The 144,179-nt window shown below is 39.0% G+C and overlaps 6 protein-coding genes, 1 long non-coding RNA gene and 1 other non-coding gene across 8 annotated transcripts; 5 read left to right on the top strand and 3 right to left on the bottom strand.

The window, feature by feature from the left end:
* Positions 1–9,900: 9,900 nt before the first annotated feature.
* On the top strand, positions 9,901–10,007 carry LOC149029305 (small nucleolar RNA R71). The gene has a single exon (XR_016171298.1). It is a non-coding gene; the product is annotated as a small nucleolar RNA R71 (small nucleolar RNA).
* A 9,258-nt stretch (positions 10,008–19,265) lies between these two features.
* On the top strand, positions 19,266–19,877 carry LOC149029304 (early nodulin-like protein 20). The gene is made up of 2 exons (XM_089142837.1): positions 19,266–19,410; positions 19,567–19,877. Exons 1-2 carry the CDS (start codon positions 19,266–19,268, stop codon positions 19,875–19,877), a joined length of 456 nt encoding a protein of 151 aa, XP_088998963.1.
* A 44,390-nt stretch (positions 19,878–64,267) lies between these two features.
* LOC149029303 (uclacyanin-3-like) lies at positions 64,268–64,838 on the top strand. Its single transcript, XM_089142826.1, has 2 exons — positions 64,268–64,403; positions 64,549–64,838. Exons 1-2 carry the CDS (start codon positions 64,268–64,270, stop codon positions 64,836–64,838), a joined length of 426 nt encoding a protein of 141 aa, XP_088998952.1.
* Positions 64,839–73,205: 8,367 nt separating this feature from the next.
* On the top strand, positions 73,206–74,704 carry LOC149029302 (uncharacterized). Its single transcript, XM_089142808.1, has 2 exons — positions 73,206–73,657; positions 74,518–74,704. Exons 1-2 carry the CDS (start codon positions 73,206–73,208, stop codon positions 74,702–74,704), a joined length of 639 nt encoding a protein of 212 aa, XP_088998934.1.
* A 2,015-nt stretch (positions 74,705–76,719) lies between these two features.
* On the top strand, positions 76,720–81,380 carry LOC149029301 (putative late blight resistance protein homolog R1A-3). Its single transcript, XM_089141455.1, has 3 exons — positions 76,720–79,620; positions 80,212–80,664; positions 80,784–81,380. The coding sequence occupies exons 1-3, from the start codon at positions 76,828–76,830 to the stop codon at positions 81,213–81,215; spliced, it is 3,678 nt and encodes a 1,225-aa protein (XP_088997581.1). The 5' UTR covers positions 76,720–76,827; the 3' UTR covers positions 81,216–81,380.
* A 15,493-nt stretch (positions 81,381–96,873) lies between these two features.
* LOC149029300 (toMV resistance protein Tm-2(2)-like) lies at positions 96,874–100,594 on the bottom strand. The gene is made up of 2 exons (XM_089141446.1): positions 98,438–100,594; positions 96,874–97,279 (listed from the first exon to the last, which is right to left on the bottom strand). The coding sequence occupies exon 1, from the start codon at positions 100,284–100,286 to the stop codon at positions 98,445–98,447; it is 1,842 nt and encodes a 613-aa protein (XP_088997572.1). The 5' UTR covers positions 100,287–100,594; the 3' UTR covers positions 96,874–97,279; positions 98,438–98,444.
* Positions 100,595–101,160: 566 nt separating this feature from the next.
* LOC149029299 (uncharacterized) lies at positions 101,161–110,241 on the bottom strand. Its single transcript, XR_016171013.1, has 3 exons — positions 110,182–110,241; positions 110,019–110,086; positions 101,161–102,313 (listed from the first exon to the last, which is right to left on the bottom strand). It is a non-coding gene; the product is annotated as an uncharacterized LOC149029299 (long non-coding RNA).
* Positions 110,242–130,230: 19,989 nt separating this feature from the next.
* On the bottom strand, positions 130,231–134,231 carry LOC149029298 (putative late blight resistance protein homolog R1A-3). The gene is made up of 2 exons (XM_089150465.1): positions 131,274–134,231; positions 130,231–131,011 (listed from the first exon to the last, which is right to left on the bottom strand). The coding sequence occupies exons 1-2, from the start codon at positions 134,121–134,123 to the stop codon at positions 130,610–130,612; spliced, it is 3,252 nt and encodes a 1,083-aa protein (XP_089006591.1). The 5' UTR covers positions 134,124–134,231; the 3' UTR covers positions 130,231–130,609.
* Positions 134,232–144,179: the final 9,948 nt, after the last annotated feature.

Here is a 144,179-nt window from a genome sequence, read left to right as displayed (position 1 = left end):
TTTCAGCATTTATTTATTGTTCTCCTTTCCCCCTGGGTCATTGATCAAAGATGCTTAAAGTCGTGCCTCTCTTTGGTTAAGGTTTCCCTTTTCCTTTTATTGTTTTGTTACTTACTTTCTGTATTTTTTTCTTTCTCTTTAATATCCGTTCCCCCGATCGGTGGACTGTAAGCTACAACAAATGGTCAAGGTCAAAGTCATTATAATTATACTCCTCTTCCCTCGATCCAGAGTTGATGCTCGGATCACTTCCCATTTATTTTTATTGTTCACATTTTTTTCCTATCTTTTATTTACGTGTTGGTTGTGTGTGCTTTATTTTTCGTCTCAATTCGATTGCATGTGATGTATGGATTAAGATTGCTTTAATTTAATTAATTAGTGAAAATCTTTGAATAATTGCACTCTCGCATTACCATTAAGAGGTTAAATTCTAAGTGGAATATTTCCCTGAGATCGACCCGTTAGTTACACGATACTGTGCGCTTGCGGTTATCTTTATTTTCAAAACAAGTTGGTATTGGGGTTTCTTGAGTTAGAGAAGTAAACTTGCGGCATTCTTTAGTGAAAAGTTGAATGAAGCTAGAAGAAGATATTCAACTTATGACAAAGAATTTTATGCTATAGTGAAAAGTTTGGAGCATTGGCAGCATTACCTAGTTTCAAAAAAGTTTTTACATTATGATCATGAGGCATTGAAGTATATCAATGGACAACATAAATTGAATTCTAGACATGTGAAATGGGTGGAGTTTCTTCAAGCGTTTTTCCTTGCCATCAAACTTAAAGCAGGAGTGTTGAATTGGGTGGCAGATGCTTTGAGCAAACAACATTCTCTGCTTTTTACTATGTAGGTGAGAGTTCTAGGATTTGATACTTTTAAGGAGTTGTATGATGATGATCCCAATCTTGGGAGACTTTTGGAAAAAGTGCAAAATAGGTCTCTTTCAACAATTTTAGATTGTGGAGGGATCTCTTTTCAAGGATAATAGGTTGTGTATACCTTAGTGCTCTTTGAGGGTGACCTTCATTATTGAGAGTCATGTAGGAGGTCTAGCTAGGCATTTTGAAGTGGATAAGATGATGGGCTTGTTATGTGAACATTTTTGTTGGCCTCCGATGAAGCGAGATGTGACTCAACTCGTGGAAAAATGTTGGGTGTGTCATGTGGCAAAAGCCAAAAGTACTAATGTTGGTTTATATATGCACCTGCTTATTCCAATTGCTCTATGGGAAGATATCAGTCTTGATTTTGTCTTGGGTTTACCAAGAACACAATGGAGTAAAGATTCCATCATGGTGGTTGGAGACAAATTCTCAAAGATGGCACACTTTGTTCCTTGCAAAATAACCTTTGATGCTTCACAGGTGGCTCATTTGTTTTCGCAGGAAATTGTTAACCTACATAGAGTTCCAAAGTCCATACCTTCGGATCATGATGTCAAGTTTGTGAGTCATTTTTGGCGTACCTTGTGGAGACAATTGGGAACCAAGCTGTAGTTCAGCTCCTCCTACCATCCTCAGACAGACGGGCAAACAAAAGTTGTCAATTGAAGCTTGGGAGATTTGTTGCGCAGTTTGATTGGAGATAGTCTTTGCCAATGTGATTTGGTGATACTTCAAGCAGACTACAGGTCATAGAATAGCACTACAGGCAAGAGTTCCTTTGAGACAGTCTATGGGCATAATCTGATTACTCCTTTAGACCTCACACCATTGCCAGTTCACAAGCAATTCAATTCAAATGCAAAAGAACAAGCTAAGCAGATCAAAGAATTTCATTCACAGATTCATGGTCATATCAATAAACAAAATATGAAGTACAAACAACAAGAGGATAAGTGCAGAAAAATGGTTGTCTTCAAATAAGGAGATCTAGTGTGGATTCATCTTCGGCAAGAGCGTTTCCCAGTTGGAGGTTTGGCAAATTAGAACCTAGAGCTAATGGGCCATTTAATGTTCTTGAGCACATCAATGATAATGCTTACAAGATTGAATTGCCTGGTGAGTATAATGTTTTTGGCACTTTTGATGTAGTAGATCTGTCACCTTATCATTCATCAGAAGCAACACTTGAAGTGATTGATACAAGTGAAGATGAGGGATATTCGAGGACAAATCTTTTCCTAGTAGTGGAGAGCGACGCATATGGGGTGGCACATGGGGTAACTCAGGGTACCAAATGGGATGGAATTCGTCATGTTGGTTTGAAACAAGCTTGTGCGAAGGACACACTTCTTTGCAATGATAGACGTCATTTTTTTTGCTTTTCGGGATTGTTTTGGGCATTTTATTGTTTTTAGTGGCATTTTCGTAAATTTGTGTTTTTTTTTTTGCTTTAGGGTAGCTTGGTGTTGTAAAGTGGTTTTCTGCGGCTTTTGAAAGTAGCTGAATATTGTTGTTTTTGACGAAAGTTTTGAGAGACAAAGTTCTCCATTTCGATCCATTTTTCCGTTTGGCCTTGATTCTTTGTCATTTTAGCATTAGTAAATATATATATATAAATATATATATATATATATATATATATATATATATATATATATATATATATATATATATATATATATATATATATATATATATATATATATATATATTTTTTTTTTGAATTTAAAACCCTAGTGTTTGGCATAAAAAGACGTTCATAGTATAATAAATTCCAAAAGGTGTAGATTGTAGTAATTTGCAAACTAAAAAACATGGAAGAAAGAATTATATTTGTGTTTATAAAGAATACTCTTGAAAAAAACATGGACACATGAAGTATTGAAAAAATGAAGAATATGTGGGATGTCCGGCATAAATAGCTGCTATTTCTGTGTGAAAGAAGGTTAAAGTTGCGTAGATTATATCCTTTTTCAAACTCTGCAGTGGTAAAAGCCTATCGCACTAGATACGCCCTTGTTTAGCACTATTTCCCCTCTATATAAAAGGTTTCGAAATTGTTTATCCCCTTCATCACTTTTCTCCGATTTCCTCTTCAACCAAAATAGAGAATCTGGTGCTAAAGGCCTTCGCAAAAGCACAATCTCAAGAGTGCCTATTTTTGTTGAGAAGCTATTTTGATACCTTGACCTTAGAAGAATATGTGGTATGTCCGGATTAAACAGCTGCTATTTCTGTGTCAAAGAAGGTTAAGGTTGCATACATTATATCCTTTTTCAAACTCTGTAGTGGTAAAAGCCTACCACACTAGATACGCCCTTGTTTAGCACGATTTTCCCTCTATATAAAAGGTTTAGAGATTGTTTATCCCCTTCATCACTTTTCTCCCATTTCTTCTTCAACCAAAAGAGAGAATCTGGAGCTAAAGGCTTTTGCAAAAGCACAATCTCAAGAGTACCTATTTTGTTGAGAAGCTGTTTTGATACCTTGACCTTAGGCTATAACTTTAGTTCACCGACAACCATTGGATCAAGCCTTACCCCTGCCTCTTCCTCGAGTACTCTTGTCTGATTCTATCCCAAAACTGTTGTCCGCAGACAACCATGGATGTGACTAGTGGCATCTTAATTATGCTCTTTGTAGTTCTAGTTGTCCATGCCACTCAATAGATAGTGGGTGACTATTGCGGCTGGACACTACGTGTGAATTGCGCCCAATGGGTTTCTAATAAGACTTTCTATGTTAACGATGAGCTGGGCAAGATGTTAACCAGAAAATGATTATGTGTTATGATATTCTTTACTTAGACCATTGATTTGGTATGAATCGTTCGGCTTCGGACAATCAGTTTTAACTCAGACAAAAGGACTAGCTTGCTACTTTTTGAAGAGATTACTATGTCTATGGTATTGCTCTCATTGATTGTTGTGTGGAAGGTTCAACATACTAGCGTAAGTTTTTAGTGAACTTCTCGGTTATCACTTCTTGACAAGAGTGGTGAGTCGACAAGAGACAATCCTTGTATATCTGCACGTGTGTCAGAGCATCAATGCTCTATACTTGTACATTAAATGCTATGTGCTTATTAAGGGATGCACCAACTCAACTATATCCCCTTGGTATTGCTTCCTTACTGCTTGTCTAAAGGGGACACACCACATCTAAAACCCACTTTGGTTAGAACCATTGATAGATTTGGGAGAAGCCGTATCAAGCCTTTAGCTTCTCCCACAAGTTTGGTGCCATCCTGAATCCTAATCCTATGTTCAAATTAGAAGCCTCTGATGGTTGAGGTTCGTCTTCTTCAAAAGACATCCTATTTGCCTATACGAGTAATCCTTTACTTCATAATCTGGTAAGACAAGTAAGCTTAGCATTTACTCCTGCAACGACCCAAGAGCATTCATACTCTTCAGGCATTTACTCCTCTCCATGAGGATTTGTGTTATCCAGAATCTAACTTGATCATCAGAGGTGGCTTCCAGTCCACACAGACGGCCCTTTTTCTCACTATTTTTCTTATCCATAGATCCCTTGTTCGTGGCATTTTAGGACCAAACCAAACTTGGCAGATTTTGGAGCAATATATGGCGCTGTCTGTGGGAAAGACATTTCTATTTCTTCCTTGTGCTTTATAACGTTAAGTAAAGATGGTAGGAGATAACTCAGATAAAAATAGTTCCAAGTCCTAGGGATGTGCGTGTGGAGGGAAGAAGAAAGTAAATCCCCGTAAAGATGGTCCATCAAAAGATACCTCCAACTTATCTCCACAAGAAATGCAAGTCCCTAACTTTTGAGCTGCATTGAACATTGGTCTTCCCCTTCAAGGAATGGCTTCAAATCCTATATATGAAATGAACCAATGATATGCTCTAGAGAGAAGGATGATGGACATGATGAACTCATTCCAAACCATGGTGAACCAATGGAGCCAACTTATGCCTCTAAAAGGTTGAACTGCAGTTCTACTTGATACAGTGGAATCCTCCCTCGTCGATCAGCAAGATAGAGCTAGGGAGAGGGTGTAGCTTTACTCCCCACTGATTCAGTGAGGAACAGAGGAGATGATCGTAGGAGATGCCGCCATGAAGGAGCTTATCACTCAAATTTTGATAGGCTAGGAGCACAAAATGATAGACATTCATTTGTAAGAGCCATTGCTGAAGGTCATCAACCTCCCAAGATGAGGAAAGCTCCCAGAGAGCATTTTGTTGAGTCAAGCACCTCCATGTGCGCAAAAGGAGGACGCAAAACACTTCCAGCAGTAAGAGATGAGAACCTTTGTCATTAGATTAAAGATATGAATGACTACCTGTATTAGCTAGACAAAAAGGTCCTTGATGAGATGCAACAAGCTCTCAACTAGGACTATTTTGTTCTTGAGATCTTGGCTGCTCCATTACCTGTGGGTTTTCGCACTCCAACTTTTATATGTATGATGGGGAATGACTGATCCAACATCGCATATCATTCATTCCAACTCCATCATGACCATGTGTGGAGGAGGAGATGTCATCAAACACAGATGCTTCTTAGTATCCTTAACAAGCCCAACAACTACCTAGTATTTTAGCTTGCCTAGATACTCTATCCACAACTTCACAGAGTTTGGATATGTGATCGTGTCGCTAACCAATCAAAAATAAAATCCTATACTAATCTAGCAAGCAGAAAGTACGGGGTCGAACTATGGGGAACTAAAAGGCTAAGTCACTAAGATTGAATTCAACAAAACTAAATTTAAACTAAATCTATTAATTAATGCAAAAACGTTAACTATGAATATGTGAAGATCTTTGGGATTTCGAATCCCCAATGCTTTTCCCTAACCGATATACTCTACACTTCAAAGTAAATTAAGGATGGTTTTCCTAGATATGCCCTATCTTCGCAAGACTATCGTCCTTCGCGGAAGCTTGGCACGCTTAGTTCGCTGAGCTATAAAACATCTTTGGCCAAACTCAAACACAATCAACTAGAAGAGATAGAACAATCAAATTAATGAAATAAGCATGGTTCATCTACATCCCAAAGAAAAGGAACTAGCTACTCATTATCATAAAGTTCATAAGAAAAATAAAGATGAAACATAGGGGGAGAGAGAGAGAGAGAGAGATGTGGTCTTCTTCTTCAGCAATGAGAGAGATCAGAGCCGCATTCGCCGTCTTCCTTTCTGTGGTTGGCTTCTCTTTTATGTCTCCCGCACACAATGAATCCCCTCTCTTTACCCGTCGATTTGATCTTTATTCTTTCGGAATTTAGAAAAACTCAAAACTAGAAAGTTGTAGATATTTTCAATATCGTTCCATAGCATCTTGAATCATCGAAATACAAGCTCATATGAGAGAGATATGCCCAAAATACTGAAGGTAGGTCTGTTTACCTGATTTTCAGATTTATTACCAATTTTGTTCCTTAAACCTCCACCTATTTCCAATTTGGCTAAGATCTCACTTTTCATGATTTCTTGAGCAGAAAGATTGAATGCCATGATTTAAAATCCACCAATATCTAATATATTTGCCAACTTTATTCCATATTATCTCTAATATCCAAAATCTCCTTATTCCTGAAAAATACACAAAAATACTCAATTAGATCTCTTTAATTAAATAAGTATGGGGAACTAAATCAAATAAATAATGGTAAATGCATGCTTATCAAATACCCCCACACTTGAGTGTTTGCTAGTCCTCGAGCAAAACAAAATAAAAATAAAACTAATACAGAAAATAAAGAAAGAAAAACCTAATTCACTTTCGTAGGAATCACGGTTGCACTTAGCATGTGCAACAAGCCTTTAAACCCCTAGGTTACCCTAGTGGACGAGTTGTGTCTCGTGAGTGTTTGCAGAGAATATACGCACAAAATTCTTAAGTGCTCTCCTAATTATTTTGGCAGTAGTAAGAGTAGAAAGATAGATTCTAAGACAAAGACACTCTACTAAAGATTAAAGGGAATATAGGCACCCCCACACTTAAGCTCTTACACCCTCTCTTGAGTCTAGCTCTAGGCAAACAATTCAATCGAGAAGTCTCTTTTTATCTTCAGTCTACCAGTTTACCCTCAGATAAGACTAAACTAGGTACCAAATAATACCAAGAACTCAAGATCTAAGCAATATTGACATTCTTAGACATTTCTCCTTTATAAGCACATTAATTCACTTCTTTCTTTGATGGTCACAGTTCTAGTCTGTGCAATGTCGTGCATCTTAAGCTTTCTAGATGGCCTATATAACGAGTGTTGGGTCAGCCACTGTCAAGCCAGATGGCCTTAAGGGACTAGGTGTAGAATACCCCTCGAACTTACTTACTCAAGCCAACTAGGCTATAGGCCAAGACTGGACCAAAGACACCCCAACTGTTTGACGCGAGGCACGATGTTGGTGACACTGAGACCCGGTTACTAAGAAGGAGGTCTAACCTTTAAACTTCAGCATTTTTTTCTTCTTTTTTTCTTTTTTTTCACATTATACTTCAATTCACTTCACATTTAATAGTCTAAAATCGGTCTCAACTTGTCACCATAAGCACAAGGCAATACAAGATAACTAGATGGTCAAACCTTTTGGACTACCTAGAATTCCTATTTTCCGATTCAACCTCGGTCTCAAAATGTAAAACCCATTACTATTCTCTCAAGAGGGTGTTCATTACATCAGATGGGATTTCTAAAACACTTAAACTCTCATTTTGTATCTAAGCAAGGAATTAAAACATTTATCTTACCAAAGCCAGAAAAAATTGGGCACTTTTTTATCTTTGTGACAATGCTCTACCAATTATCAACAAGTCTTACTTGAGTTGACACCCCCCCACACTTAAATTATGCAATGATCTCAGTGCATGCAAAAAAATAATAGAAGCAAATAGAGGAAAGAGTGTACCCGATGTTTGAACTCATGATAGAGCACGCAACAGTAAAACCTAACAACAAACAAAGAAAATAAAGGAAAAAAAACAAGAAATAATATCTAAACATATGGGTTGCCTCCCATAAAGCGCTAAGTTTAGAGTCTTCAGCCAGACTCAGTAAGAAGCAGCCAATGGAGGTGGAGGCTCAAATCTAAATGTGAATGATGACTGCTCCAAAGAAGTGGAAGAGTCCAACAATGTGTTGACTTTTTCAATATTTAGGTTAGATTCCCCAAAGGGCAAGCAATGTTGTAGGGGATCATCAATAAGCATGTTTGGAGTATAATCAACCACTACCTCATCAATAAAGTTAATCGCAAGGCACTCTTCATCCCTATTTGAGCTTAAGGATGCATTGAAGATGTTGACTCTAAGTTTCTTATTGCCAAATGATATGTCCATGACACCCGATCTACAATTGATGCAAGCATTCGCAGTGGCTAAAAAAGGCCGTCCAAGAATGACTGGTGGTAACTTATTGGTAGTTGTATTGTCCATATCTAGGATCAAAAAATCAACAGGAAAATATAGATCCTCAATCTTTACCAAAACGTTTTCAAGTAGCCCACGGGGTCGTTTGATTGAACGGTCTGCCAATTGTAGAATCACATCAGTGGATTTCAAATCTCCTAGACCAAACTTATCATAAACTGAACCGGGTAAAATATTCACACTAGCTCCCAAATCAAGCAATGCTTTACTTATGGATAAATCTCCAATGACACATGAAATTAAAGGTGTACCTGGATCTTTAAGTTTAGGGGGCAGTTGGTTGGAAATTACCGAGCTGACTTGTTCAGTTAGGTGCACAGTTTTAGGTGTTTGAGTCTTCAACTTACGCTTTTGGGTGCACAAATCTTTTAGAAACTTAGCATAAGCTGGGACTTGCTTGATAGCATCTAATAGTGGGAGATTGATACGAACTTGTTAGAATAAATCAATCATCTCCTGCATCTTAGCATTCTTTCTAGAATCTGGAATTAAGGACTCAAGAGCTTCAGGGAAGGGGGCTTTGGGAGTGTAAGATTTAGGAGTAGGACCCTCTACAATCGAAATGTGCAACCCCTTACAAGGAAATTGATGGGAAATACTCACAGGTGGTGTTTCTTTACTAGGCTTGTGTGCATCATTGCCAGTCTCATGGGTCAAATCAACCTCTTCTCGACTCTCAAGATCAATGGGCAATGGCTTAGGAGTAGGCAAAGGTGCATAATATTCCTTCCCACTGCGTGTCACAACCGAGACTGCTTGGACTTGTTCTTTCCTAGACCCAATTTGATGATTAGGGTTACCTATTGGTTGACTAGGTAACTGACCAACCTCCCTCCTACTGATGGCATCAGCTAGTTGACCAAGTTGAGTTTCCAATTTGTTAATGGACTGAGAATGAGAATGCAACAATTGAGTGTTTTGCTCTAATCCACTAAGTGCTTTTAGTACCTTATCCTCAAATGATGAATTATGTGAGGGTTGTGAAGATGATGGTTGCTCATTCCTATAGGCATTTTGGTGCATATTAAATGGAGGCGGCCTATAAGGTATTTGATTAGAGGGATTGGGCATTGAGTTTCGCCATGAAAAATTGGGGTGGTTTCGCCATTCTGAGTTGTAGGCATTGGAATATGGATCATTACCCAATTTAGAGACTCCTTGGGCCAAATGTGCATGCTCCTTAACAAACTCAGGGTATTGTGTAGCCAAATAGCAGTCAGTGACATGATGGGATAGACTAGAACATAAAGCACATGCTTCAATCTGATTAGGTGGAGAAGAACTTGTAGGAAGTGGAGATGGGGTTTGTTGTCCTAATGACAAGAGATAATCCAATTTCTTAGATAACAAGTCAACCTTAGCACTCATCTCAACGGTAGGATTGATCTCATAGAGACCGCTCCTCTTTGGTTGCCCAATGGATGGAATCTCAGTCCTAGCTGCTGAAGCATGGTGTTGGGAGTTTTCACTAAGGGTCTTAAAAAGTTCCCATGCCTCATTCTCATTCTTGTGCATGAAAGTCCCACCACAAGAAGAATCAACCATTTGCCTATGTTGGTCTCTAAATCCATCATAAAAGCATTGAACCAATTGCCATTTAGGAATAGCATGATGGGGGCACTTTTTAAGCAATTCTTTTAATCTTTCCCAGGCCTCATGAAATTGTTCTCCTTCTTGTTGGGAGAAACTCGTTATCGCTCTCCTAATGCTATTGGTACAGCCAATGGGGAAGAACTTTTTAAGGAACTCCTGTTGCATTTCTACCTAAGTAGAAATTTTAACATTGTCTAAAAAATGAAGCCAATGCTTAGCTTTATCTTTAAGGGAGAATGGAAAAAGAAGTAACCTTAAAGCCTTAACTGAGAGGTTTTGAATTTTAACCGTGGATGACACCTCTAAAAACTCATCTAAGTGCTTATAAGGTTCTTCATTGGCAAGTCCATAAAAAGATCGTAGCATTTGAATCACACTATATTTGATCTCATATTGAGCCGCCTCTATGTTAGGCAACTTAATACAAGAAACCGGAGTATATATCGTAGGAATGAAATGCTCACTCAAGGGCCTCATTGGAGGCTCATAGTTTGCCATGGTTCTTTGCCTTCTAAGGTTGGCCAAAGTCTCTTCTAACTCTAAGTCAAGTGGAGTCAACTCAGGGTTTAGGGACCGACGACCATGCATACACACAGAAGAATAAAAAAAAAAGAATAAGCTAAATAAGTAAAATTAAGAGAAAATAACTATAGCAAAAGGGAGAGTTTAGGACGTACCTGAAGCGCAATCCACGTGATCTTTCGAACAAAAGTTACACATGTGGGATCTGAGGGATGGGGATTTTTAAAAATGAACCTAAACAACCCAATCTAATGCAAATATTACAATTGAAAAGTCCTAAATACAATTATATCTAAGAAAGAAAAGATAACAACCTAAACTAATTATCGAATCGCTACTCTTGCAGGTACCTACAAAACAATAGAAAAAGAGATTAGTTAAATAAGCAAAGAAAAATTAAAAATTAAAAATCACTAAAATTACTCTAAAAATTATGCCTAATTGACAAAAATCAATCCTAGCAACCATGCTTTGGTTCCTTGGCAACGGCGCCAAAATTTGATCGTGTCGCTAACCTATCAAAAATAAAATCCTATACTAATCTAGCAAGCGGAAAGTACGGGGTCGAACTATGGGGAACTAAAAGGCTAAGTCACTAAGATTGAATTCAACAAAACTAAATTTAAACTAAATCTATTAATTAATGCAAAAACGTTAACTATGAATATGTGAAGATCTTTGGGATTTCGAATCCCCAATGCTTTTCCCTAACCGATATACTCTACACTTCAAAGTAAATTAAGGATGGTTTTCCTAGATATGCCCTATCTTCGCAAGACTATCGTCCTTCGCGGAAGCTTGGCACGCTTAGTTCGCTGAGCTATAAAACATCTTTGGCCAAACTCAAACACAATCAACTAGAAGAGATAGAACAATCAAATTAATGAAATAAGCATGGTTCATCTACATCCCAAAGAAAAGGAACTAGCTACTCATTATCATAAAGTTCATAAGAAAAATAAAGATGAAACATAGGGGGAGAGAGAGAGAGAGAGAGAGAGATGTGGTCTTCTTCTTCAGCAATGAGAGAGATCAGAGCCGCATTCGCCGTCTTCCTTTCTGTGGTTGGCTTCTCTTTTATGTCTCCCGCACACAATGAATCCCCTCTCTTTACCCGTCGATTTGATCTTTATTCTTTCGGAATTTAGAAAAACTCAAAACTGGAAAGTTGTAGATATTTTCAATATCGTTCCATAGCATCTTAAATCATCGAAATCCAAGCTCATACGAGAGAGATATGCCCACAATACTAAAGGTAGGTCTGTTTACCTGATTTTCAGATTTATTACCAATTTTGTTCCTTAAACCTCCACCTATTTCCAATTTGGCTAGGATCTCACTTTTCATGATTTCTTGAGCAGAAAGATTGAAAGCCATGATTTAAAATCCACCAATATCTAATATATTTGCCAACTTTACTCCATATTATCTCTAATATACAAAATCTCCGTATTCATGAAAAATACACAAAAATACTCAATTAGATCTCTTTAATTAAATAAGTATGGGGAATTAAATCAAATAAATAATGGTAAATGCATGCTTATCAATATGAATTTGCCACTCGCTTTAAGGGTGGAATCAAGAAGGATAAGACAGATGACAACCTTTTGGCATTGAAGCAAGGCCGTTATGAGTCAATTTGAGACTTCATAAATCGTGTCAACAACATCTCAATCTTGATTAAGGATTTGGATGATAAGGTGACCGCCTTCAATGCATTCAAAAGAGCAGTCACAAACGAGAAGTTGGTAACATCTATGGTGGAAAGAAAACCCAAGTAGCTGAATTTTTAGATCTGGGATATGAGCTGGCTATTGTGGAGGAAGTCCTAGAGGTAAACTGAAGTGATTACAAGGTGGAGGGAAAATCTTCAAACAAAGTACTTGAGAAGAAAGACCCAGACATAGACCTAAAGAGAAAAAAGGGAAGCAAGAATGGAGGAACAGGGAGTTGATGACGAAGATGAAGAAGCTTTCACTCCTTTAAATAAGTCAAGGTATGCTATTTTGATGTAGATCCAAGACACTAGTATACTAAAGAGGCCTGAAAAGTTACATGCCAGACCAGAGAATAGGGCTAACATGTCAAAATATTGTCTTTACCATAAAAACAAAGGGCATCACACTAATGACTGCCGTATGCTCAAGATAGAGGTTGAGAAGCTGATCGTTGGAGGCCATTTGAATTAGTTTGTCAAGTCTGGCCACAGAGTTGAGGAAGATTACCAGTAAGGAGGCATAGTAGAACTCCTAGAAATAGGGATGAATCTTGGGGAAAAGATCTGACAACTTCTAAGGATGAGGATCTTCCTAAGATCAATACAATCTTTGGGAGACCCACTCCCGAGTCACTTCGGCAAGCTAAAAGAAATACTCGTGTTGTAGGCACTATTGAGCCCTCGAAGAACACTCGGCTCACTCATTGTGAGCCTACTTCTTTTTTCGAGAAGAAGCTTGTGGATGTTCACACTCCTCATGATGACACTATAGTCATCAAAGTTAGGTTGTCAAACCATATGATCTACAGGGTGCTGGTGGATACAAGATCGTCGGTGGACATCCTTTCCTTAGAGGCAATCTGAAACCTCAAAATAGACCAAGAGGCTCTAACGCCAAAGGTAGAAATCCTTTCCTTATTTTTTATTGAAATATATGTTTTAATCATGTCTTTTATCTTATGATCTTTATAACGGAAAGTTGAGTCCCACATCAGGCAGAAAGGAGTTGTTTATCTCGTTTATGTATGGTAATGACCTGTGTAATATAGCTTTGGGTTAAGGATCGAACCCTGTGTGACGTGAACCAAGCCTAAACCCTGGTGTGACCCAACCATGATTACATAGCTATATCTTAATTAATATTAATAATTCTATATAACTTGGGACTTGGGACTTGGGAAGTGGGTTGTGGGTCATAGGCCTTGATCCGGAAGGCCCATTTTGTCATGGGCCCTAATCTAGAAAGCCCACTGTTGGGTGAAAGTGTGGAGATGCCATTAGAGAGGCCCTTTCCCTTAGGGAGGTTAGCTGAATGGATACCTTATTGTAGGGAATTGAGCTAAATAGGTACCCTCACAAAGGGAAGTGACTTTATCCTTTCACCCACAGTCTTTGGGGTTCTAGATAAACCCATTTTCGAGTTCATTTTTAACACTAAATTTCCTCCTCCTCTTTCTCTCTCTCTCTTTCCCCGTTGTTATTTTGTTAAGAAGTGAACATAATTTGATTACACCTTAAGTAACCTTTCTGGGGTGCAACCTTAAGGTTTGGGCTGACTGATCTTTGGGTGAAGACACATTTGGAACCCGTATTTCATAAATCGGGGTGTCTAAATACCTTAATGAAAGTATCTCCGGTATGTTACACCTCTAACAAAGTATCGTGATTACAACAACCTTTTAAGTGTTCGTGCAAATTCCTCAACAAGTTTCTCAATAGAACCCCATATGATCTCGCAGGCCCAATAAAAGAAGTTATTAAAGAGATCTTAATTTACGGTTTGGATTCTTGTATGAGAACCATTCTCGTGCACCCCTTGCTTCTAATATGATATTTTATATCACCAACTAGTGAATCAGGATATCATGGAGTTGAATATGCTTCAAAAACAATTTCAACAAAAGAATGTCCAAAGGATGCAATTGGAATCATTATGGATCTTTGCACCAAATCTTGAAACACACTTTACTTTCTTTAAAGAAATCTTGATGAGGAGTTAATTGCATTTATTTGTTTCCCCAATATGCCACCAATATCTTGGCGGACTTTTTGCATTACTTGTCGAAACAACAGTTTCCTCCAAAAAATCTCGAAGAGGATTTGCTTGCATTTATTATTATTTTTTCAATATACCACTAATATCGTGACCGGATTCTCCCATTAATGCTAGAGTTGGTAGTTTCTTCCTAAAAATCCAGTAGAGGATTTGATTATATGTACTTTTTCTTTCATTAGCTTGTTACCTCCTTGTAGGGGTATCAACGGTGCAGTTTGGGGAGGTTTCGGGCTGAAAAACACCTAGCCCAAACACGGCCTATTAGCAAAATAACGGTTTCGGGCCAGTTTCGGTTTGGTGTGATTTGGGTTCGGGCTAACTAACGGTTTGGGCTAACGATTTAGATCGGATTGACTAATGGTTTATGGTGTGAGCATCCTACAACAAAAGCGAAAATTATATGGAAAGCAAAGTTGCTATTGGTCAATTTACATTAAAAAAAACCCCACAAATTATAATCCTACAAATTATAATGGTTTATGGTGTGTAAGAAAAAGAACAATAAGAAACAATTGAGCATCCTACAACAAAAGCGAAAATTATATGGAAAGCAAAGTTGCTATTGGTCAATTTACATTAAAAAAAACCCCACCCATTCTATAGAAATCAAGAACCTAGATATTAAGTAGTTGATCTTTGAATTCATGCTTAATTTTTTTAAATTGTCTATACCAACTACCTAATGATAATATAATGATTCAAATACTATTTAATGTAAAACTACAAAACGGGTTATAACGGGTTGCGGTTCGGTTTTGGGTTGGTGCGGGCTCCACAACCCTCAGCCCAATTAAGGTCCATTAAGGTTCGGTTCGGACCGGTTTGGGCTATAACGGGCCGGTGCGGTTTGGTTTTAACGGTTCGGGCTATAAATTGACACCCCTACCTCCTTGTCTTCTTATTTGTACTTCACAACTCACTTTGATGTATCCATTTTCCTTGTAAAATCTCTAGGGACTCTCTTAAAACTATAGTAGGTAGCTCTTGAATCTTGATAGACATATATGGAGGTGGCAGAAAGAATATGATTAAAAGACAATGTTCAAGTCCGATGGGTTGGCATTGGCTGGTGGTTGAGTTTGAAGATGTGTTGGTTTACCTTCTTTCAAAGCTACCTGTGAAGACTTCTTGACATTTAGGTGTGCATTTAAAAAATGGTGTAATCTAATCTCTAATGATCTTTATTTCATGCAATTCCACTTTCAACAATCTAGATCAAAACCTCCTATTTTCTTAGTTTCATCAATTCTAGTTGATGCAATGGAACAGGGTCCCCATTCCATTTTCTTGGAACCTATAGATAGAGAAAGAAATCCAATAGGTCGGTTTGTGGCCTAGGTTGATGATGTCTACTCTCAACTGATACCTACAAATTTTGATTTGGTGTGCATACAAGACAATGAGACTATTTATATTTGTAATCATAGACTCATGAATCCATAGTATTGCCAACCGGGCCAAAATTTGCTTTTCCCTATGGATACTTTTTTGCGGGTTTCGGGTATGTTAATTCAACTGAGGAGTATAAAGTGTTTCGGTTCATTGCCCTTAATCTTGAGTTTAGTAGAGAGGGGTTCGTTTATGAAGATGCTTCCTTCACAATGAGATATGAAGTCTTTACCTTGGGAACACAAAGAAGAGGCTCTGAATCTTCTTGGGCTTGGAGAAACGTAGGGAATTTTCCATAGCATGTTGGAGATTCTAGTCTTGCAGCTTTTGTTAAAGGAGCCATTCATTGGCTTGTCCATTATGATACTATGGCTGATGCTGAATTCTACAATGGGCATATGATTGACCATGATAATACGATCATTGCATTTGATATTGAGAGAGAAGAATTCAGATTAATTCCTCATCCTCAAGATTGTCCCGATATTAGGGCTTTAGAATGGGGTGATCTCCATTTGGTAGAGTTGAGAGAGTTGCTATGCCTTTCATGTAAGATGTATACTGTTGCTACGAGAGTGGCAATGATGATATTAGTGGTACATGGGTGAAAACCTAAAATATTGATCCAAGCATCTTGCTCCGTATCTACCAGCTAGAGGAAGATGAATATTATGTATCTAGAGACATAGAGGGCTCGAAGGTGTTAATTTTGACCTTTTTTGAAAGGATTAGTTAGTTATAATCTCAACCAAAGAGTTTTTAGGGATTTTTGCATATGAGACCAAGAATGCCAAGACTGCAGTTCACTTTCTATGTGGAGAGTTTGCGCTCACTAAAACCATTTGCACAGGTATGCATCAAATTTTCTTTTTCTTTTTTATTTTTAATACGGTTCTTTTTTTTGTTTTGTTTTGTTTTTGATTAGGTATTGCTGTACCTCAAATGTCTAAATTCTTAATTATACTATTCCTCTGTTTGCAGTTTTATGAGTAATATTAAATATTGAAATTGTTTGCTTGCTGTTGAAAGAAGTTCACTATTCCATTATGCAGGCAAACGTTGATGCAGCTGAAGCTGAAGGAGAAACGAACACTATCACTGAGGCTGTCAGTAACCCATAAGCAAAGTTTTCTGGTTCAACCTTTCATATTTTTATCAGTAATAGTTATTGAATGTTGAAGCAATCCGTAAGCCATTGAATGGAAGTTTATACTCTATGCAGACAGACATTGAAGCAGTTGAAGCTGAAGCGAAAGTCCAAAGCCACCCTGTCGCTGAGGCTGTAATTATTCCATAAGCAAATTTTCAGGTTCCACCTTTCAAGTTCTCCATTGAGAAGTATGATTAGTCAGCAAGATCTGTTCCTGGTGAACCTAGTGGGATTTTTTATAGATGAAAATCTGTTCTTGGTGAATCTTTAGTTGTGTTTATGACGTTGTGGTATTTTATCATTGTTGGTGACAAGATTGGCGCATATCGGAGGTCCTATCTTCAGAACTGAGATATTGTTAACCCTAACATGCTCGGTTGATTGAGATTTACCAAATTATAAACAAGAAGAGGCAAGATTTGATGACGGAGTTCGGTCCAAATGGACTACTCTCCGGGATTCAGGTATCAGTCCGATCTTCATAATGGGATTTGAATAAAACTTACAAGATAAAAGAGACGAAATCTGTACAAGAGATAATCAGGATAGGCATGGATCATCACCAAACTCCCATCGAGTCTTCTTCTCCCTTTGCTGAACACATCTTGGTCACAGCGCCATCGTGATCATCTAAGAACAAGATCAAATGAAGAAGAACATAGAGAAACCATAGAACGCCATCGCCAGAGCTCAGACACGATTGAAAACCCCCAAATTCGATTTTGCAACTTATGAAATGAACTAAACCACAAGCTATCTTATACAACACATGTGAACCAAGCCGGTTCAAAGATCTGGCTCAACCAAATAATTACAGGTAAAAAGACCAGATTACCCTTACAAATATTCTTGTACCCATGGTTACAACAAAATGTTGAACTTACTAGATTTAATTTGAAGCTCACAGGAAGTTCAAATCATCAAAACACATTTACTCTCCCTACATAAAGCGACACAACTTGATTCTAAAAGTCTTAATTTCCAATTAAATTAAATTCCACTAATTTACATCGGAAGTTCGACCAGGTCCCCTCACTCTTTGTTGTAGTTTATTTTAGAAAGCATGCTATTTTTTTAAAAATATTTTTGGTAGATTGAACTTTTTTTTGGTAACGGTAGATTGATTTTGAAAGAAGCCATGTTGTTGTTGGTGATGAGGGCATGCGGTCTTTGACCGTTGAATCTGATCCCTTAGAGGTGATCTCTTGCCAGTCTACTGGAAAGATTTTATTTGGTTGACCAGGTGACTTGATGATATTATAATGATTCTTAATTTCTTGATGCAAGTATCAATTACTCATATTCCTATAGGTGCCATTTGTAGCGTTAATTGGATGTCGAACACATTCTTGTTGTTGAACGAACCATTGATGATCTTCTTGGATCTACTTTAATTTTTTCTTATATTTCTTTATTAAATTTTTTTTGAAGGAAAACCTAGTGCTTCTATTTCGAGTAGTTTGCTTGTTCATTGGGTAAAAGAAAAAGACTAGGGTGTTGGATACCTTTTCAAAACCTTAATTTCAACTCTTTTTTTTTTATTATTATAAATTGTATTTTAATATTTGACTATTTTCCTATTGAACATGTCTTGGAATTAAAATTTTTAATTAGTTAATTTGTGAGTTCGTGATGATTATTGCTCTCCCTTCTCCTAAAGGGAGGTGAATATCTGTAATAACTACTGAATTCCAAAATCTGAATAATATCTTCGAAAGTTTTCACATTAATGTCTTCAACAAAAACTGACCATAATTTCCAGGAACTTAAGAAGACAAACCCTCTTTCAGCAGGTTCTTCCAATCTCAACTACAGATTAAAAAATAGGACATTACACATACATCATCTTAATTTGCGATTATTATAGTTACATCTTCGGAATATATTCTAATATATTTATACACTTATATATTTTTTTAATTATTTATAACTATGCCTTCACTATTGGAATAATAAGGTTAAGTGATAACTCAGTGAGTCTGTATCCTCAATCACATAGAGAAGAATTAATTTCAATTCACATGGATGGTTGCTTGACAAATGTTTTTGTTTTAAACCATGATCTTGTGTTTTAGGAATGAACAACATTAGATGCTTGACTATTGCAAGGATCATCACGAATTCACAAATTTACTAAGAGGGTAAACACCTACTGTTTCTGTTTCTGTGTGAAAGGAGGTTAAGGTTGCGTGAATTATGACCTTTTTCAAACTCAACTGGTAAAAGCCTCCTGTACTAGATAGGCCCTTGTTTGGCATGATTTTCCCTCTTATAAAAGGTTCAGAGATTGTTTATCCTCTTCATAACTTCTCTCCCATTTCCTCTTCAACCAAAAGATCGAGAGAATCTGGTGTCAAAAGCTTATACAAAAGTAAGTTATTTCTGGTGAGAAGCTGTTTCCATATATACCTTGACTTTACGTTACAACTTTAGTCCCCCAGCAACCATTGGATCAAGATTCACCGCTTGCTTCGTCTTCTTTGAATATATACTCTTGTTTAATTAATTCTAGCCCAGAAGTGTTGTCCGCAGAGAAACATGGATGTTGCTAGTGCTATCTTATTTCTGCTCTTCATAGTTCCGGTTGTCCATGCGATTCAACCATACAAGTTGACCTGGAAGCCGGATGTGAACTACGGCCAGTGGGCTTCTCAGAATACTTTCTATCCTTACGATAATCTGGGTAAGATAATCTTAACTTGAAAATGAATGTGAAACATGAAAACCATCATCTATCTATCTTTTGAAAACCCTTCAGTTGAAGCAGATATATGTGTGGGTGTTTGAGTTTTGTAATTAATCTAACCGTGAAAGCTTAATTTTACAAAACTGCATGCAGTGTTCGATTTTCAGCCCGTTTATTCTGTGCGTGAAGTGAACACCAGATTCGACTATGACTATTGCATATCAAACAACGGTACCGACATTTCCACGGGATTAGCCTTCCGCCTTAGCTCACCAGGCTTACATTATTTCATATGCTCAAGCTCAACTGACGATTGCTGCAAAAACAAAGGAATGAAACTAGCGGTCAACGTCTTGCCAACTACTTCCTCTAACACCTACCCCTCCACCACCACCCGAACCAATATTAATTCTCTGGTTATTGCTCTTGGGGTTTCCTTTGCCTGCTTTGCGCTTATGGGCTAAGTGGATCGATCCCCTCCTTTGCACTGTGTTGCCATGTGTGAAAAATGAATCGAGTAATAATAAAACTTTGATGGTTGTGCTGTTTGGGCAAAAACTCTAAAGGAGTGTTGTTGATGTTTTGCAATTTGATGAAGCATTATGCTAATTTGTTCCAAAGTCTTTGATATACATGTATATATTATCCCGTTTGGGTCCTTAATTGTGGTAATCTGAGTTGCAGTTATCCCCCTTGTTATGGAATCGAGGGTTTCAATATTGACTCCCTTTAGCCCATGAATAAATATCTATGATTAAGTTGCGTTTTGTTTAAATTATATTCTAATCACTCTTTCTAGGGCCAAATTTGTATTTAGATGAGGGGCATACCCTTTAGAAACAAGGGGAACTTCTCTTGTTCAATTTCTTTTTTTTTTTTTTGTGAACTCGGAGTTATGTACCTTGATGTCAGGGGACTTATGCACCTTGGAAGGTAAGATTAAAAAGAAGAGAGTGTAATTTGAGGGTCACGGATTCTGTCAGTAATAGAAGTAAATGCTTTTCAAGGTTCAAATAGGCTTCGCTACCAGCTTTCTTAGGTTGCAGTGAAGTAGTTAAGAAAGACTACCCAGGTGTATACCGAAAAATCCCATCCAATGAACTTCAAAATTCAGATGTACTCCAAGAAAGACTTGAGATTTTTAAAGTCAACCACTCTCTTTTCACACTCCTTGCTTGATTGCATCATACTGTCCAAAGATCACTAAAGCCCCTCACCTCGAAGAATACATATTTTTCCCTGAAGCATAACAACAATTTAGGGATGATAATGACTCACAAATTCACAATCACATGTTCTTTATTCATTAACTGTGATTTTCTTCCAATGCACATTTTCCTTTCTTTTTTTTTTTTCTTCTTCTCCATATTGCCTTGTTCCTGTTTTCTTCTTCTTATGTATATTTTATTAGCATTAAAAAAAAAAAATAATAAAATAAAATTAACGAGTCAAGTTTTAATATAGCAGTGAGTTAACTATGCATAAGAGCTTGTCACATAGCAGCTTCTAAGTCCCATTTCTCAAGGTAATAAGACTGACAGTTTTGATCTCCTGGACCTCCCTTAGCCCCAATTCACACAGCAGAATATTGTCTTCCACAACACTGGAAACCAGTGCAAAGATGACTGCACCTTCTGATTTTTCCCGATCACCCCAAATCCGCCTCTCCTCCATCCACAGAGCTGCCGCTATTTACAGTGACCAACCCTTTGGAGGGCCTGAGGGCTGAGACAATGGTGAACAGAAGCTGGTGGCAAGGAGAGATTGCATCACTGAGAATGCTATTTCCGCAACCAACCGCCATTGAACCACTCTCCTAAGCGAGGGACGACTTCGTCAGCATAGTTCTCTCCACGTTTGGAGACTCAGTCGTTTCTCTCCTTCCATAAAATGTAGACTGATAATGGGGTCGTTGAGGGAGATCTTCCAACCACCGTTGTCGTCGAGGACAACTTTCACTCTAAGAAAAGGATCTCTGCCCACAGCAACTGTAAGAGCATTATCTACAAGAAGCGAAAAATATAAGAACGGAAATTATTGGATACTGCAGTGAGCCAAATTCTACCACCCAACATCAACTCAAGCCATCATTTGCAGATGAGAGAAGAAAAGAGAGATTAAGAAAACAAAACCCACAAAGAAATAAAATAAAAAGAAGTTTGAAAATCTGTCGTGTTCAAACCTGATACTCTGAAACAGGAAAACAACATAAACTTGGCCTCAGAGTGGTCTCTAAGAGTCATGATTGAAAGACTGTAACTTGTTCGCATGCTTGAAGCTATGGTACCCCAAAGAGAATGAAGAAGAAACATTGAATACGGTGATGGATTTTTGATTGTGTTTGAAATGTGAAATACGTCGACCTTTTCTGATTCAGCGAATACTTCAACAGGGGGTGGTTATAGGGGATGGAAAATTTCTACCGTGGGCTATTAAGAGGTGCTTTGTTTTGAAATGGTGTCTCGTTGCCAAAGGTTATGCTCTTTAGAGGTTAGGATCTTTGAGTCTAAGTTCTTGAGGATGCTTTGTTTTGAAAGGGTGCGTTTCATCACAAGGGTATGTTGCTTTGAGGAATGATTTGATTTGAAAGGGTGCATTTCATCACAGGGGTATATCGCTTGAGGAATGCTTTGATTTGAAAGGGTGCATTTCATCGTAGGGGCATGTTGTTTTGTAGGAAGGGTATTTTGGTCTAATGAAAATTCGTCCATAATTGTATTGAGGTGACTTTTATATAATGATAATAATATAATAGTATGATTGGGTTTTGTGAACTGATACATGTCTAATCAGGGGGTATTTTGGTTTATCAAAATACTTACAACTATTTCAAGTTTTCTTTTTGTAGTATGATAGTATGATGAGAGAAATTTTCAAATTTCTTCTTTGCACTGATATCATATCATAAGAATGCAACCAGGTGCTATCAAACGTTTCAGTTGTTGAATATAGATGCATTAGGCTTTTTGTTCGGTGGATTTCCTCATAGAGTAGTATATTTTCCCTACTAGCTAGGCACCTATCCTTGATTCACTAGAAGAGAAGTGTTCTACAACAACTGCCACAGGTCAGAGTTCCATAGATTTAGATTTCAGGTTGTGGATTATTATTTTATGCCTAAAATCTATGCCTGAATCGAGGGACATCGGGTTTAAATATCAGACCTATAAATACATTTGGACAGCGTGGTGTAAATAATAGTATGAATCTTCAACGTATATGGAGAATAAATTTTCCAATCCATATGGTTGGATTTTTTACCTATATAATCTTAAAGCAAGATCCCCCCCCCCCGAAGTAAGGAATCTAAAATAGAGTATGGATCCTCAACCTATATGGAGAAGAAACTTTTCTACCCATATGGTTGGATTTTTTACCTGTACAATTTTAAAGCAAGATTCCCCTAAAGTAAATTAACTAAATAGAACTTAACAACCTTGATCACCTTTACTGGAGAAGATCTTGTTTTGAGATTGGACTTTTGTCAAAGAATGCAACTATTTGGGTTGAAAATTTTCCTCTCCATGTGGGTAGACAATTCGGACTCGTAAATACCAAGCTGTGTACACAAATTTAAACGTTGGTTTCATAAACTATTTATAAACATTGAAATAAAAAAATGCATGTAGAAATATCTCAAATAAACCTGTCTATTTTGAAATCTTTCAAGATGATACTATGAGAACTCACTGTGAAGAGATTGCTCCGGGGGATTTTTGTCATCCTTTTGGTTGATGGTTTTTCTATTTTACTACCAGTGTATCTCTCATCTGTTTTACGAGTGTCGAAATGAAATTATAGACGTACTACTATCATTTTCTTCTTGGTAACCATGCATATTGCTCGGCCGTGGACATAATCTTTTGAGGGATCACTTAAATTTTATGTTGTATGTGAAATTTCTTTTTCTTTTTTCCCCAAATCAATCTTGTTGTGTTGCTTTGCAAACAAATTGGAACCTGTTAGACAATAGCATGACACGTGCATGGGTCCACATGTATGGGTTGTATCATTTATGAATAGTATTGTTGTACTGAATCAAATCAACAGAAAATCATTTGTTCACATGGTATCAAAGCATTTTCTAGTTAAATGATTTCCCTCATCATGGTTTTTGTTCTTCTCGAAGCTACTCTGGTCTTTGACAAAGATCTTGCCTCTTGGTTTTTTATTCCTCAGAAAATTTCTTGGGGTTTTGCTTCCATTCGGTTCGTTCTTCTTGAAAGCTTTGCTCTTTGTTCTTCATGGCATCAATTTTAGGTGCTAACGTTGTATTGCCTTCTACTATTTTCCCCTATCTATCAACATTAAATGTTGCGATTTTTGTTTCGATTTTCTTAACTTCGGAGAGTTTTCTCCTCTAGGAGACTCAAGTTCTTTCTCTCATTGAGAGTCAAGACTTGGTTGATTTTGTTTCTTTTGATTCATCAGTTCAAGATTGGGTTGTTATATCAATTACCGCTGAAGAATCTATGAATCCTATCTACTCTGCTTGGGTTCGTACAAATCGTTTGGTGAAAGCTTGGATAACTAGTACTCTTTCCAATAGTGTTCTTAGCTTGACAGTTGGGGCAAAGACAACAAGAGAGCTCTGGCGAACTCTGGATGCTTTTTCTCAAGATTCAGAGGCCAGAGAATTTGAACTGCTTTCTAGACTTCATTTTTCAAAAAGAAAGAAATTGTGCCTTTGTCTAATTATTTGATTCAATTCAAGTCTTTATGTGATCAACATGCTTTGATTAATAGACCTGTTCTTAATTAGAGAAAGGTATTCATTCTTTTGACTAATCTTGGAGGTGAGTATGAGACCTTTGCTACTACATTTGTGGAGAGGTCATGGATTCAACTCCTACCGGCGGCATATGTAATATCCCTATCCCTATATATAAAAAGTGCCTTTGTACCGAAAAAAAAAAAAAACCTCCTATTCCGACCTATTATACATTGATTCCCCTTCTTCAAAATCATGAACTATGGAGAAAGAGGAATGTTTCTGATTTTCCTAATCCTCATGCTGCTTTTTATATTCAATCTGTAAAAAGGGGGTGGTTAAGGTCATGGTTTTGGAGGTTGTGGATCTGGGGGCATTTTACTTCTCAAGGAAGGGTTTCTTGCCTAATTCAAAACCCACTATTTCTGGGAAAGAAAATCTAAATCTATCTGATAATCATAATTCCTTTAAGAATATTGTTTGGTTGTGGGATAATAAATCAAGTTTCTTGTCCTGATACTTCGGCACATAATGGAGTTGCAGAATGCAAGCATCAACATATTGTAGAACTTGGAATTGTGATGATGTTTGCATGGCAATATTCAAGGCTTTGTGTGGACAAACATGTAGAATTTCCCTCTATTGGGATGAAATCAGAGAGTGAAAAATTTTGGGCCTTGAGTTGATAGAAGCCACTGGAGCTATGGTTGACTTGATTAGAGAAAGAATCAAGACAGCTTAGTCTAGGCAAAAATCTTATGTAGACGAAAGAAGAACAGACCTTGAGTTCTGCATAGGCGAAAGAGCATTTCTGAAAGTCTCACCAATTAATGGTGTGATGAGGTTCAACATCAAGGGGAATGTCAGCCCAACGTATATTGGTCCTTTTGAGATTATAAAAAAAGTGTGACCAATTGCATATCGGTTGGCACTTTCGACATCCTTGGCAGGTGTACATGATGTGTTCCATGTTTCTATACTTCCTCAATGCATAGAGAACCCGAAACATCTATTACCACAAGAACTTGAAGGGTTGAGTGTGGATTTTTCATATGAAGAAGAGGCCGCTGAGCTATTGGACCGAAAGGATAAACAACTTTTAAATTGAACCGTTCCATTGGTGAAGGTTCGGTGGAAGAATCACACAATTGATGAAGCCTCGTGGGAGAAAGAAGATGAATTGCAAGTGAAGTATCCTATCCTCTTTGGCACCTCAAGTATGTCAATTTCGAGGACAAAATTTCTTTTAAGGGGGAGGAACGTGAAATTCCCCAGATTTTTAACCCTTTAACCCATGGTTGGTTTCAGGACCGCAAACCCGGAACTCTAGTCAGCAACAACTATTGGCCATTCGAGTCGAACGCAAAGATTCGGAGATGGACCCAATGTTAGTGGATGACCCTAGTGATGGCTCGACATCTCACCTAGAAATTAAGAGGAGAGAGAAGGTCAATCACGAAAGCATTAAAATGAGATTTTGGCAATGTCTGGAAACCGATGATGGAGAATCCGAAAACGAGGTAAATATACCCAAAAGTAGATATTTGAAAGACTTTTCTTTCAAGCTGACAATCAACAGAATCAGATCTTGGTTGAGGGGTCACCCAAGAGCCATTCGATAGGACCGTTGACCGGTCTAGGTCGACCTCCCATCCCCAGTTAAGGGGCAATTTATGGAATTCGGGTTTAAAACTCTATTTTAAGCCTTTATTCACCTTCACATGCATTTTCTAATGCTAGAGTGGGGCTGAAGGTAGGAAAGGAGGAGAAGAATCTTGGATTCCATCCACACGAAGACTCGTCAAGACTCGGATCATCATGGAATCATTGAGAAAGGTGAGTGTTCTTCAACCTCTCTTCTTTAAACCTAAGTTAGTGGTGTTTTCTTCATAATGAATGTGAGATTTTGGTATTTGAGGCATATTGAATGCTTGCAATTAGTTCTATTTATGATTTTCTTTAGTTTTGAGAGTTGTTTATGCGAATTGTTGCAAACAATTTCGCATTGAGCCTCTCGGAGTTGTCAGTGGGCACTCGCGAGAGCCAAATTTGGGGCTTTTCGATTGAGACCAAATTGGGATGAATTGTTAATACTTTTAGGACCCTATTACTGTTATTTAGAAGTTCCCAAAGTCTCTTTTTGATTTGACTTTGAATTGAAGGCGAAATAATGATTTGTGCCAGAACTAGGTTGATGATGAAGGGTTTAAGACCAATTAACAGATTGGGTTCGAGAAGTATGATTTTGGACCTCTTTTGAAACCCAATTGGTTCCCAAATTAATATCTACTATTTCTTTGATGTGATTAGGACTATTTTGAGTTCAATCACCAAATATTGAGTGTGAAATTTGGGACATTGGAGAATGAAACCAAAGGTGAAAGGTGAGGAATAAACTAACCATGTCTTGTATGTTTAACATTGTTATTTTAATTTCATTGATGATATCTTGCCTTATTTTTTATATATATTATTATATGATTGTGTGTGACTTTGCACGAACGAAAGGTAAGATTATGTGATTAATTCCTTTTCTTTGTTTTAGAATCTTATTTGGTGATATGAGAATGAATGAGAATGAATGATATTGGTTGGGACATGATTATTTTATTTCTATTTTATCAACTAGGGTTGCGGGTCCGCCAATTACCCTAGCGACCTTATATGAATGCATCTAGAGCTAAGTACATGAATGCTAGGTGTTTAGAAGTGTTGGGCTAGATATCTCTATGAGTGCTATTACCCTTCCGGTAGGGGTATTGAAGCTGGTTAATCCGTAATGTCAGTGGTTAGGTCTTGTGTTGTCAAGCAGACCCACTATCATCATAGAGTGGTAGGGTTGCATATAATAGATAAGGGCTTATGGACGCTCAAAACCGATAACCAACTTGTAAGAGGACATAGAGAACATCCTATCTATTATATGTGGATGATCATTGGGTTGAGGAATGTGATCCAATAGCTGTCTCCCATTGAGGATACCATTCATCGGTGGGAAGGTATCGAACCAAAAGTGCACTAGGCATTAGGCAAGATATTTGGACCATATGTAGTATGAGACCGTATGACTTTGCATTGGGCCTAGAGTTATCCTTGACACGCTCCAAATCACATGTCAAATGGTGATGTGAGAGAATGATGACTTATAATCCCAACCATGGCTTGACAGGACTTTACCCTACAACCTCAGAGAACCCAATAAACATCTCTTGTTGAGGGAGAGTGACTGAGACTGCCCAAAAGAGATTGCTGTTTAACACAATGTGTGTCTATTATGGAGACTTCATGATAAAGTTAGGAGCATAATATCATAACCATGCATTTATCATATTATTGTCATTTTTATATTATCATCTTACATATGTGACGTGAAAATTGTGATTGAATGCATGACATGATTGTTGAGTTGACCTCAGTGAGTTTTGTAGAACTCATTCTTTTATATTTGTATGTTTCTATAGATAATTCTACATGTCATGAGGACTCCTTTCAAATGGAGGATCCATCGCCGGGAGATTTCTTTGAGGGAGCGATTGGAGAGGAAGTGGAGGCGCATGAAGCTTCATGCTAGTGCAGGATTGTTCCTATGGAGCCGACTTCTAGTAGAGACCTTGCCATGCTTAGGAATTCTTTAGTGTCATTTATGGCAGTGCATATTATATATTTACACTTTAATATCATTTGAGAGAGGCGAGGGTATCTTTTATCAGGATTCTCAAACATTTTTCCACTACAAACAACTATTGTTTTCTTTCTAATTCTAATGTTTATTTATTTGATCTTAGACATGGATGGTTGTAAAATTAATATTTCAAATTTAGTGATTTGATATTTGAACTTGATTTACTCTTCTCCTTGGATTTATGCTATATCATATGTTTGTATGGAATTCTTATTAAACCTTGGTTCTGTAGTGTATCACCCCCACGGGTATTCATGGATGACTGAATCTAGCTGAGTGGGGTGTGACAGTACCAGCCCTCATGCTCTATAGTCTTAAAGACACTGCGGAATACATTGATGTTCAGCTCTACCCCAATGTTGTGGCAGTAATTGATGAAACCGATAATGCTCCTCCATCCGTTCGGAGCAAGCATCCCAGGGTTGAGGTTGAATTGAAAAGAACCTACATTATGAAGGGATGGAAAGGAACTCTCATCCCTCCAAGAAAGTAGAGTGGAAATTCCCCTTCGTTGAGTCAGCAAGCTTGTTCTTGTGGTCTAGGAATCCTAATCTAGAAGTCTAAAGGGATTTGGAAAGCAACTTCATCAAATGAAGATGTTTGGGATGAAGGAAGCTTGGAAAATATTGTGGACTTGACTATTGGTAAAACTAGAGTGCCTCCTATCAAAAGGGGTTTCGAAATATACTAAGAAAGGTGGTGAGCCAACCTCAGCAGTGTCCTTTGAAGAAGCATCTTCTCGGATGGTGTCACACCCCACCCAGCCGAATCCGGTCATACCCGAATACCTGTGGGGGTGATACACCGCAAGACCTAGGTTTATTGTCAATTCCATACAACATATGATATAGCATAATTAAAGGACAATAATAAAGCAAGTTTAAGTTAATAAATTATCAGATCTGAAATAAAAGAATTACAGTTGTCCAAAACCACAAGTCAAAATCTAAACATTAGAGTTCTAAGAAAGAAAGAAAGAAAGTCTGCAGCGGAAAAATATTCTAAGGAAAGATCTAATGGAAGGCGACACTCTATAGGAACAATCCTGGCACGAACAAGAAGCATCATGCGCATCCACATCTTCTTTGATCATGCCCTCCAGGTAACCTCCCGACAAAGGATCCTCTATGGAAGTTGGGTCCTCATAACTTGTAGAGAAGCCTAAAGAACACACACAAACTTCCATTTCATACATTCATCCAATTTCCTCATCATAATTCATAAGATAACCATGTAATTAATAATATAAATAAACAGATGCAGGATGATGATATGAAATTCCTAACTCAGTCACGTAATCTCTAAGGTAGACACGCATTAAGTGTAAACACCAATCTCCTTTGGGTGGTCTCAATCACTCTCCCTTAACAAGAGACACCCACTGGGTTCTCCGTGGTTGTTGGATAAAGTCCTATCGAGCCATGGTTGGGGTATATGTCACCACTCTCTCATACCACTGTTTGATATGAGATTTGGTGCTTGTTAAGGATAATCCTAAGCCCAATGCAAGGTCATACGGTCTCGCACTACATATGGTTCGAATATCTCCTCTCATGCCTAGTGCCCTTTTGGTTCAATACTTCCCACCTAATAATGAAATCCTCAATAGGAGACATCTGTTGGATCCCATTCCTCAAGCCAGTGGTCATCCACATATAATGGACAGGATGCTTTCCATGTCCTCTCACGAGTTGGTTACTGGTCTTGAGCGCCCAAGAGCCCTTGTCTATTCTATGCAACCCTACCTCTTTATGATGATAGTGGGCTTGCTCGATACTCAAGACCCAGCCACTAACATCACGGGTTAATTGGTTTCAATACCCCTATCGGAAGGGTAGTAGTACTCATAAGGATTCCTAGCCCAACACTTCTAAACACCTATCAATCATGTGATTTGGTATAGATGCAATCTTATAAGGCCACTAAGGTAATGGGCAAACCCACAACCCTAGTTTGTAAAATAGGATAAAAGAGTAACCTCATTCAAGATCATTTGTACATTCTCATATCAATATTTAAGATTCAAAAATAAAAGGAAAACTCAATTTATCCAATCTCATTCATCTCATACATTCAAATATTGTTTCTTATCTCTAATTTAGGGTTTCAACATAAAAAGGAAAAAACTCATACTTTCCAACCTTACCTTCCATTCGCACAAAGTCACATAAATATATCATGGTAGATAGAGATTTATAGAAATTTATATCAACAATTATAATTTTAAAATAATAACAATTAATTATACAAAACATGGTTAGTCATTCCTCACCTTTTATTTTGATCATTTCTCCAAAGTCCAAAATTCACTTCCACAAGTCGGTGACTATATAAATAAATCTATTCATGCAAGATGATTAATAATCATAACTTAGAGTCAATTTGGGTTTCAAAAGATATCCCAAAATCTTCCCACAAAAACACAATCCTGACCCCTAGTTTAAAAAGGGAAGTTCTTAACCTAATTCGTGGATGGTCACTATTTTGCCACCCATTCGAAGTCAAATTGAAATGAACTTTGGGGAAGTCTAATTGACAGTGAAAGAATCCTACGGGTACCCTCAATTTGATCCAATTCGATCTGAATAAAAATGGCCCAAATTTGGCTCTCTAAATCGCCTCTGGGAGTCTCAGAGAGTCAAAACGTGAAATCTTTCGCAAAGATTCACACCATTATCTCTTGTACTATAAAGGAACATTAAAACAAAAATTTAAAAGGGAAATCAGAATACCTAACATGCTTCCCTTTCAAGATCCCACAATCAAAGAGAAGAGAAACCCCCCACAAACTATGGTTAAAGAGAAGGGTTTAAGAATTCTCACATTTTCCAACGATCCGAATCACAAAGAACCTTTGATTGGATGAGATCTGGTCTTCTCTTTGGTGTCTTCACTTTCCAAAGCCTTAGCCCCACTCTAGCATTAGAAAACACATTTATAAGTGAGTTACAACCTAAAATAGGGTTTAAAAACTTGGAATACCGATTTTGTCCCAGAGTTGGAAAAGGGATGGGGGGTTGGGGATGTCGATTGGTCCAAGTTTGGACCCCCATCCAAACTTCAAATCCGATGATTTTTGGCTTGAATGAAAGGTCTTTCGATAATATTCGTTTGGATATATTTACCTCGTCAATCGGACTCTCCATCCCTGGTCTATGAACGTGCCAAAATTGTCTTTTAACTCCATCGTGATCAATCTTCTTTTTCCTCTTAAACTCTAGGATAGATGTTGAGTCATCACTAGGGTCATCCACAATCATTGGGTCCACTTCAGGACTTTCGAGCTTCACTCGAATGGCCCACAGTTGTCGCCGACTCGAGGCCCGGGTTCGCGGTCCTGAAATCATGGGTTAGAAATCCGGGGGATTTCACAGATGGACCCTAATTGCTCGTCACCAGAGGTAGAAGTAGGTTCTAAGGACTGGGCAAGTCTCCCTCAAATTGGTCTCCCCTAATCCCTAAGTCCTTCTGGGGTTCTTTGGGAACGATAAAGTTCTCCTGAGCATCGTATTTCTTAACTAGCTTTCTACCCATGATCCCGAACAAGGTTAAAAACTCTTGAGCTCTAAAAATTTCAGTTGTAGTAAGAAGAGTAAAACAAAGGAAGACAAGGTTCTATATCCAAGGGAATTTCAAATGGACAGTTCTGATGGCTTCCAATCAATGGTTACTAAAAGGCGACGTCCAATTTCGGGATAACGTTCAGTTAATAGGTGAAGGTGGCAACATAGGGAACACCTCAAGCGGCACAGATGTCCCCTCAATTACTGACAAAACCGTCAGATTATTTATTAGATCATCTTGAAAGAAATTTGGCGGTTCAAGTTCCCGACAAAAAGTGCCGGTTCGAGGTGAGATTCGAAAAGTTACTCTTCAGATTTGACCCAAAGATTTGACTCCTAGATTCCAAATCCGAAGACTAGGGGCTTATGTTATGATAATTTTACTTAGACCATTGAACCGGTATGAACCGTTCGGCTTGGGACAACCAGTTTCAGCTCAGACAAAAGAACCAACTTGCTACTTTCCGGTGTTCATATTCTGGAGAGATGACTGTGTCTATGGTATTCCCCTCATTGATTTATGCATGGAAGGTTCAACATACCGGTGTAAGCATTTAGTGAACTTCTCAGTTATCACTTCTCGGCAAAAGTGGCTAGTCGATAAGAGACAATCCTAAGCTTGTATGTCTGCACGTGAGTCAGAGCATTAAATTCAACATTTAATGCTTTGTACCTATACATTAAATGCTCTGTGCTTATCAAGGGATGCACCAACTCATCAACTATATGCCTTTGGGTATTGCTTCCTTATAACTTGTCTGGAGTTCAGAAGGGACACGTTACATCTAAAGCCCACTTTGGTCAGAACCATTGACAGATTTGGGAGAAGGTGTATCAAACCTTAGCTTCTCCAACAAGCTTTGTGCCATCCTGAATCCTAATCACTCGTTCAAATTAGAAGCCTCCGATGGTTGAGGTTCGTTTTCTCCAAAAGACATCCTATTTGCCTATAAGAGTAAGCCTTACTCCATGATTTGGTAAGCCAAGTAAACCTAGCATTTACTCCTGCAATGACCCAAGAGCATTCATACTTTTCGGGCATTTACTCCTCTCCATGAGGATTTGTGTTATCCAGAATTTGACTTGACCATCGGAGGTGGCTTCCAGTCCACAGAGATGACCCACTCTTACTGTTTTTCTTATCCATAGATCCATGGTTCATGACATTTTCAGATCAAATCGGAGATGGCAGATTTTGGAGCAACAATATGAAACAGGAACACCATCATCTATCTTTTGAAAACCCTTTTTGTTGAAGCAGATGTGTGACTGTGTTTGAGTTCTGTAATTAATCCAACCATGAAAACTTCTACAAAACGGCGTGAAGTGTTCAATATTCAGCCGGGTCATCTTGCATATCAAGGAACCCTTACAACATGAGCCTTGGCTCAGCAGGCTCATATTATTTCATATGCCTAACTGCAGATCACTGCAACCTAGGAATGAAACTAGTGGTGAATATCTTGCCAACTGTTAATGACTAAAATGGTCATTCTATATCCCCGGTCTGAACCGACGGTTGCACGATCCGACCAGGTTCGCAAACTAACAGGGTCCGACCAGGAGGTTCATGGTAGGACCGACCACACTAATAAATCCATCCGAATAGCTGTATGAGATGGCCTCATGAAGGTAGACTCCTACCACCCAACAACTGGAGAAGAGAGTTAGTTAGGTAAAAGGACTCTTCTAAAGAGTTACTCTCCTACAATAACTCAAAGTAGGGTTATTCCGAATATAACTCTATCACCATACACTATATAAAGACCTCTGGTAAACACTAGAGGGCAGGTATTCATACTTCTTGTGATCAATTACTTGAATTCTTTATTGAGTAGTTGAGATTAGATTATTGGTACTGACTTGTTCGTCGGAGACGTACCTCGACCCTCCAAGGTCGAGCTCGTATCTTGCAGGTTCGTGACAGGGAAGGACGAGTGAGATTCCGTATAAACAATTGGCGCCGTCTGTGGGAATTTGCATCAAAAAGTCATGGTGCGATCGAAAGTGAAGGCTGTAAATCAGAAGGAGGTGGAGGATGATGCTTCGAAGGGAATTCCTCAACCTGAAAAATCGGTAATTCCCGACCAGGTGGAAATTAATTCCGACCATGTGGAGAAAAATACCGATCAAGGGGAGAAAAACCCTGAACACCCGAGTCATGGAGCATTAGCAAATCAAGTTGAGACACTCCAGAAGGAACAAATAAAGCTTCGGGAGGAATTATCCTCCATGAATGAACTACTCAGGATGGCCGTGGGTCATATAATTGCCCCTAATGCAGATCCTAAAAGTACTCAAAAAATATTTGAGGGAAGCAAGAATAACCACTTGGTCCTTCCTGACCGAACGCCTCGACCATCTCTAGAAGACGGACAGAAGTCAAAAGAGAAGGTAGGCGAAAAATCCCGGGCTTCTGAGAAAGAAATTCCAAATAAAGATCCTCTGTTCAATGAAGATCATGATCGAGGAAGTAGCAATGATCCTCTCAAAGAACCAAAAAACAAGAGGGTTGAGTCCGGACTGAACAAGCGGGAAGATCGTTTGAGCAAACAAATCAAAGAGTTAGACGAGAAGGTAAACAAGTTAAACGATCCAAAGAAAGAAGAGCTATATGCTTTTCTAAAAGAGGATCCTTTCATCCAAGCTATCTCTGAGGCGGAAATACCAAAGAGTTTCAAATGCCCAACTTTCATACTGTTTGATGGATCACAATGTCCAAAACATCACATCACTCGCTACAGATCAACCATGTCAATTTATAAGCATAATGAGGCAGCCATGTGCCAAAGTTTTGCAGCCTCTTTAACCGGTTCCGCATTGGACTGGTTCTTGGCATTGCCAAGCAGTTCGATTATGAGTTTCGATCAACTAGGACGAGTGTTTGTGCTGCGCTTCCAGGGAGGAGTCGGATTGAAGAAAAGAGAAGATACTTTGTTTTCTATAAAACAAGGTAGAACGGAATCTATCCGAAGTTTCCTTCAGAGATTCAATAATCTTACCATGCAAATTGAAAGCATGGACGAGAAAATTGCCTTTCATGCGTTATACCAAGGAATTACTCATGAAGGATTGCTAGAGCGACTGCTCCAAGATATGCCAAAAACATATGCGGAACTGAATGAAAGATGTCACAAACAAGCAGAGATTTCGGAAACCATAGAATCTCGAAAAAGAGAACCAAGGGCCGAAAGAAGAAGTAGTCGAGAAAGGGCTCAACCGACTAGGATGTTAGGGATAAGCTCGACCAAGAAAGGTCGAGCAGAATCTCCAAAAAAGCAGGAGATTAGTAATCTTCCACCACTGAATACAAGAATATCCGAAATCTTGATGCAAATAAAAAATCAAGGGCATATGAAGTGGCCGGATAAAATCAGGGCACCGCCAGGAAAACGTGATAAATGAAAGTATTGTGAATATCACAAAGATCACGGCCATTGGACGGACGATTGCAAAAATCTAAAGACGGAGATAGAAAACTTAATCTCCCGAGGACACTTAAAAAAGTATATCCAATCTAAAGAAGATGGCCGACCACAGGACAACCCTATCCCGAAGAGAGAATGGTCGAGCCACAGAGAAGAAAGAAGAAGTCCGGCCAAATGCCGACCTGAGGCGGATGAAAAACAAAGAAAAAGATCTCCAGTCTATATTGTATTTGTGGTCCGACAGAGGAATCAAATCGACAAGCAAAAAGAAAAGTACGATATATTGGGAATATTGAAACCCATAAAAATATATCTACTGAGCCGATAATTTTCTCTTCCAAGGATCTACGGGATATCGCAATCCCTCATGATGATGCCTTGGTAGTCAAAATTCTCCTGGAAGGAACTGAAATTCATAGAGTGCTGGTGGATACTGGATCGTCAGCAGACATATTATCTTTAGACGCGTTTAAAAAGATGAAGCTGAAAGAAAACATGCTCGTCCCATGCGAAACCCAGCTTTATGGTTTCACGGGATCATCAACCCGAGCAGAAGGAACGATTCGATTAGAGCTACGGATTGGAGAGCACCCACGAGATAGAATCATACAGACTAATTTTATGGTCGTACGAGATTTATCGGCATACAATGCAATCATAGGACGACCAACTCTCTGTGCACTTGAAGCAGTGGTCTCCTCGCTACACATGAAGATGAAATTCCCGACCACTGAGGGAATTGGAGAATGTGTAGCCGACCAGAAAAGTAGCCGGCAAAGTTACAACGACTATATGCGGAAAAAGAAAAGGACGACCTCGACCATGACCATTGAAGTGAGGGACGACCATGATGAGGAAACTTTGCAAAGAGCTGAACCAGTGGAAAAGCTAGAAAGAATCCACTTCAATCCTGACCAGAAGGAGCAAGGTACCATGATCGGTTCCGAGCAAGAAGCAGATTTCAAATCAGAACTCACTGAGTTTCTGAAAAAGAATTCTGATGTTTTCGCTTGGTCGGCCGAAGATATGCCAGGGATCGACAGGGAGGTGGCTGAGCATAAACTCTGTATTGATCCACAGGCAATTCCGGTTGTTCAGAAAAGAAGAAATTTCGCCATTGAAAAACATGAGGCCATTCGAACTGAGGTGCAAAAGCTAAAACAATATGGCTTCATAAAACGCACAGACCACCCACAATGGTTAGCTAATGTGGTAATGGTCAAAAAAGCAAATGGGAAATGGCGGATGTGTACTGATTACACGGATCTCAACAAAGCCTGCCCAAAAGATCACTATCCACTACCAAGAATAGACCTTCTTATAGATGCAACGGCAGGACACGAAATGCACAGTTTCATGGATGCGTATTCAGGATACAATCAGATCCTTATGCATCCTGAGGACGAAAAGCATACGGCATTCATGACTGATAGGGACAACTATTACTATAAAGTAATGCCTTTCGGTATAAAAAATGCAGGAGCAACATACCAAAGAGCGGTAAATAAAATTTTCAAACATCAAATTGGTCGAAATATGGAAGTGTATGTGGACGACATGCTGGTGAAAAGCATCTCAAAAGAAAATCATCTAACTGACCTGGCAGAAGTATTCAAAGTACTCCGGAAATACAAGATGAAGCTCAATCCTGAAAAGTGCGCTTTCGGAGTATCTTCGGGCAAATTCCTCGGGTTCATGGTATCCCAAAGAGGAATCGAAGCCAATCCTGAGAAAATCAGGGCAATTTTGGATATGAAAGCACCCAAAACCATCTGAATAGATTTATTTCTAGATCAGGGGAGAAATGCCTGCCATTTTTCAAAATTTTAAAGCAGGTAGCAGGTCAAAAGGAAACATCTGGAATGATGAATGCCAGGGAGCATTTGAAGACCTAAAAGACAAACTATCCAGACCACCCTTGCTTGTTATGCCGACCAGAAAGAAGGAGCTACAACTATATTTAGCCGCTTCGTCGGTAGCGGTTAGTGCAGTTCTCGTGCAAGAAGAGGGTAACATCCAACAACCTGTCTACTATGTTAGTCATGTCCTGAATGATGCCGAGACTCGCTACCCAGAAGTGGACAAACAAGCCCTGGCACTGGTTATAGCGGCCAGAAAACTCCGTCCATATTTCCAATCTCATCCCATTACAGTGATGACGAATTTACCACTCAAAAAAATTCTTCACCGACCAGACCTGGCCGGAAGGATGGTGACATGGGCCGTGGAATTGAGCGAACATCAAATAGAATTCAAACCCCGGCCAAGCATCAAGGCTCAATCCCTGGCAGACTTCATTGTTGAAAAACAAGAAACAAGTCAAGAGGAGGACGAGCAAGGGGTAGAATCAATCAAAAGATGGACTCTGTTCGTGGACGGGTCAAGCAACTCGCAAGGAAGTGGAGCAGGCCTATTAATGAAGAGTCCTGGGGGATTTGAAATAAAATATGCCCTTAGTTTCAAGTTCAAAGCATCCAACAATGAGGCTGAATACGAAGCTATGTTAGCAGGATTCAAGATGGCCAAAGCTTTAAGCCTTCAACATCTGGAGATCAAAAGTGATTCACAGCTGATTGTAAATCAGGTGAAGGGAGTTTATGGAGCCAAAGAAAGAAGAATGGAGAAATACTTGAACCTGGTCAACAACTACAAACAGTACTTTAAAGAGCTAGAAATAACTCAAGTACCAAGGGTTGAAAACGATCAGGCTGATTCATTATCTCGCTTGGCTACGGAAGGAATGAATGTCCAAGCACCAGTGATCTACCTTGAAGAACTGGATAGCCCTAGCATAAACAAGGTCGACCACATGCAAATTTCATCCGACCTGGGGTGGATGGAGCCGATCATACATTATCTTGACAACGACCAGCTCCCAGAAGACCAAAAAATTGCTCGGGCAATAAGACAAAGAGCAGCCAGGTTCACCATCAGGGACGGACTGTTATACAAAAGATCATTCACTCGACCACTTCTAAGATGTTTGGGACCAGTAGAAGCTACAAATGTGTTAAGAGAAGTTCATGAAGGAACCTGCGGATCTCACGTAGGATCCCGAACACTCTCTAATACAATTATACGCCAAGGATTCTATTGGCCGACCTTAGAAGAAGATGCCAAAGACTTCGTCAAGAAGTGTGACAAGTGCCAAACACATGCAAAGATCTCCCATATCCCCGCAGTCCCTTTAACATCAACTCTATCCCCAATACCTTTTGCAAGATGGGGAATAGACCTGGTAGGGAAATTACCTAAAGCATCGGGAGGAAGAGAATACTTGGTAGTAGCAATAGACTACTTTACAAAGTGGGTAGAAACTGAACCCCTTGCAACTATCAGTACTGAGCAGATGAAGCGTTTTGTCAAGCATAACATATCGTTCAGATATGGAGTTCCAAAAATATTAGTAACCGACCATGGAAAGCAGTTCGAGAATGCAGCATTCTCAACATTTTGCAAAGAACAAGGGATTGAGCATAGATTTTCTTCAGTAGCTTATCCTCAAAGTAACAGCCAGGTCGAAGTTACTAATAGAACCATGCTCGACGGGCTCAAGAAAAGACTCGACCAGCTAAAAGGGAGATGGGTAGATGAACTACCTAGTGTACTGTGGTCGTACCGAACAACTCCCAGGACGACCACAGGAGAATCTCCATTCCGACTAGCGTATGGAGCAGAAGCTAGAGTCCCAGTAGAAATCCAAATTGGATCACTTCGAGAAATAGAATTCGAAGAAGAAGCTAACATCGAAGGAATGCGAACCAATCTGGATCTGATTGACGAAGTAAGGGACAAAGCCCAGTTCCGTCTTGAAGAATATCAAAGAAGAATAGCGACATATTATAATGCCAAGGTTCGAAATGAACAATACTTGCCAGGCGAACTGGTACTTGGCCGGACAGCAGCTTCAGATCCGACCAATCAAGGAAAGTTGTCCCCCAATTGGGAAGGACCATACATAGTCATACGACAAATCGCTCCCGGAGCATATCATTTACAAGATCCGGAGACGAGCGACAGGATCCCTCGATCATGGAATTCGAACAATCTCAGGAAATACTATCAATAAAAATAGCATCTGAGAAAGTAGTAAACATGACAAATTTTGAGCGTTTTATTACAGTTTTGCCTTTTATTTCAGTATGTAGACAACATGGGAGATTCATAATCCCAAGAAGTCATATTAGTTTTTATATATAAATAAAGACATTCGTACAAATTATTACTCAACTTCAACCTGAAACTCTCAGGCAGAAAAGACCTAAAATTCTCGGGCGACCAAAGAGACCCGAAACTCTCGAGCGAAAAGACACCGAAACTCTCGAGCGAGAAAAGACCAAACTCTCGCGAAATTCTCGCAGGCGAGAAAAGACCTGAAAATCTCAGGCAAAAAAGATCGGAGATTCCTAGGAAGGCCCTACGAATCTTAAGGCATAAAAGACCTACACTCAATAGGCAATAAAGACCTAACATTTCTTAGGCACAAAAACTCCAGAATCATACCAAGTTAACATGCCCGGGAGGAAGGGGTTATGAACGAGCAGATGTTGACGAACAGCTACTTAGTTCTTGACCGAACAAAACCTTACTGTACCGCACAGCATGGCTTGAGATGATTCAAAGGCAGGCCACAAACGGACAAGGGTATTAAACCGACCAAGTAAACTTGATATAAAGGGGGAAATATGCCAAACATGGTTATCCTACCGACCAAGTACACTTGCACAAAAAGAAGGAAAAATACCATGAATAAATTATAGTGAATATATTATAGTTTACAAGTTCATCATTGAAAAGTTGTTCCTAAACAACAAACAAAAGATTGCCCAAAGCATAAAGTAAAGCTATTCGGTAATTACATCATCAACTGGATTGGTGGACGGCAAAGGATCGACGGGGTCGGCTTCATTTTCCTGATCAACTGGGTCGGCTTCATTTTCCTGATCGACTGGATCGGTACTCGTTGAGGGGCCGGCTTCATTTTCCTCCTCAGGGGCCGGTTCCCAGTCGGAGTCTAAAAAATCCTGTACGCCCACCCTCTTCGGCAAAGGAAAAACATCCTTACCAACTGCCCATGATGGTCGGGGAAGCCTTAGCTCATCGAAGATACCTGGGTCGACATATTTTTGGCACAGTCCAAGGTTGATTTCCGGATAATTTTCAATGACTTTAGTAAAGGCATCCTTCCGACCATACTTAAAGCCCGGGGCTGCAACTTTGGAAACAAATCCAATACAACCCTTAGTACGTACCCACCTCTGAATCACATCCCGACGAAGTTCCTCGGAAAGATTCTCAAAAGAGGTCGGGCAAGCTCGAGCGAGTTGGTCGGTCAAATCTCTTATAAAGTGATCATTTTCCTGCTCGAGCTGCGTAAAGGCAACATCTTTTTCTTCCAAAGAAATCTTCAAACTGGCAACTTCACGTTCAAGAACGGAAATGCGCTCTTCGGCAGACAAAGCACGAGCATCAGTGATCGCCTTCTCATCCTTCAAAGCAGCGTTTTCACTGATTACATTCTCTAACCGACCACTTAAATCCTTGACTTTATTGTCCAGATGATAAATAGTGGATTGATCCTTCCGAGCAGCTTCCAAGTTGCCTCCCCAAGCTTGGGTTAAAGCACAAACCAACCTACCAAGAAGAAAAAGCAGGCAACAAGCTTGGGTTAAAGCACAAACCAACCTACCAAGAAGAAAAAGCAAAAATAATAAATAAGGAGGACTGTACGAGAAAAGCAAACTCGTGCAGAAACCACATACCTTGTCATTATATCTTCAGTACGGGTGGGTCCAATTTTCCGAAGAAACTGTTGATCGGTAGGGAGCAAAGCTCCCGGCAACCATGCCTTGGCAACTTCAGTACCATCAGTAGTGTTGTTTAAAACGTAAGATCCAGCTTTAAGGGATCCACTGGATGAAGCATCTACAGATTGAGTACTCGGAATATCCCGATGAGGTACAAAAGGGGAGGCGTCCACATCTTCTCCCGAGCCTGCAATAAAGGATGAAGGAGCTTTCTTTTTGCTCGGCCTAGGAGGAATGTCTGGCGCATCTGCCGATCTCTTCGGCCCGGATTGAACTTGTTTTCTTCTATCTGACCGAGTTCGCTCAGGTTTGGTAGGGATCCGAGCTTCAGCTTCTTCCATATCCTCATCAGCTGCTCGGGAAACGTTTGCCCGATTAAGCATCACTGAAAAAAGGATAGAAGAATTACTATCGAACACAAAGAGATAGTCGCAAAAATAAAGATACCAACAACCAAGAGTAATACTCACCAGGAAGGAATCCCCAATAACGTAGTATATTGGGATATTTCGGACAATGGCCGTGAACGGCATACATGTTCTTATCTTCGGAAGGAAGCCGAAGAATCTTCTCCCTAGCAAGTTGCTCGGCTCCAGATAAAGTAGGGATGTCATTGGAACCTGTAGTCGGTCCACGAACCCAGGAAATGGGGAACGAAGGTTTGGACGGCGGCCGAACAAAGAAATATTTGGGACGCCAACCTTTGGTATTGGAGGGCAGGGTCCCCGTCTCGACAAAGTTACCCTCCCAACCACATTGGGAGAAGGTACGTTTAGAAAGGTAGAACCAACCATCCTGCTCCTGCCTCTTCGCCATAAAGAAATGGAGGAACAAAGCCAGGGATGGTCGAACTCCTACCCTTTGGCAAAAACCCCAAAAGCAAATGAAATTTCGCCAATTGTTCGGCACAAACATTCCCGGACACATTTTAAAATGTACCATTATGCCTATGAATAGGGGGTGTACGGGAAGACGAAAACCACTCTTCAGAGCATCCTCGTAAAGGGCAAATTCACCCGGGGAAGGAGAGTTGGCACGCTCATATATGGTCGGCACACGTATCCTATGATCTGAAGGAATCTCATATTTTACTCTAAGGTACTCTAGACGTTCCTCTGTCATTTGGGAAGGTATGAAGTCGGGACCAGACGAATAGGGGTCATAGTCAATGTGATCGAGAGTCAACTCCTTGATCTGTTCGAGCTTATACTCCTCGAGGGTCAAACTATCTTTCCACCGCTGTCGCTCAGCCTTGAAACGAGCTCGAGCACTTTGACCGATTATAACGGGACGGGACTCCACTGCCTCGTCACCTTCCCTATTACGATTCTCTCGACCAACAGAGGCCTCGGGTACATCTTCGGACCTACCATCATGGCTAAGGTCGGGAGATACAGGGTGTTCGGGAGTTTCAGAACAGGATGGTCCTTCGTCTAAATCTCTCCTATGTTTCAAAATGGCAGAACTCCTCTTCACTATTACCATGATTCTTTAAAATAAAGGGAGTATGAAGAAAAAAGGAGAAAAGACATAGACAGAGAACACAGAAAAAACACCACAAAGAAGCATATAAGACTCGCCAAAAAACGAACCATGCTTTCGAAATGCAAAGAAACAAAAATAAAGCTGAAAACACTTACTTGTTTGAAGCAAACGAACGAGGAGATGGAGGAAAGAAGACTAGAAGCTTTTAACCCAACTCTCGTCTCTCAAACAAAGGAAGAAACTTCAAACACAGTGCTCAAACTCCAAACAGTTGCAGAGAAAAGATGCAGACGAATACGTAGAGAAGAAATGAAATGAAGGAAGGAAGAAGAAGTAATAGTACTTATTAAAATTTGTGGATTCTAATCTAACGAATATGATAAGTCTATATGCCATGATACGAATTTCAAAAAATTAAAAATTCTCATCTAACGGCTAAAGAGAACGTTCAGATGGACGGTTGAAGATGAAGAGTCTCTTCATCATAATGACGAACATTAATCATGAAACGACAGCTATGACACGTGTCACACACGTACAAACTTCGAAGTTCGTGCGTCGATATGTGTGCTTAAAAGACGGCTATGCAGGAGTGGGACGTTACAGATTTCGAGGAAAAGTGTGTTGGTCGAACCGACCATACACCCTCTAAATGAAAAATAATCCCTTGAGCCGAGCATATATTTCTCGACCACAATGGACTAGGGGGCTTATGTTAATGACTAAAATGGTCATTCTATATCCCCGGTCTGAACCGGCGGTTGCACGATCCGACCAGGTTCGCAAACTAACAGGGTCCGAACAGGAGGTTCATGGTAGGACCGACCACACTAATAAATCCATCCGAATAGCGGTATGAGATGGCCTCATGAAGGTAGACTCCTACCACCCAACAACTGGAGAAGAGAGTTAGTTAGGTAAAAGGACTCTTCTAAAGAGTTACTCTCCTACAATAACTCAAAGCAGGGTTATTCCGAATATAACTCTATCACCATACACTATATAAAGACCTCTGGTAAACACTAGAGGGCAGGTATTCATACTTCTTGTGATCAATTACTTGAATTCTTTATTGAGTAGTTGAGATCAGATTATTGGTACTGACTTGTTTGTCGGAGACGTACCTCGACCCTCCAAGGTCAAGCTCGTATCTTGCAGGTTCGTGACAGGGAAGGACGAGCGAGATTCCGTATAAACACCAACTATTTCCACTAACGTTACTAACAAACCTCCACCACCACCTCCACTGCCATAACAAGTGGAGCAGCCTGGAATTTGTGGAACAATATTAAATCTCTGGTTATTGGTCTTGGGGTTTCCTTTGCCTGCTTTGCGCTTATGGGCTAAGCAAGAGGCAGTGAAGCTGATCTCCTCCTCTTTGTTTCTTCTCTCCATGTGTTTCTTCTCTGTACCTTTATTTATCATTTATTTACAATAATAAGTCATGCACACTATAAAAAAAAATCACTTTTAGTGGCGATTTTTTTTCTAATTACAAAACAATGCAATTAAATAATTGATTATGTGGGTCTTGAATGCTCTCTACTGCACTATAGTGACTGTGGGTTATAAACTTTGGGTGTTTGGAAGGGCCTATATAGAGTGTTCAATTCTGATGCAACCGATTGCTCTTGCTGTTCTGATGCAAAATTAAATTGGAATCCAATCCTAATCTAAGATCAAACTTCTAAATACAACTTAAATTATGAACATTTACATAACTAATAAGTACTACTAAAATAAGGAAGGAAGATCAAAGCAAATTAGAAACTCAGACTGGCTGGTTCAGACCTAAATCTGGCCTACAGTATTTGTTGAACTCAAACACCGACTTGGAAGGTTGGCAAACTCAAAGAAAGTGTTAGAAGCTTGATGAAGATATTAGAATTATAAAGAGTTTTCAAGAGGATTGTAGAAGCTGCAGAGGCGGCTGAGCAATAAAGTCGGTTTAGAAACATTGTAAAAGCTTGAGGAAAAATCAGAGGCGGTTGAAGATGATGTCGGTTCAAGTAAATCGATTGTTTCATCTTCAACAGTCGGTTAAGAATGTCTATAAATAGAGTAGGGCTTGGTAATATGAAATGTAATTAGAGAAGAAAGAGAGTTAGTGGAAGGAGAGAAGGAGAGAAGGAGAGTAAGAGAAGAACGGTGTTGAAACACCTTGTTTGTTAAAGTAATACACGTTATCCGAACGAGATTCACATCCTCTATAATTCTTTTTCCTGCAATTCCCTGTAATTCCCTCTTAGGATTGTGCCATGTGGCATTAGGTAATCTGACGGTTATCAGTTCAACCTAAAATTGATTTTATTTAAACCCAAAAAAGTGTTAGGGATAATGGATGCACAACCATGAACAGAGAAGAACACAAACAAAGCACACAAGAGGGATTTAACGTGATTCGGCAAAACCCTGCCTATGTCCACCAGAGAGAAAAGAAGTTTCACTATTTCCAGGAAACCACACACACCACTCTCACACCCACAAAGTGCTACCCTTGCTTGCCCGCCATCCTTATCCTCAGGATGGGTTTTCCAATCCCCTATAGGGATTGATTCCCCAATCTCCTATAGGGATTAATGCCTATAGGTTATCCCACAGAGACTATTTATAGGGAAACCTAAAACCCTAATCCCAATGTAATTACAATTTTACCCCAGTATTAGTAATTGACCCAAACCCTGTTTCAATTACAAATACAATCTAAAACCATAATTACATGGACCCACAGAATACAAGACACCCAAACCCAAGAATCTCCACCTTGGCTTGAATTCTGCAAACCACCTTGAAGAAAACCGTTGATGATGTCTCTCTGCAATCACTCGTCTCTGTGTATCCACCACACCTTACCGCATCCCCTCCAAGGATGCTTTTGTTACTGCCATCACTAAACCAGCATGACGCACATCCTCCACCTGGGGTGTCCTGTACAGCTCATCGCCGCTATACACGCATGACCCACATCCCCTCCAAGAATGCTTTTGTTACCGCCATCACTAAACCAGCATGGCACACACCCCCACCTGGGGTATCCCGTACAGCTCATTGCCGCTATACGATGTGACGTGGCTCCATCTCTCCTTTTGTCACGGTCGGCTCCGAGAGATCATTGCCACTCACCAAATCCAAAGCGAAAGTCACTCGCTTCTTTCCAGATTTGCCCTTGTTTTGCGCCTAAACAACCTGCAAATTTTGTCTACCTATACCCCTTGCCAAAGTGTCAACTGGAGCTTCACCTATTTCAACACTACCTGCAAGCCTGTACATTTTACCTGATCTGTGGCTTTCGAATCCATCAATCAACTGAAAGAACCTCACCAGTAATTTCCATATGAACTCACAAAACAATACCAACAGAGCGAAATCTCATGGATCTATCATTTCCACTGAGTCTGGAACGCCCAAAAACCTTGGGAACACTTAACTCCGTACAAAAAACATTCACACAAAATCCTGTGGAAACAATCTGTATGATACGATCTGATAATAAAAAAAACAAAAAAGAAAAAATCCCTTTTCTTTTTTCCGTCTTTTTCCCACCGAATCCTCTCTTTTTTTTTTCCTTCTTCCTCACCGTTTTTCTTCCACGTTCCAACTTCACTTTTTCAACTTTTTTTTTTCAAACCAATGCAATACTCATTACATCAAAAAAAACTTCAAAAAAAACTTTTCTTCCACGGTCGATACCCACCGCCTACGATCCAAAGTGGACCGCCCTCTTCCTTTTTTATTTTTTTTTATTTTTTTTTTATTTATTTTAAAGTGATCTAACCCGATCAAACTACAAGAGAAAAAATAAAAAAACTTAACGATTCTAATTTAAAATCGTACCTTCGATCAATTTGTCGAAGCCTTCTCCGTTATCCTGGCACCTCCTGGCACCTATCATCTTCTTTCTAGATCTTAAGATATTCCTCTCTCCTCTCTCTTCCCGAAATTCAGAGAAAACCCTGAATTTTCTGCATTTTTTCCGTCTTTGAGTCTCCCTTCTCTTCACGGCTCTCTCCTCTCTCTCTTGAAGAAATTCTGCTCACGGCTCTCTCCTCTCTCTTCAAGAATTTCGGACAAAGCCCTGGATTAAAGCTTTCATAGGTTTTCTACAAGTCCAACCCTCTGGACTAGCCTCTTCTTCTCATGGAAATTGAAATCTACAAACAAGTGTATGTTTACGAAGGTCATACAACAGGGCCATTGCTGAATATCTGTCATCTAATCTTCCCTACGTGTTGACTCCCAATGATGTGAACCTCACAAATGGTTGTGTACAAGCCATTGAGATTGTAATCTCCGTGCTTGCTCAGCCAGGGGCAAACATCTTGCTTCCAAGACCTCGGTACACCTACTATGAAGGTCGTGCTGCATTCAACCATCTTGAGGTCCGCCATTTTGATCTACTACCAGACAGGTGTTGGGTGATCGATCTTGAAGCTGTTGAAGCTCTTGCAGATGAAAAAACTGTTGCCATGGTTATCATCAATCCTGGAAATCCGTGTGGGAATGTCTTCACTTACCAACACTTGCAGAAGGTCCATGAAATTAAGTAGAACCAGCTCCGTTTGTTTTGGAACTATCAAAACTTTCATTGCAATATAAGGAGGAAATATATTGGTTTCAGAGAAATGTATCTGAACACTTACGGGCATAAGGACCTGGATTCCTTCCTCAGGTCTGTAGAGGAAGCAATCCAGGGCTTTGTCCAAAATTTTGAAGAGAGAGGAGAGAGCCGTGAGCAGAATTTCTTCAAGATAGAGAGGAGAGAGCCGTGAAGAGAAGGGAGAGTGAGAGACGGAAAAAACGCAGACAATTCAGGGTTTTCTCTGAATTTTGGGAAGAGAGAGGAGAGAGGAATATCTTTTTTGGGTTTAAATAAAATCAAATTTTGGTTGAACTGGTAACCGTCGGATTACCTAATGCCACATGACACAATCCTAAGAGGGAATTACAGGGAATTGCAGGAAAAGGAATTAAAGAGGATGTGAATCCAGCAGAACGTGTATGAAAGGAAGAGAATACGAGAGAGAGTTAATGGAGGAGAGAAAAGTGCTGTAGCATTTCTTATTTGTAAGCTTTCTTTATCTTAATTAAAACAGTGTTTTTTGAATTGTTTTTTTTCAAACCTCCTTCTTGTGAGAATCATATATAACTGTTTGTGAGTGGTTATACCATCACCTTGGTGCACCAACAGTATTGATGGACCCCCGGATCCAAAGGCATGAACTGGCTGGCTGGCTGGCTGGTTCTTTCTTCTCTGCCTCCCTCAGTCTACCTTATTGATCTTTTTACTCTTCCAGTCTGGATGACAAAATGTCACAGCACAGTCGAAACTATTCTATTGCTGTTAAAGAGATCATCCCCCCCGGGAGCTTTTTCTTTTAATAGTTAGAGGAAAAAAAACTGTTTTAGAGCATGCAGATACAGTTTCAATATGATAACAGTTTGCTTCTGTTTTTGTCACAGGCCATCAACATTTGCCCAAGCAGCAAAACTTAATAGGATAGTGACAGCTAAGGAGAAGAAACTCCAAAAAAGTATGTTATTGGCATTAGACAAGGAACTTTTTCTCTCCACAAAAACTTCATACGAAGTGTTCAAGTGTGTCAATTAGAAACAATGGAAATTACTTTCAGTTGATCTTTCAAAATTTAGTGCTTAAACTTCGTGATTTCTTATCTAGTAGACAATCGATTTGATGCTGTGGAGATCACCTTTTTCATAAAGAGATAAAATAAACATTAGAGAATATTTACTTGATGTTGGAAATTTATAGCATAGTTATCCAGATGTCCAGGCACATTTCTTGTGCCTTGTTTACTGGTATCTCTAGGCTTTTACCTGTTCTGTCGCCTTGATTCACCTAGGCATGACATTTATGTTCTTTGGTGATGAATGTGTTGTTTTACTTCATTGTTTTCATAGCATAGGGTCATTGCATGGTCTCTACCTGTTCATATGAGGCATGAGCTGCTTACAGCTTTACACTTTCCAGTTCAGGAGACGCAAACTGTATATTCTTCTAGTTGATGAGTGTCTTAAGTGTATATTCTTCTACTTGTAAAGGAAGATGCTATTGAGTTCAGCTGAGTAACATAGAGTCTAGGCCATCAACAGCAACTGGAAGTTCTTTCTCTTATTCTCTACTAAAGTAGCAACGCAATTTTATTTATTTTTTAATGTTTCTGTTTTGGGGTTAAACAGTTCCAAATTAACAACTCAACCATGCCATGCCATGCGAGAGAAACACAATGTGCAGCAGGAAACGGTAGCCATTGCCCATAGGCGTTAAAATGGAATTGGTTATCGTTGCTTTTTGAAAGGAAATTGCAACATTCACATAAATCTACATATATATGACGCAAAATATCGTAAAATGTCAAAGACATTTCTATTAAATATAAAGAATTTCAGCTAGCGATCCATACAAGCAATGTCAAACAAATATAAAACATTCCCATTCCAAAATGCTAGCAGAAGGTAAGCAAATTGCAGACATCAGAAACTCTACCAGAGTTTTACCCTTTATTCATCCGATATTCTCATGGATTAATTATATTATAATAATTTAAAAGTTAAAAACTTGTTATTCACAGTTGCTGGGTACAAAACCTAAAGGGAAATAAGAAGAACAGCTTGGGGTGATCAACTGAAAATCTGTAAATTACTTAACTTTTCTAGTGCGTACCTCAACCGCACCTTCTAAATCTCTTTTCTACCTAGAACGAATTGTGATGTTTCGATGCTTCAGTTCAAGGTTTGAGAGAGAGAGAGAGAGAGAGAGAGAGAGAGAGAGAGAGAGAGAGAGAGAGAGAGAGAGAGAGAGAGAGAGAGAGAGAGAGAGAGAGAGAGAGAGAGAGAGAGAGAGAGAGAGAGAGAGAGAGAGAGAGAGAGAGAAATAATTGAATCCGATGAAAATATGAGATAGATTATCACCTATTTCCAGAGTCCGAAGAGATAAGACTTCACCAAACGATCAAAAGCTCCATTAATGCTCCAAAGTTGCAGACATGACCACCAATCTGAAACTAGTAGAGAGAAATAGAGATTGAAAGCCAAAAATGTCTCGATAACCAGAAGACGAGAACAAGAATAGCAAAGGTTCTTTCAACTCTTAGTCTTCCCAAAATTGAAGTGAAAATAGTGAAAAATAGGCATGGCTGCGCGAGGTTGGTGGGAAGAATTTGGGAAAAGCTGGCGGTTTCACAAAACCTACACGAAATAGGGTTATCTGAAGTGGCTCTAACAAAACCGCTGCAAATATCCGGATATTTAGTGGCATTAAGAAGGAAACCGCCAATAATATATTGAACGTTACCGACGATTTCCAAAAGCCGCCACTAATATATTGAAATTTACTGACAGTTTCCAAAAACCGCCACTATTCCTGTTTTTTTCACTCCCCCATTCATCCTCCCATCGGGATTGGGTGGGGTTCGTGGGTTTTTATTAATTAGTGCCACTAAATATATATTATTAGTGGTAGTTTATTATAAACCTCCACTAATTAAACGTCACTAATTCCCCTTTTTCTTGTAGTGTCAGTGTACCATATCTGTTTAGTTTGTGTATGGGTTGGAAGAGCCTTAGGTATCTACCAGAAAAGAAAGAAGAAACAACTTTGAGTTTGGATCCTTTACCCATATGGAGAGAAAATTTGTAACTCATATGGTTGGATTTTGAAGTATTCATTCTCAAAGCAAGATTTTTTTTTTAATTAAATTAAGTAAAATTGAACTTAACATTGTTGATCACCTTTACTAGAAAATAAAATCTTGTTTTGAGATTGAACAAGTTTAAAAAATCTAAATATGTGGGTTTGAAAATTTTTTCTCCATGTGAATAGAGGATTCAGACTTGAAAATACCAAGCTGTGTGTTGTGGAGAACATATGACCTGAGGGGCCCCTCGGGAGAGACACACACCCCACTTGGGTAGGTGTGTCCCTCTCCTTCAGAAGATTCAGAGGACCCCCTCGGGAGAGGCACACACCCCCACTCGGGAAAATGCACACTCTTCCCTTGAGAGCCATGCTTGAAGTAAGTTCAAGAAAACCTTCTAGACTATGTCAAAAGAGTTAGTTACGAATAACTACTCAACATATCCATTCCGAGAATCGGGGAGATAAACAAGCGAATAACGGCTCTATCTAGCCCACCAAAGAAGGGATCGCTATTCCAAAGATATCTCACCCACTCTGCAACTGAATATGCGAGATCCAAGGAAGTGCCACCTCTAGGTATCTTCTATATAATCCCTCATCCTATAAGGAGAAAGGTATGAGATTCATCTTACCAGTTATTTATTACGTCTTGAGAACTCTCTCAAAAACTCCTATTGTTGCCTAGACTGTCTTGGGCGTCGGAGGCGGTTCCCCGGCCAAAACTTTGCTGGCCAGTTTTTGTTCTCTTTGTGAGTGCAGGCATTTCGGCCATTCTTATTTGATTGGAGAGGCCTCCAAGAGGTTATCCAACTATCCGGTTCTCGAAGAAGTTCTAGACGCAATAAATTGGCGCCGTCTGTGGGAAAGTCGCAAAAAGTCATGACGAGACGTACCACTCATCAGGTGACAAGTTCCAATCAAGTTATTACTCGTACAAGAGAAAGGGAGATAGAAAACGGGCGTGTTGAAGAACAATTTCTCCCTTCTCTAGATCAACAAATTCCAATTCCAGAGGAAGTTCGAGATGGGGTTCTAGATAATCCCCCAAGAACCATTCCAACTCCATTTGGAGAGGGAGGTTCGGGTCAACCCCCGATTCCAGCGACAATTGCCGATTTACAAAATATGCAAAGGGAAGTCCAACAACAAATGTTGGAACTCCAAGGAGTTGGTCGAGGCTTAGTTCATCAAGTCGGGGTACCATCCGGACCCCCTCACAATACACAAGAAGGACGGAGGCGTGAAGTTATTCGACAGACTTGGGATAGGCAAAGCCCGGTGAACGAGGTTCGAGAAAGGCGAAATCCCAGAGGGCCCAGACACGTAATCGAACGAGTTGGAGAAAGATCTCAAGGAGTTCATATTGAAGAACCACCTCCCTGAGGAAATCGAACTAGGGGAAGTGTGTTCAACCGTTTGGCTAGGCTCAGGCAGACTCAAGATTTACTAAGAAGAGAATGTCAAAATGAAAGAGTTCAAGAACATGAAGGCGAAAGCCAAGGAGGAGGTAATTTGAGATCTGAGGACCCAAGAGGGTTGGTCAGTCGGTCTGGATCTTCTCATGGACCTACTTCCCAATATTCTGATCTCGGAAGTGTTCGGTCTCCACAAGAACGTCAAGAGGCGCATGGTCTCAGAAGAAGATTAGATGCCATGGAAAGAATGCTTGATGATCAGGACTTTGACGACAACTATGACGTGGTTGACAGAGAGCCCTTCTTAGAGGAAGTCATGAGAGCACCTCTTCCACCCAACTTCATCATGCCGACATTCACTCCTTATGAAGGTAAGTCAAATCCTCGTGAACATATTAGTTGTTTCAAGTCAGTCATGGCTGTGATTGGCTGAGAGAATGATTTATTATGCACAACATTCCCGGCATCTCTCAAAAGGCCCAACGATAAAGTGGTTTTCTAGCCTCAGGCCAAGATCCATCCGAAACTTCCGGGAACTCGGGAGAAAATTCATTGCCCGATTCCGAAGTTGCATCGGGAGTAAGAAGACATCAGATAGCCTCTTTGCCATTAGGCAAAAGCCGAATGAGTCTGTTTGAGACTATCTTCTAAGATTCGATAAAGTGGCTATTGAGGTAGAAGAGTTGGATGATACGGTAGCATACAATGCACTATGGAGTGGAATAACCCAAAGACGCTTGCTAGAGGTATTGCTTCAAGATAAGCCAAAGACTTATGGAGCTCTTCTTAAGAAATGCCAAAAGCAAGCAACAGTTGCAAAAGTTATCGAAGCCCGAGAAGAGTCCACGAGAGGGGTGAAGGAGAAGAAGAATTATGGAGAAAAGGTCAGAATTCAAACGCTCGGGGAAAGGATGACAAAAAAGGAGGTTGGAAAGAAAGACTCGCCAATGAGGACTTTACACCTTTCAATACTAAGAGGTCAGAAATCCTATTACAGATTAGAGATAAAGATCTCTTGAAATGGCCGGGCAAGCTAAGAGCCCGACCCGAAGATAGGAATATGACAAACTATTGTCGCTTTCACAAGGACTACGGCCACCATACGGATGAGTGTAGAAATATTAAGATTGAGATCGAGAAACTCATCTAAGGAGGACATCTTGAAAAATATCTTCGAAGGAAGAGATAAGATTGAGAGAAGTCCCAACCTAGAGCAACAAAAAGACCCAAATCCAAAAGTCCTGAGAGGGCAGATGAGAATCCCGAGAAGAAACCCGACCATCGGGAATTCTCTCCCATCTATATTGTTTTAGGAAATCTGACCGAGAAATCCATTAAGAAGGCGAAGCAAAAAGCGCGGTTCGTGGGATCGATGCAGTTGCCGAGAAAACGAAGAAATGACTTATGTCCAGATCCAATAACCTTCACTGACGAAGATCTCAAGGGCGTAACTTCTCCTCATGATGATGCTATAGTTATCAAAGTGAAATTGGCATATCGGGAAGTTCACTGAATTCTTGTGGACACAGGGTCTTCCGCCGACTTACTATCCTATGAATCGTTTAAGAAGTTAAAACTCGAAGATGAGATGATGACTCCATGTGGGACTCATCTATACGGATTCATCGGGTCATCTGTCATATCTGAAGGTACCATCCAGTTGGATCTAAGAATCGGGGAATCCCCTCGGGATGCTGTCGTCCAGTCAACCTTCATGGTAGTTTGAGACGTCTCGGCGTACAACATCTTACTCAAGAGACCAACTCTTAATGCCTTGGGGGCTGTGGTTTCTCCAAGACATATGAAGTTGAAGTTTCCAACAACAGGAGGAGTCGGGGAGTGCTCTTCTGACCAGCGACTATCAAGACAATGCTATGTGAGTTATCTCAAGAAAGTAAGAAGATCCGAGAGATCGGGCAATACGATGAGCATAGAAGTTCGAGACGATCGGGATGAAGAAGCTATGCAGAGAGCCGAACCTGTCGAGAAGCTGGAGCGAATTCAACTTCATCCGAATTTTCCCGAGAAAGGAACCATGATCGGTTCAGAACAGCCTACAGACTTCAAGGAAGAACTGATCGTGTTTCTCTAGAACAATCTTGATGTATTCGCATGGTTGGCTGAAGACATGCCAGGAATAGATCGAAGAATTGCAGAACATAGTTTGTGGATTAGAGAAGATGCAATTCCAATGATCCAAAAAAGGAGGAATTTTTTGCTCAAGAAACATGCCGCCATCAGGATGGAAGTGGAGAAGTTGGAGCAATTGGGTTTCATGAAGCCGATAGAATGCCCAACTTGGTTGGCAAATGTAGTAATGGTGAAGAAGGCTAATGGCAAATGGAGAATGTGTACGGATTACACAGACTTGAATAAAGCATGCCCAAAGGATTGCTATCCACTTCCTCGAATCGACCTATTGATCGACACCACAGCGGGACATGAAGTATTGAGCTTCATGGATGCTTACTCGGGATACAATCAGATTATGATGAATCCCAAGGACGAGAGGGACACGACCATCATGACAGATCGAGAAAGTTACTTCTACAAGGTAATGCCATTCGGGTTGAAGAATGTAAGGGCAACTTATCAAAGAATGGTAGATAAGGTCTTCAAAGACCAAATTGGCAGGAATATGGAAGTATACGTTGATGATATGCTCATTAAGAGTATCGCCCGAAGAAGTCATTTAGAAGATCTTGAAGAAGTCTTTGACACGTTAAGAACGTATTAGATGAGATTAAATCCAAAAAAGTGTGCATTTGGAGTTTCTTCCGGGAAATTCCTTGGATTTATGGTATCTCAAAGAGGAATTGAGGCCAACCCGAAAAAAATCAAAGCCTTGATTGAGATGGAACCACCAAAGATAGTTCGGGATATTCAGTGCCTAACCGGGAGAGTAGCCGCATTAAACAGATTTATTTCAAGATCGGGTGAAAAATGTTTGCCCTTCTTCAAGGCTCTCAATGAGCTCGGGAAGGCAAAGAACACACTGTGGACAGATGAATGTCAGCAAGCGTTCGAAAAGCTGAAGGAGAAGCTCGGGTCATCACCTCTCTTAGCCTAGCCTTCAACGGGAGAGCAGATATTCACATACTTAGCCATTTCGTTGGCAACAGTAAGTGCAGTGTTAGTAAAAGAAGAAGGTACTTCACAAAACCCTATTTATTTCATAAGTCATGTTCTTGTGGATGCCGAGACGCGATATCCGGATGCGGGCAAACAAGCTTTAGCTCTTGTAATCGCATCTCGGAAACTCAGGCCATATATCCAAGCACATCCAATTGTAGTCTTGACCAACTTCCCGTTGAAGAAGATCCTACAGAAACAGGACCTGGTGGGAAGAATGGTAACATGGGCTATTGAGTTGAGTGAATACCAAATCGAGTTTAGAACTCGTCCAGCTATCAAAGGGCAAGTATTGGCCGACTTTGTTCTTGAGAATAACATATCCACTTCGGGAGAAGAAAACCAACTCGGTCCAGAGTTATGGACTTTGTATGTCGATGGCTTGAGCAACTCTTCGGGGAGTGGAGCAGGGCTAATGTTAAACAGCCTGGACGGTTTCACAATCCATTACACCAAGATTTAACTTTAGAGCCTCCAACAATGAGGCCGAGTACGAAGCCCTTCTAGCAGGACTAAGACTTGCCTGAGCCTTAAGAGTTCGTGAATTAGAAGTCTGAAGTGACTCTCAGTTGATCGTAAATCAAGTTCGTGGCGTGTACGAGGCGAAAGAAACAAGAATGGAAAATTACTTGGCCAAAATTGAAGAATGCCGCCATTATTTCGATCAACTCGAAATAAAACAAATTCCAAGAAAGGAAAATGAAATTGCAGATGAGTTATTCAAGCTAGCTTTATCCAAATATTCGACCTTAGGTTCAGCAGTCTATATTGAGCAGTTAGAGATTCCTAGTATTCAAGAAGCTGAGGCAATGGATATTGAAGAAGAGCCTAGTTGGATGGATCCAATTATTACATATTTGAAGAATGATATTCTTCCAGAAGACATCAAGGAAACTAAGGCAATTAAGAATCAAGCAGTGAAGTTCACCATCCAAGAAGAACAACTTTATAAAAGATCAGTCACACAACCTCTTCTAAAATGTGTTGGCCCTTCTCGTGCTCAATATGCCTTAGCCGAAGTACACAAAGGAATATGCGGAGCGCATATGGGGGGTCGGGCGTTGGCCCATAAAATAATACGCCAAGGACTTTATTGGCCGAATATTCAGAAGGACGCCGTGGAATATGTCAGAAAATGCAAGCAATGTCAAATTCATGCATCTGTTCTGAGAACTCCGGCCGTCCCACTTACATCTGTCTCCAGTCCGATCCTTTTCGCCATGTGGGGAATGGATTTGGTGGGAAAGCTTCCAAGGGCCACCAATAATAGAGAATATTTGGTTGTGGCAATCGACTATTTCACTAAGTGGGTGGAAGCCGAACCTCTCTCGACCTTTACTAAGAAGCAAATGCAGAAGTTCTTTCAAGAAAGGATCATCTACAGATTTGGAATTCCAAAGATCCTTGTGACCAACAATGGAAAACAATTTGTCAGAGCCGGTTTCAAGCATTTTTGTGAAAGATACCATATCGAGCATAGAACGTCGTCTATAGCATATTTGCAGAGCAATGAGCAAGTCGAAATAACTAATCGAACGATTTTCAAGAACCCAAGAGAGCTCTTCACATCAAGAAGAACCCAAGAGTGTTCTTAAAGATAAAGAGGAGCCCAAGAGAGTTCTTGACTTGACAAAAGTTCAAGAACCCAAGAGAGCTCTTCACATCAAGAAGAACCCGAGAGTGTTCTTAAAGATTAAGAGGAGCCCAAGAGAGTTCTTGACTTAACAAAAGTTCAAGAACCCAAGAGAGCTCTTCACATCAAGAAGAACCCGAGAGTGTGCCGAGAGTGTTCTTAGAGATTAGAAGAGCCCAAGAGTGTTCTTGACTTGACAAAAGTTCAAGAACCCAAGAGAGCTCTTCACATCAAGAAGAACCCGAGAGTGTTCTTAAAGATTAGAAGAGTCCAAGAGAGTTCTTGACTTAACAGAAGTTCAAGAACCCAAGAGAGCTCTTCACATCAAGAAGAACCCAAGAGAGTTCTTAACTTATAACAAATTCAAGAACCCAAGAGCGTTCTTAAAAACGAGAAAGAACCAAGGAAGGTTTTCATAAGATAGATTTCTCTCAAAGGCGTTACACTCGGGGAATCACTCGGGTAGCCACTCGGGAGAAAACTCACAACCTCCTATGAAGATCCTACGAAGTTTTTCATAAGATAGATTTCCCTCAAAGGCGTTACACTCGAGGAATCACTCGAGTAGCCACTCGGGAGAAAACTCACAACCTCATATGAAAACCCAAGGAAAGTTTTCATAAGATAGATTTCTCTCAGAGGCGTTACACTCGGGAAATAATTCGGGTAGCCACTCGGGAGAAATCTCACAGTCACCCTTAGAAGTAAAGCACCAAGGAAGGTTTTCAAAGCATTAATTATCTCTAAGGCATTCCGCTTGGGGAGTGACTCGGGTAGATACTCAGTAGAAAGAAAAGCATAATGCCTCAGTTGTAAGCAGACGACTACAAGTTAATCTTCAAAATATCTGGCTACAAGGACCAATGTTACAAAAACAAGTTGCAAAGTTGATAGTACTTATAAAAAGTTCAAGATGCAGAAAAATCAACAAGTTTCTTTTCACATAAGAGACTCAATTCTTGGGAGGGTCCTCCCCTTCGGGAAGCTATTCATCGGGAATCTCTTTTTCATGGCTATCTCCAGTATTCTCCTCTTCATCTTCATCAACATAAAGAAGAGGATCGGGAGGGCTATACGACTCCTTGCACTCAATCCCCTCGGGCACAGCTCTCTCGAGCTTCTCATATATCTTCCCATCTAACATCCCAGCTAACTCCTTGGGGTTGGGAATATCAACCCGTCGAAGAACTGCAGTGAAGGCATCATCAAGGCCGAGACGATAGGTTGGGATGGAGAGATCAGTCTGAAGTTTCTTGAATTGAGGAGTTCCAAGGTAAAAAGTAATAATTTCCTTTTGGACGAGATCGGGAACTTTGTCGGCACTAACGGGAAGCTTCCCAGCACGAACTTCAGAATGAAGCTGGATAACGAGAGATTCCATCTCCTCTTTCCCACGTGCAAACTCCTCCTTCTCCCTAAGAGCCTCCTCTAATTCCTTTTTGACTTGAGACAGCTCTTCTTCAAGACTTGATTTCTTTTCAGATATCTCCCTCAGTCTTAAATTCTTCTCTTCACCCTTCTTCTTCAAAGACTCAACTTTTTTCTTCACTCCGAAAGTTCAACAAGTGACCTGGCTATGGGCTTTTTCAATTGTTTGAAGCCAATCAATAAGATGCTCAGAACGGATCATGCACTCTTCCATATAATGTGCTCCCCCCGAGAAGTACCTGAAGCAAGATAGGAATATCAAGTTACAAGATTTACATCAAGAGCAATACAGCCAAGTAATGGAAGCAGGAATTACCTATAAGCATTTGCCTAAAACTTATCATCAGGAAGAGTTCTCAAGTGTTGACGATCAAACGGGACCATCACCTCAAGAAGCCAAGATCGGGCAGCATTGGGGTCCCCAAGAACGGTGTCTTCAGAAGTCAAGTTCCATCCAGGTCGAAGACTAGAGAAGACCTAGTAGACTCTTCAGTAACGCCTTCGGGATCCCGAGGCCTCTTTGCAGGCCTTCCCGAGCGGCTGGAAGGGGAGACTTGAGGAATGCCCACTTCGGGAGGGCCCCCGGCGGGACTAGCAGAAACACTTCTCTTCTTCAAATATCCAGAAGGTTTAGCAGAGCCAGGAACACTCAAGGCTTGGACAACAAGGCCAGCCTCTTTGGCAGCAGTCTTCTTGGCAGGCTTTCGGGCAAATGCTTCTTTGGTGTTCCCGCTGGCAACAGCCCGAAGGGCGTTGATATCCAATTTATTGGCCACTGCAAACGACAGGCAAAGGAGAATAGAAGAAACAAAGTAAGAGAATCAAAAAAGTTTAAGGACATCAAGGAATAAGGGGCTCACCCAGTGAGAAACCCCACCACTGTAAGATTGAGGGATACTCCGAAGAGTACCCATGAACTGTGGCTGAGTCCCCTTAACCCGGATAATCCTCTTTAGGGCCGCTTCTTTAGCGGCGGACAACTCAACGGGCTTATTGGGTTCTTCAAGCTCCAGGTTAGTTTTCTTCACAAAAGCCATCGGTAAGGATGGCGGGACTGGGGGCTTGCAAAAAAAGAAATGATGTCTCCACCCCTTGGTGGATGTCGGCATGGTACCCGGCAGAACTATGTTGCCCGACCAATCTACCGCGTCAACAGCTCGACAGTTAAGAGAGAGCCAACCCCGCTGGATTGACTCTGAACTTCAAAAAATTGATGAAGGAGAGGGAAAGTTGGCTTAACCCCAACATTATAGCAAAAACCAGTGATGCATGTTACATTTCTCCAACTGTTCAGGATTAAATTAGAAGGAGAAATCCCATAATGCTCAAGTAAATCTTCTAGGATTCGCTGTACTGGAAGACGAAGACCACCTAAGAAGGCGTCAAAGTAAAGGGAAAATGTTCCTTTGGGAGGCTCTCCAACCTGACTAGACCCAGATGGGAGGAGGAAGGAATAACCATTAGGAATTTCATAGAAATCTTTCAAACGCTTAAGATGAAGCTGCTTAAGATCGCCGGGATAAAATTCGAGACTCGAAAGCTTACAGTCATAATCAATATGAGAAGGAGTTTTCGGTTTACTCTTTTCCTCAAGAACAGCCTCTTCTAAGAGCAAGGTGGGACGAAGAAATGGAGGCCAACGGTTCCTAGAGTTTGGAGGATGAGAAAGAGGAGGACGAGGCGAAGAATGCCTCTGACGAACCACTCGAAATTGAGCAAGAATAGGTTGACTAGCCTTGTCAACTTCTTGATCGGGAGAAGAAATTGAAGAAGGTTCAAAATTAATCAAGTCAGGTCCTAAGTCAGAGCATAAGGGTTCTTGATTAATTGGGTCATCCTTGGCTAAGTCAGCCGCTGCTCTCACAACGTCTTGAGAGTCAGCATAGTTGGGAAGATCTTCTTCATTGGAATAGTGCATAGAATCAGTTCAGGAAGATCCTTCGAGACTTAATGCAGCAATGGTCGGGACCTCCCTAGGGGAAGATGGTCGGGCTAAATCTTTGCCTTTTCTCAACTTATCCATGAATTACAGAAATGGTAAAGAAAAGAAATCAAGAAAAGTTAGAAGAGACTTACTGGTTGAAGAGTCGAAGAGCAAGACGAAGAAAGCTATACTGATGTAGTAAAGGAGACCTCAGAGATAGTGATGACAAGCAAAGAAAAAAGAGATAAAAATGAGGGTCTCCCCCTACTTATAGTGAGAGTAAGGTAAGGAAGAAGCACGATCCAACGGCCAGAAATTGATGGAGGCAATGGTTGAGATCTGGAGCACGAAAGGTCACAATCCAACGGTTGGAGATGAAACGAGGCAACAATTGGGATTGAGAAGGTTAAGGATTGCAATCGGATGGCCCAAAATCAAACACTTCAACGGGTGGGATTACATCACCGTTGGCATATCAAAAGTTGCAATAAAAGCAAATTAATGCAATGGTTGGAAGTTAAGAACAACAACATTTAACAAGACTTTGGAAGAGATGACGGTCGTCATTCAAGATGACACCTTGGAATTTCTCCAAAAGAGAAGATCTTCGAAGAGGTGTGAGAAAAGCATTCCATACGTTCGAAAAATCAATCGCACGGAATGGGGGGCTCTGGTTTGGAGAACATATGACTCGAGGGGCCCCTCGGGAGAGACACCCCCCCCACTTGGGTAGGTGTGTCCCCCTCCTTCAGAAGATTCAGAGGACCCCCTCGGGAGAGACACACACCCCCACTCAGGAAAGTGCGCACTCTTCCCTTGAGAGCCATGCTTGAAGTAAGTTCAAGAAGACCTTCTAGACTATGTCAAAAGAGTTAGTTACGAATAACTAGTCAACATATCCGTTCAGAGAATTGGGGAGATAAACAAGCGAATAACAGCTCTATCTGGCCCGCCAAAGAAGGGATCGCTATTCCGAAGATATCTCACCCACTCTTCAACTGAATATGCGAGATCCAAGGAAACGCCGCCTCCAGGTATCTTCTATATAAACCCTCATCCTACAAGGAGAAAGGTATGAGATTCATCTTACCAATTATTCATTACGTCTTGAGAACTCTCTCAAAAACTCCTATTGTTGCCTAGACTGATTTGGGCGTCGGAGGCAGTTCCCCGGCCAAAACTTGGCTGGCCCGTTTTTGTTCTCTTTGTGAGTGCAGGCATTTCGGCCATTCTTGTTTGATTGGAGAGGCCTCCAAGAGGTTATCCAACTATCCGGCTCTCGAAGAAGTTCTAGACGCAACACTGTGTACGCACATTTCAGCTGAAGCTGAAGGAAAAACGAACACTATCACTGGGGCTGTCAGTAACCCATAAGCAAAGTTTTCTGGTTCAACCTTAATTTCATATTCTTATCAGTAATAGTTATTGAATGTTGAAGCAATCCGTAAGTCACTGAATGGAAGTTTATACTCTATGCAGACAGACATTGAAGCAGTTGAAGCTGAAGCGAAAGTCGAAAGCCACCCTGTCGTTGAGGCTGTAATTATTCCATAAGCAAACTTTCAGGTTCCACCTTTCAAGTTCTCCATTGAGAAGTTTGATCAGTCAGCAAAATCTGTTCCTGGTGAATCTAGTGGGATTTTTTTTATAGTTGAATGTTGTCCCGAACTTCCTCATAGATCAATAGGGCTTATGCTAAAAATGTTATAATGGCTTCTGTTTTCATGGATAATTCGTTATAGGTTAGTTTGGATTCTTTGGAAGATTTGCATTGAATAAGGGTATCGTGTTCGTTTGTCTTTCCTTTTATTGGGGAAAGTTTCAAATTTCTTTGTTAACAGTGATATCATAAGAATGTGAGCAGGTGCTATCAAACCTTTCACTTGTTGAATATATGTGCATTAGCCTTTTTGTTTAGTGAATTTCCAAGAAAAGCAGTATATTTTCCCTGCTAGGCAGCTATCCTTGCTTGCTTCACCAGAAGAGAAGTGCTTCACAACCATTGTCATATTTTTAAATCCGCAGACAGAGATTTTAGATTATAAATCATTATTATTTGCCTAAAATCTGTGGCTTAATCAACAGACATGGTGGTTTCCCTTTAAATTTCACTCTGTACATACATTTGGATAAGATATTGGTGTAAATGCCAGGCTGTGACGCCCATTTTAGAGGTGGTTTCATAATTTGTGACCATAGCAATCAAATTAGATTGGGAAAATATCTCAAGTAAATCTGTCTGTTTCAAAATCTTTCTGGAAGATACTGTGAGACCCTACTGTGAAGGGGTGCTTGAGTGGACTTTTGGTCATCTTTTGGGTTGAGGGTTTTTCTATTTTGCTACAGTTGCATCTCTTATCTATTTAATAGGGTGAAAATGAAATTATGGGTGTACTGCTATCATCTTCTTCTTGGTGAAATCCATCATTTGCTCAGCCATGGACAATCTTTAGATGGATCACTTCTATGTTGTATGTAAAATTTCCCTTTTTACCCCTCCCCAACCTTGCTATGTTGCCTTGCTAACAAAAATAGAACCGGAATTATATCGTAAGAGTAGTTGCAGTTCTGTAAAATTAAACCAATTTCTTGAGTGATCCTGCGGCAATTCTGTCTTTAGTTGTGTTTATGACCTTGTGGTGTTTTGTCATTGTTGGAGACAAGATTCGCGCATATCGGAGGTCCTATCCTCAGAACTGAGATATTCTTGTACCCAAGGTTACAACAAAATTAAAGGCAATTTGATGAATGCATAGGTTGCTATTCTTTTTTTGGTTGCCAACCTCGGTTTCCAAGGCTTTGCCCTGACTGGTGTTCGACCTAGGTCACACACCTGGCTGTGGTGGGTGAGTTTCCCAGCGGGAATTTTTTGCATCCACAAGGTTTCGCTACCAAAACCTTGCTTAAGCGGATCAAGCTGCTTACCACTTGGATCAACCCCCGTTGGTACCGGTTGCTATTCTATACTGATCATTTCACAAATTAGTGGTGTGCGCTTAGGTTCACAGTAGCATGGAGGAATTGTTGGTATTTCCAAGGATATAATCCCATGTTGTTTTTTCTGTGAGCTGGGGTATTTTGGTCATTTAATTTTATTGACACGATCAAAATTGGCCCCCTTCTACCCAACATAAGAAGAATGGTTTATACTAACCAACGACTACAACTGCAATAAGGCCGGTTTTTTAAGATCATATCATTGACCCTAAATATCGGCTAAGATCAAGTACTCAATCCTAACCCTAATTCAAGATTACTCTAATCTATCCTTAGAGGCCAAAATGTTGAACTTACTAGATCTTAATTGAAGCTCACAAGAAGTTCAAACCATCAAAACCAAATTTACTCTCCCTACAACTTGATTCCAAAAGCCTTTCCAATTAAATTAAATTCCACTATTTATATCGGAAGTTGGACCAGGTCCCTCACTCTTTGTTGTAGTTTATTTTAGAAAGCATGTTATTTTTTTTAATATTTTTAGTGGTTTTGCTGTTAGGATACAGATTCAAAGAAAATAATAATAGACTGATTTTAAAAGAAGGCATGTTGTTGTTGGTCATGAGGGATGCGTCTTTAACCGTTGAAAATGATCCCTTAGAGGCGACCTCATGCCACTCTTCTACAAAGATTTTATTTGGTTGGCCTACCAGATAAGTTGACGATATTAAAATGACTCTTAATTTCTTGATGCGAGTATTGGTTACTCATATTCCTATATATGTCATTTGTAGTGCTAATGACATCCTTGATGTTGAATGAATCTTTGATGTCTTTCTTACATCTACCTTAATTCTGGTGCTTTTATTCTTACTCTTTTTTATTATTTTTTTTGGGGGAAATCTAGTACTTCTACTGAGTAGTTTGTTTTTTCATTGACCATCGCACCACTATGTAAAAGAAAAAGACTGGGGTGTTGGATATGTTTCCAAAACCTTAATTTCAACTCATATCTTTTTTCCTCTTTACCTTGTATTTTAATATTTGACTATTCTCCTATTGAACATGTCTTGGAGTCAAAATTTTTAATTAGTTAATTTGTGAGTTCGTGATTGACTCCAAGACATGTTGAACAGGAGAATAGTCAAATATTAAAATATGAGTTAAAATGTTGTTGAGAATTAAGGTTCATCCAGGCTAGCTAGTATGCATCTTGACTACATCCTTGGGGGTGGAAGAGTTTAATTAATATGCCATCCACAAGGGTCAAACCCACAACCTCTACTCTAAGAAGTATGGATCTAAAAATATGAGTAAAAATTATGGTTTTGAAAGATATCCAGCACCCCAGACTATTTTTTTTTTACATAGGGGGTTAGAGACCCAATGAAAAAACAAACTACTCAAAGGAAGCACTATGTTTTCTCCCAAAAAAATAATAAATTAAAAAAAATAAAGGAAGAAAACATAGGAGAGTGAAGAACAACTATGACCGATTTTATGTATTTTTTCACTTTTAGTAATGTTAATAAAGGTAAATAAATATTTTTCTATTTAAAACTATCCGCATCAGACATAAGGAGACTTTCATAATATAATAAATTTCAAAGGGTGTAAAATGTAGTAATTTGCAAATCCAAGAAATTTATATGTAATTTGTTCAAGAACAACATACAACAAATTAAAGAATTTTCAGTATAATTGTGTTTATGAAGAATAGTATTCAAAAAAACGTGGACAACATGAACTTAAAAAATGAAGAACATGTGGTGTGCCAAGGGTAAACAGCTACTGTTTCTGTGTGAAAGGAGGTTAAGGTTGTGTGAATTATATGACCTTTTTCAAACCTTTTTCAGAGATTGTTTATCCTCTTCATAACTTCTCTCCTATTTCCAAAGTAAGTTATTTCTGGTGAGAAACTGTTTCGGTACCTTGACTTTACGTTGCAACTTTAGTCCCCCAACCATTGGATCAAGATTCACCGCTTGCTTCCTCTTCTTTGAATATATACTCTTGTTTAATTCTAGCCCAAAGTGTTGTCCGCAGAGAAACATGGATTTTGCTGGTGCTATCTTAATTCTGCTCTTTGTAGTTCCAGTTGTCCATGCCATTCAATACAAGGTGACGCAGGGTGTGAAGCCCAACCAGTGGGCTTCTGGTAAGACTTTCCATGTTAACGATACTCTGGGTAAGATAATCTAAACTTGAAAATGAATATGAAACATGAAAACCATCATCTATCTTTTCAAAACCCTTCGGTTGAAGCAGATGTCTGAGTGTTTTGAGTTTTGTAATTAATCTAACCGTGAATGCTTTTACAAAACTGCATGCAGTGTTCGATTATTCAATGCTTGAAGTGAGCAGCGGCGAGTATGAGTCTTGCATACCAAACAACGATAGCAACATTGCCATCCAATCAGTCTACCGATTCTACCGCCTTGATTCAGCACGCTTATATTATTTCATATGCCCAACTGTGGATTGCTGCAAGAAAGGAATAAAACTAATGCTCGATGTCTTAGCAACTACTTCCACTAACAACGCCTGGAATTTGTGGAACAATATTAATTCTCTGGTTATTGGTCTTGGGGTTTCCTTTGCCTCCTTTGCGCTTATGGGCTAAGTGGATCCCGTCCTTTGCACGTGTTGCTATGTGTGAAAAATGGAGTAATAATAAAAGTTTGGTTGTGCTGTTTGGGCAAAAACTCTTTGTTGATGTTTTGCAATTTGATAAAGCATTATGCTAATTTGTTCCAGAGTCTTTGATATATATATATATATATATATATATAGATACATATATTATCCCGTTTGGATCCTTAATTGTGGTAGTCTGAGTTGCAGTTATCTCCCTCCTTTAGCTCATGAATAAATATCTATGATTAAGTTGCATTTTGTTTAAATTATATTCCAATCACTCTTTCTAGGACCAAATTTGTATTTAGATGAGGGGCATACCCTTTAGAAACAAGGGGAACTTCTGTTGTTTAATTCCTTTTTTTATGTGAACTCGGAGTTATGTACCTTGATGTCAGGGGGAGTTATGCACCTTGGAAGGTAAGATTAAAAAGAAGAGACTGGAATTTGAGGTACGAAAAGGTGCTTTGGAATAGAAGTAATTGAGTTAAATATTCTTTAGTTGAGAACTATTTGTAATTTCTCTTGGTTTTATCCCTCCAAAAAAAAAAAGAGAAAAAAGAGAGAAAAAGATCGTCTAAGGGGTTTTGCCTCTCCAACCAATATTCTGAATGTTGTATGGACTTTTGAACCACCATGTCTTATTGGAATAAAAAGAAGATGAGACAAATCAAAGTGAATAAAAAGATGAAAGGGCTCTTTTAAGAACAAAAGTAAAAACTCACGGCTTCTGTCTTTTTTTTTTTTTGGTAATCCAGTTTTTCATTCAAAGGTAGAAGCCGAGGCAAACTGAGTACAAAGATCAATAAGCGAAGGAGAGGAAGATGGCCAAACTGTCTTGCCTTGAAGAGACATGGCCTTCCTGGCTAGAGAGTGAGCAATAGAGTTCATCTCCCTAGAGACATACTTGAAAGAGCAGGTAGAAAAGCTTTGAGTTACTAACAAAATATCCGAAATGATAGACTGGACTTCCACAGATCTACATTCTGCTAAACGGTCGAGACATTCTATTAAGGTAGCGCAATCAGACTTGAAAGCAATATTCACCAACCCTTCACTTACCGCCCACTGAGCTGCATGTAAGATTGCCAGGGCCTCCGCTTCAAGACTATCCTTAGAAAGGACTGGAGAAGAAATCGCTCCCAAAATCTTCAGACCTCTATCAAAAGCAATAAATCCCACACCACCATTCACATCGTCAAGGGGGAGGGCTGCATCACACCAAATTTGGGATTCCCATATATCACCCACTGAAAGAGTTGGGTGAATTTCATGATCATTACCTTCATTCACCGGATCAAAAGAGATGGGCGCCATTAATTTTTGAGTCACATTCCAAAATTCAGCATGAGCACTTTGGGCCTTAATCATTGTTTCTTCTGGGCTTGGGCCTTTGTCTCTAAATGTGACTGCATTGCGGGCTAGCCAAAGACCCCAACAAACAAAAGCAAAATGGCTAAAGTATTTCCTCCCAATCTCCCTAGATGGGAAGTTGATTTTCTCCCATTGTTTAATAACTTCTGAGAGAGAAACCAATTGGTCTTGGGGAATCATGAAGTTCAATCCGCTTCCAAACCATACTGGCTTCGCATAAGGACATTTGAATAACAAATGGGCCGACGTTTCAATCTCTTTGCCACATCTTCTACAAAGTGGATCAATTTGTATTCCTCGGTGAGCAAGACCACTCCCAGTTGCCACACCTTCAGCACTAACCCTCCATAAAAAATTTCTAATTTTAGGGAGCGTTTTGCATGACCAAATTCTTTTCCAAACTCTCTTTGAAATCATCTCCCAATCCCTTTTTCTTGAAGACATGGGCAGAGCTTGCATAGCATGATCTCTGTGATTGAGCAAAAGATGATATGCACTCTTAGTGGAAAAAATGCCATTACTAGCTCCACCCCAAATTTGTTTGTCCTCACTAGGCATGATGGGAATTCTTTCCTTTAGTATAGCCTCAGTATCACTTGGGCTGAACCATTGTTTTATTAATTCCACATTCCAAGATCTAGACTGTTGGTTCACAAGTTGGGCCACATGAGAGATTGGGCAGTTTATGGGCTTTGAACCTAATATTTTAAAATCCATTTTACCTCTAATCCAATTACTTTCCCATGGATCAATTTGATCTCCAGAACCTAATTTCCACATAAGCCCATCTTTCAAGACCTTCAATCCCACCATGATACTACGCCAAGCCCATGATGGGTTATGGCCACTTCTTGCTTCTAACAGTCCACTTTGAGGGAAATATATTGCCTTCATAGTTTGGGCCCACAATGAGTTTGGTTCTTTCCACAATCTCCATGCAACTTTACATAGTAAAGCCCTATTGTGAAGTATAGGGTCCCTTAGACCCAGCCCACCATTCTCTTTGGATTTACACATTCTAGCCCAAGAGATGCAATGAATTTTCTTCTCATCCTCCTTTTGCCCCCAAATAAAATTGCTCATAGCTTTTCGAACTTCATCATGATGACTGTTTGGAAGAGAAAAGTGAGAGGCTGCATATGTGGATAGAGAGGTAGCCACTGATTTGATTAAAGTCACATTTCCTTCAACAGAGAGCAAGTTATTTTTCCATCCCTTGATTCTACCACAGGTTTTCTCAGAGAGGCTTTTAAAGACGTCCTTTTTTGACACTCCAATCTCCGACGGGAGTCCAAGATATTTTGTGGGCCCCGAATTGTAGGGTATCTTAAGTACTCTAGAGAACCATGTCTTGAATCTTCTGTGAGTGTTGGGGCTAAAAGTCATTGATGACTTTTTCAGATTTATCTCCTGACCACTTGCATTGCAATACAGATCTAAGCAATTCTTCAACTCACTCACTTGATCAAGTTTAACACGAGAAAAGAGTAGACAATCATCATCAAATAAGAGGTGGGAGATGGGTGGGGCTCTTCCTTTAATGCTTATCCCCTTAACAAGACCTTCTTTTTCAGCATTCCCTATAATAGCCGAGAGTACCTGGGAACATATAATGAAGAGGAAAGGAGACGACAGAGGGTCGCCTTGTCTAATTCCTCTGGTGGGTGTGAATGAATTTTTTTCTATGCCATTTACCAGAAGCGTCTAAGATACTGAGCAAATACATTCCATGACAAGGGACACCCATCTCTCGGCAAAACCCATCTTGAGCAAGACAACCTTAATAAAAGGCCACTCCAATCTATCATAGGCTTTCTTCATATCTAGCTTTAAAGCTAAGAACATGGCTTTTCCCTTCTTCTTGTTCTTTATGTAGTGGAGCATCTCATGGGCAATAAATATATTGTCTGAGATCAGTTTATTTGGGACAAATGCTGACTGGTTGGTGGCAATAATACCATGCAATAGCTCTTTCAACCTTTCTGCCATTATCTTGGTGAGAATTTTCACCACCACACCACACAGGCTTATGGGTCTAAAGTTCTCAGCCTTGTCAGGGTTTACAGTCTTAGGGATAAGGCATATGAAAGTGCGATTGAGGTCTTGGCTTTCTGTCAATAATAGAAGTAAATGCTTTTCAAGGTTCAAATAGGCTTTGCTACCAGCTTTCTTAGGTTGCAGCGAAGTTGTTAAGAAAGACTACCCAAGTGTATACCGAAAAATCCCATCTAATGAACTTCAAAATTCAGATGTACTCCAAGAAAGACTTGAGATTTTTTAAGTCAACCACTCTCTTTTCACACTCCTTGCTTGATTGCATCAACACTGTCCAAAGAGCACTAAAGCCCCTCACCTCGAAGAATACATATTTTTTCCCTGAAGCTTAACAACAATTTAGGGATGATAATGACTCACAAATTCACAATCACATGTTCTTTATTCATTAACTGTGATTTTCTTGCAATGCACATTTTCCTTTCTTTTTTTTTTCTTCTCCATATCGTCTTGTTCTTGTTTTCTTCTTATTATGTATATTTTATTAGCATTAAATAAAAAAAAAAAAAAAAAAAAACACTATACTAAGGAGTCAAGTTTTCATACTAGAAATCTACTTTAATCATGAGAAGTTGCTTTTATTTTTAGGTTAACACGAATAGAGTTATAATCCGAAATTGCATGTGCAAATATGTGAAGTTCATAACAATGACTATGCAAAATACACTGATTATAGATTACCACAAAAAGAAAAAAAATATATAAACTTGGCATTATCTACAAGAAGCGAAAAATATAAGAACAGAAATTATTGGATACTGCAGTGAGCTAAATTTTACCACTCAACATCAACTCAAGGCATCATTTGCAGATGAGAGAAGAAAAGAGAGATTAAGAAAACAAAACCCACAAAGAAATAAAGTAAAAAGAAGTTCGAAAATCTGTCGTGTTCAAACCTGATACTCTGAAACAGGAAAACATCATAAACTTGGCCTCAGAGTGGTCTCTAAGAGTCATGATTGAAAGACTGTAACTCGTTCGCATGCTGGAAGCTATGGTACCCCGAAAAGAATTAAGACGAAACATTGAATACGGTGAGGGATTTTTTATTGTGTTTGAAATTGAAATGTGAAATACGTCGACCTTTTATGATTTAGTGGATACTTCAACGGGGGGTGGTTATAGGGGATGGAAAATTTCTACGGTGGGCTATTAAGAGGTGCTTTGTTTCAAAATGGTGTCTCGTTGCCAAAGGTTATGCTGTTTAGAGGTTAGGAACTTTGAGTCTAAGTTCTTGAGGATGCTTTGTTTTGAAAGGGTGCGTTTCATCACAAGGGTATGTTGCTTTGAGGAATGATTTGATAGGGTGCATTTCATTGTAGGGGTATGTTGTTTTGTAGGAAGGGTATTTTGGTCTAATGAAAATTTGTCCATTTTGAGGTGATTTTTATATAGTAGTAATATAATAGTATAATAGTATGATTGGGTTTTGTGAACTAGTACATGTCTATTCAGGGGGTATTTTGGTCTATCAAAATACATACCACAACTTCAAGTTTTCTTTTTTTAGTATGATAGTATGATTAGAGAAGTTTTCAAATTTCTTCTTTGCACTGATATCATATCATAAGAATGCAACCAGGTGCTATCAAACGTTTCAGTTGTTGAATATAGATGCATTAGGCTTTTTGTTCGGTGGATTTCCTCGTAGAGCAGCATATTTTCCCTACTAGCTAGGCACCTATCCTTGATTCACTAGAAGAGAAGTGCTCTACAACAACTGCCACAAGTTAGAATTCCACAGATTTAGATTTCAAGTTGTGGATTATTATTATACGCCTAAAATCTATGCCTGAATCGAGGGACATCGGGTTTAAATATTAGACCTATAAATACATTTGGATAGCGTGGTGTAAATAAGAGTCTGAATCCTCAACGTATATGGAAAATAAAATTTTCAATCCATATGTTAAATTTTTACCTATACAATCTTAAAGCAAGATCTCTCCCCCCCCCCCCCCCACAAGTAAGTTAGCTAAAATAGAGTCTGAATCCTCAACCTATATGGAGAAGAAACTTTCCAACCATTATGGTTGGATTTTTTACCTGTACAATCTTAAAGCAAGATTCCCCCAAAGTAAATTAACTAAATAGAACTTAAAATCCTTGATCACCTTTACTGGAGAAGAAGATCTTGTTTTCAGATTGGACCTGTGTCAAAGAATGCAACTATGTGGGTTGAAAATTTTCCTCTCCATGTGGGTAGAGAATCCGGACTAGTAAATACCAAGCTGTATACACAAATTTAAATGGTGGTTTCATAAACTATTTATAAACATTGAAATAAAAAAATGCATGTGGAAATATCTCAAATGAACCTGTCTATTTTGAAATCTTTCAGGATGATACTATGAGACCTCACTATGAAGAGATTGCTTCGGGATTTTGTTCATCTTTTTGGTTGAGGGTTTTTTTCTATTTTACTACCAATGTACCTCTCATTTGTTTTACGAGTATCGAAATGAAATTATAGGCGTACTACTATCATCTTCTTCTTGGTAACCATGCATATTGCTCGGCCATGGACATAATCTTTTGAGGGATCACTTAAATTCTATGTTGTATATGAAATTTCTTTTTCTTTTTTCCCCAGACCAATCTTCTTGTGTTGCTTTGCTAACAAATTGGAACCTGTTAGACCATAGCATGACACATGCATGGGTCCACATGTATGAGTTGTTATATGGGTTGTATCCTTTATAAATAGTGTTGTTGTACTGAGTCAAATCAATAGAAAATCATTTGTTCGCATGGTATCAAAGCCTTTCCTAGTTAAACGATTTCTCTCATCACGGTTTTTGTTCTTCTCGAAGCTACTTTGGTCTTTGACAGAGTTCTTGCTTCTTGGTTTTTTTTTTTCCTCAAAAAATTTCCTGGGGTTTTGCTTCCATTCGGTTCATTCTTGAAAGCTTTGCTCTTTGTTCTTCATGGCATCAGTTTTAGGTGCTAACATTGTATCGTCTTCTACTGTTTTCCCCTATCCGTTGACATTAAATTTTGCGAATTTTGTTTCGATTAGTTTAACTTCAGAGAGTTTTCTCCTCTGGGAAATGCAAGTCCTTTCTCTCATTGGGAATCAAGACTTGGTTGATTTTGTTTCTTCTGATTCATTAGTTCAAGATTGGGTTGTTATATCCATTACCGCTAAAGAATCTGTGAATCCTATCAAACTCTGCTTGGGTTCATACAAATCATTTGGTGAAAGCTTGGATAACTGGTACTCTTTCTGATAGTGTTCTTAGCTTGGCAGTTGGGGCAAAAACAACAAGAGAGCTCTGGCGAACTTTGTTTGATGCTTTTTCTCAAGATTCAGAGGCGAGAGAATTCGAATTGCTTTCTAGACTTCATTTTTTCAAAAAGAAAGAAATTGTGTCTTTGTCTAATTGTTTGATTCAATTCAAGTCTTTATGTGATCAACATGCTTCGATTAATCGACCTGCTCTTAATTAGAGAAAGGTATTCATTCTTTTGACTAATCTTGGAGGTGAGTATGAGACCTTTGCTACTACGATGGTAAAACCTCCTATTCCGACCTATTCTTCATTGATTCCCCTTCTTCAAAGTCATGAACTATGGATAAAGAGGAATGTTTCTGATTTTTCTAATCCTCATGCTGCTTTTTATACTCAATCTGTAAAAAGGGGTGGTCAAGGCCGTGGTTTTGGAGGTTGTGGATCTGGGGGCAGTGGCGGACCCAAGATGCAATAGTGGGGGGGGGGGGCGAAGAATGAAAGCCAGTAACCTTCCTATTTGGAGTCCCACCGCTAAATTATTTTATTAAATTAAAGAATAGACTAACATATATTTTGTGGGGCCCACACATTTGAAAAAAAATGATAAATTATTAATAATGATTTTTTTTGACAAAATATAGGTAAAATTAAAGCAACAATATAAAAAAATATACACATGACTTCAACCCTAAAAAGTTAAATGCAAACCAAAAAATTTTTTAGGTAAGAGATGCAAATCAATGGTAGTTAGTTACCTACTAATTATAGACATTTTATTCACAATACAAAATCAAATAACAAAAATTGCAGAAGAAATAAATAAACATAGAATATAAAATCAAATTAAAAAGAATAACAAAAGAAAACAGAAAAAAAAGAAACAATGAATAAATTGAGAAAGGGAAAGAAACTTAATTGTGGAGTATATTTTTTTTCAAATTTTCTTAAGCCACGCTTATAGAAGGGGAAGAGAATAAATAGGAAAAAAAGAGGATAGAGGAGAGGAGATAAGAGAATAAATAGGGATTGAAGAGTTAGTTTTTAATTAGAAATAACATTTTGAATTTTAAATACCTAATAAGATTTTTTTTTTCAAAAATTTCCTTTAACCCACGTTTATAGAGAAGAGAATAAATAGGAATAAAAAATGAGAGAGAAGAGAGGGGAGAATAAATAGGGATTGATAGATTAGTTTTTTTATTAGCAATGACATTTATACCCATCATTTTACTTTTTAAAATTGTTCACAATATTGGGGGGGGGGCAAATAGTGACATTTCACATGTGGGAAGAGAATAAACCGAAAAAATTAAAGGAATTAGGGGAATATGGATAAAATTTTAAAAAATCCGGGGGGGGGGCCATGGCCCCCTCCGGCCCCTTCATAGGTCCGCCCCTGTCTGGGGGCATTTTACTTGTCAAGGAAGGGTTTCTTGCCTAATTCAAAACCCACTGTTTCTAGGAAAGAAAATCTGAATCTATTTGGTAATCATAATTCCTTCAAGAATATTGTTCGGTTGTGGGATAATAAATCACGTTTCCTGTCTTGATACTTCGGCACATAATGGAGTTGCAGAACGCAAGCATTGACATATTGTAGAACTTGGACTTGCGATGATGTTTCATGGGGAGGTTCCTCAGAAGTACTGGTGGAGTTCACTTACAACAACAACTATTAGTCTACCACTAGCATGGCTATATTCAAGGCTTTGTATGGACAGACATGTAGGATTCCCCTCTATTGGGATGAAGTCGAAGAGCAAAGAATTTTAGGCCTTGAGTTGATAGAAGCCACTGGAGCTGTGGTTGACTTGATTAGAGAAAGAATCAAGATAGCTCAGTCTAGGCAAAAATCTTATGTAGAAAAAAGAAGAATAGACCTTGAGTTCTTCATAGGCGAAAGAGCATTTCTGAAAGTCTCACCAATTAAAGGTGTGATGAGGTTCAACATCAAGGGGAAAGTCAGTCCAACGTATATTGGTCCTTTTGAGATTATAGAGAAAGTGGGACCGATTGCATATCGGTTGGCACTTCCGACACCCTTGGTAGGTGTACATGTTGTGTTCCATGTTTCTATGCTTCCTCAATGCATAGAGAACCCGAAACATCTATTACCACAAGAACCTGAAGTAAATGCTAGGCTGTAACGCCCATTTTAGAGGTGGTTTCATAATCTGTGACCATTGCAATCAAATTAGCTTGGGAAAATATCTCAATTAAACCTGTCTGTTTCAAAATCTTTTTGGAAGATACTGTGCGACCCTACTTTGAAGAGGTGCTTGAGGGACTTTTGGTCATCTTTTGGGTTGAGGGTTTTTCTATTTTGCTACAGTTGCATCTCTTATCTATTTTAATAGGGTGAAAATGAAATTATGGGTGTACTACTATCATCTTCTTTTTGGTGAAATCCATCATTTGCTCCACCATGGACAATCTTTGGATGGATCACTTAAATTTTATGTTGTATGTGATTTTTTTTCCCCTTCCCCAACCTTGCTATGTTGCCTTGCTAACAAGATCGGAACAGAATTATATCGTTAAGTATAGTTGCAGTTCTGTAAAATTAAACCAATTTCTTGAGTAATCCTGAGGCAATTCTATCTTTAGTTGTGTTTATGACCTTGTGGTATTTTGTCATTTGTCGGAGGTTCTATGTTACGGTTACAATTTTACAGAAAGACTTAAGGAATAGAAAAGAGAGTCAGAAGAGACAAGGAGAAGAGGATGCTAGAAGACTATAGAGATAAGAAAGGAATTTAATATGAAGAAAGTGATATCTTGCTTATGCTCTTCTATAGCTGTCAGTACCTTTATACAAGGCTATTACAGATCTGAGATCTGGCATAACAAACAACTTGAAATGAGAAAAAGGAAATTAATATTCTAATTTGGGAATTTACCCCACCTAACACCACTTGCTGTTCTACTCATAATCTTCTAGAAAAATAGGTCGTTTCCCTTTTCAACATGAACGCCTTACTTCTTGAACGTTGTCAACTACAGTGTTCGTAACATTACTCTCTCCTGTGTAGAGAACCTTGTCCTCAAGGTTCAAACTTGGGTACTGTTGGTGAAGGAGATGGAGATCTTTCCAAGTCGCATCTTTAGGAAGAAGACCTTGCCATTGAACAAGAACTTGAGGGAAGGAGCTGCCGTGACGACGAATCTGGCAGTGCTGCAAGATGGCTAGAGGTGCCGGATCTGGTGGCGGAATCACAACAGGGGTTGTTGCAATGGGCGGTGGAAGGCTGCCGATGTAAGGCTTGAGAAGTGATACATGGAAAACATTGTGTATTTGGGCATCTGACAATGCATGCTAAAATCTGATAAGGACAGTAGTAACGTTTTGCCAATTTGTGATTAGAGCGAGGAGCCAACGATGTCTGTTGGTATGGTTGGATTTTAACAAACACCCACTTGTCTATTTTGTATGCGCGATCAATGCGCTTGAGATTTTGAGATTGGCTTGGGTTTTCATGCGGTCCTATGCTCGCAGAAGATTGTTGCACAAAATAGTCAGGGATGCATCTCATGTGAGCAGATCATGGTCGACGACATCATCTGAGGTTGTGCTAGCAATATAACGGATGATGGTTGGTGGAGGGCGATCATAGACACTCTAGAATGGCGTCGTTCTGGAAGCCGTGTGAAACGCCATATTGTACCAATACTCAGCCCAGAGTAGCTGTTCTACCCACAGTGTAGGGAGCTCATCGGAGAAGCTGCGCAAATATGTTTCTAAGCAGCGATTAAGCACCTCCGTTTGGCCATCGCTTTGCGGATGGTATGCCGTGCTCATGGACAAGGTTGTACCCTGTAAGCGGAATAATTCTCGTCAAAAAAAGCTGAGAAAGAGGGGGTCCCGATCGCTCACTAGAGTTTTGGGCAACCCATGAAGTCGGACGATGTTTGTAAGGAAAGCTGCAACAACTTTCGGGGCGGTGAAGTGAGGAGCAAGTGCTGTGAAGTGGGCATACTTACTGACCTGGGTTCGGGGAAACTGGAAAGGAAATCCCCAATTAGTGCAACAACAGAATCATCTAATTGGATGGTTCCCCCCCCCCCCCCTCCCCCAACATTATCAAGATTAATGTTCATGGTGTAGTGATGCGACTGAGCAGGAATACCTTTAAAGTGGGTTTTGGAGGTATTGCAAGGGGCAACAAAGGTGGAGTGATTTTTTGTTTTGCTTATGAAGGAGGAAACATAACCCCACTTCAAGCTGAAGCACGATCCATCAAGAAAGCCATAATGCACACTGAAACATCTTGCATGAGAGATTTGATTATAGAAAGATATAATAAATTGGTGATCTATCTTGTTCTTATCCAAATAAGGCAACCCCTTGGAAGATTAATAATACCATCAGTGATATTAGAACCTTGATGCCGAAGTTTAACTCAGTCGTCTTCCCACATATCTTTAGGGAAGGAAATTTTGTGGTAGATTGGTTGGTATCATTTGCTGCAAACAATCAGGCTGCGTTTGTTTGCTGGAATAATGGTGGGGTGAGAAAAAAAGGGTGGGAAAATTCTTTAAAAAATAATTTTTTTTTTTTTTTTTTTTTTTTTTTTTCTTTAAATCTTGAAAGTGTAGATTGTTTGATTATTTGAAGTGGAAAAGTTAGAGATAAATTTCTATAAATTAAAGAAAATTGTTTGATAAGGTGACAACCCAACTTTCTCACTCCAAGCCTTATCAAAACCCTACAAAATATGTGAAAATTTTCAAAAATCTACATTTCCACACTTTCTTTTCATTTCATTTCCTTCTCCCTAGCCCCACTATACATTGGCCCCACCTGTTTTTTTTTTTTCTTTTCTTTTTTCCACCCTACCTTTGCAAATAAACACAATGTTCTTTTGTTTATTGTTATCCCCTATTCTTTCTTTCTTTCTTGGCCTTTGTACTTTGCCAATTTAAAAGTTTTGTATCCTTGTGGTTTTTCTATTAAATAAGATTCAATCTTCTACCGAAAAAAAAAAAAATTACACTCAATGAAACCAAAAACTCGGCCATGTAATAAGACTTGCCCCACATACATCCACCCCGGTTCCTTTATCAAAATAAAGCAAAAACAATCCATAGCTTCTTGCTCCTCATATATAATTAATTAATCCTACAACTTGGAATTAAAATAATTGGGTGCGTTTAGCTTATTGGGGACATCTGAGCTAACACTTAAATAAATGAGTTCGAAAGTGCCGTGCAACAATTGCCCAGCACTGTGTGAACGGGTTGAAATCTGAAGAGATTTGTAAGAAGAAGAGAAACTGAATGATTGCTTAGAATTTCATCTTGGCGAGGAAACAAATGGCAGAAGTGCAGAGTGTGATGATTCTCATAAATAACCTGGAACAACTTATTGAGGCGGATCCGAGTGGGTTGAGGGATCGAAAAATATGGTTTATGAACCAGATTGAGGTCATGTTCGGGTTCCTACTTGACTATTATTCTGAAGAAGGAAGTAGATCTGATCATCATCATCATCATCGTCATCTAGCTGGTGCTTCTTCAGACGATGAGATGAGGAGGGTGGTTGGAATGATAAGGAATTTTGCTGTTAATTCTGGCGATGTTCTGGTGGACGCATTTGAGGAAATCATTGCGAAGCAGCACACCAATAGTACAAACATCACTACAGAAGATGAAAATGATGAATCACTTGCCTGCAACGACAACCCTGCAGCTGCAATAAATCCTGACATCTATGAACAGGTAGAATCAATTGTAAGCCACATCTACACTTACAACAGCAGGGATTACTACTGCCGCATCGTAGATGAAAACGTTGAACTAGAATCACTGCGAGTTAGCCCCTCAAATAGAAGCAACCGGACGCTGGATGAGAACGATGCCACGGGTTTCTATTTTTACATGTACATGATGGCAAAACGGTTGTCGGAAGAAAAGGGAATACAGCAGTTGGAAGTCATTGCAATCACGGGAGAAGGAGGAACAGGTAAGACTACCCTGGCTAAAATGATTTATCATTCTCTTACAGATACTTTTGGATGCTGTGGGTGGATACCAGTCTCTAAGGCATACGTGCTGAGGGATTTGCTGCTAAGCCTTCTGAAGGAAATCATGGCGATCACCCAAGAGATCCATGAGATGGACGAGCGGGAGTTGAAAATCCAACTCTGGAAGGAATTGAAGGATCGTAGGTATCTCATAGTGATCGATGATGTTTGGGATACCCAAACATGGGATGAGTTGAAAGATCTTTTCCCCATTAACAGTAACTATAGTCGGATATTATTAACTACCCGTTTTTCTAGCCTTGCTTCTTATGCAACTAGACCTGGTACCAGATCATTTCCCCTACCGGAAGACTTTTTTGGAGTTGATTCCAATGATCTGTTCCTGTACTACTATTATAGGTTTGACTCGAAAAAGATTTGGCCATGTAACTGTTTCGAACTCAAGTCCTTAAACGAAGACCAAAGTTGGATGCTTTTCTGTAGATTATATTTCCGGAAAGAATGCCCCTGTGATGAATTGGAAGCCCGAGGAAGAAGGATTGTAAGAAGCTGTTGTGGGCGGCTACTTGTAATATCTGTGGTGGCTCATATTCTTAGAGCCATTGACAGAGTTGATGGATCTAGTTGGTCCAGTATAGCAGGTCAAATTAACGACGAACCAAGCGGGGATTACGATCAGCAGATGCACATCTTGACCTTGTGTTTTCGTAAGTTACGCCAACCCCTTCAATCATGCTTTCTCTATCTCGGTGGTCTTTTCCCGGAAGACGCTGAGATTTATTTGGAGCAACTGATCCAGATATGGATAGCTGAAGCACTAGTAGTATTCCCAATGGCGCCGATAACGATAGAGGAAGTTGCAGAATACTATTTAGAGGAGCTCAATGGCCTACGCTTGATTGAAGTATCCAGACAAAGATCCGACGGAAGAGCAAAATCATGCTTTATTCATGACATATTACGGGACTTTTGCCTCCATTTGTCAAAAGAACAAGGATTTCTGGAGGTTCATACAGGTAGAGATCATACAAATACAAGCAGCGCGGGTGCTGATCAGATCAAACCAAAGATACTCTCAATTCTTGGCAACTGCAGAGTGTATCTATTCAAAGCAAAAAGCTCCTCTGATTCTTGTTCCCCCGTTCGATCCTTCTCTTCTTTTAGCCAGGACACCCAGAGCTTTTCGGAAGAAGATTGGAGATCACTCTTCCAACATTTTCGACGGCTTAGGGTGCTAAATCTTGGCGACCAAGAAGCTCAGGACGAAATCGATGATTCAATCAGAGACCTAACTCATTTGAAGTACTTGAAGCTGAAACCTGCCAAGAGCATCCCAGTTCCGATAGCTGCTATATTCAACCTCTGGAATCTCCAAACAATTGATTTGCGAAAATCCTCATTCTCTGAACTACCGGTGGAGATATGGAAGATGCAACAATTGAGGCACCTTTATTTAGGAGGGAACTGTATGTTGCCTGAAGCTGAAAATGAAGACCATCTACCGAACCTCCTGACCCTCTCTTACATATCAAATGATCCTGACGTCCGTGTCTCAGAGAAGGTTCCTAATTTGAGAAAATTAGGATTAAATGGCTATCGCTGTGAATCCAAAGTAGAGGAAGAAGCCACTTTCAGCTTACAACACCTTCAGTCATTGAAGTTTGCAGAGGAATGTACTTTCATAGAGACAATCATGTTGCCTGCAACCATTACCCAGATAACTGTGAAAGCAGCAGTTCTCCAGCCTAATGTAATGGAGATGTTAGGGAAGCTACCAAAGCTTCGGACGCTAAAGCTGGTGGAGACGAATTTTGAAAATGATGAATGGAAGGTCCTTCAAGATTCATTTCCGAGACTGCGGGTGCTGAAACTTGCAAATTCAGATATTGTTAGTTGGAAATTAGAGAAATGTGCAATGCCAAGGCTTGGCCAGTTAGTCATCAGTTGCTGTTCTCAACTATCAGAACTTCCATCAGAAGTCTACCGGAACCGTGCATTCCATGATTTGGAGTTGGTGTGGCCATCCACAAAATTAACAAACAAGCTTGCTGAGGAGTTAAAGAAACTAAAAATAGGATTTGAGTTGGTGATTTATCCTCCGATACCAAAGATTAGTGACCTGGTAAGTTTATGCAATAGTCCTATCTCCCTTTCTTATGCGACTTCTATATTTCTACTGTGTTTTATTCTTGAACACCTGTTAATAGTTCAAATTTTGCATGGGGATCTTACTTATTTTAATCTTATGATTTTTGTTAATGTTTTATGCAATGTAAAATTGCTTAGGTCTTGTGCAATTAATGTACAACACCTACCTGCAACGAATGATCGAGATCTCAACTGTTCATTTTCAAAAAGTGTATTATCATACTTATGCAAAATGGATGGTTGAAATTGAAATCTAGATCGAGATATCTTTGCAGTATAGTGCTGCGCAGCACTGAAATCAGACTCTTTGCAATGATGTGTTATTGATATTACATCACAAGACTTTACCCACAAAAAAAAGAATATTGCATTACAAGAAAAGACAATTGGCTGTCTCATATGGTATCACTTTAGAAAGACGAAATGCATCACTGCACATAACTGTAGGTAGCAAAGGTGTGTCTTGGTCGTGGTTATTTATTTATTTATTATTATTAATTTTTTTTAAGCTGTGTTCACTTTTCGTTTCATGCTAAACACTCAATTCGTATATTATCTGGTGAAGTTAATTGATACAGTGATAGATGGAGATCTTCTTGACATTAATCCTACCCAGATAAGATTTCCATTCGAGTTGAATACTCAGAGCTCATGTTCGATTGAACTCGCGAACAACACAAATCAATTCGTGGCTTTCCAGCTTCTATCGGCCAACTGGGAGAAGTACCTTGTCACTCTCTACGAAGGAATCGTTTTGCCTAGGTCAACATGTGACCTTACTTTTACATTGCAAGCACAAAAGGAGGCCCCGATTAATATGGAGAGCAAAGATGAGTTCTTAATTCAGAGTTTGGTTGCACCACACGGTACAACAGCTGAGGATATAACCCCTGATATGTTCAACCACGAGCTTGGTAAGGCTGTGAATCAGTTTAAATTGCCTGTGATTTATGTTCTCGCAAATCCTCCCCAACCAGTTCCTGAGGATTTCTCCCCCGGGGCATGTGTGCTAGAGAAGGTGCGTCTTGTTTTGTTTTCTAAACTTCAGCTTAGAGATTTTCCAGATAAAACCATCCATCACTTGATAAGTTGTTCTCTTTTCTTTACAAAACACTCATTTGAAATTTTTTCTGGTAGCCATTGAGTGCAGGCACGACGGGCAGAGATCTTCTCGAGATTAAACCTACCGAGCTTGAATCTCCTTTCAAGTTGGAAAGCTCATGTTCCATGCAACTTACTAACAACACAGATCAATTAGTGGCCTTCGTGCTTCGAACGACCAAATCCGAGACATACTTTGGGCATCCCGTCATGGGAATCGTTTTGCCTGGATCAACATGTGACGTTATTGTTAAATTGCACGCTCACATGCACCCTTTTTATAACGAGGAGAGAGACAGCGTCTTTGTTAACGTTGTGGCTGTACCACTGGGTACAACAGCTGAGGATATAACCCTAGATATGTTTGATGGCAAGCCTGGTGAAGTCATGAATGTCTTTGAATTGCCAGTGACTTACGCTTGTCCAACTCCCCGCTCACCAGGAATAGAAGGCCCTTACCAGTTTTAATTTTGATTGGATTAATTTTCATCGCATGTGAAGATAAATGGAATGCAACACAGCCAAACTGATAATTTTTAATTGAATTACTCAAACGAATGATTTGGCTTGGCAGCAGTGCCTACGTGGCATTGCTCCTAGCAGCGAATGGTCAAGATGAAAAGTTGTCTTAAATTAAATTGTCATCGTAGATTTTGCCCATGCGCAAGAAAATGAATTTTAAGTGGAAACAGACCTAGTTACGAATAAAATGATGGGTTGGTTTTTCATTTTATTTTGCGGGTTTCATTTGACTTTGTAGGTTCAGCCACAATGACGAAAAGGAAGAAGACTTTTTTTTTTTTTTTTTTTTTTTTTCAAATAGAGTTTTGGTTTTGTAATGGTTCATTTTGAACTGTGGAAATCAAGTCTGTTCCCACTTAAAATTTGTTTTCTTGCACATGAGCAAAATCTACGATGATGATTTAATCTATGAATCAACTTTTCATCTTGACCGTTCACTACTTAGAGGAGTGCCACGTAGACACTACTGCCATGCAAAATCCCAAACAAACAAGTTTCTCAATCCTCTATCACAATTGTGGTTCTCTTACGATGGTCAATGGTGATGTGCGTGCCCGTACCATCCCACTAACCTATCAATAGAACTGTCGGTGAGATCTCATCGTAATTTTTCATTCGGATGTTTAAAAGAAAAATAGGTGTTATTGCTGTAAGTTGTAATGACAGTAGAAAGAGACTACAATTGGAGATTTATATAAAAAGAAGTAAAAAAAAAGAAGCCAAGACGGTATAAGAAGTTATCATATAGTCAATAACACCTACGAGATATTTCAAGTAATAGTAGATCGACTTTACCTATGAACTAACATTACATTTTTTTTCTAATAAGGAAGTTATTATAAATATAACTTATAATATTCTTGGGTTCTTGTGTGAATGTTTATGATAAATTTAACATGGTATCAAAGCAATATTAGTTGGATCGTCGCCAGAAGTGTGCGAAGATCTAGAAAAGAAAGAATATGTAGTAGAAGAACAGGAAAACTTTGACTGCTTGATCAAAGTAGAATTCTATATCTAGAATTGTGAAGTTTCTTTTATTTATTTTTTCTTTTCTTTTCTTTTCTTTTCTTTTCTTTCTTGTGCTTTGTTAGTTCAGTGAAAAAAAAAAAAAAACGATCTGGCTTTAGATCGTTGAAAAAGGGAGAAACAAAACAAAAAGAGGAGACAGAAACGACCCATTAGTTTGAATTTTGAAATTTTTTTCAAAGGTTTTGTAATAGTTACTTCTTAAGTAATTTGTGAGCAATTTTTTTTATTTTATTTTTGTGAGTGGAGGGAACGTTAGAAGAACCACCCCAAAAAAGGGAAAGATAGAATCGGTGGAAGAAAAAAAAAAGTTGAAAAATATTTTTTGTTTTTTTTTTTTAATTTTTAATTTTTGAATTACTGAACTGGTATCGTACAAGTTGTTTCCACAATATTTTGTGTGAATGTGTTTTGTATAGGATTAAGTGGTCTTAAGATTTTTGGGCATTCCAGACTCAATGGAAGTAACGGATTGAGGAGATTTTGCTCTGCTGGTATTTGATATTGTGGGTTCGTATGGTGACCATCCCATGGCAAGTTCTTTAATAATAAAGCATTTTCTTGGAAAGCTTATATCTTTACTGCAGATCTTCATTCAGTCTTGTTAATGACTAAAATGGTCATTCTATACCTTCCGGTCTGAATCCATGGTTGCACAATCAGACCAAATTCATGATATAATAAGGTTCGACCAGGCGGTTCATGGTAGGACCGACCATAACAACAAACACGTGTCCCTAACATTTATAGGGAACCTAACAAAGGCAGACTCCTATCATCCATCAACTTGATGGAAAGATAAGTTAGGTAAAGAACTCTGTGTAGAGTTACTTTCCTAGAGCAACTCATTTTAGAGTCACATTCCGAATATAACTCTATTATCGTACACTATATAAAGACCTCAGGTAAAACATTATGGGGTAAGCATTCATACTCTGTGTGATCAATTACTTGAATTCTCTATTGAGTAATTGAGATCATATCATTGGTACTGACTTGCTCGTCGGAGACGTACCTCGACCACCCAAGGTCGAGCACGTATTTTGCAGGTTCGTGACAGAGAAGGACGAGCAAGATTCCGTATCAATAAGTCTCATGGTATTACTCTTGCCCTCTCTACTTTTCAGAATTCATTTATAGTAGATTCGGGTGCAACCGACAATATGTATCAATCTACCAATATTTTATCTGATTTGAGCGCTGATAAGTTACAATATTATTCTTCTATTACTATTGCTAATGATACTACTACTGTCCCAATCCAAGGTCAAGGGAAATTGAACCTATTTTCAACCAAGATTGATGTATTATGTATGCCATCATTATCTATGAATTTGTTATCAGTTAGTAAAATTACTCAAAGTTTAAATTGTAATGTGGATCTTTTCAAATATACAACGTAGTGTTCCTAGACAATTTAACAGGGACAATGATTGTGAAGGTAGACTGCAGAATGGACTCTATATGTTAAATCTACAAATAGCGCCTTGACTTCTATGAGTAATCATGAGAAATCTCAACTTTGGCATTGGCGTATGGGTCACCTTTCTGATAGAATTTTATGATCTTTAAATCCTTGTTTATCTTTTAATTCTACTAGTTGTAATGCGGGCCATTTTTCCAAGCAATACGATTCTCTGTTTCCACAAAGTACTCATGTTTCAAGTGCATTATTTGATCTAGTGCATTTTGGTGTTTAGCATTCTCCGATAAACTCTAGAGATGGATTCAGATATTTTGTTTTATTTGTTGATGATAAATATCGGGCTACACGGTTGTATTTATTGTCTTCCAAGAATGAAGTGCTACAGATGTTTCAGAAATTTTACTATATGGTTTTGACTCAGTATCAGACTCGCATTAAAGCCTTGCCTTATACCTCTCTAGAATCCCATCACTTTTGAATTTGGTCTTGTAAACCCAATGACATCAAACTGGATGTTTGCCACTTGGGAATTGCACTAGAAGTAAGTTAATTAGGGTTTTCTTACTGTGGATGTAAGCTTCACAATGAATGTCGAACCATGTTAATTCTTGGGTTCTTGTGCGAATGTTTATGATAAATTTAACAAGGAAGCAATGTTCAAAAGGTAGAACAATCATATATTTATCAATTAAGATACAAACACAAACAAAGTTGGTCAAATATCAAGTGTTTTTTTAGCAAAATATCGAATGTTCAAACAACAAATAAGAGCATTCTATGACCAAGTGTACTTAAACCCCAAGAGGGTAGCTGAGTTGGTAAAGAATAATCGTCTGAGCCAACGCAGAGCTGTTCTAGTGGTGAAACCAACACTTCTTAGTGAAGAGGTCGTGTGTTCGACTTTTTCTAAGGCATATTAATATCTCCATCCCCGTATTAATAAAACGAAAAGAAGCCCCTTTGTACCCAAAAAAAAAAAAAGATTGTCTGAGGCCTTAGGTCTAGAATTTGACTCCTTGTAACTTTGGTCCGGACCACTTATAGGTGGTATTTATTGTTCCTCACTACGTCCTGGAAAAATTGAATGGTTTTAAATTTTTATGCAATTATTGTTTACAGAATTTTCTATACCATTTTAAGTGTAAAATCTTAAATCTTCGGATAAACAATCAGAAGAACCACAAAATTAAATGAGGGAAGTTGAATGGATTTTTTATATGATAACACACATGGAATATGGTACTATCAGAATTTGGATACTATCATGGGCGCAGAATTCTAAATCATTGCGAAGATATTTTCTTGGTAAAAGATGGATAGCATTTTCTTTTTTGGTAAATAAAAGATGGAAAACAACAACCATGGAATTTTTTTTTTTTTGGTAATAACCATGGAAAATTTGAACTAATTAACAAATGTAAAAGAATAAAACAACAAACAGATTTCATAAGATGGGTAGAATTAATATGCATAAACTTACCAATTGTGAAAGCTCTGAATTAAGCATTGTAAGACTTTATTTTATCTGGTCGTGGAGGATAGATCACCAGCTGAAAGTTTTTGGAGTGTTCTAAATATCCAGGAAGATTATCTGTTAGGTTTATTATTATTATTATTATTATTATTATTATTATTATTATTATTATTATTATTATTATTATTATTATTAAATCTATATTAAGTTCAAAATTAGCTTTTGCATTTGTTTTTATTTTGGTTGTTTTTTTAGTGTGTGGGGCCCATGAGGTAAGGGTGGTAATGAGGCACCCATGAGTAAATGAGGCATTTCATGACCTTGGTTATGAGGCTCTTCATGACATTGGTCATGGGTCTTAAAGGTCTTGATCATGGTGATGAGGTGGGCTTACTTGCAGGCTGAAATTTACTTAAATTCTAACTCTTGACTTTCGATTTTTATTCAACTTCATGACTATTCATGACCATTACCATGAGTGGGGTTAAGGTTATTGAATGGAATAAATCCAATTCATACAAAATAGGTGAATATGAGAGTTAATTCTCCATTTAGTGGGGAGGTTAGGTTAAGGTGATTTATTCCCATTAGTGGAGGAAGGGACAAGCCCATTGATTCTCCATTAGTAGGGAATTGATTCTCCACCTTGTGAGGAGGTGAGTCATTGTGATTCAATGATCCAATTCATTGCCTTGAGAATCTCAAGGGATGTAAAGTGTGGTTTGGGCCTATATAAACCCAACCCTTCCTTGCATGTGGTATGTAATAGAAACACTCCTCACACTTGCATTATTTGATACTTATTTGAAAAGCTTCTTCCTTTGAGTTTGTCTAAGTGTTGTGGTCTAGTTTTTGGCTCCTTGAAGGGCTAGAAGACCTACCTCATCTTCTAGTTGGAGGTTGCTTTATTTTGGAGGTGGTGTGCAAAGAACCCTTGTTAGTAGGGTGCATCAATTATCTTAAGACAATACTCATAGTGTGACTCAACCTCATTGATCGGTGGTTCGTTCGATTGCAACATCAAGCTTGTTGGATTGGCTAAGGATCTTCATCTTTCAATTGTATTACAATTTCATTTTTTGTGTTTTGTAAAATTTGTAATACAATTACCCCAACAAGTTTAAGGGAATTTTTTCCTGAAAGATTCAATGGCAAGTTCTTGGAGATGGCAACTTCAACAAAGACGAGAATAACAACATTGAGGTTGTTGATGGAATTAACACCGGAGGAGATCCTTCAAACAATACCATTGAAGGAAACGTCAACAAACAAGGAGACGACACATTCGTTGGCCTAGATGGTATGAAATATCCATTCCTTGCTACCATAATTCAATCCCCACCAATATAATCCCGACAGTGACAGATCATATCCCAAATTTGGGTAAGATGAAGATTGTCACTAAGTTTGACAAAATCGAACAGTTTGGAGGTCAAAACTTCAAACAGTGGAGGCAAATGTTGTTATTTGCCTTGGCCCAAATTGGGGTGACATTTGCCTTGACTGAACCCATGCTAAAAAAAATAATGATTCTATAAAGGAGGGCAAATGGGTGGCTTGGATTCAAGCGGACTAACAATGCAAGAATCGAATTTTGAATGCGTTATCTAATGACTTATACCATGTGTATAGTTCATTAGAACATGCTTATTCGATTTGGGATGCTTTGGTTAAAAAGTATTCTCTTGAAGATGATGGTTCAAAGAAATATTTGGTGGCTAGCTTTCTAAATTTTTCTATGAAAGATAGTGACACCATATCAACCCAAATTGATTTATTTCAAATTGTGGTTGGGAAGCTAGCAAAAGATAAAATGGTCCTTGATTGAGAAATTTCCACCTTCATGAAATGCTTTCAAGATGTCTATGAAACATGAAAATATAGGATTGACCTTAGACCAGTTGGTTGTAAGGATCAAGATTGAAGAAAGAAACCGATTCAAAGACAAGGGTGAAAAAGACCTTGGGGAAAGACTCTTAAAAGCGAATTTGTTGGAACAACAATCAAAACAATAAAAGAAAAAGTCATCAAGACTATGATGAGTCTTCTAAGAAGAAGAAATTGGTTTGTTTTGTTTGCGAAAAGGTTGGCCATTTCAAGAAAGATTGTAGGTTCAAGAAGAAAAAAACATTGTAAAAGTGAACCTAGTTGAAGATGATGTATTTGTAGCTAGGACCACAAAAGCCAACTTAGTTGAAAAACCAAAGGATTGGGTATTGGATAGTAGTGCTACAAGACACATATGTGGTGATCTCAAGATGTTTTTCTCCTATTCCATGGACTCAAATGATGAAAAGGTATTTATGAAAAATTCCCAAAGTGCCCTTGTTTTGGGAAAATGTAAAGTGACTTTAAAACTCACTTCGGGAAAGACTATTGTTCTCACCAATGTCCTCCATGTGCCGAATATTAGGCGAAATCTTATTTCAATTCCTTTGCTTAATAAAGTAGGAATGAAGTTGGCTTTTGAAAGTGATTAGGCAACTATCACTAAAAACAATGTATTTGAGGGAAAGGGATACTATAGTGAGGGTTTGTTTGTTCTTAGTGTTTCAAATGTTGTAATTGAAAAGGCTAGCACTTCTTCTACTTACTTTGTTGTTTCGCTCAATACTTATGATTTGTGGCATGGTAGGTTAGGCCATAGTAGCGTGAAATATATCACCAAACTATGCAAGTTAGGGATGATCACTGATAAGGTGGAATCTCCCAACGACAAGTGTAAAACTTATGTGAAGGCTAAGTTAACTAAAATGCCTCACAAGACTATGGATAGAAAGAGTGATCTCTTGGAATTGATCCATTGTGACTTAAGTGATTATAAGTCATATGAGTCAAGGGGAGGAAACAATTATGTTATCATTTTCATAGATGATCATTCTAGATATACTATGATATATTTGCTCAAATCAAAAGATAAGGCCGGAAAGACATTTATATCTTACAAAATGGAATTTGAAAATCAACTTGGCAAGAAGATTAAAAGACTTAGAACTGATAGAAGGACTGAGTATTTTAATCTTGATAAATTTTGTGAGGAAAATGAAATTATCCATGAAACGACCGCTCCTTACCAACTGGAATGAAATGGGGTAGCGGAAAGGAAAAATAGATCTCTTAAAGAGATGATGAACTCCATGTTGTTGAGTTCTGATGTATCACTTGATATATGGGGGGAAGCTATGTTGACATCATGTTATCTATCAAATAGAATCCCACATAACAAGACCGATATGGTTCCATTTGAAAAATGGTTTGGTAGAAAACAAAGTATAAAACATTTATGTGTTTGGGGCTGTTTGGCCAAGGTGTTATTACTGGATTCCAAGAAAAGAAAATTAGGTCCCAAAACATGTGATTGTGTGTTCTTGGGGTATGCGATAAATAGATGGCATACCGGTTCATGGTAATTAAATTCATAGATGATGTTATTGAACCAAATAGCATCATAGAATCAAGGGACGTTGAGTTTTTTGAAAGTATATTCCCCTTTAACTCTGCCTTACCTATAAGTAAGGAGACCCAATTGACCAATGGAGAATTTGGATCCAACTGAAAAGAAAATCAATCAAGAATTGGGTAATAGTGATGGAAATCAACCAAGAACAAGCAAACCACTCAAACAACCCAAATATAAGGATGATGAGTAGCTTTTTTACTTGGTAGATAAGGATCTTTTTAATTATAAAGAGACTATCACATCATTAGATGCCATCTTTTGGAAGGAGGCAATCAAGAGTGAACTTGATTCAATCTTGACGAATAATACTTGGGAATTGGTGGATTTACCAATTAGCTCTAAAACTTTGGAAACCAAGTGGATATTTCGAAAGAAGTTAAAAAGTAATGGGTCTCTTGATTGTTTCAAAGCTAGACCTGTTGTCAAGTGATTTAAGCAAAAACCAAACATCGATTATTTTGACACATTTGCCCTTGTGTCGAGAATTGCCTCAATAAGGGTTATGTTGGCAATAGCATCAATATATAACTTGGTCATCTATTAAATGAATGTAAAAATTGCTTTTCTGAATGGTGATTTAGAAGAGAAAATTTACATAAAACAACTAGAAGAGTGTATTGTAAAAGGACAAGAGCAAAAAGTTTGCAAGCTTCGAAAATCCTTATATGGATTGAAGCAAACGCCTAAGCAATGGCATGATAAATTAGACAAGGCTCTAATTTCAAATGGCTTTATCGACAACAATGCCGAAAGGTGCTTACATATCAAGTTTCACAATGGTAAATGCATATTCATTCTACTATATGTAGATGATAAGTTTATAATGGGGACAAGCTTGGCAATAGTGAATCAAACTAAGCATCTTTAGATGTCTAATTTTGACACAAAAGACTTAGGGGAAGTTGATATGATTCTTGGGATCAAGATCATCAAGCAAGGAAATAGTACTTCACTATCTCAAGCCCATTATGTGGAAAACATACTTAAAAAGAATGGCTAACATTAGGGGTGCAAGTTTGGCCCTGGCGGCCCTGACCCGCCCTAAGCCCGCCCTAAGCCCAAATAGGGCTTGGGCTAAAGATTTTGGACCTAAGGGCGGGTTAGGGCCAAAATATTCTGGCCCTAAACTAGGGCCAAGGGCGGGCCTGGGATTACTCTCTGGCCCGCCCAGCCCATCCTGGCCCATCCCTGATTTTTGGCCTTGACCCAGGCCCTGATCTGATCTTGGCCTTGATTTTGGCCCTAATCTTGGCCCTAACCCAGGCCCTGATTTTGGCCCTGACCCAGGCCCTGATCCTGGCTCTAATTTTGGCCCTGATCTTGGCCCTGATCTTGGCCCTGATCCTGGCCCTGATCTTGGCCCTGATATTAGCCCTGATCCTGACCCTGATCCTGGCCCTGATTTGAGTCTAAAGACTCTGGACCCTCCACCCACATGGAGAGGAATTAATTGTAATACATATGGGTGGATACTTGACACGTGTCAAATTTTAGAAACATGATCATGTTTTGTAGAAAATTAATAAAAATAAATTATAACCTCATTACCAATGTAATAAGCATCTATTTGATTTTGGCCCTGATCCTGACCCTAATTTTCGCTCTAATCTTAATATTAATTTGACGATGATCATGTACTACAATACTAGATTTTTACCCTGATCTTCATACTAACATTGATATGAGTCTTGATTTTGACATTTAGTCACTTTGATCATATTAGACTATAAATTCACTTTTTATATTATTTTTAAGGTAATTTTTATTTTTCCAACAAAGTCATTTTTTTTTTCGATAATAAAACAACGGAGTCAAGGACTCAAAGAGAAACTACAAGGAAGCAGCATCACAATCCACCTAAAGGATCTCCTCCAACCCGTGGGGATCATCCTAAAAAAACATCCAAGAGCACTCCAAATCGAGTGGAAACTTAGACATCCAATCAGCAACCTTATTAGCAATACGTCCAACATATACACATCGCGTACTCACCATTTCATGCAGCAAAACACCAATTCGCTCAACTAAACGACCAAACCTCCCACGATCCACACAAATAATATATTATAAATAATAAAAACTATTACATAAAGAATTAATATCTAACAAATCTATACCCCAACTTCTCATCATGAATATCTAACAAATCTACTGTGATATTTCAAAAAAAATTATTAAAAACATATAGCTATGTTTGTAACTTAGACATCATTTTCTTTAACTATGAAAAAAATACTTTTTTTTTTTTTGTTGAATATTAAATTATCGTTGATTTACTTGTTAACAAGGTTTTGAATATGAATTTTTTTGTATTGATTAAAGATATCAATTTATTGAAAAGTTGTGAATGAAAACATACCTACCTACGGCTTAAGTTCTTGACTTTGAAGATAAAATTTTCATTTATCAGATTCCTTTTGAATTCTGAATCTCTGATGTTTCTAAGTTTACAAAAAGAGTTTGTGTGACATTCTCTATAATTGACTTGACTTTCAAATATGCCTAAATTTAATTACAATTTTTCTCTCTACTTATTCTATTTCATGAATAATTTTAACTCTTTTCCTCTGGAGAAAAACCAAAGGAAAAAACAGAATAAGAGAGAGAGAGAGAGAGAGAGAGAGAGAGAGAGACTTGGGGGAAAGACAAATTGGAAATTTGGAATGAAGTTTGACCGTTGTCTTAGAAGTTAGAAATTAATTCAGAATTGAGATAAATCTTTTTCTTTTTCCCTTCGAGCTTACATATAATAACCATAATTTTCATCGAATAGCAAATTAGAAAACCCTAAAAATTTGAATTTATCTATTTCTCTAAAATCTAAATGGGTATAAATAGTTAAATACATATTGAATATAAGTTTTGGATTATTTATTGACATCTTTACTATTTTATTTTCCAGTTTGGGATTTAAGAATTTAATTACTTTAATATGTATTTTAATTACTACTTGTCTTACATTTGATATTTACGACCAAAGATATGGCCAATTAATGCTAGGGACAAGGCCAATTAGGGCCTGGGCCAGGGACAGGGCCAATCAGGGACAGGGCCAATCAGGGTCAGGGCCAATCAGGGCCAACACCATCCCGACCCGACCCAATTAGGGCCAATTAGGGTGGGAATGGGCTTGGCTTGGCCCTGTAGGGCTTAGGGCCAGAGACAATAATCATTGGCCCTGAACTAGGGCCAGGGCGGGAATGGGCTCAAATTATATCATATAGGGCTGGGCTTGGGATTGCAAAAGCCCGGCCCAGCCTGGCCCAGTTGCAACCCTAGTGGTGTATCACCCCCACGGGTATTCATGTATGACCGGATCTGACTAGGTGGGGTGTGACACCCACAATATGTTGATTTTGAATATCCCCATCTACTAGAAGATCCGAATTTGATATTGGACCCACTATTGTAGTAACAAGATTCGCTTGAGAATCATGAACAGGAAGCACTCGCTCAACTACCCTCTCACCCGCAACTGCCATTGCCACCTTATCATTTTTAGTAGTTCGACTAAGTGATGCATATGGGGTGGCACATGGGTAACTCAGGGTCTTGGACTCGGAATGGGATGAAATATGTCATGTTGATCTAAAACGAGCTTGTGAGAAGGACTTGGTGCTTTGTTGTGATGGATGTTGTTTTTCGTGTTTCAAGATCGTTTTGAGGGCATTTTAGGCATTTACTGTTTTGAGTGGTATTTTTTATTATTTTGTGGATTATTTTTTCATTTTAGGGTTTCTTGGCACTACAAAATCGTGTTTTCTACGCCTTTTAAAAGTAGCTGAATTTTGTTTCTGAAGAAACTTTTGAGAGACAGAGTTCTCCATTTTCAATCCATTCTTCTGTTTGACCTTGATTCTTTGTCCCTTCGGCATCAGTTTTGGTATCAGAGTACTAGGTTGCTTCTACCAATGGCTGAACAAGATTGTGGTAGTCAGGGGCGGCGAAGTAGATGAACAATGGCCTAACAGGGCCCTGGGAGACATATAACTCGTAGAGCAAAGAAGACAAATCCAAGATTTGAAATGACAACTTGCACAAGCAAGGTTGGGCATCCAATCTCCCTTTGAAGAAGAAGAGGAATCGAAGGACGTCTTTGATGAAGAAGAAGAGAGCGTCAATCCTTTTGCCAATCCGAACTGTGGACAGAATCGGAGAGCATGAAACCTTTTTTAGGATATCGGAATGAAGATCGAAATTCCTACTTTTGAAGGTAAGGGTCATCCTGATGAGTTCATTCATTGGTTACATACAATAGAACAAGTTTTTGATATAAAAGAATTGATCAAGGCTTAGAAGGTTAAATTAGTAGCCATGAAATTGAGAAAACATGCTTTCATATGGTGGGAACATATTAACAAGCAACGTGCTAGGGAAAGAAAGGGGAAGATAGATAGATTGGATAAGATGAAGAAGTTGCTGCAAAATTTTTTTTTACCCACTCATTGTAGACAGGAGGCATTCATCGAGCACCATAATGTTTAACAGAAAGACTCCATTGTCGAGTAGTATACTAATGAGTTTGATCGCTTGCGAATGCAGTGTGATGTGGCAGAGGAAGATGAACAGACTATTGCTCGATATTTGGTAAGGCTGTGATTTGAAATCTTAGAGGTTGTTCAGTTGCAAGAATATTGGACTTATGAGGATGTGTGCAAATTGGCTTTGAAAGTGGAAGGGCAATGCATGAGAAAGGGAAAAAATCCTCTGATGTGCACAGTAGTGCGGCACCACAAGTTGACACGTGTCATATTCCTAATAAACGGTTCAGATTATAAGGTAGGGTTATAGTGAAATTGACCCACCTTATGACCCATTTTAAAAAATAAAAAAAATAAAAAAATAAAAAAAAAATAAAAAAAAAAAACGTTTTGTGACCCAGTTCTAAATATGGATGTCCAAAATTTCTTTCCATTTTACTCCCATCTTTTCCCACAATGTTCCCTCTCTTCTGTCTCTCTCGCCCCATGAGTAGTTGCGAGTTGCCGGGTTGCTACCAAACATTTCTCTAAGAATTCAAAATCATTCACCAATGCCTTACTCTGGACTATGTCATTGTTTAGTTCTTCTTTTTTATCTTTCATCACTGGAAGTTCCTTATTCATGGAACCTGTGAATGATCTACTTAACCTTGCAGACAGGGCACTTCTCCGACGGATAAACATCTCCCCTTAAATTTTCATTCTAGCTTTGATCCTGAATTGAACACAATCCTTCTCTTACATTCTCCTTTGATCAGATCCTTCTCTCTTTCATTCAATCTTAGTCCAGTTTATCTTGGAGTGTGCAATCTTCTGCAAGTCATAATCTTCATTTCACTCTTGCGCGGCTAAATGTAAAATGAATCCAAAGGTATTTCATCATTCCACTCAATTTTTTGTCCAACAGGTCAAAAGAGAGGTTCATCGATATTCACATCTCCTTGGTTGGTAGCCTTTGATACAATCACTGAAGGTAAAGTATGACTGAATTCTTCATGTTTTTGCTGAACTAATAGAAAAGAATCACATTGAGAAGGTCCAACCTCAAAAGTCTCTTCGACATTATAAGATGGGTAGAGGGAATTAGAGTGAAGAACATCAAACTCAAGGTCTGTATCTAACAACCACTCTTAGTCTTCACTGTCAAGATCCAAAAGCTGAATACCTGCTTGATCAAATTCCCTTATCAGAGAGGAAGCATCATCAAGGGTACTAAGAGATGTCCAAGCACTGCTACAAACTGAAAAGCCCTCAAACAGAGAGGATTAATCATACTCTGAATCAACACTCTCAGAAGAAGAAAAAGATGGGCGAGAGAGACGGAAGAGAGGGAACATCGCCGGAAAAGATGGACATCCATATTTAGAACCGGGTCACAAAACGGTTTTTTTTTTTTTTTTTTTTTTGTTAAAATGGGTCATAAGGTGGGTCAATTTCACTTATAACCCTGCCTTATAATCTGAACCGTTTATTAGGAATATGACACGTGTCAACTTGTGGTGCAGCACTGCTGTGCACAGCAAAGAGATGTGCACAGCAGAGGATTTTTTTTTTCCAAGAGAAAGGGCAATAGTTCTAGGAACAAATTCCATAAAAGATTTCCAAACAAATCAGGAAATTCTGCAGCGAGTTCAACAACATCAATAGTTAAGGGTGAAAATTATAAATCTGCATCATCCAAAGAGGGTCAAAGCAGTGGAGCTAGCAAGCTAGGGAGGAGCTGTAGCCTAGCGATGCTTCAAGTGTCAGAGAATTGGGCATTTTGCTGCTGATTACCCAAACCAACAAGTTGTGACATTAGTTGATAACCCAAACTTTCATAATGTCCCAATCTTTGATGAATCCAATGGCAAAGAAGAAGGTGATAATCCAAGTGAGAAAAAGATCATTTATGCTGATACTGGTGAATCCCTAGCGGTTAGAAGAGTTTTAAACACTATTATAGCAGATGATGAACCGTGGCTTAGGCATAACATTTTTCATACTAAGTGCACTAGTAAAGGAAAAGTCTACAAGATGATTATAGATGGAGGAAGTTGCGAGAATGTGGTGTCTAGTACCATGGTGAAAAAATTGGGACTGAAAATGGTGGATCATTCTCAACCATATAAGCCATCATGGCTTATGAAAGGGAACGTGGTGAAAGTGACAAAAAAGATGTCTTGTGCAGCTTTCCATTGGGAATAAATATGTTGATAAAATATAGTGTGATGTGATCCCCATGGATGTTTGTCATATTCTGCTAGAAGGCCGTGATAGTTTGACAGCATGATGGATTCAAGATCACCTACACCTTCAAGAAAGATGGTAAAAACATTACACTTTGTCATTGAGATTTAAGAAAAGAGACAAAGAATAGTATGTTGTCTAGGTCAGAGTTCTAGGAGGGTGCAGTTAAATCACTTGAGATTTTTGTATGTGTTATGATGGAACAAAATTCGACAGTCCAGAAAATTCCTTTGCAAGTCATGCCTTTGCTTGATGAATTTGACGATGATGTACTGGAGGAGATACCAGCAAGGTTTCCACCTATGAAAGACATTCAACGTTGCATTGACTTCATTCTAGGATCTGTTATGCCCAATAAAGTAGCCTATAGAATGAGTCCTAAAGAGCATAAGGAGATGCATAGGTAAATGCAAGAACTATTTGAGATAAGAGTAGTACGAGAGAGCATGAGTCCTTGTGCAATTCCACCTTTATTGGTGCCCAAGAAAGATGGGTTTCAGAGAATGTGCATTAACAATAGGGTAGTCAACACAATTACAATCAAGTATAAATTTTCTATCCCTCAATTTGATGTTTTAATTGATCAATTACAAGGAGCAGCAACTGTCTTTTAAAAAATAGACCTGAGAAGTGGTTATCACCAAATTCAATTGCAACCTGGAGATGAGTGAAGACAACATTTAAGACAAGCGATGGTTTATATGAAAAAAATGAGACTTTCTTCTTTTTAGTATGATATTAAAAGTGATTCCATATTTTTGTATTCTAACATTCTTATTTATCTTTGGAAACTCTTCTACATATATGTATCTTATAACATAGCACATGTGGTGTTTCAATGAGAAATGTATAACGCAAAAATTGATCTAAAGAAATAGAAATTCAAATAAGATGGATTATAAAAATATGATCCAATTTTTTAGGGGGGTCATCCGCTCCCAAGTGAGTATGCCGCTTCTTCGTCAACTAAGAATTAAAATATCACCATCCAAAAATAACAACCTCTAGTGGAATAATGGGTCATTAGGCCACTAGTCCAATTAGAGTTACAATATAGACTCAAGAGTTTTAAATTATTGGTGGTGGCAGGAAAGTGAATATTGCCTAGGGTGGTTTTTCGGTTGAGAAGGTGAGCAACAACATCAAGCTAAGATTGTCAAAGCAACAGGAGCAAACATATAATGATAGTCAATACCTCAATTTGTATGTAACTCTTTGCAATAAGATGTACCTTGTAGTGCTCATTGCTACCATCAGGTCAACGCTTATGACTTCCAAGTGAGATTGGAATACATAGCAAAATGAAAGAAATTCCCTAATTGTGCGCCATTACTTGGATATAATTTGTAAGTAATATGTTAGATTGGATGAAGCACAAGAAAAAGTTATTATCTCATCAATTAAAGGTAGAATTTAATATCCCTATCCCTATATATAAAAGTGCCTTTGTACCCAAAAAAAAAGGTAGAATTTAATGCACAATGTATTAGAAAAATATCATCCATTGCATAAAAATTTAGGAGCCCTTCATAGTTAGACAAGCAGCATAAATATTATAATAAAATATTTGCATAAAACTATATAAGTCTGCAACATTAAGGAACAATGAGGGGATAGAGATCACGACAACCACTCGCTCACGCTGACACTTGAACACTCACTCTCACAATCACAATGGCCACTTAGATTGACACACTGACACACAAACACTCATTCTCGCATATTGAAATTAAAAATTCAAATTATTATGAGAACATAGATAATAGGAAAAAAAAAGCCCAAAGAAGTTGAGCTTCCATGACAAAGAATGTGGTGGAAAGAGCTGATAAATGAGTACAATTTATTGACGCCATCCCTGTCATGGAAAATGTTGATCCAACTCTCTCCATCCTCAACTCTCATTTTAAGCATCTGTAAAAGACAGAGGTAGTCAAACTTTACTAGAATCGTAGATGGAGTACAATTATCTTTCACATGATAATTATGATTCATTCAAATAATTGATATCACTGTAATTATCAACTTAATTAATCTTTCTAATGATAACAAAGGACAACTCTAACTATGTAAAGATGACATAATTCAAATATAATCGAGTCTTATTTGATACCTGTTTACACTTTCTTATTTTCTTTTGCTAAAAAGATCATATGAATTGAGTGAAAAAACAGTGAAAGCTAGTGTACATACGGTAATTCTAGGCTCATAACCATAGCAGCCCTCCACATCCTAGGGGAGGAAAAACACAAATTGCATATGCGCCAGTGCATCACCTTACAGCTTACCCACTTTTATTAATCTTGAAAATTTTTGTTATACGACACTTTTCATACTTAATTTATTAAATGAAAATGAGTTCCATAAGATGTGGCATGTCGGTACACTTCTGGCTTTATTGGTTACACTTCAAAATAATAATAATAATAATAATAATAATAATAATAATAATAATAATAATAATAATAATAATAATAATAATAATAATAATAATAATAATAATAATAATAATGATGTTAATGGTGTGATTAATGTTATAGGTATTTAAACTTTAAAAAGTACATAATGATCAAGAATATGCAGAATTTTCATGACCTGAGTATTGAAGTATGTTTTTTTCTCTTCTTTTCGTCTGGAGGATGTCATAGATGTAATTTGTTTGTGGCCTTGTGGGTAGTATGAGGCAGAAAAAAATAAAAAATAAAAATCTCTTTGTCTTTTGTTTTCCCCTTGAGTGACAAAACTGTATAAAATATAAAAAATAAACTATTATTTTCAAACTACATATAATTATTTAATTGACTTCACAAATCTATTGAGAAATTAATTTTATTAAAATCTACAAATAAATCTATTTTTTTTCAAACCCCTGTTTGGTATCTTATTTTCTACACGTTTTTCATTATAATATTTTGCATCCAAAGAGACCGGAGCCAAAACTCATTTGAGCCTTAAAACTATGCAATGCAGCGTCTTCAACATGAAAACGCAAATACTTGAAAAGGAAAAATTAATTAGGGTATCTGATACGAGACAAAGAAAACAAGAGCATGCAAGAATGTAGAAACTTACCAGAGCTCTAAGCCTGAGACTCTGCGATGCTAGGATAAATCATGACCTCCACCTTGCGATTCTTGGTTCTGTCAATTTCCTTTGTGATAGTTTCACGAAGCCACAACAATTCAAGTTTTTGGAGTTCAGATCGTTCCCACAGTTGCTCAGGAATCATTTTTAAACCAAGACATTTGCTGATGACCACCCTCTTAAGATTAGGCGCTGCTCCTGGTTTTAGTTTCCAACCCACTAAATTCGAATTTTGAATTTTGAATACCTGCAGCCTTTGAAATGAACCTTCTTCGAAGACCAATACATTATCATTAAAAGTTACCTCGTCTAGCTTTAATATCTGAAGAGTAGATAGACTTTGAAACACCAAGATTGTTTTGGGTGGAAGGTTGGTCAATTTCATGCTGATCTTCTTGATCGATTTTGGCAGTTCGATCGACTTATCAAAAATGCATCTACTTGCAAACTTCAGATTTTCAAGGTGAGGTAGACTGAAGATAGAATCTTCATCGCCTGAGGAACTCTTGTAGCGATACAAACCCAATTTTCTCAAATTAGGTGCCATCTCCTTAATCTTCACTTGTCCAGTTAGATCCTGTAATATGTAACAGAGAGTTTGGAGATTGGTTAGACACCTGTTTGTATCGTCTTTTTTGGGTAGTCCACTTGGCCCATCCAAGTAGAGATGCCTCAGTTGTTGCATTTTCCAAATCCCTTCTGGTAAGACGTTGATTCGAGACCTTCGTAGGTCAAGAGTTTGGAGGTTGTAAAGGGTGCATATGGACGTTGGGACACCAGCAACCTTATTAGTTTTGATTTTCAGATACTTCAACAGAATCAATTTTTCAATCTTTGCTGGGACCCTATGCACGTCACCTTCCCCGAGATCCAACACCCTAAGCAATTTGAAGCGTTTGAAAAGTCCATCCCAATGTTCTTCAGCAAATTTTTTGTTGTCTTCCTTGAAACAAAGTAGGCTTCGTACCTGACAAGTCATGGATGAATCGGCCTCAAGTACGTAGTTTTGGCGACTACAGTGAACGGACAGCCGTCTTGGTTTGAATCGCTCGGATTGAATGCGTGTGTGATATGCAAGGAATCTGTCCGGCCCAGACAAATCACGGCAAAGATCACGCATAAGATCATGTACACGACAATTTTTCACACCACCATTTGAACTCTTTTCCTCTACTTGGACCAAGCTCCGGTCGATGAGATCCTGCAAGTAGGTCTTGGCAACCCGTTCCTTGGTAATATTTTCTTTATCCTCATGCTTTATAAACCCTTCGGCGATCCATAGATGGATCAGCTGCGTTGCAGATATCTTGTGATCTTCAGGAAATAGGCCAAAGTAGAGAAAACAAGGTTGAAGATAAGAGGGCAAAACCTCGTAACTCAAACTCAATATTTCCTTGCATGTGGCATCCTGTTCTAGATGCACAGGCATAGTTGCAGCCATATCTGCCCATACAGATGGGTCCTTACGTTTCTTTGCAAGAATACCAGCCGAAACCACTATTGCTAGCGGCAAACCTCCACATATTTTCAAAATATCTTTTGCTGGAGATATTAAATCGTCCGGGCAGCTCCTTCCTCGGAAAACCTTCTTCGTGAACAGTTCCCAACTTTCTTCCTGTTGCAGAAATCGAAGCGTAAAGGGATCCTTACCGCTAGTGTAACTAGCAACCTCTGCATGTCGAGTTGTAATGAAAATTCGACTTCCCATCTGGTTTTTTGGGAGAACTTCTTTTATGCGATCCCAGTGATTAGTAGTCCATATGTCATCAAGCACAATTAAATACCTGACATCAGACAATTGCTTCGTCAGCTCTTTCTTCAATTCTTCTACATTCATCTTTTCGAGCTCATCTGCTTCGTACTTTGTGACTCCCTTGACGATTCCCTGAAGTAACTCTTTCTCATTAAATTTCTGAGAAACACCAACCCAAGCATGGCATCTGAATCGATCTCTTACAAAACCATCTTTGTAAACTTTCTTTGCAAGTGTTGTTTTACCTAATCCCCCATTCTAGAGATTGAGATAACATCCAAATCATTTGTGCCTGTGATGAGCTGATTCACCAAATCAGCTGCTACGTCAGCAAAACCAACGACATCATTTTCCTCCACTTCTTGCCGCATTTGCTGCACCCGCCAAATCCTCATCTCCATCGATACTACCCTCCCCTTCTTCGATGCCGTACGTGTCCTTTTCTTTGTATATTTTTTCAATTACAACATTGAGATCCTTTATCTTATCACGGACTTTATGCAACCTCTTTGCCTCGTTGAAGAAACTGAAGAATTTCGCCACCTTGCCTTTTCTATTTTCCTTGGCGACATTGAAGACATACTCGTCCACAATGTCCTCGGCTTCGTAAGCAGCTTCTCTGATTTGAGCCACCAGATCCATCACACTCTGGTGGTTTTTGCGCTTTCCCTCAGAATCCTTCAGAAAGGTTTCCATTTGCTTTAGGTCAACATTGAGAAGTCTAACATCTCCATCGGCTCCTTGAAGGAAATTTACCTCATTTGCTAGAAGCTGGGCAATATTGGTCACCAGATTCGCAACAACACTTAGATCCATTTCCAGCACTCTATGATACTGAACTGCTTCGAATCAAAGTTTAACAAGCACCCTTCAACATCAAGGCAATCCCCATATCTTGTGGATCACATTACAAGATAATGCTATTTACAAGAGAAATTTAACCACCTGCACCTGCAAGTGTTAGCACAGACGAGTATTAGGAAAAGTTTTAACATTTTGGACAGTAATTTTCAAGTTCACATGAAAATTCTCCTCAAAAGCCCAAACTCCTAGTTGGCCAAACTAGTATTTTGTCTTGTTTTATTTTATTTTATTTTTGTAGAAGCAAATGCTGTATTTTGCACTTATGGAAGCTGGGATAGCATTTGTGCTGAGTGAACCCCAACCTGATAAGTCAGGTGATCCTTCATTTGATCAGAAAAGGATCGAATGGTTCACTGCGGATTTCAAATGTAAGAATTGCATTCTAAATGCATTGTCAAATGAGTTATACAATGTGTATAGCTCTTTTGAATTTGCTTATGAAATCTGGGAGGCATTAGTCAAGAAGTATACTCTTGAGGATGCCGGTAGCTTAAGGTTTATGGTTGAAACCTTTCTAGAGTTTCGATGGTCGATGGGATTAGCATCTCCGACCAAGTAAACAAGTATCAAGTGTTGGTGGGGAATCTGGCAAAAGAGAATATCATTCTGCCAGATGCCTTTGTGACCAGTGCCTTGATACACAAGCTTCCTTCCTCTTGGAGTGCCTTCAAGGTCTCGGTGAAACGAAGAGGAAGGACTGGGCCTTTGACAGTGTTGTGGTTCGGATCAGAATAGAAGAGAGGAACCGACTTAGGAACAAACCTAGTAGTTCCAATAAGCCTAAGGCCAACTTGGTAGAGACTGAACAGAAAAAGAAATTTAATAAGTCTCTGAAACCCAATCAAGATGCTACCTTCAAAAAGAAGAAGAGAGCATGCTTCAAGTGTGGCAAACCTGGGCATTTCATAAAGGATTGCAGGGTAAAGAAGAAAAGAGGATCAGAGAAAGCAAGGGCTAATCTGATTGATTCTGAGATCTACACTGCAATGATAACAGAGGCTTTTGTAGTTAAAAAGTCAACATCCTGGGTGATAGATACAGGTGCCACCAGGCACATTTGTGGAGATAGGAGCTTCTTCTCCAAGTACTCTGATGTTGCTGACAAGATCTTCATGGGAAATTCTCAACCAGCCAATGTAATCGAAAAATGACAAATCACCCTGAAGCTTACCTCTGGAAAAATTCTGAAGTTGGAGAATGTCCTCTATGTACCAGATATAAGGCGAAATTTGATCTCTAGTCCGCTCCTGGATAAAGCTGGGTTCAAACTGTCATTTGAAGCAGAGAAAGCAATTCTCTTGAAAAATGATGTATTTATTGGAAAATGTTATCTAAATAATGGCCTCTTTGTATTGAGTATTACTAAATTAATAAATACTCCTGATTCTGCTTATGTTGTTGATTTTTTTGATTTATGACATGGTAGACTAGGCCACAGTAGTGCACCTTATATATCTCAATTATGTAAGTTGGGCATTATACATAGTGTTAAACCACCACTGACTAAATGTCAAATTTGTGTTGAGGCTAAATTTACAAAGAAACCTCATAAGTCAGTAGATAGGAAGACGAATTTGCTAGAACTAGTGCATAGTGATTTATGTGACTTCAAATTACAAGAATCAAGAGGTGGTAATATGTATGTTATCACCTTTATAGAGATATACTATGATATATCTACTGAAATCTAAGAATGAAGCCTGCAATGCATTTTTGTCTTATAAAGCAGAAGTAGAGAATCAAATTGGAAGAAAGATAAAAAGGCTAAGGACTGACAGAGGGTCGGAATATTCAGCCTTAGTAAATTCTTTGAAGAGAATGGCATTATTCATGAAACCACTGCCCCATATCAACCAGTATCTAATGGGATAGCAGAAAGGAAAAATTGTTCATTAAAAGAGATGATGAATGCAATATTAATCAGTTCTGGCTTACCACTTGACTTGTGGGATATTAACTTCGTGTTATGTTTTAAACAGAATTCCCCACAGGAAAACTGAAATGATACCATATGAAAAATGGTATTTAAGGAAACCAAGTGTGAAACACTTGAGAACATGGGGTTGTTTGGTCAAAGTGGCCATTCCAAAACCTAAGAAGCGAAAAGTTGGTCCTAAAACCATTGACAGTGTGTTTTTAGGATATGTAGTACATAGTTCTGCATACCGTTGCATGGTTATAAGAACCATTGAAGAAATTTGTGAGGAAAATTCAATAATTGAGACAACGGATGTTGAATTCTTTGAAAGAATATTTCCTTTTAAATTTAATAGACTTGATAGCGAGTCTGGAAGTAGTAGTATGAATCATGGAAATGATTTGGCTACAACTGCTGATTTATCTCATGAATTGACACAAGACAGTGGAAATGAGATAATATTGACTCCAAGTGGAAATGAGAATCCTATACGGAAAAGCAAAAGACAAAGGAAAGCTAAATTTTCATCTGATGAGTGGATAGTCTATCTTATAGACAACAACCTTCTCACATATAGTGAAGCAGTTACTTCTCTGGATGCTGTCTTTTGGAAGGAAGCTATAAAGAGTGAACTAGATTCCATTATAGCTAACCACACTTGGGAATTGGTAAATCTTCCTCAAGGTTCAAAGGTGTTAGAAACCAAGTGGATATTTCAAAAGAAATTGAAACCTGATGATTCCTTAGATAAGTTTAAAGCCAGACTTGTAGTCAAAGGTTTTAGGCAAAAGAAAGACATAGATTACTTTGACACCTTTGCACCTGTAGCAAGAATAACCACTGTGAGAGTTCTCATGGCGATTGCATCTATCTACAAATCGGTGATACATCAAATGGATGTAAAAACAACATTTCTGAATGGGGAATTGGAGGAAGAGATCTACATAAGATAACCAGAAGGTTATGTATCTCTTGGTCAACCTAATAAGGTTTGTAAATTAGTCAAGTCATTGTATGGATTGAAGCAAGCACTCAAGCAATGGCATGAGAAATTTGATACTGCTCTCATTTCGAAGGGTTTCAGTGTCAATGATTCTGGAAGGTGCTTACATAGTAAGTTTCATCAAGGGAAGAGTGTTTTTATTCTACTTTATGTAGATGACATGTTGATCATGGGAACAAGCTTAGGAATAGTTAATCAAACTAAGAAACTGCTAGTCTTTATTTGACAACAAAGATTTGGGCACTGCTGATGTAATTATGGGAATTAGAATCATCAGAAAAGAAAGAGAAATTATACTCTCTCAAGCTCATTATGTGGAAAATATGCTTAAAAAGTTCGGTTTTTATGATTCTGGTTCGTTCAAAACTCCTTTAATTATGGAAAGTAATTTTCAGAAAAATATTGGAGAACTAGTAAATCAAAAGAGATACTCACAGATTATTGGATCTGTAACTTATCTGATGAACTGTACTAGGCCAAATATTGCTCTAACAGTTGGAAAATTGAGCCAGCATACTCATAATCCTAGTAAAGAGCATTGGCTTGGAATTGAACGATTACTTCGGTATCTTAAGGGTACTATGCATTATGGACTTCACTATAGTGGAAATCCCTCTGTCTTGGATGGACACTGTGATGCTAATTGGATCTCAGATTCAAGAGAAACACTAGCTACAAGTCGATATGTGTTTATGCTAGGTGGAGGAACAATCTCATGGAAGTCAGTTAAGCAATCATGTGGAACATCTTCTACAATGGAAGCAGAATTATTAGCTTTGGAAAAGGTTGGAAGTGAAGCTGGATGGCTTAGAAACATGATTGCAGATATACCTCTGTGGCCCAAACCAATGCCACCTATATCGCTACACTGTGACAGTAAAGCAGCTATAGGAAGAGCCAAGAATCAGGTATATAATGGCAAAAGAAGACACATACGTCTTCGACATAATCTTGTAAGGCAATATATTGATGAAGGAACAATTGCAATTGATTACGTGAAATCAGAGGAGAATTTAGCTGATATGTTCACTAAAGCTATGCCTACAAGAGCTTTTAATGAAGCACTTATGGGAATGGGATCAAGACCTGTTATATAGGTCATGTGACGGACACCCAACCTATGTGAAGAGGTTAAATCCTGAATTAGGTTCAAAGGGTAAGCAACAAAATCACTAGATGACCTGTTTGTACTACTATACCCATTCTGAATAAATATAGTAAAGTAGTACCACCATATCGTTGATAGGATGAATGACTGACTCTTAATCAAGCATAGCTCACTAAATGTGGGGGTGTGTCAGATGTGGTGCACACCTAATGCTGACCTAAACAGATATAGAGGGTAAGGCCGCCTTCAGTTGGAAATGTTACACAGGCAAACTTCCTTAAATATCTGTGAGACCAAAATTTGAGACAAGGCCGATAAAACGTCTATTTCTCTTTATAACGGGGTTGTAGGAAGGTCGACCGATTGGATATGAATGGTGGAGTAGCTAGTTACACTGAAGAGGATAGGTTCAAGAAGTCAAACTTCACTGGTACTCTGTAGCGTGCTTTATCAAATCTAGTGTAGATTCAAGTCCGAAAGACATCTACAACGAAGTGTTCTATTGTGTCTAATGTGTTCACTGGTGCTTGAGTCTTCAGCCTTTGTATTTGAAGTTTTAACCATTGTGGGGGATTGTTGTAAATATGTTTAAAACTTTAAATAAATATTTGTTTTAATTGTGTCTTTTATCCATGGTTTTATTTAGTCCCACATCGGGTTGAGAGGATCTGATTATATGGTTTATATATAGTAAGGGCCCATGTATTATTAATATATCTATATGACTTGGGACTTGGGTCGTGGGCTTTGATCCGGAAGGCCCATTTTGTCATGGGCCCTATTCTGGAAAGCCAGCTGCTAGGTGATTACGTGGGGATGCCATTAAAGAGGCACTCTCCAATAGGGAGGTCAGCTGGACAGGTACCTTCTTGAAGGGAACTGAGCTGAAAGATACCCTCAACAAAGAGAGGTGATCTTACCCTTTCACCTACAGCCTTTGGAGCCCTATATAAAGACATTTCTGAGTTCATTCTAAGTACAAAATTTCCTCCTCTTTCTGTCTCTCTCTCCCTGTTATTGTTCTGTCAAGCAGCGAACATTACCTGATACACCTCTGACTGATCTTGGAGTGAAGACACTGTAGAACCTGTATTGCACGAATCGGGGTGTCTAAATACCTTAAAGAAAGTACCTCTGCTACGTTTCAGCTCATTTGACAGTATTGTGAGAACTGCTACGTTTCAGCTCATTTGACAGTATTGTGAGAACAAGCGTTCAAGTATTTTTGCAAATTCTTCAACAACGATTCAACAGGAACCAAACACGGCCTTAGAAAGCCCATTTGAATCATGCCAAATCATGCCCAATTTTGCAGATTCTTCAACAACGATTCAACAGGAACCAAACACGGCCTTAGAAAGCCCATTTGAATCATGCCGAATCATGCCCAATAAAGGATGAATCATACATGTTAGAAGCCATGCGTGTGGAGAACGATGCAAAAGAGGTCGGAGGGAGAGAGGGATATGATTAATGTAACGGCTAAAACAACCTAGGTTCAACCAGGTTTATATGAAAGTACCAGAAATATCCTTAATAATATATATTGAGATGTTGGATGGTTATTTACTTAATAATGAAAACTAATTAGACTACCTCACAAATATCTTCATCCATGGTTGTCCGTTATTCAGTCCACCCATTGTTTTAATTGCTACTATATTATTATTGAGTTGATTATTATTTATCTATTTATTTTTAATCTTTTAGATAAAATGTTCTTCTTGGGATTCCTGCTGTTGTAAATGTAGAAGGTGGGGCTGTAGGAAAATTTTCTTATCTATTTTTTCCTCAATTTAAGCTCTTTTTGGTATCAATTATCATTCTCAATTATGATAAACTTTCATTATTTTAAATTATTTGACATATATTATGAGTTTCGTTTTTATTTAAAATAATAGAAAAATATACAAAATTCATAATAGACTTTTTGTCTATTGTGATTATGGTGAGAATTTCATTTTCTTCATTTATGCAAAGGTTTACTTAAAATTTTATAGTTAAGATGAGGGTAAAATAGGTAATACACATTCTTTTATAAGAAATCATATATTTTTTTTCTTTTTTCTTTTCTCACTTGATTACTATCATTTTCTACCAGGTTTTTATTTCTACCAAACTTATTTTTCATTTCATAATTAATTTTTAAAAAATTAAAGTATTCGTCCTGATTCAAATCACTGTCAACGTGGATATATATCTATATCTATCCAATTTTCCTATATATAAAAAGTGCCTTTGTATCCAGAAAAAAAAAAAGAAAAAAGGATAATTACTGTTAATACAAAAAAAGGGAGAAACATTTAGGCATGTTGTTAAAATATGAAAAAAATAGGGATAATTACTGTTGCCCCTTGTATTATAACTTAATTAGTAAAATGACCTTAGTCTTTATGAAATTACTATTCCCCCCCCCCCTCAATTCTAATTGTATTGAGACACGGTTATGGTTGAATATTTAATGTCTAATTTTTCCTTTTAGAATTAAAAAACCAAAAAGTATATGAAAATATCAATTTTACACTTGTAATCTTATCGCTTTGATTCTTATCAAAGATCCCACTTCATCACTTAATAGCAAGGGGGACGTCGGTAATTGTAGGCAAAGTCGAGGTTGGATTAGTAACTTTAAAAAGTATAGGAGATAATAGTAATTAAGCTAGAGTAAATGGGGCAATAGTAATTATGGCCTATTTGGTTACATGAATCCAGAGATTTGAAATCTCTGGATTCACAATGAGATATTTATACCCATTTGGATGTATGAATCCCTGGATTCACGAAATCTAGGGATTCATCTTTTTACACTAAAAACGTGAATCTGTAGATTTATGGGTATAAGCCTATAAGGTGACATATTTGATTTTCCTACAATAAAAGTGCTAAATATTTGAACCATGACTCCATAGATGTTTTTTGAGGATAAATTTACAGATTTCATTCCAAAGATTCAGGCTAACCAAAGTTAATTTTATGAACCATGACTCCATTGATTCGATTATGCAATCTAACTTTAAACCGGCCCGAAATCAATCGAATAAGGTTCAGTTTGGTTTGATTCAGTATTAATTTTTCTTTTTTCTTTTTGAGTAAAAAAAGCTAGGTTTTTACACCCCTTATGATCCGCATTATAGTCACTAAGAATAAGTTACTTAAAATTTTGTAACACACACCACAAGCTTCAAGAAATTTCTAGCAGAGTATTAAACAATGAACAACAACAAAGTCATTGATGCTTTCACTTATAGTTAACCAAAAGAGAAACCTGATTCATCGTATCTAGGTTTGATTGGATTGACTCATCACGTTTTCTGAAATTCAAGCCTCCAAGAAAACCAGCAGGTTTTGAATAGTAGAATACATTTATTGAGTAAATAATTTTGTAGATATTTGTAAACTAAAGCAAAGGTGGAAAAACTAACTGTTTTATGACTTGACTTAGGTTCTCTTAGTTTAAATTTATTATTATTTGGACTAAAACAGATGTATTTGGTATGTTTGTTTTTTATTTTTTGTCGAAACATTTGGTATGATTTATAATTTCTGTTTTTTACTGAAATAAATCAATTTAAACATAAATTCATAACAGATCCAATGCTATTTATGATTTATCACTATAAACTGTTATTTTTTTCGGAGGTACCACTAATGTACATGGTGTAGAATTACTATATAAATAGAGATAAAAAAGTAAAATTACCCACAAAAAAAAAAAAAAAGAATAAAATCTTGTTTAATTTTCTTCCACTTCAACATCCATATTGCTCTTATCTCCACTTTAACAATATTTTAGGGATATTAAAAATAGTTCAAACTAATAAAAGCGAGCTAAAACTAGAGCTGATATATATTTTACAAGAAAAACCAAAATCAACTCAAAACAAAGCTAATGATACGTAATGCATTATTCACCAAATGGTAACAAAAATATTTTATGTTATATATATAATCTAATAGTAACCAAATGAAAACTATTTATCACTCACAGTCTATTATAATAATTGATTATTCATAAACAAGTCACGAGCATAAATACAAAATAATACAAAATAATACCAAAGACACCCTTTGTGTGGTCAAATCTGGTAAAAGTGTTTAAATATGCATAAATTAGTAAAAACGGGAAGAAAAAAAAATTAAAAGAATCACATGTTAATACATTTTGAATTTTTATCATAGAACAAAAGAAGGGAGTGAAGGAGTTGAGGATTTTGTATTATTTCAAAGTGTAGTTTATTATTTTCCTCTAGTAAATTACTAAATCATTTGATTTGGTAGTGTTCTAAAAGATACTCATGGAGTTTATTTTGTTTAGGGTAAAATATTGAGTCTTATTTAACTCTAATGATGTATGACATGTCTCCTAATTCTTTTATTCAAGATGTAGTCTATATAACTTTTGACTAAGTTTTTAAAATAAGGAGAATTACTGTTCTCTCCCTGTATTATAGCTTAATTACTAAAAGAACCCTGCTCTTTATGAAATTACTAGTGCCCTTTTAGTTCTAACACTGTTAAGAATAATAATAATAATAATACTTCTTTGTTGGCTCATCGTTCAATCATCATATGCTGTATTAATCTTCAAAACAAGCTACTTTTTCTATCAACAAAAGAAACCAGACTTTCGAAAGAAAAGACAAAAGATCTTTTAAACAAACTGAGGTTATGTTGTGAGATTTCGATCCATAAGATCAAACAAGAATAAAACTTGTTTACCAAAAGAAAAAGAATACAGTTTGCAAAACTGGTTTAATCGTTCTTCGGCTCAAGTAAAAAAAGATTATATATGCATCTCTGTATTAACAGAATCACAGTGTTTCCATGATAGCATCTTAAAATAACAAATCATTGAGCACAGGGAAATCTAACAAGAGATGAATCATATATATGAAAGAGTAATAAGATGATTAGGTATACTACCTTATCATGTTTAGGATTATTGCCAAGCCATGTTCATCCAGTGGTTTGAAGGATCAATATCAACTCAACTGTGCAAAATTTGCTGCTTATTAAGCACTGAATGAGAGATTCCGTGCCCACAGAACGAGGAGAAACGAGAATCATAAATGGAAGAACAACTTACCGAGCCTTTATATATGACTCATTGAGCTTCCTATTCTCATCTGCTTCAACTCAACTTAAAGACCTGCGTGGGAGCTCAAATCCAACTCAATGGTATGGATAGACTTGCGAGTTTGTTTTCATCCCTCCTCTTTGGACAAAGAGAATCTTGCAATGAATCATTTATTCATTTATGTGTAAGGCTTGCAAGTCTACTTAAACAAAGAGAATAAAAAGGAAATAAGAAAATATCATTTAAAGAATAAATAAATAAAGAATCTTTCTTCATTGCACCGCAAAATGCGGTAAGGTATCATTTATTAATTTTGTTTCAATCTTTTGTCCGTAGCAAAATTTTTTTTTTTTTTTTGGGTACTCTGGACATTTTTTTTTAATTTATTTGTCCTTTAACAATTTTAAAATAAAAGTAAAATTACATAAAAGAACAAAGTGATTGATGATTATCTTAGGCCGATCAACCTATCAAATTAGATGAAAATGTGAATAAGTTTCAATCTCAAAGCTAATTGTAGGGCATTAAATATGGTTGATTTTTTTTTTTTTTGGATAGCATTTAAATATGGTTGATATGATCTAAGTAATATAAAGAATAACAAACCCCAAGTTAAAGTTTTCGATATGAATATAATCATAGAGAAATTTTTGTATGCACCTTAAATACACTAATATTAATTTTTGTTGAAAGACTCCTTCGATATCTAACAATATAATGGTAATTTCTACAATGAAAAAAAATATAGGGACAATTACATGATAGTTATTTTTAGCTTTCATTTTACAAAATAGCCCACCCAATGTTTTAATTAATAAAACTAGCTAAAACTGAGGTCAGGTTCACAAAATTAACCAAAACAGTGATTTTCCATCTCTTTTGGATATTTTTACACCTAAAAAGCTAATAGGATATTCTTTAAACTAAAAAACCTCAAGAATAGTTTTTCAAGTAATTATTGGCAAGGTTTAAAGTATCGCATATCGATAGTATATTGGTTAGGTGATTTTAAGAGACGTATCATATTGTTTCGCAGATACATATCTATAGGTGCAGAATTGAATAGAAATGATCAAAATACATAATAAAATAGTCTAATTCAAGCAAAAAACAATAGACATAGCTAAAAATAATGGTTGCACTACACCCCCAATATGGCATAAAAAGACTCAAGATACGCTAAAATTACATGTGGACATGGTCAAGAAATGTGTGGAAATACTTCGGATATACACAGAAAAAAATACATAGGCATAAAATACTATAAATAAATAATGTATAATGTACATCACATACAAAACAGAGAACTTACTAGTGCATTCAATATTTTCTTAAAATTGTTTTGTACTGAAAAGAAGGAAGATACAGAATAGGCAATCTCCTAGAACCCAATTGGGGAAAAGAGATTCTATCAAAAGAGGGTCCTTTCTAACCAGTTCCCAAACAAATCCAATTACAATTATAGTATGAATTAACATGAACTTCTACATCTTTCTGAATAAGCTTCTTCTCTAGCTCCCCTGGAAAACCCATTGGTTTTTGCTCTACCTGGCACCCTATGCACTACCAGCGCAAGCACTGGCCCCGTCAATGGAGCCCCACTTGAGGCTTAGTATAGTCCACAGAAGCTGGTAGCACTCATGCCCAGGCCAAAGAGCACACAACTGTCCAATGCAGGAAACAGAGGAGCAGAGGGGATTCGAATCTGGGACATGAGATTTACCAAACCACTTGGGAGTGAGCTGGGGACCACTAGACCACCACCCCCGGTGGTTGGGACAGCTACCTTCTATCTTAATAGATTGGACTTTCCAAGTCCCCTAGATCCTCTCACTTATAATGTAAACCAACTAAGAATCAGATTGGATAGAAATAGCCATCAAATCTTTCAACATGCAGATCTTTAAGCCTTCCTAAATTACTGTCATCTCCATTATTAATACCGAAAGTTGTTCTCTTTTCCCTGCAAAAGCCAGTGTAAGATTTCCCTCCTCATTTCTTACCATGCCTCCATAAGTTGTCGAATCAATTAGAGCCCCCCCCCCCATCACAGTGCAGTGCAACTATATGTTGGGGAAACTTGGACCAAGAATAAGATCCATACAAGTAAGGATTCCACTCAACTTGTGTACTCTTGTCAACATTAACATCTAAAAGATCAACATTAAGGTCATACATTCAACTTTAAAAAAGAAATATGTATGAATAATTATATCTACAAAGTTGTGTTCATGATCACTCTTATGGAGCAATGGAAAATGAAAACATTTAACTGCATGTCTACAGTTTTAAAGCCAATGACATTTTTATTTTCGGCAATGCCTCTGTCAAATACACCAAGAATCTGGTGGATTTTTTGAGAAAGTGTCAAAATTACTCTAAACAGAAAATCAACCTTAAGAAAAAGCAAGCTTTTCTTAGGGAAAATAGCCCTCCACCGAAAACACAGGATTGCTGATCTTTTGGGGATGCCGATTTCCCACTTCCCACTCGGTATTTTGGTTTGAATGTGTTTAAAGGTCACATAGCCAGCTCAAGGTTGCTGTCCATTTTAGATAAAATCAAATCATAACTTTAAGGCTGGGAAGGAAGTTACTCCCCCAAGTTGGTAGAGTGGAGTTTGTGCATTCTATGATTTCTAGCATTCTCATTCATGTATTTTCAGTCTACTGGTGGCCTAGAAATATCATTAAGCAAGCAGAAATATGGATGAAATTTTTTTATGGACTGTCAATATTGTGAGTTAGTTAAAATAATCACAGTTAAGTGGGAGTCAATATGTTTGCCTAAATCAGAAGGGGGTTTGGAGATTCATCGGCTTTGTGAAATGAATTTTGCTTGCCTCTATAAACTCTTGGATGATAAAACATAAGGAGGGTAAAGAAGCAAGCTTCTTAGGAGGTAGACTGTTGGACTCAACAAGAAATCTCAGACTAAATATTTAGCACTCTTGCAGCTTGCGTGGTGTTGTGGAGAATATATAGCCCAAGGGGTCCCCTCGAGAGTAAACACACCCCATTCGGGTGAAGTGTGTTTTACCCTCGGGACGAATGGCGGAACCCCCACGGGAGACTCAAAGAGCCCCTCGGGAGGGACGCACATGCCCACTCGGGCAAGTGTGCTCCCCTCCCTTGGGAGACTTGAAGAGCCCCTCGGGAGGGACACACATGCCCACTCGGGCAAGTGTGCTCCCCTCCTTCAGGAGACTCGAGGAGTCACTCGGGAACGACGCACACCCCCTCGGGTAAGTGTGTTCCCTTCCCTCGGAAGACTCCAGAGAACCCTTTCGGAGAAAGCACACACCCACTCGGGCAGGTGCGTATTATGTCCTCGGAAGCCATGCTTGAGATGAGTTCGAAAGATAAGAAGACCTTCAATACTAAGTCCAAGAGTGACGTTGAAGACGACCAAGTCAAGAGGGTCAGTTAGAGATAACTACCCACCATATCCATTCCGAGACTTGGGGAAATGGATAAGCGAATAACGGCTTTATTTGGCCTGCCAAATAAGGGAACGTGCTTCCTAAGATCTCTCACCCACTCTTCAACTGAATAGGCAAAATTCAAGGAGACGCCGCCTCCAGGTATCCTCTATATAAACCTTCATCCTACAAGGAGAAAGGTACGAGATTCATTTTACCATTATCCTCTACGCCTTGAGAATCCTCTCAAGGTCCTCTATTGTTGCCTAAACTAACTTGGGCGTCGGAGGTGGATCCCCGGCCAATACTAGGCCGGCTTGTTCTTGTTTTCTTTGTGAGTGCAGGCATCTCAGCTATTCCCATTCGACTATAGATATCTTTAAGTGGTCATCCAAGTATCTAGCTCTCGAAGAAGGTTTAGACGCAACAAATTGGCGCCGTCTGTGGGAAACGTCACAAAATGTCATGGCGAGATGTACCACCAACCAGGTGATGAATTCCAATCAAGTTACTACTCGAGGAAGAGAAAGAGAGATGGAGAATGAGCGTGTTGAAGAACAGGTTCTCCCTTCTCCAAATCAACAAATTCCTATTCAAGAGGAAGGTCGAGAAGGAATTCTAGAGATTCCCCCAAGAATCACACCAACTCCATTTGGAGAAGGAGGTTCAAATCAACCCCCAATTCCAACAACAGTAGCCGATCTACAAAATATGCAAAGGGAAGTGCAACAACAAATGTTGGAACTCCAAGGAGTACCATCCGGACCTTCTGGAAATACACAAGAAGGACGGAGGCGTGAAGCTGCTCGACGTACTAGGGGTAGGCAACGCCCAGTGAATCATGTTCGAGAGAGGCAAAACCCAAGGGGACCCGGGCAAACAATCAAATGTGTGGGAACAAGATCTCAAGGAATCCATATTGAAGAACCACCTCCCCAAGGTAACCAAACTCGGGGAAGTGTGTTCAACCGTTTGGCTGGGCTCAGGCAAACTTAGGATTTACCAAGAAGAGAACGTCGAAATGAAAGAGTTCGTGAACAAGAAGGTGAAAGCCAAGGAAGAAGGAATACAAGGTCTGATAACCCGAGAGGGTCAATCAGCCAATCTAGATCTTCTCATGGACCTACTTCCCAATATTCAGATCTTGGAAGTGTTCGGTCTCCACAAGGGCGTCAAGAGGCGCATGGTCTCGGGAGAAGATTAGATGACTTGGAGAGGAAGCTTGATGATCGGGACCTTGATGACGACTATGATGTGGTCGACAGAGAGCCCTTCTCTGAAGAAGTCATGAGAGCACCTCTTCCACCCAACTTCATCATGCCAACGTTCACTCCTTATGAAAGTAATTCTAATCCTCGTGAATATATTAGTTATTTCAAGTCTGTCATGGCTGTGATTTGCCGAGAAGATGAGTTATTATGCCGAACCTTCCCGGCTTCTCTCAAAGGCCCAGTAATAAAGTGGTTTTCTAGCCTAAGGCCAAGATCTATCAGAAACGTCCGAGAACTTGGGAGAAAATTCATTGCTCGGTTCTGAAGTTGTATTGGGAGTAAGAAGATGGCAGATAGCCTCTTCGCCATTAGACAAAAGCCGAATGAGTCTGTTTGAGACTCTCTCTTAAGATTTGATAAAGTGGCTATTGAAGTGGAAGAGTTGGATGATACGGTGGCATACAATGCATTATGGAGTGGGATACCCCAGCATCGCTTTCTAGAGGTGTTACTTCAAGATAAGCCCAAGACTTATGGAGCCCTTCTCAAGAAATGCCAAAAGCAAGCGACAAGTGGAGAAGTTATTGAAGCCCGTGAGGAATCCACAAAGGGAGTGAAGGAAAAGAAAAATTATGGAGAACGAGGTCAGAACTCAAATGCTCGAGGGAAGGATGATAAAAAAGGACTTTGGAGAGATAGACTTGCCAACGAGTACTTTACACCTCTCAATACCAAGAGGTCAGAAATCCTATTGCAAATTCAGGATAAAGACCTCTTGAAGTGGCCGGGCAAGCTCCGTGCCCGACCGAAAGATAGGAATATGACTAAGTATTGTCGTTTTCACAAGGACTATGGCCATCACATGGATGAGTGTAGAAATCTCAAGGTTGAGATCGAGAAACTCATCCAAGCTGGTCATCTTGAAAAATATCTTCAAAGGAAGCGACAAGATCGAGAGAAGTCTCCACCAAGAGTAGCCAAAAGACCCTGATCCAAGAGTCCCAAGCGTGTAGATAAGCATCCCGAGAAGAAGCCAGACCACCAAGAAGACTCTCCTATCTATATTGTAATGGGAAATCCAACCGAGGAATCCATCAAGAAGGCTAAACAAAAAGCACGGTTCGTGGGATCGATGCAATTGCTGAGGAAACGAAGAAATGACTTATGCCCATATCCAATAACCTTCACAGATGAAGATCTCAAGAGCATAACTACTCCTCATGATGATGCTATAGTCATCAAAGTGAAATTGATGAATTGTGAAGTTCACCGAGTCCTTGTGGACACGGGATCTTCAGCTGACTTATTATCCTATGAAGCATTCAAGAAGTTAAAACTTGAAGATGAGATGATGACTCCATGTGGGACTCATCTATATGGATTCACCAGATCCTCAACCATATCTGAAGGTACAATCTAGTTGGATTTAAGAATCGGGGAATCCCCTCAGGATGCCGTTATCCAGTCAACCTTCATGGTGGTTCGGGATCTCTCGGCATACAACGTCTTGCTCGGAAGGCCAACTGTTAACGCCTTGGGGGCTGTGGTCTCTCCAAGGCATATGAAGTTGAAGTTTCCAACAACAGCAGGGGTCGGGGAGTGCTCTTCAGACCAGCGACTCTCAAGACAATGTTATGTGAGTTATCTCAAGAAAGTAAGAAGATCCGAAAGGTCAGGCAATACAATGAGTATAGAAGTTTGAGATGATCGGGATGAAGAAGCTATGGAGAGAGCCGAACCAGTTGAGAAGCTTGAGCGAATTCAACTTCATCCGGATTTTCCCGAGAGAGGAACCATGATCGGTTCAGAACAGCCTACAGACTTCAAGAAGGAGTTGACCGAGTTCCTCCAGAACAATCTTGATGTATTTGCATGGTCGGCCGAAGACATGCCCGGAATTGATCGAAGAGTTGCATAGCATAGTTTGTGGATTAGAGAAAATGCAATTCCAATAATCCAAAGAAGACAAAAAATTTCGCTCGAGAAACATGCGGCCATCAGAACGGAAGTGGAGAAGTTAGAGCAATCGGGTTTCATCAAGCCGATAGAATGCCCAACTTGGTTGGTGAATGTGGTCATGGTGAAAAAGGCCAACGGGAAATAGAGAATGTGTACGCATTACATAGACTTGAATAAAGCATGCCCAAAGGATTGCTATCCACTTCCCCAGATCGACTTGTTGATCGACGCCACAGTGTGATATGAAGTATTGAGCTTCATGGACGCTTACTCGGGATACAATCAGATTATGATGAATCCCAAGAGAGGCACACGGCCTTCATGACGGATCGAGAAAGCTACTTCTACAAAGTAATTCCCTTCGGGTTGAAGAACGCCGGGGCAACCTATCAAAGAATGGTAAATAAGGTCTTCAAAGACCAGATTGGAAGGAATATGGAAGTATATGTTGATGATATGATCATCAAGAGTATAGTCCGAAGAAGTCATTTGGAAGATCTTGAAGAAGTCTTTGATACGTTGAGAACATATCAGATGAGATTGAATCCAGAGAAGTGTGCGTTTGGTGTTTCTTCTGAGAAATTCCTTGGATTCATGGTATCTCAAAGGGGAATTGAGACTAACCCAAAAAAAATCAAAGCCCTGATTGAGATGGAATCACCAAAGACGGTTTGCAATATTCAATGTCTAACCGGAAGAGTAGCCGCATTGAATAGAGTCATTTCAAGATCGGGTGAAAAATGTTTGCCCTTCTTCAAATCTCTCAAGGAGCTCGGGAAGGCTAAGGACACGTTATGGACCGACGAGTGTTAGCAAGCGTTCGAGAAGTTGTAGGAGAAGCTCGGGTCACCGCCCCTTTTAGCCTGACCTTCACCTGGAGAACAACTATTCACGTACTTAGCCATTTCTTCGGCAGCAGTAAGTGTTGTATTAGTAAGGGAAGAAGGTACTTCACAAAACCCCATTTATTTTATAAGTCATGTTCTTGTCGGTTTCAGCTGAAACACGATATCCGGATGTGGACAAACAAGCCTTAGCTCTTGTAACCGCATCTCACAAACTCATGCCATATTTTCAAGCACATTCGATCGTAGTCTTGACTAACTTCCCGTTAAAGAAGATCCTACAGAAACCAGACTTAGCGGGAAGGATGGTAACATGGGCTATCGAGTTAAGTGAGTACCAAATTGAGTTCAAGACTCGTCCAGCCATCAAAGGGCAAGTTTTGGCTGATTTTGTCCTCGAAAGTAACATATACACTTCGGGAGAAGGAGACCAACTTGGTCGGGAAATATGGATTTTATATGTGGATGGCTCGAGCAACTCTTTGGGGAGTGGAGCAAGGCTAATGTTAATTAGCCCAGATGGGTTCACAATCCATTACGCTCTAAGATTTAACTTCAGAGCTTCCAACAATGAGGCTGAGTAAGAAGCCCTTCTAGCAGGTCTAAGACTTGCCTGAGCCTTAAGAGTTCGTGAGTTGGAAGTCCGAAGCGACTCTCAATTGATCATGAATCAAGTTCGTGGTGTGTACGAGGTGAAAGAAACAAGAATGGCTAAGTACTTAGCCAAAATTGATGAATGTCGCCATTATTTTGATCAACTCGAAATGAAGCAAATCCCAAGAAGGGAAAATGAAGTGGCAGATGAGTTATCCAAACTAGCCTTATCCAAATATTCAACCTTAGGCTCAGTAATCTATATTGAGCAATTGGAGATTCCTAGTATTCAAGAGGTCGAGGCAATGGATATTAAGGAAGAACCTAGTTGGATGGATCCAATTATGGCATATTTGAAGAATGACATTCTTCTAGAAGACATCAAGGAAGCTAAGGCAGTTAAGAATCTAGCAACGAAGTTCACCATACAAGAAGAGCAACTCTATAAAAGGTCAGTCACACAACCTCTTCTAAGATGTGTTGGCCCTTCTCGAGCTCAATATGCTTTAGCCGAAGTGCATGAAGGAATTTGCGGAGCACATATGGGGGGGTCAAGCATTAGCCCATAAAATAATACATCAAGGGCTTTATTGGCTGACCATTCAAAAGGACGCGGTGGACTATGTCAAAAAATGCAAGCAATGTCAACTTTATGCATCTATTCCAAGAACTCCGGCTGTCCCGCTTACATCTGTCTCCAGTCCAATTCCTTTCGCCATGTGGGGGATGGATATTGTCGAAAAGCTTCCAAGGGCCACCAATAGTAGGGAATATTTGGTTGTTGCAATTGATTATTTCACTAAGTGGGTGGAAGCCAAACCTCTCTCGACCATTACTGAGCAAAAGTTTTTTGAAGAGAAGATCATCTACAGATTTGGAATTCCAAAGATCCTTGTGACCGATAACGGAAACAATTTGTCGGAGCGGGTTTCAAACGCTTTTGTGAAAGATACTATATTGAGCATAGAACCTCATCTATGTCATATCCACAAAGCAACAGGCAGGTTGAAATAACCAACCAGACGCTATTGGATGGGATAAAAAGCGTCTGCAATCAAGTCGAGCAAGGTGGGTAGAAGAGCTACCCAGCGTCCTTTGGTCATATCGTACCACTGCCCGAACTCCTATGGAAGAAAGTCCTTTCCAACTGACTTACAGCACCGAGGCACTTGTCCCAGTCGAAGTATTAGCAGGATCGAAGAGGTACAAAGACTTTGATGAAGAAGCAAATGAAGAAGGCTTAAAGGGTAACTTAGATCTTATTGATGAAGTTCGAAGCATGTCTAAATATCGAAATCAAAGATATCAAAATCAAGTGGCAGGATACTTCAATACTTAGGTGAAGAATAGAAGAGATCGTCCGGGTGACTTAGTGCTTCGCAAAGTTGCGGCATCCGACCCAAGGAACCAAGGGAACCTCTCACCTACCTGGGAAGGGCCATATGTCGTCGAAAAGGAGACAAAGTCGGGGACCTACAAGCTAAAAAGTTTAGCAACAGGCGAGACGATAGACCGAACTTGGAATTCCATGAATCTCCGAAAATTCTATCAGTAGAATTAGTCAAGATATGTAGCACTTGCCAACAAGTCAAACGACCATTTGATTTTCAATAAAGTCTACATCTCCATTTTTTTATATCCCTTTTCCATGAAGAAAGTTATAGTGAAGAATTCCCAAATGCTTCCTCAAAGGAAGAAGAACCCAAGAGAGTTCTTGACCTAAGATAAGTTCAAGAACGCGAGAGCGTTCTTAAGATTAAGAAGAGCCCAAGAGAGTTCTTGACTTACGATAAGTTCAAGAACCCGAGAGCGCCCTTCAAAGTAATAAGAGCCCAAGAGAGTTCTTGATTTAAGATAAGATCAAGAATCCGAGAGTGCTCCTAAAATTAAGAAGAGCCCAAGAGAGTTCTTAACTTACGATAAGTTCAAGAACCCGAGAGTGCCCTTCAAAGTAAGAAGAGCCCAAGAGAGTTCTTAATTTTAGATAAGATCAAGAACCCGAGAGCGCCCTTCAAAATAAGAAGAGCCCAAGAGAGTTCTTGACTTAAGATAAGTTCAAGAACCCGAGAGCGCCCTTCAAAGTAAGAAGAGCTCAAGAGAAGTTCTTGATTTAATATAAGATCAAGAACCTGAGAGCGCTCCTAAAATTAAGAATAGCCCAAGAGAGTTCTTGACTTACGATAATTTCAAGAACTCTTTTGCGTTCTACGAAAAAAGGAAGACCCAAGACGGTTTTTCAAAGGATAGATTTCCCTAAGGCATTACACTCGGGATACTTCTCGGGTAGCCATTCGGGAGAAATCTTAGAGCTTTCTTCAAACCAGGAAGAACCCAAGAGGAATTTTGAATTTAGAAAGGTTCAACAACCCAAAAGAGTTCAACGAATAAGGAAGAAATTCTTCAAGAGATAAACTAAGGCATTATGCTAGGGGTGTCACTCGGGGCAATACTCGAGGGGTCACTCGGGATCATGCTTCGGAGAAACTCGGGAGAAAGAGAAGCATAATGCCTCAGTAATTAGTAGGCAATCACAAATTTGAAAGGTAACACACACCATCAATTTGTTAAAACTTCAACATCTATTTCAAAATATTTGGCTGTGATGACCAATATTACAAAAGGAAAGCAGGAAAATAAAGACAAGTTTTCTTTCACATAAGAAAGCTAATTCTCGGGAGGGTCTTGCTCTTCGGGAAGGCGGAAGGTTGGTTCAACAATATCAGTCTCGAGCTCATTTTCGGGAGTCTCCCTAACCACAGAAGTCTCCCTTTCAGAGCTATCTCCAGTACCATCTTCTTCAATTTCATCAACGTAGAGGAGGGGATCGGGAGGACTAAACGGTTCCTTGTACTGAACCCCCTCAGGCAAAGCTTTCTCGAGCTCTTCATATATCCTCCCGTCCAATATCTCAGATAGCTTCTCGGGGTGAGGAAGATCAACTTGTTGAAGAACCGCAGTAAAGGCGTCATCAAGACCCAGATGCTAGGAAGCGACGGAGAGAGCAGTCTGAAGCTTCCTGAATTGAGGAGTACCAAGATAGGAAGTGATAATCTCCTTATGAACGGCATCGGGAACTACCTCATCAACATGAACGGGAAGCTTCCCGGCATTCACCTCATGACGAAGCTGATGAACGAGGGACTCCATTTCTTCTTTCCCTCTCGCAAACTCCTCCTTCTCCTTAAGGGCCTTCTCCAGGTCTTTCTTGGTTCGGGAAAGCTCTTCTTCAAGAACTGAGTTTCTTTCTGATATCTCTCTCAATCTCAGGTTCTTCTCTTCATCTTGCTTCTTCAAAGACTCAACATTCTTTCTCAAGCCAGAAAGTTCTACATTGGCTCGTCAGTGGGCTCTCTTAGCCTCTCGGAGTTGATCAATGAGATGCTCAGAACGAATCATACACTCTCCCATGTAATGCACTCCTCCCGAAAAATACCTAAAGGGAATTTGGAATATCAAGTAACTAAGTTTACCTCAAGAGATACATAGCCGAATAACTGAAGAAAGAGAATTACCTATAGGGGTTGGCGTAAAATCTCTTGTCAGAAAGATTTCTCAGATGATGACGGTCTGACGGGATCATCCCTTCAAGAAACCAAGATCGGGCAGCATTGGAGTCCCCGATGACAGTGTAGAAGTTAAATTCCTCCCAGGAACGAAGACTGGAGAAGCCCTGGTAGACTCTCCAACAGGGTCCTCGGGAACCTCACTCCCATCCTTGGGAACCCAAGGCCTTTTTGAAGGCTTGCCTGACTGGTTGGAGGGAGAGACTTGAGGAACGCCAATGACGGGAGGACCTCCTACGGGACCTACGGGAGCGCTTCTCTTGGAGCCTTTCTTCAAGTATCCAGAGGATTTTTCCGAGCCAGGGGTGCTTAACGCCTGGCTAACTGGACTAGCTTCTTCGGTGGTGGTCTTCTTAGCAGGCTTGTGAGCGAAGGCTTCTTTTGTGGAACCACTAGAAGCAGCCCGAAGAGCGTTGATATCTAGTTTGCTGGCCACTACAAAGAACAGACAAAGAAGATTAGAAGAAACAAAGCAAAAGAATCAAATAACTTAAGAATGACGAAAGAATAAGGGGCTCACCTGGAGAAAGACCCCACAATTGTAAGATAGATGGATACTCAGAAGAGTACCCATGAAATGCGGCCGAATCCCCCTCAACCCGAGTAATCCTCTCTAAGGCCACTCCTTCGGCGGCAGACAACTCAACGGGCTTATTAAGTTCTTCAAGTTCTGGATTTGTTTTCTTCACAAAGGTAGTCGGGAAGGACGGTTGGACTGGGGGCTTGCAAAAAAAGAAGTGATGTCTCCACCCCTTTGTGGATGTCGGCATAGTGCCCGGGAGGATTATATTGCCCGACCAGTCAACCACGTTAGTGGCCCGATGGTTAAGAGAAAGCCAACCCTGCTAAGATTGACTCTTAACTTCGAAGAATTGGTGAAGAAGAGGAAAAGTTGGCTTAACCCCAACATTGTAGCAAAAACCAACAAAACCAATTACGTTTCTCCAACTATTCAGGATTAAGTTAGAAGGAGATATCTCATAATGCTTGAGTAAATCTTCAATAATTCACTGTACCGGAAGACGAAGACCTCCCAGGAAGGCATCAAAATAAAGGGAGAATGACCCTTCAGGGGGCTCTCCAATCCGACTAGACTCAGACAAGAGAAGAAAGGTATAATCACTAGGAATTTCACAAAAGTCTTTCAAGTATTTAAGATGAATCTGCTTGAGGTCGCAAGGGTAAAATTCAGGACCCAAAAGCTTCCGATCATAATCAATATGAGAAGGGGTTTTCAGCTTATTCTTTTCTTCATGAACTTCTTCCTCTAAAAGCAATTCAGCATGAAGTAGTGGAGGCCAACAATTCCTAGAGTCCGTAGGACGAGAGAGAGGGGGACGAGGCAAAGAATGCTTTCGGCGAATAACTCGAGATTGGGCAGGAGAAGGTTGACCAGTCTTCTCAACTTCTTGACGATCGAAAGAGGGAATAGAAGAAGGCTCAAGGTCAATCAAGTCAAGTCCTAAGTCAGAACACAAGGGTTTTTGACTAATCGGGTCATCCCTAGCTAAGTTAGATGCTGCTCTCACAACTTCTTGAGAATCAGCATAGTTGGGAAAGTCTTCTTCACTAGAATAATACACAGAATAGGTTCGAGAAGAGGCTTCGGGATCCGAAACCTCACTGACTGGAACCTCCCGAGGGGAGGATAGTCGGGCAAATTCTTTGCCTTTCTTCGACTTATCCATAATTGCAGAAATGGTAAAGGAAAAGAAATCAAGAAGGGATAGAAGAGACTTACTAGTTGGAGAGTCGAAGAGAAAAACGAAGAAAGCAAAGGCTAGCGACGCAGTGGAGGAAACTTGAGAGCCAAAATGTTGTCAAACAAGAAATGAAAATGAGGTTACTCCTCTATTTATAGTGAGAATGAGGAAATGAAAGGTCGCGATCCAACGATCTATGATCGAACGATGCAACGGTTGTGATTAAGAATGCCAAAGGTCGCAATCTAACGACTGGCGATGAAAGGACACAATGGTTGAGATTGAGAATACTAAAGGTCGTGATCTGATGGTCAAGAATCAAAGGTTTCAACGGTTGGAATTATGTAACCTTTGGCTTATCAAAAGTTGCAACCAAGAAACGATTACGACAAATCGACGCGATGTTTGTAAGTTAAGAATAGCAACGTTTTAAGAAGACTTTTGAAGAAATGACTTTCGTCATTTGAGATGACATATACCCAGGAGTCTCTAGACAAAAACTTGGACGAGAAGAGATGCGAGAAAAGCATTCCATACATTCTAGAAACCAATCGCACGGAATGGGAGGCTCTGTTGTGGAGAATATATACCCCGAGGGGTCCCCTTGGGAGTAAACACACCCCATTCGAGTGAAGTGTGTTTTACCCTCGGGACGAATGGCGGAACCCCCACGGGAGACTCAAAGAGCCCCTCGGGAGGGACGCACATGCCCACTCGGGCAAGTGTGCTCCCCTCCCTTGGGAGACTTGAAGAGCCCCTCGGGAGGGACACACATGCCCACTCGGGCAAGTGTGCTCCCCTCCTTCAGGAGACTCGAGGAGTCACTCGGGAACGACGCACACCCCCTCGGGTAAGTGTGTTCCCTTCCCTCGGAAGACTCCAGAGAACCCTTTCGGAGAAAGCACACACCCACTCGGGCAGGTGCGTATTATGTCCTCGGAAGCCATGCTTGAGATGAGTTCGAAAGATAAGAAGACCTTCAATACTAAGTCCAAGAGTGACGTTGAAGACGACCAAGTCAAGAGGGTCAGTTAGAGATAACTACCCACCATATCCATTCCGAGACTTGGGGAAATGGATAAGCGAATAACGGCTTTATTTGGCCTGCCAAATAAGGGAACGTGCTTCCTAAGATCTCTCACCCACTCTTCAACTGAATAGGCCAAATTCAAGGAGACGCCGCCTCCAGGTATCCTCTATATAAACCTTCATCCTACAAGGAGAAAGGTACGAGATTCATTTTACCATTATCCTCTACGCCTTGAGAATCCTCTCAAGGTCCTCTATTGTTGCCTAAACTAACTTGGGCGTCGGAGGCGGATCCCTGGCCAATACTAGGCCGGCCCGTTCTTGTTTTCTTTGTGAGTGCAGGCATCTCAGCTATTCCCATTTGGTTGTAGAAGTCTTCAAGTGGTCATCCAAGTATCTGGCTCTCGAAGAAGGTTTATACGCAACACGTGGCATTAAAAAATTGTGCAGTTTCGTTCAACAAAATGAACAATGGGTGGTTGGTGATGGAATAAATGTGAGGTTTTGGTACCATCATTGGTTGAGAGGCTTTTCTATTGCTGCACTTGCTGGTCTAAATGAAGCTATGAGGTCCTCAAAATTGTTAGTTGTTGATTTCCTTGTGGAAGGAAATTGGGTGAATCCATAAATGCAATCCCCAGTGCTTAAGGAGATTTTTAAGTTGATTCACTTGACTCATATACCTAATGAACAACTGCTGGACACTTGCTTTTGGATACAACACAAAGATGGCAGATCAGCATGAATTTATGTGGGAACAAAAAAACTCCGAAATTGAGCTAAATGCAGACGATTTGGAAGTCCAAGTTACTTTCACGACAGAAGTTTGTTTGGAATCTGTTTCATGAGAAACTTTAGGTGGATGCTTTTGTGCAAAAAAGGGGAGTGGCCTTGGTCTCTCGTTGTTAATTTTATGTTTCTGCTGTGAAGGATATACATGTCCTTTTGCCGCACTGTGTTGGGAAAAAAAATTTCTGCTTGCTTTGGTGTTTCTTGGACAGCAAACATTTATTGCAAGAGTATTTTAAATGGTAGAAGCAATAAGGGAAGCTAATCACTCTGGGTGAAGCATGGGTTTCTGGTTGTTCACTGGTTTGGTTTTACTTAATGCCACAATAGACACAATTATTAGGACTGTATTAATGAGAAAGAACAGCTGCTTCAGAATGTTTTCTTTGCAATTAGTTAGTAGAGGTTTGCGATCCGAGGAAGGCGAATTAATTCTAAAATGCTGGTCCTAGCCAAATCCTCAAAGATACCAGTGAGAATCAAGAAGCTTCCCCTCCACAAGAGGTTTTCTGGACTGCTCCTCCCAAGGGCTAGATAAAATATTGATGGGTGTTCAATTGGGATCCCTAGGCATGCATGTGTAAGAGGAGTCTTCTGTGATGCAAATGACAGAGTATTACATTCCTTCCATGTGTGGGTGTACAAACAACTTTGAAGCCGAAATGGAGGTTTTTATTTCAGGTATGGATGGAATGGGTGCATCTTCTTCAGTTTAAGAAAGTATGTTTAAGTGTGACTCTATGGCTGTTGTTGTGCTGCTCCAAAAAGGGATCTTTCCTTGGTGAGTTCAGCAACGTGGGAGAGGTGTTTGCTCATTTTTCTAGTCACACTGCTATAGAGAGACAAACACCATAACTAATTTCTTAGCAAAACTGGCAGCCAAACATAGATCTTCAGGCATGGATGTATCCTGGCCATCTTTGGTTAAGAAAGATCTAGCTGGGGATGCCGACCAAGATTTTGCTTTTAAAGCGTTGTCATCATATTTGTGATCTTTTGCACCATGTTTTGATTTACAAGGAATTGGCGAGACTAGGTGCAAGGGGGCAGTTGTTGTTGCGGGTCAAGTAATTGGGGTTCCCTAACATGTTGTATATTGTAATCCTTTTTCGTTTGTTAATATAAATGATCTTATAGCGAAGGAAGGAAGGAACCAAAAAAAAAAAAAACTCTCTTTAAAAGAGAAGCCAACAAAAAGAATAAAAAGAGATTTTACCATGGAAAAAAGATAAAAATAAAGGAAAATCGGGGGAAAATGGGTATTACCATACTACAATCTTGACTGATTTGAGGAAACATTATATTCGAGGGAACCAGTTAGCACCTAACCTCCCTCAAGTGAAATACTGAACAGTATTCTTTTTCATTCTTGTAATCCTTTTCGTTTAGGTAGACTCCCATATAAAAATAAAAAAATAAAAAAAAAACGAAAAAAACAAAAACAAAGTTGGATTAGCTCAATGGATTAAAGCATCGTGAATTGCAAGGGCGTTCAGTAAGACAGGGACATGTTATCGAATTCCAAGAAGTCTCAGGTTAAGAAAAAAAATTTAAATCTATATTAAAAGGGCGAAGCCCTTTGGAAAAGAAACCAAACAAAAGAACAAAAAAGACTGCTAGTGACGAATTCGATGCATCTAACCTCCCTCAAGCGAATGATTAAATTTTTCATCCAACAACTAAAAAAAATAAGAAATTGAAATAATAAATTAATACTTTTCATTTGTTTTTATTCACTTTGTTTAAGTGGACTGCAAGTCTATACAAGCCATTGGCTTGGATTTGAGCTCCCTACCTAGCTGGTTGTGTAGATTTATGAAAAGGTTGGCAATCTCTTATTCAGTGCTTAGTGAGTGGCAAAATTTTGAGCAGTTGATGTTGAATATTCAAATCAATGGATGAACATGGCATGGCAGTAATCATCGGGTAGTCTACCTAAACATCTTACATACTCTTTCCAATAATTCATCTTTCTTTAGTGGACTTGCAAGTCTATCTGTGTCACCATGCATCAAGTTTGAAAAAAGAGAAAAAGACTTGCAATTGACTTGGACTTTAGGATAACAGCCAATCTACATATGGATTAAATTAGTGGCAGATTTGAATTCCCACACAAGCTTATTGCATAATTTAGATTTCTTCTTACCCTTTCATGTGCTCCTCTTCTAAGCCAGCTAGAGAATTTTAATTATTTGTCATAGGATGATTAAGATATGTTCCCAGTCCTTGTTAAATTATTGGCATCTCAGTTTAACAATAGAGGTATGCTTGCAAATCACTCATAATGGAGGGCTCACAAGGAATACCTTCATTCACATACTGAATGGAAGTGGTTCACTGCAATAATCACTTATGGTTATGTTTGATGGTTGTTTGGGTTGTGCCAAAGTGAATGAACTCTGTCATTAAACTGGATTGAGTACATAATAACCCATAAATTCATGTAATATAAAAATCATCTAGAACTATGAATGATCCATTAACCATACTACAGACTATGCTTTTTAACATTTTCCCTTTTATGAACCATGTGAACAATAAGGCAACAAACAAAAGAGGAACTTCAAAATAAGTGCCAAGCCTAATTTGTGAAGATAACATCAGATCACTATCTCAGATCTATATTCCAGAAAATGAAAAGAATAATAAGACACCAGGGTGAGATGGTGTACCTTCCCCAGAAAACCACTTTAGAAAATGAAGAGTTAGTACTAGAAAAGGATCTGTAGTAACCTGCATATACAGTGTATTCAAGTGAAGGGGAAGGGGAGAAACAAAAATTCTGTTGTTATGATGATTTGGAAGACTCATCATGTACCGAAAACATTTTTCTATCTTACTCTTTCCAATAATTCATCTTTTTAAGTGGACTTGCAAGTCTATCTGTAGTTCGAAAAAAAAAAAAGAAAAAAAGAAAAAGAAACAAACTTGCAATTGACTTGGACTCTAGGATAACAGCCAATCTACATATGGATTAAATTAGTGGCAGATTTGAATTCCCACACAAGCTTATTGCATAATTTAGATTTCTTCCTACCCTTTCATGTGCTCCTCTTCTAAGCCAGCTGGAGAATTTTGATTATTTGTCATAGGATGATTAAGATATGTTCCGAGTCCTTGTTAATGGATTAAATTAGTGGCAGATTTGAATTCCCACACAAGCTTATTGCATAATTTAGATTTCTTCCTACCCTTTCATGTGCTCCTCTTCTAAGCCAGCTGGAGAATTTTAATTATTTGTCATAGGATGATTAAGATATGTTCCCAGTCCTTGTTAAATTATTACCAACTTGTAGGATACATTACATATGAGAACGTATACCCAGTCCTTGTTAATTTATTACCAACTTGTAGGATATATTACATATGAGAATGTAAACTCTTAATATTTGTAATCCATCAAATCGCTGACCAATTGCAAACAATAAACGATTATTCATAAATCATTGCATACAAAAATTATTCATGTGTGAAAACAAGATCCTTAATATAAGAAATGTCCTACGAAGTTGGCAGTTGAAAACTTTTAAAAGTAAAAAGTGGTAACATCATTACTTGGGTGTAATATATGACATAATTATATAGGAAGAGTTTCCGCACCACCCCTAAGTTACTCGTTAAAAATAATGTCATTGCCTGAGTAATCCAATTTACCAACTATAAAGTGAAACTATGTCTATGACATTCCTTGACATTAGAAAATCACAGTTAAGTATGGATAAGTGTTTGTTATGTTCTAACCTTAATTCTTGTACCCGATTTGAAAGATAGATCTGCACTAACATATTTTGGTGTGCGACTCGAATGACCCATTTCCAGAGATCTATGATGGAAGCAGAGAGTTTGGACCAACCCGTTTACTAGATTGGAATCTATATATATGTATCCTATGTTCACCTACGACATTATTAAAAGACTTGAGATTTTTCAATTTGGGTTTTGGATGAGAATTCTTGTAACGATGTTCTTGGCGATTGGTTGTGAGATCTCTTACTGTTCTTCTTCTACATAGTAAAAAAAAAAATCCTCTTATTCTTCAACCTTGGACGTAGCATATTTCATTGGCTTATGAACGACGTTAAATCTCTATGTGTTTTTATTTTATTTCAATTTCGATTTGTTGTTTCGTGGTGTTTGTTTTAACAATGTTGATGTAAATAAGTCAACTTTTCAAAAAGAAAAGAATAACCTTGAATGAAGAACCTTACCTTTTGCTGGATTCATTTCTTCATCTTCCTTTACAGTGTGCAACTTCTTCATCTCCTGATTGTAAATCCTAATAAAGTTTGGGATATATGGTTCATGGATACTATTTTTTTAACTTACGATGTAAGTGTAACATTGAAAATGGCTAATTAAAAACTTGCTGAGATATTGGTGTTAGCAATAGGGTTCTTATAAATTGGGCATCTCAGTGGGTTGCTATAATATTAGGGGTATCTTAGGGTGTGCATGGGATTGAAAACCCCATGTAATAATGTCATATATCAAAGTTCATGTGGCATTATGTCCAAAATAGTCACTCGAAATTGATTCCAAGTTATTTTATTGAAAGTTGTTATTGAATAATTTCTAACATTCATTGGTAAATTTTCATTGAGCATAAACCCTAGAGTGTCTGGTAAGCCAACCACAGATAGATAACCTGCCATGGAGAAGTAACCAAGATAAGCAAAGTTTTGGTGTTCATATTTTCCAAGTTTATAAAACTATTAGATTTGTCAGCCTTTATGGGAAGATGGTGAGGACGTTATTGATAATCTAAACCCAAATAATCAAAAATTGTTTTGAAGGAAATGAAGATACGAGTCAAAGAGTTAGTTCCAATTTCATGAATATTTTGATGTTATATTAATATTATTTGTGTGGGGCATGATCTAAGTAATAATTTTGGTGTTAGCCATCATACTTCCTTGGAGGAAAATACTTCCATAATAAGAACTCTACCGCACAACAATAAAGTACATTTTTTCATTCTTAAAATGAGTTTATCAACGCAAACTTGTTCTAATAAATGTCTTAGAAATATTTCCAGGACAGGATCATCAAACACTCATTTCAAAACAAAGAACAGTCCACCAGCATAGAAATATGTAATTTCTCACTCCAAGCAAAGCATTCCACAAGGAAATTCAAGAAAAAACAAACAAACAAACAAGGAGTGAAAAAAAGACTAAAAAATAAAGAAGAAGAAGAAGAGAACAAGTGGAGGCCACCGGCATTGCTTTTGCAAGTTGAATCCTCCACAGATCTTGCTATGTGGTTTACTTCGGTTTCCATTCTCTGGCACAGATGCCCTTGAGGAGGATTCCTCACGAACTAGTTACAGGGGATTTGCAGGAACGTAAATCACAGGCAATTTGATATCATTCACAATTTGACCTTTAAACAAACCCGGGGTTATATCCTTAGCTGTTGTACCGTGTGGCATGGGCATACACTGAATAAGGACGCTGTCTACGCTTACCATACTGATCGGAGCCTTCTTTGAAGCTGGCAATTTAAAAGTAAGGTCACATGTTGACCTAGGAAAAATGATTCCTTCGAAGGTAGTCACAAAGTAGTTCTCCCAGTTGATGGATGGAAGCACGAAAGCCACGAATTGATTTGTATTGTTCGCGAGTTCAATTGAACATGAGCTCCACTTATTCAACTTGAACAGAAATTTTATCTCTGTAGGATAAATGTCAAGAAGATCTCTGAGTATCCCGCTTGAATTCAATACCTTTACCGGAAAAAAGAAAAATCTGAGTTGAGTGTTTTAGGATGAAAAGAAAAGAGGGCTTACCAAATGAGTGCTAATGCAATATCAGAAATATATCATTGCATAAAACACTAACAAGAATCATAGCCTCATAGAATTAAAATAAGTAAGATCCAATATGGAAAATTTGAACCATTAGTAAGTGTTGAAGAATAATTCAGAGAGTAGAAATAGAGAGGCTTCATAATTAAGATAGGGAGAAAGGACCATTGCATAAACTTACCAGGTCACTAATCTTTGGTATCGGAGGATAAATCGCCAACTCAAATCCTATTTTCAGTTTCTCTAACTCTTCAGCAAGCTTGTTTGTTAATTTTGTGGATGGCCAAACCAACTCCAAATCACGGAATGCACGGTTCTGGTATACTTCTGTTGGAAGCTCTGATAGTTGAGAACAACAACTGATGACTAACTGGCGAAGCCTTGGCATTGCACGTTTCTCTAATTTCCAACTAACAATATCTGAATTTGAAAGTTTCAGCACCAGCAGTCTCGGAAATGAATCTTCAAGGACCTTCCATTCATCATTTTCAAAATTCGTCTCCACCAGCTTTAGCGTCCGAAGCTTTGGTAGTTCCCCGAACATCTCCATTACATTAGGCTGGAGAACTGCTGCTTTCACAGTTATCTGGGTAATGGTTGCAGGCAACATGATTGTCTCTATGAAAGTACATTCCTCTGCAAACTTCAATGACTGAAGGTGTTGTAAGCTGAAAGTGGCTTCTTCCTCTGCTTTGGATTCACAGCGATAGCCATTTAATCCTAATTTTCTCAAATTAGGAGCCTTGTCTGAAACACGTACGTCACATGTAGGATCATTTGATATGTAAGAGAGAGTCAGGAGGTTCGGTAGATGGTCTTCATTTTCAGCTTCAGGCAACATACAGTTCCCACCTAGATAAAGGTGCCTCAATTGTTGCATCTTCCATATCTCCACTGGTAGCTCATCGAAAAATGATGCTTTTCGCAAATCAATTGTTTGGAGATTCCAAAGGTTGAATATAGCAGCAATCGGAACTGGGATGCTCTTGGCAGGTTTCACCTTCAAGTACCTCAAATGAGTTAGATCTCTGATTGAATCATCGATTTCGTCCTGAGCTTCTTGGTCGCCAAGATTTAGCACCCTAAGCCGTCGAAAATGTTGGAAGAGTGATCTCCAATCTTCTTTCGAAAAGCTCTGGATGTCCTGGCTAAAAGAAGAGAAGGAGCGAAGAGGCGGACATAAGTCAGAGGAGGAGTTTCTTGATTTGGATAAATACTCTCTGCAGTTGCCATGAATCGAGAGTATCTTTGGTTTGATCTGATCAGCACCGCCTGTGCTACTTGTATTTGTATGATCTCCACCGGTATGAACCTCCAGAAATCCTTCTTTTTTTGACAAATGGAGGCAAAAGTCCCGTAATATATCATGAATAAAGTATGATTTTGCCCTTCCGTCGGATCTTTGTCTGGATATTTGAATCAAGCGTAGGCCATTGAGCTCGTCTAAATAGTATTCCGCAGCATCCTCCATCGTGCCATTCACATTATTGACCAACTGTACTGGCAATCCTATTAATCCTTCAGCTACCCATAACTGGATCAGTTGCTTCAAATCAATCTCGGTGTCTTCTGGGAAAAGACCACCGAGATAAAGAAAGCATGACTGTAGGTGCTGGGGCAACTTACGGAAACACAAGGTCAAGATGTCCATCTGCTGATCGTAATCCCCGCTTAGTTCGTCGTTAATTTGACTTGCCATACTGGACCAACTGGATCGTTCAACTCTGATGTCAATGGCTTTAAGAATATGAGCCACCACAGATATTACAAGTTGCAGCCCACAACAGCTTCTTACAATCCGTCTTCCCTGGGCTTCCAGTTCATCACCACCAGGGTAGTCTGGTTCGTTGAAATATAATTTACAGAAGAGGATCCAACTGTGATCTTGGTTTAGGGACCTTAGTTCGAAACAATCAAATTGCCAAATCCCTTTCGAGTTACAGAAATTGTCCACGTACTCAACTACATCACCAGAAGGAGATTCGAAAAAGTATTCGGATAGGGGGAATGGTTTTGTGTCAGATCCAGTTGCATGAGAAGCCACACTAGGAAAACGGGTGGTTATTAGAATACGACTGTAATAACTATTATCGGGGAAAAGATGTTTCAATGTATCCCATGTTTGGGTATCCCAAACATCATCCACCACTATGAGATACCTACGACCCTTCAATTGCTTCCAAATTTCGTTTTCCAGATCCCTGTCTTCCATCTCATGGATATTTTCCGTACTCACCATGACATCTCTTAGAACACTAAGCATCAAATCCCTCAACACATATGTTTTAGAGACCGATATCCACCCACAGCAATCTATATAATTTCTAAAACCACCATATAAAAGTTTAGCCAGGGAGGTCTTACCTGTTCCTCCTTCTCCAGTGATTGCAATGACACTCAGCTGCTGTATTCCCTTTGGGTTAAGTAACCGCTGACACATTGTTCTTATGTTAAATTCGGAACCCTTGAAATTAGTTCCATCCACTATCTGCAGGTGTTTTCTTTTACAGGGGGCAGCTCCCACTGATTCTTCTGCATCCTCTTTGCATACGTTGCGGTAATACTCGTCGCTGTTGTAAGTATGAATGAGGCTTACGATTGATTTTATCTGTTCACGGACCTCAAGATCGACCGAAGCCGCAGGGTTGTCGTTGCGGGCAAGTTGAAGTGATTCGTCATCTTTATCTTCTGTACTAGTGCTGTTTGTACTAGTTGTGTGCTGCTTTGCCAAGATTTCAAATGCGTCCACCACAACATCACCAGACTCAACAGCAAAATCCCTTATCATTTCAACTACCTTACTCATCTCCTGGTCTGAAGAAGGGTCTGCAGCTAGATGATGATGATCAGAATTACTTCCGTCTTCAGAATAATACACGAGTAGAAACCCAAACATGACCTCGAACTGCTCGCAGAACCATGATATTTGTTCCCTCAACCCACTCTGCATATCATCTGCCGCCAGAAGTAGACGCAGGTTATTCAAGAGGATCATCACACAGTGCACTTCTGCCATTTGCTTCGTCGCCATCTAGCAATTTTCAGCGGTTTTTCAGTTTCTCCTCTTCTTACAAATCTCTCCAGATTTCAAACATATATTGGATCAGTTTCTTCAACCCAATCACATCAACCATATTTATTCCGAGTGTTAATTAGCTCAGATGTCCCTAACAGGCAAAACCCAGTTTCCAAGCCCAATTATTTTAATTCCAAGTTGGAGGACTAATTAATTATAAAGAGAAGCGGAAGACTAGGTATCTTTTTTTAATAGAGAAAATAAAACTTCTATTAGAAATTCAGAGAACAGTTACAACCCTGAATTAAACTAAGAAATTCAGAGAACAGTTACAACCCTGAATTAAACTACCTACAGGATTAATAGTTGCTTGAGTAGCTAAAGGAGTTAAACAAGGTGGGGGATTTAAAGTTACAGAAAACTTGACTCTTTATATCCATAAACAAGTTTGTCAAAAGAGTCACCAAATGTAAAGGCCATTGTTTTCCTGCCGGCTTGGGTAGAATTTGAGAAACTGTTTAAAGGTTGTACACACTTCTGCTATAGATACTCTAAGCACTTTTGATTTGTCAACTTATACTTGTAAAGTCAAAAGCAATGCCTCCATTTTGTCCATCTTTTTCAACTTGCCTTCTTTTAAAGATAAACAATTTGTGACTTTCATTTTGTGACTTTCAAAAGTTGTTTAGAAATCCCTCCACACATTAGAATGGGTGAATGTATATTCCTAGATTCAATGCATAAACAATTTATTTCATATAAGATATGATCATCTAGAATATAGTAACTTTCCCTAGCATGGTTATGGTTAGGGGTGCAAGTTTAGCCCTGGCGGCCCTGACCCGCTGATAAGCATGCATTTACCATTATTTATTTGATTTAATTCCCCATACTTATTTAATTAAAGAGATCTAATTGAGTATTTTTGTGTATTTTTCAGGAATAAGGAGATTTTGGATATTAGAGATAATATGGAGTAAAGTTGGCAAATATATTAGATATTGGTGGATTTTAAATCATGGCATTCAATCTTGCTGCTCAAGAAATCATGAAAAGTGAGATCTTAGCCAAATTGGAAATAGGTGGAGGTCTAAGGAACAAAATTGGTAATAAATCTGAAAATCGGGTAAACAGACCTACCTTCAGTATTTTGGGCATATCTCTATCGTTTCATAGCTTGGATTTCGATGATTCAAGATGCTATGAAACGATATTGAAAATATCTACAACTTTCCAGTTTTGAGTTTTTCCAAATTCCGAAAGAATAAAGGTCAAATCGACGGGTAAAGAGAGGGGATTCATTGTTTGCGGGAGACATAAAAGAGAAGACAACCACAGAAAAGAGGACGGCGAATGCAGCTCTCATCTCTCTCATTGCTGAAGAAAAAGACCACATCTCTCTCTCTCTCTCCCTATGTTTCATCTTTATTTTTCTTATGAACTTTGTAATAATGAGTAGCTAGTTCCTTTGCTTTGGGATGTAGATGAACCATGCTTATTTCATTAAGTTGATTGTTCTATATCTTCTAGTTGATTGTGTTTGAGTTTGGCCAAAGATGTTCTATAACTCAGCGAACTAAGCGTGCCAAGCTTCCGCGAAGGACGATAGTCTTGCGAAGATAGGGCATATCTAGGAAGACCATCCCTAATTTACTTTGAAGTGTAGAGTTATATCGATTAGGGAAAAGCATTGGGGATTCGAAATCCCAAAGATCTTCACATATTCACAGTTAACGTTTTACATTAGTTAATAGATTTAGTTTAAATTTAGTTTTGTTAAATTCAATCTTAGTAACTTAGCCTTTTAGTTCCCAATAGTTCGACCCCGCACTTTCTGCTTGCTAGATTACTATAGGATTTTATTTTTGATTGGTTAGCGACACGATCACCCGCCCTAAGCCCGCCTTGAGCCCGAATAGGGCTTGGGCTAAAGATTTTGGCCCTAAGGGCAGGTTAGGGCCAGAATATTCTGGCCGTGAACTAGGGCCAAGGGCGGGCTTGGGATTACTCTTTGGCCCGCCCAGCCCATCCCGGCCCGTCCCTGATTTTGGCCCTGACACAGGCCCTGATTTTGGCCCTGATCTTAGCCCTGAGTTTGGCACTGATCTTGGCCCTAATTTTGGCCCTGACCCAGGCCCTGATCTTGGCCCTGATTCTGGCCCTAATCTTGGCCCTAATCTTGGCCCTGATTCTGGGCCTGATCTTGGCCCTGATCCTGGCCTTGATATTAGCCCTGATCCTGACCTTGATCCTGGCCCTGATTTAAGTCTAAAGACACTGGACCCTCCACCCACATGGAGAGGGATTAATTGTAATACATATGGGTGGATACTTAACACGTGTCAAATTTTAGAAACATGATCATGTTTTGTAGAAAATAAAAAAAAAATAAATTATAACCTCATTACCAATGTAATAAGCATCTATTTGATTTTGGCCCTGATCATGACCCTAATTTTGGCTCTAATCTTAATATTAATTTGACGATGATCATGTACTACAGTACTAGATTTTTACCCTGATTTTCATACTAACATTGATCTGAGTCTTGATTTTAACATTTAATCACTTTGATCATATTAGACTATAAATTCCCTTTTTATATTATTTTTAAGGTAACTTTTATTTTTCCAACAAAGTCATTTTTAGTTCAATAAAATATTGATTTTGTTTTTTGACTAAGGCGAGATAATATATTATAAATAATAAAAACTATTACATAAAGAATTAATATCTAACAAATCTATACCCCAACTTCTCATCATGAATATCTAACAAATCTACTGTGATATTTCAAAAAAAACTTATTAAAAACATATAGCTATGTTTGTAACTAAAACATCATTTTCTTTAACTATGAAAAAAATACTTTTTTTTTTGTTGGATACTAAATTATCGTCGATTTACTTGTTCACAAGGTTTTGAATATGAATTTTTTTGTATTGAATAAAGATATCAATTTATTGAACAGTTGTGAATGAAAACCTACCTACCTATGGCTTAAGTTCTTGACTTTGAAGATAAAATTTTCATTTATCAGATTCCTTTTGAATTCTGAATCTCTGATGTTTATAAGTTTACAAAAAGAGTTTGTGTGACATTCTCTATAATTGACTTGACTTTCAAATATGCCTAAATTTAATTACAATTCTTATCTCTACTTATTCTATTTCATGAATAATTTTAACTCTTTGCTGCTGGAGAAAAACCAAAGGAAAAAACAGAATAAAAGAGAGAGAGAGAAAGAGAAAAACTTGGGGGAAAGACAAATTGGAAATTTGGAATGAAATTTGACCATTGTCTTAGAAGTTAGAAATTAATTGAGAATTGAGATAAATCTTTTTCTTTTTCCCTTCAAGCTTTCATATAATAACCATAATTTTCATCGAATAGCAAATTAAAAAACTAGAAATTTGGATTTCTCTATTTCTTTAAAATCTAAATGGGTATAAATAGTTAAATACATATTGAATATAAGTTTTGGATTATTTGTTGACATCTTTACTATTTTATTTTCCAGAACTGAGTTTGGAATTTAAGAATTTAATTACTTTAATATGTATTTTAATTACTACCTGTCTTACATTTGATATTTACGACCAAAGATATTGCCAATTAAAGCTAGGGACAAGGCCAATTAGGGCCTGGGCCAATCAGAGCTAGAAACAGGGCCAATCAGGGCCAATCAGGGCCAAATACATGGCCAATTAGGGCCAAGGACAGGGCCCAATCGGGGCCGGGACAGGGCCAATTAGGGCCAGGGCCAATCAAGGCCAGGGACAAGGCCAATTAGGGCCAGGGCCAATCAGGGCTAATCAAGGCCAACCCATCCCGACCCGGCCCAATTTGGGCCAATTAGGGCGGGAATGGGCTTGGCTTGGCCTTGTAGGTCTTAGGGCCAGGGGCGATAATCATTGGCCCTGAACTAGGGCCAGGGCGGGAATGGGCTCAAATTATACCATATAGGGCTAGGCTTGGGATTGCAAAAGCCTGGCCCAGCCCGGCTCAGTTGCAGCCCTAGTTATGGTCTTTTGCTGTTTTGGGAGTCACTTAATCACCAATTAGAGAAGTTTTTAAGCACATTTATTAAGCATAGAAAACCTTCTTTTTATTTTTCTCTGATCCCCTTCTTTTTTACCCATAAAAAATATATTATGAATTTGAAATAATAAAACGATTTAAAGGGGTTAAAATTATCAAGGTGGGGCATTTTGGTCATAGAAAATGTAAAACCATGGATTCCGTCAAGATTTACAAGGGATCTAAATGTAAGATGTATTTATTTTTGGACTGAAAGTAACTTAAATCAAACTTTAGGGACTCAAATGAAAATTACCTAAAATGATCAAAACTAAGAACTTTTAATTATAAGTTAAATGCCAAGTTGTATATTTAATATTAATTATTTTATCAAGTTGCGATTTAAGAAGTCGCTTCCACAAATTGATTTTGAATTTACAGCTTATTAGCTGTAATGGTACATTTATTTTTTTATGGAAAGGAAAAAGTGGTTAGATTAATTCTGCAATAAATAATTGTATAAGGTTATTGATCACTTGGTTGGATTATCAGCTAGACTGGAGACTTCAGAGGTAGATAAGATAATTTACTGGTCTCAATTGCTAAATAAAGAGTTCCAGTGGATGCATCCAAAAGACCCAGAGTTTAGTTTGAGTAACCTTTTTCTTTCTTAATGTTTGGACTACTGGTGGTGATTTATTTCACCCCAAATCCCAATTATGTTTCCTTAGTTGAGTGAGGAATCAATGAGTTTGGGTGTATAGAATGTAACTGTTTTTACGGATTGAGTGTTTGGTTCTGTGTATTTGATATGAAGAGTTTATGATCTGACCAGGTTCATACCTGGTCCGACCCTCGACCCCGGTCGAGACGGAGAAAACCGAATCAGCCCCCCCCCCCCCCCGCCGCCCGAAGGTGGCTTTCCCAAGAAGAAAGATTATTCTGCTGCAAGCGTGCCCTAATCTTACTTATGGATTAGGGTAATCACCCTGATGACAGCAGACTCAAACTAACGGCTGCGGATAATCATCATCAAAGGGATAACTATCGCATAACCTAACGGTTATCTCAGGAGTCCTCTACTAGTCCAAACTAGTAGAAGTCTATCGCTCAACGGATCTTATGGATGAGATCCAACGACTACCCGAAGAAGGCTCGAGTGCATCCAACGAAGGAGATTCGAAGGTACACTCTATATAAACCTCACTACCATACAAGGAGAGGGACGGATCAATCGATCAAAAAGAATACTATCCGAGACTCAAGTTCGGATACATACCGATAGATCCAAACTATCGGTCCCGCTATCTAGATCACCTTTCCCGTTTCTTCATTCATTAGCTCGTGCTTCTAGCAGAGCCGTTTGTGATTAAGTTCATCAACCGACTTAGCCTTCGGAGGTGGACTCCCGACCCCAGCGGTCGGGCCACATCCGACGCTTTTGTTTTGGCAGACATCACGTGGAGATCCAAGGGCCGAGCAGATTTTGGACGCATCATTTGGCGCCGTCTCGTGGGAAAGACTTGAAAAAGCCATGGTGACTAGATCAGCAGCCGCAGCAGCCGCACAACGCAATTCCGGTGTTCAGGATACCCGGGGTGAATAATCCAGATATTCCCCAGAAAGCCAAAATCCTATCGAGGTGGATGATGGCCAGGGAGGACGTAATCTTCCTCCCCGATACAATCCAAGATCAATTGGATCAGGTAAAGATTCAACTCTTGGAGGTGAGCCAAGCACTCCGCGTGCTCACCAGACGAGTGGTTTTACCACAAGAACCTGATCAACACGATTCAGGGAGACGTGCATTGCCACGTGATCAAATACCACGTGACCAAAGAATGGTCGAAGACCGGAATGTTGATCAGAATTTCCGTGAAGGAGACCGAGGACTTCGGAGGATTGATGATCAACCAAGGCGAGGCGATCGGTTCGACAGACCGCAAGAGAGTACAACCGATTCAAATACAAGGTTGGATACAGGGGTAAGAACTCACTCACCCACCGTCGAAGAACCGTCGTGATGATGATCGAGCAGTTCGTGACGAGAGAAACGTTCGTGAAGGACGGGCTGTTCGTGATGATCGAGTAGCACGTGATGATCGTGTTAATCGAGGTCGTGATCGTATTGCTGAAGATCACCCGACCCGCATTGGTCAAGAATTGGCCAACATCAATGAGAAGTTAGGGCAATTGGCTAAGGGAAGAATAATCGAGGATATTTACTCACCATTCGGAAGACTCCTTTTGCCGAGCCAATTGCGGGATATCGGTTTCCCCATAACTTCCGTTTGCCTACCTTCTCAACATTCGATGGCTCCGGAGATCCAACAGCTCACATCGGCTATTACCAACAGCACCATGGCGCTTTCAGTAATTCGATGAAATTTTATGCGGGTTTTCGGTTCATCTCTAACTCGGAGCGGCACAAAAGTGGTTTTCTAACCTCCCCTCGGGAAGGATCGTAAACTTTGACGAATTGGCGCGCCAATTCATAGGGCGATTCCAGAGTGGGATACAGGTCAAGAAAACGGAAGAAACCTTGTTTATCGTCAAACAAGGAAAGAACGAATCGATCGTAGAGTTTCGAAAAGATTCAACAAAGTGACGATGGAGATAGAAAACTTGGATGAACAGTAGCCGTAACCGCTCTATTCACAGGACTCACAAATCGGAAACTCCCGGAGTTATTACTACAGGATATACCCACGACTTATGCCGAGTTGGTACAGAGATGCCGTAAGTGCTGAAGTCATGGAGATTCTAGATGCGCGCCAAGGAGATAATAAAGTCTCCAATAAGGAACAAAAGGCTCCCGAGCGTAAGCTGGAAGCCAAAGAAGAATGTTCGCGATCGGGTTGGAAGATCCCAACCTTGGCGCCAAAGATCCCCCGGTAGAAGTGAGTACACTCCATTGAATGCTCCTCGGGCCGATATTTTGAATATCCTCAAAAGAAAAAATATTTTGAAGTGGCCGCCTAAAATTCTTTTGAAACCCGGAGAGCAAGCAGGATCGGGAAAAGTATTGCCGATTCCACAAGGACTATGGTCATTACACTAATGACTCGTCGTCATCCGAAGGCGGATATTGAGAGATTGATATCTCAGGGACATCTGTCCAGTTTTGTTAGCAGGAGAAGGGAGGAGCCACGTGGGCCACGTGCGGCTGCCCCTAAAAGGAATCGTTCGGTTAGTTCAGAACGATCGAGGGAGGCCCCGAAGTCCAAAAAAGGCAAGGAGGTGATTGAAGCTGCTACTCGGTCACCGATCCTTACCATCTTCGGGGGTCCAGAGCCCGAATCATTCCGGAGTTTAAAAACCAAATCCAAATTTGTTGGAGCCGGAGAGGCGCAGAAGCGGAAGAAGCTGAATGGTGAAGATTCTATCACCTTTAGCGAAGAAGACGAAAGAGACGTTTGTTTACCTCATGATGATGCTATAGTCATCAAGGTAGAGATTGCACGGCGGGAAGTGCATAGAGTATTGATTGATACAGTGGTCTCAGCCTGACCTAATTTCCTACGAAGTGTATCAAAAATTGAAGGTGGATCAAGACTTGATGAAACCTTCATCTACACACCTATATGGCTTTGCAGGTCATCTCAGAGAGCGGAAGGATCGGTTCAGTTGGATCTTTCCATTGGAAGTTTTCCTAAAGAAACAACTGTCCGAATCAATTTTTTGGTGGTTCGAGAACTACCAGCCTATAATATGATTCTCACGCCACCATCTTTATTCAAGATAGGTGCTATTGTTTCGACAAAGCACCCGAAGATAAAATTCCCGATCGATATGGGAATCGGTCAAGTCTCCTCCGACTCGTAAGATCTCTCGGCAGTTGTTATGTTGCCTATTTAAAAGACAAGGAGGGTCCGAGGAAGGTTACCGCCCTCCCCATAGAAGTTCGAGATGATCGGGAAGAGACAGAGATGCAAAGGCCCGAACCAAAGGAGAAATCGGAGCAAATCCAGCTGTGTACCGAGGATGAGAAAAAGATTACTTATGTCGGGTCCGAACAAATGGAAGAGTTTAAAGATGAGTTGAAGTTATTTCTTCAACAGAATAAGGATGTATTCGCATGGTCTCGCCGAGGACATGCCGGGGATCGATCGGGCCATTGCAGAGCACAAACTCGGATAGACCCTAAGGCGAAACCAAAGGATACGTAAAAAGAAGAAATTTCTCTATTGAAAAGTATGAAGCCGTTCGGAACGAAGTTGAAAAACTTAAGAATTCTGGTTTCATAGAACCAATCGAGTGCCCAACTTGGTTGGCCAACGTGGTGATGGTGAAAAAGGCGAATGGGAAGTGGAGGATGTGTACAGACTACACGGATCTAAACAAAGCTTGCCCAAAAGATTGCTACCCGTTGCCTCGGATTGACCTCTTGATAGATGCTATCACAGGATATGAAACTTTAAGTTTCATGGATGCCTACTCTCAGTGGTATAATCGGATCCTTATGAATAAGGAGGATGAGAAGTATACGGCTTTCATGACTGATCGTGAAAGCTATTATTACAAGGTCATGCCTTTTGGCCTGAAGAATGCAGGAGCAACATATCGAGGGCCGTCAACAAGATTTTCAAAGAGCCGATAGGAAAGAATGTTGAAGCATATGTTGACGACATGCCGGTGAAAAGCTTTACAAAAGCAAATCACATTGCAGATTTGATCGAGGTTTTCTCAAGATCGAGGAAACATCAAATGAAGTTGAACCCCGAAAAATGTGCCTTTGGAGTCTCCTCGGGCAAATTCTTGGGTTTCATGGTATCACAGAGGGGAATTGAGGCAAATCCCGCCAAAATACAAGCTCGATTGATATGGAGGCTCCCAAAACCGTTCGGGATGTACAATGTTTGACAGGAGAGTTGTCGCCTTAAATCGATTTATCTCCAAGTCCTGAGAAAAATGTTTGCCTTTCTTCAAGGCACTTAAAGACCCGAAGGGCAGTAAGGAAGCAAAGTGGACCGAAGAGTGCCGTAAAGCTTTCGAGGAATTAAAAGAAGCACTTGGACAACCACCGATCCCGTCTGCACTGCAGAAGGGGGAAATATTACAGCTATATCTAGCGACATCCCTTTCGGGTCGGTCAAAGACTTGTTCGGGAGAAAGATAAGAAACAAGGGCCGATTTACTATGTAAGCCACGTGTTGCTAGATGCGGAGACGAGATATTCGCAGATTGAGAAGCAGTGCTCTGCTCTCATGATGGCCGCCAGAAGCTAAGGCCATATTTTCAGTGCTCATCCAATTGAGGTATTTACAACTTTTCCTCTTAGTAAAGTTCTTAACAAACCCGATTTGTCCGGAAGGATGGTATCCCGGTCGGTTGAGCTAAGTGAGTTCCAAGTGAGTTTTAAGCCCGGAACCGCAATCAAGGCTCAGGCATTAGCCGACTTTGTAGTAGAAACTACCGCACCAAAGGGAACCCACCATTGAGGATCCCATTATACCAACCACTTGGGAGGTATATGTGGATGGTTCGAGTAATAAAGATGGAGCAAAGCGCTGGAATTCTATTAAAAAGTCCAGCAGGATTTATTATTCGATATGCTTTGAGATTCGCATTTGATGCAAGTAATAACGAAGCGGAATATGAGGCCCCGATAGCAGGACTTCGGTTGTCAAAGGCATTAGCTATTGCAGATGTTACTATTTATAGTGACTCTCACTTATAGTCAACCAAGTCCAGGGGGAGTATGGCATTAAAGAACCACGCTTGCAAAAATATCGGGAGATAGTGCAGGCATTTCAGAACCAATTTCGAATTTGAAGATATCTCAGATTTCGAGGAATGAAAATTCAAAGGGCAGATGAGCTATCCCGACTAGCCAATGCCAAGGAAAAGAATCTAGACCCTTCGGTCTACATTGAAGAGGTAACTTTTCCAAGTTATCATGAGAAAGAAATTTCTTATATTGAAGCAGAACGTTGCCGGATGGATCCAATAATCGAATATCTAAGAGATGACAAGTTACCCGAGGATCCAAAGAGAGGCAAGGTTGATCAAGATTCGATCAGCTAGATTTGTCATTCGTAATGGGAGACT

Source organism: Hakea prostrata, chromosome 1, assembly GCF_041222555.1.
Source record: "Hakea prostrata isolate BN-2017 chromosome 1, UWA_Hpros_2, whole genome shotgun sequence".
Lineage (NCBI taxonomy): Eukaryota > Viridiplantae > Streptophyta > Magnoliopsida > Proteales > Proteaceae > Hakea > Hakea prostrata.
This window is presented reverse-complemented; position numbering and strand designations above follow the sequence as displayed.

What these genes read in the sequence shown, in the direction of transcription:
- LOC149029304 (XM_089142837.1), top strand. Translation starts at nt 19,266, where the DNA reads ATGGATGTTGCTAGTGCTATCTTATTTCTGCTCTTCATAGTTCCGGTT. An exon ending in CTATCCTTACGATAATCTGG is followed by an intron (nt 19,411 to 19,566) that starts GTAAGATAATCT and finishes AACTGCATGCAG; the next exon opens with TGTTCGATTTTCAGCCCGTT.
- LOC149029301 (XM_089141455.1), top strand. Translation starts at nt 76,828, where the DNA reads ATGGCAGAAGTGCAGAGTGTGATGATTCTCATAAATAACCTGGAACAA. An exon ending in TACCAAAGATTAGTGACCTG is followed by an intron (nt 79,621 to 80,211) that starts GTAAGTTTATGC and finishes TATCTGGTGAAG; the next exon opens with TTAATTGATACAGTGATAGA. An exon ending in GGGCATGTGTGCTAGAGAAG is followed by an intron (nt 80,665 to 80,783) that starts GTGCGTCTTGTT and finishes TTTTTCTGGTAG; the next exon opens with CCATTGAGTGCAGGCACGAC.
- LOC149029298 (XM_089150465.1), bottom strand. Translation starts at nt 134,123, where the DNA reads ATGGCGACGAAGCAAATGGCAGAAGTGCACTGTGTGATGATCCTCTTG. An exon ending in TACCAAAGATTAGTGACCTG is followed by an intron (nt 131,012 to 131,273) that starts GTAAGTTTATGC and finishes TTTCCGGTAAAG; the next exon opens with GTATTGAATTCAAGCGGGAT.
- LOC149029300 (XM_089141446.1), bottom strand. Translation starts at nt 100,286, where the DNA reads ATGAATGTAGAAGAATTGAAGAAAGAGCTGACGAAGCAATTGTCTGAT.
- LOC149029303 (XM_089142826.1), top strand. Translation starts at nt 64,268, where the DNA reads ATGGATTTTGCTGGTGCTATCTTAATTCTGCTCTTTGTAGTTCCAGTT. An exon ending in CCATGTTAACGATACTCTGG is followed by an intron (nt 64,404 to 64,548) that starts GTAAGATAATCT and finishes AACTGCATGCAG; the next exon opens with TGTTCGATTATTCAATGCTT.
- LOC149029302 (XM_089142808.1), top strand. Translation starts at nt 73,206, where the DNA reads ATGGCTATATTCAAGGCTTTGTATGGACAGACATGTAGGATTCCCCTC. An exon ending in CCTGAAGTAAATGCTAGGCT is followed by an intron (nt 73,658 to 74,517) that starts GTAACGCCCATT and finishes TGTCAACTACAG; the next exon opens with TGTTCGTAACATTACTCTCT.